Source organism: Salmo salar, chromosome 11 (genome assembly GCF_965601325.2).
Source record: "Salmo salar chromosome 11, fSalSal1, whole genome shotgun sequence".
Classification (NCBI taxonomy): Eukaryota; Metazoa; Chordata; class Actinopteri; order Salmoniformes; family Salmonidae; genus Salmo; species Salmo salar.
In genome coordinates, this window is record NC_138301.1 from 60,099,339 (window position 1) to 60,243,517 (window position 144,179).

Consider the following 144,179-nt stretch of genomic DNA (forward strand, 5'->3'; position numbering starts at 1 on the left):
TACCATCATAAGACTAGAACAGACTGGTACCATCACAAGGCTAGAACTGACTGCTACCATCACAAGACTATTATAGAAGACTAGAACAGACTGGTACCATCATAAGACTTGAACAGACTGGTACCATCATAAGACTATTATAGAAGACTATAACAGACTGATACCATCATAAGACTATTATAGAACACTAGAACAGACTGGTACCATCATAAGGCTAGAACAGACTGGTACCATCATAAGACTATTATAGAAGACTAGAACAGACTTGTACCATCATAAGACTATTATAGAAGACTAGAACAGACTAGTACCATCATAAGGCTGTTATAGAAGACTAGAACAGACTGGTACCACAATAAGACTAGAACAGACTGGTACCATCATAAGGCTATTATAGAAGACTAGAACAGACTGGTACCATCATAAGGCTTTTATAGAAGACTAGAACAGACTGGTACCATCATAAGGCAATTATAGAAGACTAGAACAGACTGGTACCATCATAAGGCTATTATTGAAGACTAGAACAGACTGGTACCATCATAAGGCTATTATAGAAGACTAGAACACACTGGTACCATCATAAGAATATTATAGAAGACTAGAACAGACTGGTACAAATCATCATACTGGTACCATCATAAGACTAGTACCATCATAAGACTAGAAGAGACTGGTACCATCATAAGGCTATTATAGAAGACTAGAACAGACTGGTACCCTCATAAGGCTACTATAGAAGACTAGAACAGACTGGTACCATCATAAGGCTACTATAGAAGACTAGAACAGACAGGTACCATCACAAGACTAGTAGAGACTGGTACCATCATAAGACTATTACCATCATAAGACTAGAACAGACTGGTACCATCACAAGACTAGTAGAGACTGGTACCATCATAAGACTATTACCATCATAAGACTAGAAGAGACTGGTACCATCATAAGACTAGAACAGACTGGTACCACCATAAGACTAGAACAGACTGGTACCATCATAAGGCTTATATAGAAGACTAGAACAGACTGGTACCATCATAAGGCTATTATAGAAGACTAGAACAGACTGGTACCATCATAAGAATATTATAGAAGACAAGAACAGACTGGTACCAATCATAAGACTAGAACAGACTGGTACCATCATAAGACTAGAACAGACTGGTACCATCATAAGGCTATTATAGAAGACTAGAACAGACTGGTACCCTCATAAGGCTACTATAGAAGACTAGAACAAACTGGTACAGTCATAAGGCTATTATAGAAGACTAGAACAGACTGGTACCATCATAAGACTAGAACAGACTGGTATCATCATAAGACAATTATAGAAGACTAGAACAGACTGGTACATCATCAAGCTATTATAGAAGACTAGAACAGGCTGGTACCATCAGAAGACTAGAACAGACTGGTACCATCATACGACTATTATAGAAGACTAGAACAGACTGGTACAATCATAAGACTATTATAGAAGACTAGAACAGACTTGTACCATCATAAGACTATTATAGAAGACTAGAACAGACTGGTACCATAATAAGACTATTATAGAAGACTAGAACAGACTGGTACCATCATAAGACTATTATAGAAGACTAGAACAGACTGGTACCATCATAAGGCTATTAAAGAAGACTAGAACAGACTGGTACCATCATAAGGCTATTATAGCAGACTAGAACAGACTGGTACCATCATAAGACTATTATAGAAGACTAGAACAGACTTGTACCATCATAAGGCTATTATAGAAGACTAGAACAGACTGGTACCATCATAAGGCTATTATAGAAGACTAGAACAGACTGGTACCACAATAAGACTAGAACAGACTGGTACCATCATAAGGCTATTATAGAAGACTAGAACAGACTGGTACCATCATAAGGCTATTATAGAAGACTAGAACAGACTGGTACCATCATAAGGCAATTATAGAAGACTAGAACAGACTGGTACCATCATAAGGCTATTATTGAAGACTAGAACAGACTGGTACCATCATAAGACTATTATAGAAGACTAGAACAGACTTGTACCATCATAAGGCTATTATAGAAGACTAGAACAGACTGGTACCATCATAAGGCTATTATAGAAGACTAGAACAGACTGGTACCACAATAAGACTAGAACAGACTGGTACCATCATAAGGCTATTATAGAAGACTAGAACAGACTGGTACCATCATAAGGCTATTATAGAAGACTAGAACAGACTGGTACCATCATAAGGCAATTATAGAAGACTAGAACAGACTGGTACCATCATAAGGCTATTATTGAAGACTAGAACAGACTGGTACCATCATAAGGCTACTATAGAAGACTAGAACAGACTGGTACCATCACAAGACTAGTAGAGACTGGTACCATCATAAGGCTATTATAGAAGACTAGAACAGACTGGTACCACCATAAGACTAGAACAGACTGGTACCATCATAAGGCTATTATAGAAGACTAGAACAGACTGGTACCATCATAAGGCTATTATAGAAGACTAGAACAGACTGGTACCATCATAAGAATATTATAGAAGACAAGAACAGACTGGTACCAATCATAAGACTAGAACAGACTGGTACCATCATAAGGCTATTATAGAAGACTAGAACAGACTGGTACCATCATAAGGCTATTATAGAAGACTAGAACAGACTGGTACCATCATAAGAATATTATAGAAGACAAGAACAGACTGGTACCAATCACAAGACTAGAACAGACTGGTACCATCATAAGGCTATTATAGAAGACTAGAACAGACTGGTACCCTCATAAGGCTACTATAGAAGACTAGAACAAACTGGTACAATCATAAGGCTATTATAGAAGACTAGAACAGACTGGTACCATCATAAGACTAGAACAGACTGGTATCATCATAAGACAATTATAGAAGACTAGAACAGACTGGTACATCATCAAGCTATTATAGAAGACTAGAACAGGCTGGTACCATCAGAAGACTAGAACAGACTGGTACCATCATACGACTATTATAGAAGACTAGAACAGACTGGTACCATCATAAGGCTAGAACAGAATGGTACCATCATAAGGCTTTTATAGAAGACTAGAACAGACTACTACCATCATAAGACTAGAACAGACTGGTACCATCATAAGACTAGAACAGACTGGTAACATCATAAGGCTATTATAGAAGACTAGAACAGACTGGTACCATGATAAGACTAGTATAGAAGACTAGAACAGACTGGTACCATCATAAGGCTATTATAGAAGACTAGAACAGACTGGTACCATCATAAGACTAGAACAGACTGGTATCATCATAAGACTACTATAGAAGACTATAATAGACTGGTACCATCATAAGGCTATTATAGAAGACTAGAACACACTGGTGGCATCATAAGACTAGTATAGAAGACTAGGAAAAAAGACTGGTACCATCATAAGGCTATTATAGCAGACTAGAACAGACTGGTACCATCATAAGACTATTATAGAAGACTAGAACAGACTGGTACATCATAAGAATATTATAGAAGACAAGAACAGACTGGTACCAATCATAAGACTAGAACAGACTGGTACCATCATAAGACTAGAACAGACTGGTACCATCATAAGGCTATTATAGAAGACTAGAACAGACTGGTACCCTCATAAGGCTACTATAGAAGACTAGAACAAACTGGTACAATCATAAGGCTATTATAGAAGACTAGAACAGACTGGTATCATCATAAGACAATTATAGAAGACTAGAACAGACTGGTACATCATCAAGCTATTATAGAAGACTAGAACAGGCTGGTACCATCAGAAGACTAGAACAGACTGGTACCATCATACGACTATTATAGAAGACTAGAACAGACTTGTACCATCATAAGACTATTATAGAAGACTAGAACAGACTGGTACCATCATAAGACTATTATAGAAGACTAGAACAGACTTGTACCATCATAAGACTATTATAGAAGACTAGAACAGACTGGTACCATAATAAGACTATTATAGAAGACTAGAACAGACTGGTACCATCATAAGACTATTATAGAAGACTAGAACAGACTGGTACCATCATAAGGCTATTAAAGAAGACTAGAACAGACTGGTACCATCATAAGGCTATTATAGCAGACTAGAACAGACTGGTACCATCATAAGACTATTATAGAAGACTAGAACAGACTTGTACCATCATAAGGCTATTATAGAAGACTAGAACAGACTGGTACCATCATAAGGCTATTATAGAAGACTAGAACAGACTGGTACCACAATAAGACTAGAACAGACTGGTACCATCATAAGGCTATTATAGAAGACTAGAACAGACTGGTACCATCATAAGGCTATTATAGAAGACTAGAACAGACTGGTACCATCATAAGGCAATTATAGAAGACTAGAACAGACTGGTACCATCATAAGGCTATTATTGAAGACTAGAACAGACTGGTACCATCATAAGACTATTATAGAAGACTAGAACAGACTTGTACCATCATAAGGCTATTATAGAAGACTAGAACAGACTGGTACCATCATAAGGCTATTATAGAAGACTAGAACAGACTGGTACCACAATAAGACTAGAACAGACTGGTACCATCATAAGGCTATTATAGAAGACTAGAACAGACTGGTACCATCATAAGGCTATTATAGAAGACTAGAACAGACTGGTACCATCATAAGGCAATTATAGAAGACTAGAACAGACTGGTACCATCATAAGGCTATTATTGAAGACTAGAACAGACTGGTACCATCATAAGGCTACTATAGAAGACTAGAACAGACTGGTACCATCACAAGACTAGAACAGACTGGTACCATCATACGACTATTATAGAAGACTAGAACAGACTGGTACCATCATAAGGCTAGAACAGAATGGTACCATCATAAGGCTTTTATAGAAGACTAGAACAGACTACTACCATCATAAGACTAGAACAGACTGGTACCATCATAAGACTAGAACAGACTGGTAACATCATAAGGCTATTATAGAAGACTAGAACAGACTGGTACCATGATAAGACTAGTATAGAAGACTAGAACAGACTGGTACCATCATAAGGCTATTATAGAAGACTAGAACAGACTGGTACCATCATAAGACTAGAACAGACTGGTATCATCATAAGACTACTATAGAAGACTATAATAGACTGGTACCATCATAAGGCTATTATAGAAGACTAGAACACACTGGTGGCATCATAAGACTAGTATAGAAGACTAGGAAAAAAGACTGGTACCATCATAAGGCTATTATAGCAGACTAGAACAGACTGGTACCATCATAAGACTATTATAGAAGACTAGAACAGACTGGTACATCATAAGAATATTATAGAAGACAAGAACAGACTGGTACCAATCATAAGACTAGAACAGACTGGTACCATCATAAGACTAGAACAGACTGGTACCATCATAAGGCTATTATAGAAGACTAGAACAGACTGGTACCCTCATAAGGCTACTATAGAAGATTAGAACAAACTGGTACAATCATAAGGCTATTATAGAAGACTAGAACAGACTGGTATCATCATAAGACAATTATAGAAGACTAGAACAGACTGGTACATCATCAAGCTATTATAGAAGACTAGAACAGGCTGGTACCATCAGAAGACTAGAACAGACTGGTACCATCATACGACTATTATAGAAGACTAGAACAGACTGGTACCATCATAAGACTATTATAGAAGACTAGAACAGACTTGTACCATCATAAGACTATTATAGAAGACTAGAACAGACTGGTACCATAATAAGACTATTATAGAAGACTAGAACAGACTGGTACCATCATAAGACTATTATAGAAGACTAGAACAGACTGGTACCATCATAAGGCTATTAAAGAAGACTAGAACAGACTGGTACCATCATAAGGCTATCATAGCAGACTAGAACAGACTGGTACCATCATAAGACTATTATAGAAGACTAGAACAGACTTGTACCATCATAAGGCTATTATAGAAGACTAGAACAGACTGGTACCATCATAAGGCTATTATAGAAGACTAGAACAGACTGGTACCACAATAAGACTAGAACAGACTGGTACCATCATAAGGCTATTATAGAAGACTAGAACAGACTGGTACCATCATAAGGCTATTATAGAAGACTAGAACAGACTGGTACCATCATAAGGCAATTATAGAAGACTAGAACAGACTGGTACCATCATAAGGCTATTATTGAAGACTAGAACAGACTGGTACCATCATAAGACTATTATAGAAGACTAGAACAGACTTGTACCATCATAAGGCTATTATAGAAGACTAGAACAGACTGGTACCATCATAAGGCTATTATAGAAGACTAGAACAGACTGGTACCACAATAAGACTAGAACAGACTGGTACCATCATAAGGCTATTATAGAAGACTAGAACAGACTGGTACCATCATAAGGCTATTATAGAAGACTAGAACAGACTGGTACCATCATAAGGCAATTATAGAAGACTAGAACAGACTGGTACCATCATAAGGCTATTATTGAAGACTAGAACAGACTGGTACCATCATAAGGCTACTATAGAAGACTAGAACAGACCGGTACCATCACAAGACTAGTAGAGACTGGTACCATCATAAGGCTATTATAGAAGACTAGAACAGTCTGGTACCATCATAAGACTATTATAGAAGACTTGAACAGACAAGTACCATCATAAGGCTAAAACAGACTGGTACCATCATAAGGCTATTATAGAAGACTAGAACAGACTGGTACCACCATAAGACTAGAACAGACTGGTACCATCATAAGGCTATTATAGAAGACTAGAACAGACTGGTACCATCATAAGGCTATTATAGAAGACTAGAACAGACTGGTACCATCATAAGAATATTATAGAAGACAAGAACAGACTGGTACCAATCATAAGACTAGAACAGACTGGTACCATCATAAGGCTATTATAGAAGACTAGAACAGACTGGTACCATCATAAGGCTATTATAGAAGACTAGAACAGACTGGTACCATCATAAGAATATTATAGAAGACAAGAACAGACTGGTACCAATCACAAGACTAGAACAGACTGGTACCATCATAAGGCTATTATAGAAGACTAGAACAGACTGGTACCCTCATAAGGCTACTATAGAAGACTAGAACAAACTGGTACAATCATAAGGCTATTATAGAAGACTAGAACAGACTGGTACCATCATAAGACTATTATAGAAGACTAGAACAGGCTGGTACATCATCAAGCTATTATAGAAGACTAGAACAGGCTGGTACCATCAGAAGACTAGAACAGACTGGTACCATCATACGACTATTATAGAAGACTAGAACAGACTGGTACCATCATAAGGCTAGAACAGAATGGTACCATCATAAGGCTTTTATAGAAGACTAGAACAGACTACTACCATCATAAGACTAGAACAGACTGGTACCATCATAAGACTAGAACAGACTGGTAACATCATAAGGCTATTATAGAAGACTAGAACAGACTGGTACCATGATAAGACTAGTATAGAAGACTAGAACAGACTGGTACCATCATAAGGCTATTATAGAAGACTAGAACAGACTGGTACCATCATAAGACTAGAACAGACTGGTATCATCATAAGACTATTATAGAAGACTATAATAGACTGGTACCATCATAAGGCTATTATAGAAGACTAGAACACACTGGTGGCATCATAAGACTAGTATAGAAGACTAGGAAAAAAGACTGGTACCATCATAAGGCTATTATAGCAGACTAGAACAGACTGGTACCATCATAAGACTATTATAGAAGACTAGAACAGACTGGTACATCATAAGAATATTATAGAAGACAAGAACAGACTGGTACCAATCATAAGACTAGAACAGACTGGTACCATCATAAGACTAGAACAGACTGGTACCATCATAAGGCTATTATAGAAGACTAGAACAGACTGGTACCCTCATAAGGCTACTATAGAAGACTAGAACAAACTGGTACAATCATAAGGCTATTATAGAAGACTAGAACAGACTGGTATCATCATAAGACAATTATAGAAGACTAGAACAGACTGGTACATCATCAAGCTATTATAGAAGACTAGAACAGGCTGTTACCATCAGAAGACTAGAACAGACTGGTACCATCATACGACTATTATAGAAGACTAGAACAGACTGGTACCATCATAAGACTATTATAGAAGACTAGAACAGACTTGTACCATCATAAGACTATTATAGAAGACTAGAACAGACTGGTACCATCATAAGGCTGTTATAGAAGACTAGAACAGACTGGTACCATAATAAGACTATTATAGAAGACTAGAACAGACTGGTACCATCATAAGACTATTATAGAAGACTAGAACAGACTGGTACCATCATAAGGCTATTAAAGAAGACTAGAACAGACTGGTACCATCATAAGGCTATTATAGCAGACTAGAACAGACTGGTACCATCATAAGACTATTATAGAAGACTAGAACAGACTTGTACCATCATAAGGCTATTATAGAAGACTAGAACAGACTGGTACCATCATAAGGCTATTATAGAAGACTAGAACAGACTGGTACCACAATAAGACTAGAACAGACTGGTACCATCATAAGGCTATTATAGAAGACTAGAACAGACTGGTACCATCATAAGGCTATTATAGAAGACTAGAACAGACTGGTACCATCATAAGGCAATTATAGAAGACTAGAACAGACTGGTACCATCATAAGGCTATTATTGAAGACTAGAACAGACTGGTACCATCATAAGGCTATTATAGAAGACTAGAACACACTGGTACCATCATAAGAATATTATAGAAGACTAGAACAGACTGGTACAAATCATCATACTGGTACCATCATAAGACTAGAAGAGACTGGTACCATCATAAGGCTATTATAGAAGACTAGAACAGACTGGTACCCTCATAAGGCTACTATAGAAGACTAGAACAGACTGGTACCATCATAAGGCTACTATAGAAGACTAGAACAGACTGGTACCATCACAAGACTAGTAGAGACTGGTACCATCATAAGGCTATTATAGAAGACTAGAACAGTCTGGTACCATCATAAGACTATTATAGAAGACTTGAACAGACAAGTACCATCATAAGGCTAAAACAGACTGGTAACATCATAAGGCTAGTATAGATGACTAGAACAGACTGGTACCATCATAAGGCTATTATAGAAGACTAGAACAGACTGGTACCACCATAAGACTAGAACAGACTGGTACCATCATAAGGCTATTATAGAAGACTAGAACAGACTGGTACCATCATAATGCTATTATAGAAGACTAGAACAGACTGGTACCATCATAAGAATATTATAGAAGACAAGAACAGACTGGTACCAATCATAAGACTAGAACAGACTGGTACCATCATAAGGCTATTATAGAAGACTAGAACAGACTGGTACCATCATAAGGCTATTATAGAAGACTAGAACAGACTGGTACCATCATAAGAATATTATAGAAGACAAGAACAGACTGGTACCAATCATAAGACTAGAACAGACTGGTACCATCATAAGACTAGAACAGACTGGTACCATCATAAGGCTATTATAGAAGACTAGAACAGACTGGTACCCTCATAAGGCTACTATAGAAGACTAGAACAAACTGGTACAATCATAAGGCTATTATAGAAGACTAGAACAGACTGGTACCATCATAAGACTAGAACAGACTGGTACCATCATAAGACAATTATAGAAGACTAGAACAGACTGGTACATCATCAAGCTATTATAGAAGACTAGAACAGGCTGGTACCATCAGAAGACTAGAACAGACTGGTACCATCATACGACTATTATAGAAGACTAGAACAGACTGGTACCATCATAAGGCTAGAACAGAATGGTACCATCATAAGGCTTTTATAGAAGACTAGAACAGACTACTACCATCATAAGACTAGAACAGACTGGTACCATCATAAGACTAGAACAGACTGGTAACATCATAAGGCTATTATAGAAGACTAGAACAGACTGGTACCATGATAAGACTAGTATAGAAGACTAGAACAGACTGGTACCATCATAAGGCTATTATAGAAGACTAGAACAGACTGGTACCATCATAAGACTAGAACAGACTCGTATCATCATAAGACTATTATAGAAGACTATAATAGACTGGTACCATCATAAGGCTATTATAGAAGACTAGAACAGACTGGTGGCATCATAAGACTAGTATAGAAGACTAGGAAAAAAGACTGGTACCATCATAAGGCTATTATAGCAGACTAGAACAGACTGGTACCATCATAAGACTATTATAGAAGACTAGAACAGACTGGTACATCATAAAGCTATTATAGAAGACTAGGACAGGCTGGTACCATCATAAGACTAGAACAGACTGGTACCATCATAAGACTATTATAGAAGACTAGAACAGACTGGTACCATCATAAGGCTAGAAAAGACTGGTACCATCATAAGGCTAGAACAGACTGGTCCAATCATAAGGCTATTATTGAAGACTAGAACAGACTGGTACCATCATAAGGCTATTATAGAAGACTAGAACAGACTGGTACCATCATAAGGCTAGAAAAGACTGGTACCATCATAAGGCTAGAACAGACTGGTCCCATCATAAGGCTATTATTGAAGACTAGAACAGACTGGTACCATCATAAGGCTATTATAGAAGACTAGAACAGACTGGTACCATCATAAGACTACAACAGACTGGTACCATTATAAGACTATTATATAGAAGACTAGAACAGACTGGTACCATCATAAGACTGGAACAGACTGTTACCATCATAAGGCTATTATAGAAGACGAGAACAGACTGGTACCATCATCAGGGTATTATAGAAGACTAGAACAGACTGGTACCATCATAAGACAACTATAGAAGACTAGAACAGACTGGTACCATCATAAGGCTATTATAGAAGACTAGAACAGACTGGTAACATCATAAGACTATTATAGAAGACTAGAACAGACTTGTACCATCATAAGGCTAGAACAAACTGGTACCATCATAAGGCTATTATAGAATACTAGAACAGACTGGTACCATCATAAGACTAGAAAATACTGGTACCATCATAAGACTATTATAGAAGACTAGAACAGACTGGTACCATCATAAAGCTATTATAGTGGACTAGAACAGACTGGTACCATCATAAGACTAGAACAGACTGGTATCATCATAAGACTATTATAGAAGACTAGAACAGACTGGTACATCATAAAGCTATTATAGAAGACTAGAACAGGCTGGTACCATCATAAGACTAGAACAGACTGGTACCATCATAAGACTATTATAGAAGACTAGAACAGACTGGTACCATCATAAGGCTAGAACAGACTGGTACCATCATAAGGCTTTTATAGAAGACTAGAACAGACTACTACCATCATAAGACTAGAACAGACTGGTACCATCATAAGACTATTATAGAAGACTAGAACAGACTGGTACCATCATCAGGCTAGAACAGACTGGTACCATCATAAGGCTTTTATAGAAGACTAGAACAGACTACTACCATCATAAGACTAGAACAGACTGGTACCATCATAAGACTAGAACAGACTGGTAGCATCATAAGACTATTATAGAAGACTAGAACAGACTGGTACCATCATAAGGCTATTATAGAAGACTAGAACAGACTGGTAACATCATAAGGTTATTAAAGAAGACTAGAACAGACTGCTACCATCAAAAGACTAGAGCAGACTGGTACCATCACAAGGATAGAACTGACTGCTACCATCATAAGACTATTATAGAAGACTAGAACAGACTGGTACCATCATAAGACTTGAACAGACTGGTACCATCATAAGACTATTATAGAAGACTAGAACAGACTTGTAACATCATAAGACTATTATAGAAGACTAGAACAGATTGGTACCATCATAAGGCTAGAACAGACTGGTACCATCATAAGACTATTATAGAAGACTAGAACAGACTTGTACCATCATAAGACTAGAATAGACTGGTACCATCATAAGACTATTATAGAAGACTAGAACAGACTGGTACCATCATAAGGCTGTTATAGAAGACTAGAACAGACTGGTACCATAATAAGACTATTATAGAAGACTAGAACAGACTGGTACAATCATAAGACTATTATAGAAGACTAGAACAGCCTGGTACCATCATAAGGCTATTAAAGAAGACTAGAACTGACTGGTTCCATCATAAGGCTATTATAGAAGACTAGAACAGACTGGTACCATCATAAGGCTATTATAGAAGACTAGAACAGACTGGTACCACCGTAAGACTAGAACAGACTGGTACCATCATAAGGCTATTATAGAAGACTAGAACAGACTGGTACCATCATAAGGCTATTATAGAAGACTAGAACAGACTGGTACCATCTTAAGGCTATTATAGAAGACTAGAACAGACAAGTACCATTATAAGGCTATTATAGAAGTCTAGAACAGACTGGTACCATCTTAAGGCTATTATAGAAGACTAGAACAGACTGGTACCACCGTAAGACTAGAACAGACTGGTACCATCATAAGGCTATTATAGAAGACTAGAACAGACTGGTAACATCATAATGCTAGTATAGATGACTAGAACAGACTGGTACCATCATAAGGCTATTATAGAAGACTAGAACAGACTGGTACCACCATAAGACTAGAACAGACTGGTACCATCATAAGGCTATTATAGAAGACTAGAAAAGACTGGTACCATCATAAGGCTATTATAGAAGACTAGAACAGACTGGTTCCATCATAAGACTAGAACAGACTGGTACCATCTTAAGACTATTATAGAAGACTAGAACAGACTGGTACCATCATAAGGCTAGAACAGACTGGTACCATCATAAGGCTTTTATAGAAGGCTAGAACAGACTACTACCATCATAAGACTAGAACAGACTGGTACCATCATAAGACTAGAACAGACTGGTATCATCATAAGACTATTATAGAAGACTAGAACAGACTGGTACATCATAAAGCTATTATAGAAGACTAGAACAGACTGGTACCATCATAAGACTAGAACAGACTGGTACCATCATACGACTATTATAGAAGACTAGAACAGACTGGTACCATCATAAGGCTAGAACAGACTGGTACCATCATAAGGCTTTTATAGAAGACTAGAACAGACTGGTACCATCATAAGGCTATTATAGAAGACGAGAACAGACTGGTACCATCATAAGACTAGTATAGAAGACTAGAAAAGACTGGTACCATCATAAGGCTATTATAGAAGACTAGAACAGACTACTACCATCATAAGACTAGAACAGACTGGTACCATCATAAGACTAGAACAGACTGGTAACATCATAAGGCTATTATAGAAGACTAGAACAGACTGGTACCATCATAAGGCTATTATAGAAGACGAGAACAGACTGGTACCATCATAAGACTAGTATAGAAGACTAGAAAAGACTGGTACCATCATAAGGCTATTATAGAAGACTAGAACAGACTGGTACCATCATAAGACTAGAAAATACTGGTACCATCATAAGGCTATTATAGAAGACGAGAACAGACTGGTACCATCATAAGACTAGTATAGAAGACTAGAAAAGACTGGTACCATCATAAGGCTATTATAGAAGACGAGAACAGACTGGTACCATCATAAGACTAGTATAGAAGACTAGAAAAGACTGGTACCATCATAAGGCTATTATAGCAGACTAGAACAGACTGGTACCATCATAAGACTAGAAAATACTGGTACCATCATAAGACTATTATAGAAGACTAGAACAGACTGGTACATCATAAAGCTATTATAGAAGACTAGAAAAGGCTGGTACCATCATAAGACTAGAACAGACTGGTACCATCATAAGACTATTATAGAAGACTAGAACAGACTACTACCATCATAAGACTAGAACAGACTGGTACCATCATAAGGCTAGAACAGACTGGTACCATCATAAGGCTTTTATAGAAGACTAGAACAGACTACTACCATCATAAGACTAGAACAGACTGGTACCATCATAAGACTAGAACAGACTGGTATCATCATAAGACTATTATAGAAGACTATAATAGACTGGTACCATCATAAGGCTATTATAGAAGACTAGAACAGACTGGTACCATCATAAGACTAGTATAGAAGACTAGAAAAGACTGGTACCATCATAAGGCTATTATAGCAGACTAGAACAGACTGGTACCATCATAAGTCTATTATAGAAGACTAGAACAGACTACTACCATCATAAGACTAGAACAGACTGGTACCATCATAAGGCTAGAACAGACTGGTACCATCATAAGGCTTTTATAGAAGACTAGAACAGACTACTACCATCATAAGACTAGAACAGACTGGTACCATCATAAGGCTAGAACAGACTGGTACCATCATAAGTCTATTATAGAAGACTAGAACAGACTGGTACCATCATAAGGCTATTATAGAAGACTAGAACAGACTGGTACTATCATAAGACTAGAACAGACTGGTACCATCATAAGGCTATTATAGAAGACTAGAACAGACTGGTACCATCATAAGGCTAGAAAAGACTGGTACCATCATAAGGCTAGAACAGACTGGTACCATCATAAGGCTATTATAGAAGACTAGAACAGACTGGTACCATCATAAGACTATTATAGAAGACTAGAACAGACTACTACCATCATAAGACTAGAACAGACTGGTACCATCATAAGGCTAGAACAGACTGGTACCATCATAAGGCTTTTATAGAAGACTAGAACAGACTACTACCATAATAAGACTAGAACAGACTGGTACCATCATAAGACTAGAACAGACTGGTATCATCATAAGACTATTATAGAAGACTATAATAGACTGGTACCATCATAAGGCTATTATAGAAGACTAGAACAGACTGGTACCATCATAAGACTAGTATAGAAGACTAGAAAAGACTGGTACCATCATAAGGCTATTATAGCAGACTAGAACAGACTGGTACCATCATAAGTCTATTATAGAAGACTAGAACAGACTACTACCATCATAAGACTAGAACAGACTGGTACCATCATAAGGCTAGAACAGACTGGTACCATCATAAGGCTTTTATAGAAGACTAGAACAGACTACTACCATCATAAGACTAGAACAGACTGTTACCATCATAAGGCTAGAACAGACTGGTACCATGATAAGTCTATTATAGAAGACTAGAACAGACTGGTACCATCATAAGGCTATTATAGAAGACTAGAACAGACTGGTACTATCATAAGACTAGAACAGACTGGTACCATCATAAGGCTATTATAGAAGACTAGAACAGACTGGTACCATCATAAGGCTAGAAAAGACTGATACCATCATAAGGCTAGAACAGACTGGTACCATCATAAGGCTATTATAGAAGACTAGAACAGACTGGTACCATCATAAGACTATTATAGAAGACTAGAACAGACTTGTACCATCATAAGGCTATTATAGAAGACTAGAACAGACTGGTACCATCATAAGGCTATTATAGAAGACTAGAACAGACTGGTACCACCATAAGACTAGAACAGACTGGTACCATCATAAAGCTATTATAGAAGACTAGAACAGACTGGTACCATCATAAGGCTATTATAGAAGACTAGAACAGACTGGTACCATCATAAGGCTATTATAGAAGACTAGAACAGACTGGTACCATCATAAGGCTATTATTGAAGACTAGAACAGACTGGTACCAATCATCAGACTGGTACCATCATAAGACTAGTACCATCATAAGACTAGAACAGACTGGTACCATCATAAGGCTATTATAGAAGACTAGAACAGACTGGTACCCTCATAAGGCTACTATAGAAGACTAGAACAGACTGGTTACCATCATAAGGCTACTATAGAAGACTAGAACAGACTGGTACCACCACAAGACTAGTAGAGACTGGTACCATCATAAGGCTATTATAGAAGACTAGAACAGACTGGTACCATCATAAGACTATTATAGAAGACTCGAACAGACAAGTACCATCATAAGGCTAAAACAGACTGGTAACATCATAAGGCTATTATAGAAGACTAGAACAGACTGGTACCACCATAAGACTAGAACAGACTGGTACCATCATAAGGCTATTATAGAAGACTAGAACAGACTGGTACCACCATAAGACTAGAACAGACTGGTACCATCATAAGGCTATTATAGAAGACTAGAACAGACTGGTACCATCATAAGGCTATTATAGAAGACTAGAACAGACTGGTACCACCATAAGACTAGAACAGACTGGTACCATCATAAGGCTATTATAGAAGACTAGAACAGACTGGTACCACCATAAGACTAGAACAGACTGGTACCATCATAAGGCTATTATAGAAGACTAGAACAGACTGGTACCATCATAAGGCTATTATAGAAGACTAGAACAGACTGGTACCCTCATAAGGCTACTATAGAAGACTAGAACAGACTGGTTACCATCATAAGGCTATTATAGAAGACTAGAACAGACTGGTACCATCATAAGACTAGAACAGACTGGTACCATCATAAGGCTAGAACAGACTGGTACCATCATAAGGCTTTTATAGAAGACTAGAACAGACTACTACCATCATAAGACTAGAACAGACTGGTACCATCATAAGGCTAGAACAGACTGGTACCATCATAAGTCTATTATAGAAGACTAGAACAGACTGGTACCATCATAAGGCTATTATAGAAGACTAGAACAGACTGGTACTATCATAAGACTAGAACAGACTGGTACCATCATAAGGCTATTATAGAAGACTAGAACAGACTGGTACCATCATAAGGCTAGAAAAGACTGGTACCATCATAAGGCTAGAACAGACTGGTACCATCATAAGGCTATTATAGAAGACTAGAACAGACTGGTACCATCATAAGACTATTATAGAAGACTAGAACAGACTACTACCATCATAAGACTAGAACAGACTGGTACCATCATAAGGCTAGAACAGACTGGTACCATCATAAGGCTTTTATAGAAGACTAGAACAGACTACTACCATCATAAGACTAGAACAGACTGGTACCATCATAAGACTAGAACAGACTGGTATCATCATAAGACTATTATAGAAGACTATAATAGACTGGTACCATCATAAGGCTATTATAGAAGACTAGAACAGACTGGTACCATCATAAGACTAGTATAGAAGACTAGAAAAGACTGGTACCATCATAAGGCTATTATAGCAGACTAGAACAGACTGGTACCATCATAAGTCTATTATAGAAGACTAGAACAGACTACTACCATCATAAGACTAGAACAGACTGGTACCATCATAAGGCTAGAACAGACTGGTACCATCATAAGGCTTTTATAGAAGACTAGAACAGACTACTACCATCATAAGACTAGAACAGACTGGTACCATCACAAGGCTAGAACAGACTGGTACCATGATAAGTCTATTATAGAAGACTAGAACAGACTGGTACCATCATAAGGCTATTATAGAAGACTAGAACAGACTGGTACTATCATAAGACTAGAACAGACTGGTACCATCATAAGGCTATTATAGAAGACTAGAACAGACTGGTACCATCATAAGGCTAGAAAAGACTGATACCATCATAAGGCTAGAACAGACTGGTACCATCATAAGGCTATTATAGAAGACTAGAACAGACTGGTACCATCATAAGACTATTATAGAAGACTAGAACAGACTTGTACCATCATAAGGCTATTATAGAAGACTAGAACAGACTGGTACCATCATAAGGCTTTTATAGAAGACTAGAACAGACTGGTACCACCATAAGACTAGAACAGACTGGTACCATCATAAAGCTATTATAGAAGACTAGAACAGACTGGTACCATCATAAGGCTATTATAGAAGACTAGAACAGACTGGTACCATCATAAGGCTATTATAGAAGACTAGAACAGACTGGTACCATCATAAGGCTATTATTGAAGACTAGAACAGACTGGTACCAATCATCAGACTGGTACCATCATAAGACTAGTACCATCATAAGACTAGAACAGACTGGTACCATCATAAGGCTATTATAGAAGACTAGAACAGACTGGTACCCTCATAAGGCTACTATAGAAGACTAGAACAGACTGGTTACCATCATAAGGCTACTATAGAAGACTAGAACAGACTGGTACCACCACAAGACTAGTAGAGACTGGTACCATCATAAGGCTATTATAGAAGACTAGAACAGACTGGTACCATCATAAGACTATTATAGAAGACTCGAACAGACAAGTACCATCATAAGGCTAAAACAGACTGGTAACATCATAATGCTAGTATAGATGACTAGAACAGACTGGTACCATCATAAGACTATTATAGAAGACTAGAACAAACTGGTACCATCATAAGGCTATTATAGAAGACTAGAACAAACTGGTACCATCATAAGGCTATTATAGAAGACTAGAACAGACTGGTACCAATCATAAGACTAGAACAGACTGGTACCATCATAAGACTAGAACAGACTGGTACCATCATAAGGCTATTACAGAAGACTAGAACAGACAGGTACCCTCATAAGGCTACTATAGAAGACTAGAACAAACTGGTACCATCATAAGGCTATTATAGAAGACTAGAACAGACTGGTACCATCATAAGACTATTATAGAAGACTAGAACAGACTGGTACCATCATAAGAATAGAACAGACTGGTACCATCATAAGGCTATTATAGAAGACTAGAACAGACTGGTACCATCATAAGACTAGAACAGACTGGTACCATCATAAGACTATTATAGAAGACTAGAACAGACTGGTACCATCATAAGGCTAGAACAGACTGGTACCATCATAAGGCTATTATAGAAGACTAGAACAGACTGGTACCATCATAAGAATAGAACAGACTGGTATCATCATAAGACTATTATAGAAGACTAGAACAGACTGGTACATCATAAAGCTATTATAGAAGACTAGAACAGACTGGTACCATCATACGACTATTATAGAAGACTAGAACAGACTGGTACCATCATAAGGCTAGAACAGACTGGTACCATCATAAGGCTTTTATAGAAGACTAGAACAGACTACTACCATCATAAGACTAGAACAGACTGGTACCATCATAAGACTAGAACAGACTGGTACCATCATAAGACTAGAACAGACTGGTAACATCATAAGGCTAGTATAGAAGACTAGAAAAGACTGGTACCATCATAAGGCTATTATAGCAGACTAGAACAGACTGGTACCATCATAAGACTAGAAAATACTGGTACCATCATAAGACTATTATAGAAGACTAGAACAGACTGGTACATCATAAAGCTATTATAGAAGACTAGAAAAGGCTGGTACCATCATAAGACTAGAACAGACTGGTTCCATCATAAGACTATTATAGAAGACTAGAACAGACTTCTACCATCATAAGACTAGAACAGACTGGTACCATCATAAGGCTAGAACAGACTGGTACCATCATAAGGCTTTAATAGAAGACTAGAACAGACTTCTACCATCATAAGACTAGAACAGACAGGTACCATCATAAGACTAGAACAGACTGGTACCATCATAAGACTAGAACAGACTGGTATCATCATAAGACTATTATAAAAGACTATAATAGACTGGTAACATCATAAGGCTATTATAGAAGACTAGATTAGACTGGTACCATCATAAGACTAGTATAGAAGACTAGAAAAGACTGGTACCATCATAAGACTATTATAGAAGACTAGAACAGACTACTACCATCATAAGACTAGAACAGACTGGTACCCTCATAAGGCTACTATAGAAGACTAGAACAAACTGGTACAATCATAAGGCTATTATAGAAGACTAGAACAGACTGGTACCATCATAAGAATAGAACAGACTGGTATCATCATAAGACTATTATAGAAGACTAGAACAGACTGGTACATCATAAAGCTATTATAGAAGACTAGAACAGACTGGTACCATCATAAGACTAGAACAGACTGGTACCATCATACGACTATTATAGAAGACTAGAACAGACTGGTACCATCATAAGGCTAGAACAGACTGGTACCATCATAAGGCTTTTATAGAAGACTAGAACAGACTACTACCATCATAAGACTAGAACAGACTGGTACCATCATAAGACTAGAACAGACTGGTAACATCATAAGGCTATTATAGAAGACTAGAACAGACTGGTACCATCATAAGGCTATTATAGAAGACGAGAACAGACTGGTACCATCATAAGACTAGTATAGAAGACTAGAAAAGACTGGTACCATCATAAGGCTATTATAGCAGACTAGAACAGACTGGTACCATCATAAGACTAGAAAATACTGGTACCATCATAAGACTATTATAGAAGACTAGAACAGACTGGTACATCATAAAGCTATTATAGAAGACTAGAAAAGGCTGGTACCATCATAAGACTAGAACAGACTGGTTCCATCATAAGACTATTATAGAAGACTAGAACAGATTCTACCATCATAAGACTAGAACAGACTGGTACCATCATAAGGCTAGAACAGACTGGTACCATCATAAGGCTTTAATAGAAGACTAGAACAGACTTCTACCATCATAAGACTAGAACAGACAGGTACCAATATAAGACTAGAACAGACTGGTACCATCATAAGACTAGAACAGACTGGTATCATCATAAGACTATTATAGAAGACTATAATAGACTGGTAACATCATAAGGCTATTATAGAAGACTAGATTAGACTGGTACCATCATAAGACTAGTATAGAAGACTAGAAAAGACTGGTACCATCATAAGACTATTATAGAAGACTAGAACAGACTACTACCATCATAAGACTAGAACAGACTGGTACCATCATAAGGCTAGAACAGACTGGTACCATCATAAGGCTTTTATAGAAGACTAGAACAGACTACTACCATCATAAGACTAGAACAGACTGGTACCATCATAAGGCTAGAACAGACTGGTACCATCATAAGTCTATTATAGAAGACTAGAACAGACTGGTCCCATCATAAGGCTATTATAGAAGACTAGAACAGACTGCTACTATCATAAGACTAGAACAGACTGGTACCATCATAAGGCTATTATAGAAGACTAGAACAGACTGGTACCATCATAAGGCTAGAAAAGACTGGTACCATCATAAGGCTAGAACAGACTGGTACCATCATAAGGCTATTATTGAAGACTAGAACAGACTGGTACCATCATAAGGCTATTATAGAAGACTAGAACAGACTGGTACCATCATAAGACTAGAACAGACTGGTACTGGTTTGGCCCTGTCCGGGGGTATCATCGGATGGGGCCACAGTGTCTTCTGATCCCTCCTGTCTCAGCCTCCAGTATTTATGCTGCAGTAGTTTATGTGTCGGGTGGCTAGGGTCAGTCTGTTACATCTGGAGTATTTCTCTTGTCTTATCCGGTGTCCTGTGTGTATTTAAATACGCTCTCTCTAATTCTCTCTTTCTCTCTTTCTGTCTTTCTCTCGGAGGACCTGAGCCCTAGGACCATGCCTCAGGACTACCTGGTATGATGACTCCTTGCTGTCCCCAGTCCACCTGGCCGTGCTGCTGCTCCAGTTTCAACTGTTCTGCCTGCGGCTATGGAACCCTGACCTGTTCACCGGACGTGCTTGTTGCACCCTCGACAACTACTATGATTATTATTATTTGACCATGCTGGTCATTTATGAACATTTTAACATTTTAACATTTTGACCATGTTCTGTTATAATATCCACCCTGCACAGCCAGAAGAGGACTGGCCACCCCTCATAGCCTGGTTCCTCTCTAGGTTTCTTCCTAGGTTTTTGCCCTTTCTAGGGAGTTTTTCCTAGGGAGTTTTTCCTAGCCACCGTGCTTCTTTCACATGCTTTGCTTGCTGTTTGGGGTTTTAGGCTGGGTTTCTGTACAGCACTTTGAGAATATCAGTTGATGTACGAAGGGCTATATAAAAATAAATTTGATTTGATTTGATGATTTGATTTGATACCATCATAAGACTATTATATAGAAGACTAGAACAGACTGGTACCATCATAAGACTAGAACAGACTGTTACCATCATAAGGCTATTATAGAAGACGAGAACAGACTGGTACCATCATAAGGGTATTATAGAAGACTAGAACAGACTGGTACCATCATAAGACAACTATAGAAGACTAGAACAGACTGGTACCATCATAAGGCTATTATAGAAGACTAGAACAGACTGGTACCATCATAAGACTATTATAGAACACTAGAACAGACTGGTACCATCACAAGGCTATTATAGAAGACTAGAACAGACTTGTACCATCATAAGGCTAGAACAAACTGGTACCATCATAAGGCTATTATAGAATACTAGAACAGACTGGTACCATCATAAGACTAGAAAATACTGGTACCATCATAAGACTATTATAGAAGACTAGAACAGACTGGTACCATCATAAAGCTATTATAGAAGACTAGAACAGGCTGGTACCATCATAAGACTAGAACAGACTGGTACCATCATAAGGCTATTATAGAAGACTAGAACAGACTGGTACCATCATAAGACTAGAACAGACTGGTATCATCATAAGACTATTATAGAAGACTAGAACAGACTGGTACATCATAAAGCTATTATAGAAGACTAGAACATGCTGGTACCTTCATAAGACTAGAACAGACTGGTACCATCATAAGACTATTATAGAAGACTAGAACAGACTGGTATATCATGAAGCTATTATAGAAGACTAGAACAGACTGGTACCATCATAAGGCTAGAACAGACTGGTACCATCATAAGGCTTTTATAGAAGACTAGAACAGACTACTACCATCATAAGACTAGAACAGACTGGTACCATCATAAGACTAGAACAGACTGGTACCATCATAAGGCTATTATAGAAGACTAGAACAGACTGGTACCATCATAAGGCTATTATAGAAGACTAGAACAGACTGGTACCATCATAAGGCAATTATTGAAGACTAGAACAGACAAGTACCATCATAAGGCTAAAACAGACTGGTACCATCATAAGGCTATTATAGAAGACTAGAACAGACTGGTACCACCATAAGACTAGAACAGACTGGTACCATCATAAGGCTATTATAGAAGACTAGAACAGACTGGTACCATCATAAGGCTATTATAGAAGACTAGAACAGACTGGTACCATCAAAAGACTAGAACAGACTGGTACCATCATAAGACTATTATAGAAGACTAGAACAGACTGCTACCATCAAAAGACTCGAACAGACTGGTACCATCAGAAGGCTAGAACTGACTGCTACCATCATAAGACTATTATAGAAGACTAGAACAGACTGGTACCATCATAAGACTTGAACAGACTGGTACCATCATAAGACTATTATAGAAGACTAGAACAGACTGGTACCATCATAAGACTATTATAGAAGACTAGAACAGACTGGTACCATCATAAGGCTAGAACATACTGGTACCATCATAAGACTATTATAGAAGACTAGAACAGACTGGTACCATCATAAGACTAGAATAGACTGGTACCATCATAAGACTATTATAGAAGACTAGAACAGACTGGTACCATCATAAGGCTGTTATAGAAGACTAGAACAGACTGGTACCATAATAAGACTATTATAGAAGACTAGAACAGACTGGTACAATCATAAGACTATTATAGAAGACTAGAACAGACTGGTACCATCATAAGGCTATTAAAGAAGACTAGAACAGACTGGTACCATCATAAGGCTATTATAGAAGACTAGAACAGACTGGTACCATCATAAGACTATTATAGAAGACGAGAACAGACTTGTACCATCATAAGGCTATTATAGAAGACTAGAACAGACAAGTACCATCATAAGGCTAAAACGGACTGGTAACATCATAATGCTAGTATTGATGAATAGAACAGACTGGTACCATCATAAGGCTATTATAGAAGACTAGAACAGACTGGTACCACCATAAGACTAGAACAGACTGGTACCATCATAAGGCTATTATAGAAGACTAGAACAGACTGGTACCATCATAAGGCTATTATAGAAGACTAGAACAGACTGGTACCATCATAAGACTAGAACAGACTGGTACCATCATAAGACTATTATAGAAGACTAGAACAGACTGGTACCATCATAAGGCTAGAACAGACTGGTACCATCATAAGGCTTTTATAGAAGACTAGAATAGACTACTACCATCATAAGACTATAACAGACTGGTACCATCATAAGACTAGAACAGACTGGTACCATCATAAGACTATTATAGAAGACTAGAACAGACTGGTACCATCATAAGGCTATTATAGAAGACTAGAACAGACTGGTAACATCATAAGGTTATTATAGAAGACTAGAACAGACTTCTACCATCAAAAGACTAGAACAGACTGGTACCATCACAAGGCTAGAACTGACTGCTACCATCATAAGACTATTATAGAAGACTAGAACAGACTGGTACCATCATAAGACTATTATAGAAGACTAGAACAGACTGGTACCATCATAAGACTATTATAGAAGACTAGAACAGACTGGTACCATCATAAGACTAGTATAGAAGACTTGAAAAGACTGGTACCATCATAAGGCTATTATAGCAGACTAGAACAGACTGGTACCATCATAAGACTAGAAAATACTGGTACCATCATAAGACTATTATAGAAGACTAGAACAGGCTGGTACCATCATAAGACTAGAACAGACTGGTACCATCATAAGACTATTATAGAAGACTAGAACAGACTACTACCATCATAAGACTAGAACAGACTGGTACCATCATAAGGCTAGAACAGACTGGTACCATCATAAGGCTTTTATAGAAGACTAGAACAGACTACTACCATCATAAGACTAGAACAGACTGGTACCATCATAAGGCTAGAACAGACTGGTACCATCATAAGTCTATTATAGAAGACTAGAACAGACTGGTACCATCATAAGGCTATTATAGAAGACTAGAACAGACTGCTACTATCATAAGACTAGAACAGACTGGTACCATCATAAGGCTATTATAGAAGACTAGAACAGACTGGTACCATCATAAGGCTAGAAAAGACTGGTACCATCATAAGGCTAGAACAGACTGGTACCATCATAAGGCTATTATTGAAGACTAGAACAGACTGGTACCATCATAAGGCTATTATAGAAGACTAGAACAGACTGGTACCATCATAAGACTAGAACAGACTGGTACTGGTTTGGCCCTGTCCGGGGGTATCATCGGATGGGGCCACAGTGTCTTCTGATCCCTCCTGTCTCAGCCTCCAGTATTTATGCTGCAGTAGTTTATGTGTCGGGGGGCTAGGGTCAGTCTGTTACATCTGGAGTATTTCTCTTGTCTTATCCGGTGTCCTGTGTGTATTTAAATACGCTCTCTCTAATTCTCTCTTTCTCTCTTTCTGTCTTTCTCTCGGAGGACCTGAGCCCTAGGACCATGCCTCAGGACTACCTGGTATGATGACTCCTTGCTGTCCCCAGTCCACCTGGCCGTGCTGCTGCTCCAGTTTCAACTGTTCTGCCTGCGGCTATGGAACCCTGACCTGTTCACCGGACGTGCTTGTTGCACCCTCGACAACTACTATGATTATTATTATTTGACCATGCTGGTCATTTATGAACATTTTAACATTTTAACATTTTGACCATGTTCTGTTATAATATCCACCCTGCACAGCCAGAAGAGGACTGGCCACCCCTCATAGCCTGGTTCCTCTCTAGGTTTCTTCCTAGGTTTTTGGCCTTTCTAGGGAGTTTTTCCTAGGGAGTTTTTCCTAGCCACCGTGCTTCTTTCACATGCTTTGCTTGCTGTTTGGGGTTTTAGGCTGGGTTTCTGTACAGCACTTTGAGAATATCAGTTGATGTACGAAGGGCTATATAAAAATAAATTTGATTTGATTTGATGATTTGATTTGATACCATCATAAGACTATTATATAGAAGACTAGAACAGACTGGTACCATCATAAGACTAGAACAGACTGTTACCATCATAAGGCTATTATAGAAGACGAGAACAGACTGGTACCATCATAAGGGTATTATAGAAGACTAGAACAGACTGGTACCATCATAAGACAACTATAGAAGACTAGAACAGACTGGTACCATCATAAGGCTATTATAGAAGACTAGAACAGACTGGTACCATCATAAGACTATTATAGAACACTAGAACAGACTGGTACCATCACAAGGCTATTATAGAAGACTAGAACAGACTTGTACCATCATAAGGCTAGAACAAACTGGTACCATCATAAGGCTATTATAGAATACTAGAACAGACTGGTACCATCATAAGACTAGAAAATACTGGTACCATCATAAGACTATTATAGAAGACTAGAACAGACTGGTACCATCATAAAGCTATTATAGAAGACTAGAACAGGCTGGTACCATCATAAGACTAGAACAGACTGGTACCATCATAAGGCTATTATAGAAGACTAGAACAGACTGGTACCATCATAAGGCTATTATAGAAGACTAGAACAGACTGGTACCATCATAAGGCTATTATAGAAGACTAGAACAGACTGGTACCATCATAAGGCTATTATTGAAGACTAGAACAGACAAGTACCATCATAAGGCTAAAACAGACTGGTAACATCATAAGGCTATTATAGAAGACTAGAACAGACTGGTACCATCATAAGGCTATTATAGAAGACTAGAACAGACTGGTACCACCATAAGACTAGAACAGACTGGTACCATCATAAGGCTATTATAGAAGACTAGAACAGACTGGTACCATCATAAAGCTATTATAGAAGACTAGAACAGACTGGTACCATCATAAGGCTAGAACAGACTGGTACCATCATAAGACTAGAATAGACTGGTACCATCATAAGACTATTATAGAAGACTAGAACAGACTGGTACCATCATAAGGCTATTATAGAAGACTAGAACAGACTGGTACCATCATAAGACTAGAACAGACTGGTATCATCATAAGACTATTATAGAAGACTAGAACAGACTACTACCATCATAAGACTAGAACAGACTGGTACCATCATAAGACTAGAACAGACTTGTACCATCATAAGACTAGAATAGACTGGTACCATCATAAGACTATTATAGAAGACTAGAACAGACTGGTACCATCATAAGGCTGTTATAGAAGACTAGAACAGACTGGTACCATAATAAGACTATTATAGAAGACTAGAACAGACTGGTACAATCATAAGACTATTATAGAAGACTAGAACAGACTGGTACCATCATAAGGCTATTAAAGAAGACTAGAACAGACTGGTACCATCATAAGGCTATTATAGAAGACTAGAACAGACTGGTACCATCATAAGACTATTATAGAAGACGAGAACAGACTTGTACCATCATAAGGCTATTATAGAAGACTAGAACAGACAAGTACCATCATAAGGCTAAAACGGACTGGTAACATCATAATGCTAGTATTGATGAATAGAACAGACTGGTACCATCATAAGGCTATTATAGAAGACTAGAACAGACTGGTACCACCATAAGACTAGAACAGACTGGTACCATCATAAGGCTATTATAGAAGACTAGAACAGACTGGTACCATCATAAGGCTATTATAGAAGACTAGAACAGACTGGTACCATCATAAGACTAGAACAGACTGGTACCATCATAAGACTATTATAGAAGACTAGAACAGACTGGTACCATCATAAGGCTAGAACAGACTGGTACCATCATAAGGCTTTTATAGAAGACTAGAATAGACTACTACCATCATAAGACTATAACAGACTGGTACCATCATAAGACTAGAACAGACTGGTACCATCATAAGACTATTATAGAAGACTAGAACAGACTGGTACCATCATAAGGCTATTATAGAAGACTAGAACAGACTGGTAACATCATAAGGTTATTATAGAAGACTAGAACAGACTGCTACCATCAAAAGACTAGAACAGACTGGTACCATCACAAGGCTAGAACTGACTGCTACCATCATAAGACTATTATAGAAGACTAGAACAGACTGGTACCATCATAAGACTATTATAGAAGACTAGAACAGACTGGTACCATCATAAGACTATTATAGAAGACTAGAACAGACTGGTACCATCATAAGACTAGTATAGAAGACTTGAAAAGACTGGTACCATCATAAGGCTATTATAGCAGACTAGAACAGACTGGTACCATCATAAGACTAGAAAATACTGGTACCATCATAAGACTATTATAGAAGACTAGAACAGGCTGGTACCATCATAAGACTAGAACAGACTGGTACCATCATAAGACTATTATAGAAGACTAGAACAGACTACTACCATCATAAGACTAGAACAGACTGGTACCATCATAAGGCTAGAACAGACTGGTACCATCATAAGGCTTTTATAGAAGACTAGAACAGACTACTACCATCATAAGACTAGAACAGACTGGTACCATCATAAGGCTAGAACAGACTGGTACCATCATAAGTCTATTATAGAAGACTAGAACAGACTGGTACCATCATAAGGCTATTATAGAAGACTAGAACAGACTGGTACCATCATAAGGCTATTATAGAAGACTAGAACAGACTGGTACCATCATAAGGCTAGAAAAGACTGGTACCATCATAAGGCTAGAACAGACTGGTACCATCATAAGGCTATTATTGAAGACTAGAACAGACTGGTACCATCATAAGGCTATTATAGAAGACTAGAACAGACTGGTACCATCATAAGACTAGAACAGACTGGTACTGGTTTGGCCCTGTCCGGGGGTATCATCGGATGGGGCCACAGTGTCTTCTGATCCCTCCTGTCTCAGCCTCCAGTATTTATGCTGCAGTAGTTTATGTGTCGGGGGGCTAGGGTCAGTCTGTTACATCTGGAGTATTTCTCTTGTCTTATCCGGTGTCCTGTGTGTATTTAAATACGCTCTCTCTAATTCTCTCTTTCTCTCATTCTGTCTTTCTCTCGGAGGACCTGAGCCCTAGGACCATGCCTCAGGACTACCTGGTATGATGACTCCTTGCTGTCCCCAGTCCACCTGGCCGTGCTGCTGCTCCAGTTTCAACTGTTCTGCCTGCGGCTATGGAACCCTGACCTGTTCACCGGACGTGCTTGTTGCACCCTCGACAACTACTATGATTATTATTATTTGACCATGCTGGTCATTTATGAACATTTTAACATTTTAACATTTTGACCATGTTCTGTTATAATATCCACCCTGCACAGCCAGAAGAGGACTGGCCACCCCTCATAGCCTGGTTCCTCTCTAGGTTTCTTCCTAGGTTTTTGGCCTTTCTAGGGAGTTTTTCCTAGGGAGTTTTTCCTAGCCACCGTGCTTCTTTCACATGCTTTGCTTGCTGTTTGGGGTTTTAGGCTGGGTTTCTGTACAGCACTTTGAGAATATCAGTTGATGTACGAAGGGCTATATAAAAATAAATTTGATTTGATTTGATGATTTGATTTGATACCATCATAAGACTATTATATAGAAGACTAGAACAGACTGGTACCATCATAAGACTAGAACAGACTGTTACCATCATAAGGCTATTATAGAAGACGAGAACAGACTGGTACCATCATAAGGGTATTATAGAAGACTAGAACAGACTGGTACCATCATAAGACAACTATAGAAGACTAGAACAGACTGGTACCATCATAAGGCTATTATAGAAGACTAGAACAGACTGGTACCATCATAAGACTATTATAGAACACTAGAACAGACTGGTACCATCACAAGGCTATTATAGAAGACTAGAACAGACTTGTACCATCATAAGGCTAGAACAAACTGGTACCATCATAAGGCTATTATAGAATACTAGAACAGACTGGTACCATCATAAGACTAGAAAATACTGGTACCATCATAAGACTATTATAGAAGACTAGAACAGACTGGTACCATCATAAGGCTATTATAGAAGACTAGAACAGACTGGTACCATCATAAGGCTATTATAGAAGACTAGAACAGACTGGTACCATCATAAGGCTATTATAGAAGACTAGAACAGACTGGTACCATCATAAGGCTATTATTGAAGACTAGAACAGACAAGTACCATCATAAGGCTAAAACAGACTGGTAACATCATAAGGCTATTATAGAAGACTAGAACAGACTGGTACCATCATAAGGCTATTATAGAAGACTAGAACAGACTGGTACCACCATAAGACTAGAACAGACTGGTACCATCATAAGGCTATTATAGAAGACTAGAACAGACTGGTACCATCATAAGGCTATTATAGAAGACTAGAACAGACTGGTACCATCAAAAGACTAGAACAGACTGGTACCATCATAAGACTATTATAGAAGACTAGAACAGACTGCTACCATCAAAAGACTCGAACAGACTGGTACCATCAGAAGGCTAGAACTGACTGCTACCATCATAAGACTATTATAGAAGACTAGAACAGACTGGTACCATCATAAGACTTGAACAGACTGGTACCATCATAAGACTATTATAGAAGACTAGAACAGACTGGTACCATCATAAGACTATTATAGAAGACTAGAACAGACTGGTACCATCATAAGGCTAGAACAGACTGGTACCATCATAAGACTATTATAGAAGACTAGAACAGACTGGTACCATCATAAGACTAGAATAGACTGGTACCATCATAAGACTATTATAGAAGACTAGAACAGACTGGTACCATCATAAGGCTGTTATAGAAGACTAGAACAGACTGGTACCATAATAAGACTATTATAGAAGACTAGAACAGACTGGTACAATCATAAGAATATTATAGAAGACTAGAACAGACTGGTACCATCATAAGGCTATTAAAGAAGACTAGAACAGACTGGTACCATCATAAGGCTATTATAGAAGACTAGAACAGACTGGTACCATCATAAGACTATTATAGAAGACGAGAACAGACTTGTACCATCATAAGGCTATTATAGAAGACTAGAACAGACAAGTACCATCATAAGGCTAAAACGGACTGGTAACATCATAATGCTAGTATTGATGAATAGAACAGACTGGTACCATCATAAGGCTATTATAGAAGACTAGAACAGACTGGTACCACCATAAGACTAGAACAGACTGGTACCATCATAAGGCTATTATAGAAGACTATAACAGACTGGTACCATCATAAGGCTATTATAGAAGACTAGAACAGACTGGTACCATCATAAGACTAGAACAGACTGGTACCATCATAAGACTATTATAGAAGACTAGAACAGACTGGTACCATCATAAGGCTAGAACAGACTGGTACCATCATAAGGCTTTTATAGAAGACTAGAATAGACTACTACCATCATAAGACTATAACAGACTGGTACCATCGTAAGACTAGAACAGACTGGTACCATCATAAGACTATTATAGAAGACTAGAACAGACTGGTACCATCATAAGGCTATTATAGAAGACTAGAACAGACTGGTAACATCATAAGGTTATTATAGAAGACTAGAACAGACTGCTACCATCAAAAGACTAGAACAGACTGGTACCATCACAAGGCTAGAACTGACTGCTACCATCATAAGACTATTATAGAAGACTAGAACAGACTGGTACCATCATAAGACTATTATAGAAGACTAGAACAGACTGGTACCATCATAAGACTATTATAGAAGACTAGAACAGACTGGTACCATCATAAGACTAGTATAGAAGACTTGAAAAGACTGGTACCATCATAAGGCTATTATAGCAGACTAGAACAGACTGGTACCATCATAAGACTAGAAAATACTGGTACCATCATAAGACTATTATAGAAGACTAGAACAGGCTGGTACCATCATAAGACTAGAACAGACTGGTACCATCATAAGACTATTATAGAAGACTAGAACAGACTACTACCATCATAAGACTAGAACAGACTGGTACCATCATAAGGCTAGAACAGACTGGTACCATCATAAGGCTTTTATAGAAGACTAGAACAGACTACTACCATCATAAGACTAGAACAGACTGGTACCATCATAAGGCTAGAACAGACTGGTACCATCATAAGTCTATTATAGAAGACTAGAACAGACTGGTACCATCATAAGGCTATTATAGAAGACTAGAACAGACTGGTACTATCATAAGACTAGAACAGACTGGTACCATCATAAGGCTATTATAGAAGACTAGAACAGACTGGTACCATCATAAGGCTAGAAAAGACTGGTACCATCATAAGGCTAGAACAGACTGGTACCATCATAAGGCTTTTATAGAAGACTAGAACAGACTACTACCATCATAAGACTAGAACAGACTGGTACCATCATAAGGCTAGAACAGACTGGTACCATCATAAGTCTATTATAGAAGACTAGAACAGACTGGTACCATCATAAGGCTATTATAGAAGACTAGAACAGACTGCTACTATCATAAGACTAGAACAGACTGGTACCATCATAAGGCTATTATAGAAGACTAGAACAGACTGGTACCATCATAAGGCTAGAAAAGACTGGTACCATCATAAGGCTAGAACAGACTGGTACCATCATAAGGCTATTATTGAAGACTAGAACAGACTGGTACCATCATAAGGCTATTATAGAAGACTAGAACAGACTGGTACCATCATAAGACTAGAACAGACTGGTACTGGTTTGGCCCTGTCCGGGGGTATCATCGGATGGGGCCACAGTGTCTTCTGATCCCTCCTGTCTCAGCCTCCAGTATTTATGCTGCAGTAGTTTATGTGTCGGGGGGCTAGGGTCAGTCTGTTACATCTGGAGTATTTCTCTTGTCTTATCCGGTGTCCTGTGTGTATTTAAATACGCTCTCTCTAATTCTCTCTTTCTCTCTTTCTGTCTTTCTCTCGGAGGACCTGAGCCCTAGGACCATGCCTCAGGACTACCTGGTATGATGACTCCTTGCTGTCCCCAGTCCACCTGGCCGTGCTGCTGCTCCAGTTTCAACTGTTCTGCCTGCGGCTATGGAACCCTGACCTGTTCACCGGACGTGCTTGTTGCACCCTCGACAACTACTATGATTATTATTATTTGACCATGCTGGTCATTTATGAACATTTTAACATTTTAACATTTTGACCATGTTCTGTTATAATATCCACCCTGCACAGCCAGAAGAGGACTGGCCACCCCTCATAGCCTGGTTCCTCTCTAGGTTTCTTCCTAGGTTTTTGGCCTTTCTAGGGAGTTTTTCCTAGGGAGTTTTTCCTAGCCACCGTGCTTCTTTCACATGCTTTGCTTGCTGTTTGGGGTTTTAGGCTGGGTTTCTGTACAGCACTTTGAGAATATCAGTTGATGTACGAAGGGCTATATAAAAATAAATTTGATTTGATTTGATGATTTGATTTGATACCATCATAAGACTATTATATAGAAGACTAGAACAGACTGGTACCATCATAAGACTAGAACAGACTGTTACCATCATAAGGCTATTATAGAAGACGAGAACAGACTGGTACCATCATAAGGGTATTATAGAAGACTAGAACAGACTGGTACCATCATAAGACAACTATAGAAGACTAGAACAGACTGGTACCATCATAAGGCTATTATAGAAGACTAGAACAGACTGGTACCATCATAAGACTATTATAGAACACTAGAACAGACTGGTACCATCACAAGGCTATTATAGAAGACTAGAACAGACTTGTACCATCATAAGGCTAGAACAAACTGGTACCATCATAAGGCTATTATAGAATACTAGAACAGACTGGTACCATCATAAGACTAGAAAATACTGGTACCATCATAAGACTATTATAGAAGACTAGAACAGACTGGTACCATCATAAGGCTATTATAGAAGACTAGAACAGACTGGTACCATCATAAGGCTATTATAGAAGACTAGAACAGACTGGTACCATCATAAGGCTATTATAGAAGACTAGAACAGACTGGTACCATCATAAGGCTATTATTGAAGACTAGAACAGACAAGTACCATCATAAGGCTAAAACAGACTGGTAACATCATAAGGCTATTATAGAAGACTAGAACAGACTGGTACCATCATAAGGCTATTATAGAAGACTAGAACAGACTGGTACCACCATAAGACTAGAACAGACTGGTACCATCATAAGGCTATTATAGAAGACTAGAACAGACTGGTACCATCATAAGGCTATTATAGAAGACTAGAACAGACTGGTACCATCAAAAGACTAGAACAGACTGGTACCATCATAAGACTATTATAGAAGACTAGAACAGACTGCTACCATCAAAAGACTCGAACAGACTGGTACCATCAGAAGGCTAGAACTGACTGCTACCATCATAAGACTATTATAGAAGACTAGAACAGACTGGTACCATCATAAGACTTGAACAGACTGGTACCATCATAAGACTATTATAGAAGACTAGAACAGACTGGTACCATCATAAGACTATTATAGAAGACTAGAACAGACTGGTACCATCATAAGGCTAGAACAGACTGGTACCATCATAAGACTATTATAGAAGACTAGAACAGACTGGTACCATCATAAGACTAGAATAGACTGGTACCATCATAAGACTATTATAGAAGACTAGAACAGACTGGTACCATCATAAGGCTGTTATAGAAGACTAGAACAGACTGGTACCATAATAAGACTATTATAGAAGACTAGAACAGACTGGTACAATCATAAGAATATTATAGAAGACTAGAACAGACTGGTACCATCATAAGGCTATTAAAGAAGACTAGAACAGACTGGTACCATCATAAGGCTATTATAGAAGACTAGAACAGACTGGTACCATCATAAGACTATTATAGAAGACGAGAACAGACTTGTACCATCATAAGGCTATTATAGAAGACTAGAACAGACAAGTACCATCATAAGGCTAAAACGGACTGGTAACATCATAATGCTAGTATTGATGAATAGAACAGACTGGTACCATCATAAGGCTATTATAGAAGACTAGAACAGACTGGTACCACCATAAGACTAGAACAGACTGGTACCATCATAAGGCTATTATAGAAGACTATAACAGACTGGTACCATCATAAGGCTATTATAGAAGACTAGAACAGACTGGTACCATCATAAGACTAGAACAGACTGGTACCATCATAAGACTATTATAGAAGACTAGAACAGACTGGTACCATCATAAGGCTAGAACAGACTGGTACCATCATAAGGCTTTTATAGAAGACTAGAATAGACTACTACCATCATAAGACTATAACAGACTGGTACCATCGTAAGACTAGAACAGACTGGTACCATCATAAGACTATTATAGAAGACTAGAACAGACTGGTACCATCATAAGGCTATTATAGAAGACTAGAACAGACTGGTAACATCATAAGGTTATTATAGAAGACTAGAACAGACTGCTACCATCAAAAGACTAGAACAGACTGGTACCATCACAAGGCTAGAACTGACTGCTACCATCATAAGACTATTATAGAAGACTAGAACAGACTGGTACCATCATAAGACTATTATAGAAGACTAGAACAGACTGGTACCATCATAAGACTATTATAGAAGACTAGAACAGACTGGTACCATCATAAGACTAGTATAGAAGACTTGAAAAGACTGGTACCATCATAAGGCTATTATAGCAGACTAGAACAGACTGGTACCATCATAAGACTAGAAAATACTGGTACCATCATAAGACTATTATAGAAGACTAGAACAGGCTGGTACCATCATAAGACTAGAACAGACTGGTACCATCATAAGACTATTATAGAAGACTAGAACAGACTACTACCATCATAAGACTAGAACAGACTGGTACCATCATAAGGCTAGAACAGACTGGTACCATCATAAGGCTTTTATAGAAGACTAGAACAGACTACTACCATCATAAGACTAGAACAGACTGGTACCATCATAAGGCTAGAACAGACTGGTACCATCATAAGTCTATTATAGAAGACTAGAACAGACTGGTACCATCATAAGGCTATTATAGAAGACTAGAACAGACTGCTACTATCATAAGACTAGAACAGACTGGTACCATCATAAGGCTATTATAGAAGACTAGAACAGACTGGTACCATCATAAGGCTAGAAAAGACTGGTACCATCATAAGGCTAGAACAGACTGGTACCATCATAAGGCTATTATTGAAGACTAGAACAGACTGGTACCATCATAAGGCTATTATAGAAGACTAGAACAGACTGGTACCATCATAAGACTAGAACAGACTGGTACTGGTTTGGCCCTGTCCGGGGGTATCATCGGATGGGGCCACAGTGTCTTCTGATCCCTCCTGTCTCAGCCTCCAGTATTTATGCTGCAGTAGTTTATGTGTCAGGGGCTAGGGTCAGTCTGTTACATCTGGAGTATTTCTCTTGTCTTATCCGGTGTCCTGTGTGTATTTAAATATGCTCTCTCTAATTCTCTCTTTCTCTCTTTCTGTCTTTCTCTCGGAGGACCTGAGCCCTAGGACCATGCCTCAGGACTACCTGGTATGATGACTCCTTGCTGTCCCCAGTCCACCTGGCCGTGCTGCTGCTCCAGTTTCAACTGTTCTGCCTGCGGCTATGGAACCCTGACCTGTTCACCGGACGTGCTTGTTGCACCCTCGACAACTACTATGATTATTATTATTTGACCATGCTGGTCATTTATGAACATTTTAACATTTTAACATTTTGACCATGTTCTGTTATAATATCCACCCTGCACAGCCAGAAGAGGACTGGCCACCCCTCATAGCCTGGTTCCTCTCTAGGTTTCTTCCTAGGTTTTTGGCCTTTCTAGGGAGTTTTTCCTAGGGAGTTTTTCCTAGCCACCGTGCTTCTTTCACATGCTTTGCTTGCTGTTTGGGGTTTTAGGCTGGGTTTCTGTACAGCACTTTGAGAATATCAGTTGATGTACGAAGGGCTATATAAAAATAAATTTGATTTGATTTGATGATTTGATTTGATAGCATCATAAGACTATTATATAGAAGACTAGAACAGACTGGTACCATCATAAGACGAGAACAGACTGGTACCATCATAAGGGTATTATAGAAGACTAGAACAGACTGGTACCATCATAAGACAACTATAGAAGACTAGAACAGACTGGTACCATCATAAGGCTATTATAGAAGACTAGAACAGACTGGTACCATCATAAGACTATTATAGAACACTAGAACAGACTGGTACCATCACAAGGCTATTATAGAAGACTAGAACAGACTTGTACCATCATAAGGCTAGAACAAACTGGTACCATCATAAGGCTATTATAGAATACTAGAACAGACTGGTACCATCATAAGACTAGAAAATACTGGTACCATCATAAGACTATTATAGAAGACTAGAACAGACTGGTACCATCATAAAGCTATTATAGAAGACTAGAACAGGCTGGTACCATCATAAGACTAGAACAGACTGGTACCATCATAAGGCTATTATAGAAGACTAGAACAGACTGGTACCATCATAAGACTAGAACAGACTGGTATCATCATAAGACTATTATAGAAGACTAGAACAGACTGGTACATCCTAAAGCTATTATAGAAGACTAGAACATGCTGGTACCATCATAAGACTAGAAAAGACTGGTACCATCATAAGACTATTATAGAAGACTAGAACAGACTGGTACATCATAAAGCTATTATAGAAGACTAGAACAGACTGGTACCATCATAAGGCTAGAACAGACTGGTACCATCATAAGACTAGAATAGACTGGTACCATCATAAGACTATTATAGAAGACTAGAACAGACTGGTACCATCATAAGGCTATTATAGAAGACTAGAACAGACTGGTACCATCATAAGACTAGAACAGACTGGTATCATCATAAGACTATTATAGAAGACTAGAACAGACTACTACCATCATAAGACTAGAACAGACTGGTACCATCATAAGACTAGAACAGACTTGTACCATCATAAGACTAGAATAGACTGGTACCATCATAAGACTATTATAGAAGACTAGAACAGACTGGTACCATCATAAGGCTGTTATAGAAGACTAGAACAGACTGGTACCATAATAAGACTATTATAGAAGACTAGAACAGACTGGTACAATCATAAGACTATTATAGAAGACTAGAACAGACTGGTACCATCATAAGGCTATTAAAGAAGACTAGAACAGACTGGTACCATCATAAGGCTATTATAGAAGACTAGAACAGACTGGTACCATCATAAGACTATTATAGAAGACGAGAACAGACTTGTACCATCATAAGGCTATTATAGAAGACTAGAACAGACAAGTACCATCATAAGGCTAAAACGGACTGGTAACATCATAATGCTAGTATTGATGAATAGAACAGACTGGTACCATCATAAGGCTATTATAGAAGACTAGAACAGACTGGTACCACCATAAGACTAGAACAGACTGGTACCATCATAAGGCTATTATAGAAGACTAGAACAGACTGGTACCATCATAAGGCTATTATAGAAGACTAGAACAGACTGGTACCATCATAAGACTAGAACAGACTGGTACCATCATAAGACTATTATAGAAGACTAGAACAGACTGGTACCATCATAAGGCTAGAACAGACTGGTACCATCATAAGGCTTTTATAGAAGACTAGAATAGACTACTACCATCATAAGACTATAACAGACTGGTACCATCATAAGACTAGAACAGACTGGTACCATCATAAGACTATTATAGAAGACTAGAACAGACTGGTACCATCATAAGGCTATTATAGAAGACTAGAACAGACTGGTAACATCATAAGGTTATTATAGAAGACTAGAACAGACTGCTACCATCAAAAGACTAGAACAGACTGGTACCATCACAAGGCTAGAACTGACTGCTACCATCATAAGACTATTATAGAAGACTAGAACAGACTGGTACCATCATAAGACTATTATAGAAGACTAGAACAGACTGGTACCATCATAAGACTATTATAGAAGACTAGAACAGACTGGTACCATCATAAGACTAGTATAGAAGACTTGAAAAGACTGGTACCATCATAAGGCTATTATAGCAGACTAGAACAGACTGGTACCATCATAAGACTAGAAAATACTGGTACCATCATAAGACTATTATAGAAGACTAGAACAGGCTGGTACCATCATAAGACTAGAACATACTGGTACCATCATAAGACTATTATAGAAGACTAGAACAGACTACTACCATCATAAGACTAGAACAGACTGGTACCATCATAAGGCTAGAACAGACTGGTACCATCATAAGGCTTTTATAGAAGACTAGAACAGACTACTACCATCATAAGACTAGAACAGACTGGTACCATCATAAGGCTAGAACAGACTGGTACCATCATAAGTCTATTATAGAAGACTAGAACAGACTGGTACCATCATAAGGCTATTATAGAAGACTAGAACAGACTGGTACTATCATAAGACTAGAACAGACTGGTACCATCATAAGGCTATTATAGAAGACTAGAACAGACTGGTACCATCATAAGGCTAGAAAAGACTGGTACCATCATAAGGCTAGAACAGACTGGTACCATCATAAGGCTATTATTGAAGACTAGAACAGACTGGTACCATCATAAGGCTATTATAGAAGACTAGAACAGACTGGTACCATCATAAGACTAGAACAGACTGGTACTGGTTTGGCCCTGTCCGGGGGTATCATCGGATGGGGCCACAGTGTCTTCTGATCCCTCCTGTCTCAGCCTCCAGTATTTATGCTGCAGTAGTTTATGTGTCGGGGGGCTAGGGTCAGTCTGTTACATCTGGAGTATTTCTCTTGTCTTATCCGGTGTCCTGTGTGTATTTAAATATGCTCTCTCTAATTCTCTCTTTCTCTCTTTCTGTCTTTCTCTCGGAGGACCTGAGCCCTAGGACCATGCCTCAGGACTACCTGGTATGATGACTTCTTGCTGTCCCCAGTCCACCTGGCCGTGCTGCTGCTCCAGTTTCAACTGTTCTGCCTGCGGCTATGGAACCCTGACCTGTTCACCGGACATGCTTGTTGCACCCTCGACAACTACTATGATTATTATTATTTGACCATGCTGGTCATTTATGAACATTTTAACATTTTAACATTTTGACCATGTTCTGTTATAATATCCACCCTGCACAGCCAGAAGAGGACTGGCCACCCCTCATGGCCTGGTTCCTCTCTAGGTTTCTTCCTAGGTTTTTGGCCTTTCTAGGGAGTTTTTCCTAGCCACCGTGCTTCTTTCACATGCTTTGCTTGCTGTTTGGGGTTTTAGGCTGGGTTTCTGTACAGCACTTTGAGAATATCAGTTGATGTACGAAGGGCTATATAAAAATAAATTTGATTTGATTTGATGATTTGATTTGATACCATCATAAGACTATTATATAGAAGACTAGAACAGACTGGTACCATCATAAGACGAGAACAGACTGGTACCATCATAAGGGTATTATAGAAGACTAGAACAGACTGGTACCATCATAAGACAACTATAGAAGACTAGAACAGACTGGTACCATCATAAGGCTATTATAGAAGACTAGAACAGACTGGTACCATCATAAGACTATTATAGAACACTAGAACAGACTGGTACCATCACAAGGCTATTATAGAAGACTAGAACAGACTTGTACCATCATAAGGCTAGAACAAACTGGTACCATCATAAGGCTATTATAGAATACTAGAACAGACTGGTACCATCATAAGACTAGAAAATACTGGTACCATCATAAGACTATTATAGAAGACTAGAACAGACTGGTACCATCATAAAGCTATTATAGAAGACTAGAACAGGCTGGTACCATCATAAGACTAGAACAGACTGGTACCATCATAAGGCTATTATAGAAGACTAGAACAGACTGGTACCATCATAAGACTAGAACAGACTGGTATCATCATAAGACTATTATAGAAGACTAGAACAGACTGGTACATCCTAAAGCTATTATAGAAGACTAGAACATGCTGGTACCATCATAAGACTAGAAAAGACTGGTACCATCATAAGACTATTATAGAAGACTAGAACAGACTGGTACATCATAAAGCTATTATAGAAGACTAGAACAGACTGGTACCATCATAAGGCTAGAGCAGACTGGTACCATCATAAGACTAGAACAGACTGGTACCATCATAAGGCTATTATAGAAGACTAGAACAGACTGGTACCATCATAAGGCTATTATAGAAGACTAGAACAGACTGGTACCATCATAAGGCTATTATAGAAGACTAGAACAGACTGGTATCATAAGGCTATTATAGAAGACTAGAACAGACTGGTACCATCATAAGGCTATTATAGAAGACTAGAACAGACTGGTACCATCATAAGGCTATTATAGAAGACTAGAACAGACAAGTACCATCATAAGGCTAAAACAGACTGGTAACATCATAATGCTAGTATAGATGAATAGAACAGACTGGTACCATTATAAGGCTATTATAGAAGACTAGAACAGACTGGTACCAACATAAGACTAGAACAGACTGGTACCATCATGAGGCTATTATAGAAGACTAGAACAGACTGGTACCATCATAAGGCTATTATAGAAGACTAGAACAGACTGGTACCATCATAAGACTAGAACAGACTGGTACCATCATAAGACTATTATAGAAGACTAGAACAGACTGCTACCATCAAAAGACTCGAACAGACTGGTACCATCACAAGGCTAGAACTGACTGCTACCATCATAAGACTATTATAGAAGACTAGAACAGACTGGTACCATCATAAGACTTGAACAGACTGGTACCATCATAAGACTATTATAGAAGACTAGAACAGACTGGTACCATCATAAGACTATTATAGAAGACTAGAACAGACTGGTACCATCATAAGGCTAGAACAGACTGGTACCATCATAAGACTATTATAGAAGACTAGAACAGACTTGTACCATCATAAGACTAGAATAGACTGGTACCATCATAAGACTATTATAGAAGACTAGAACAGACTGGTACCATCATAAGGCTGTTATAGAAGACTAGAACAGACTGGTACCATAATAAGACTATTATAGAAGACTAGAACAGACTGGTACAATCATAAGACTATTATAGAAGACTAGAAGAGACTGGTACCATCATAAGGCTGTTATAGAAGACTAGAACAGACTGGTACCATAATAAGACTATTATAGAAGACTAGAACAGACTGGTACAATCATAAGACTATTATAGAAGACTAGAACAGACTGGTACCATCATAAGGCTATTATAGAAGACTAGAACAGACTGGTACCATCATAAGACTATTATAGAAGACGAGAACAGACTTGTACCATCATAAGGCTATTATAGAAGACTAGAACAGACTGGTACCATCATACGGCTATTATAGAAGACTAGAACAGACTGGTACCACCATAAGACTAGAACAGACTGGTACCATCATAAGGCTATTATAGAAGACTAGAACAGACTGGTACCATCATAAGGCTATTATAGAACTCTAGAACAGACTGGTACCATCATAAGGCTATTATAGAAGACTAGAACAGACTGGTACCATCATAAGGCTATTATTGAAGACTAGAACAGACAAGTACCATCATAAGGCTAAAACAGACTGGTACCATCACAAGGCTATTATAGAAGACTAGAACAGACTGGTACCACCATAAGACTAGAACAGACTGGTACCATCATAAGGCTATTATAGAAGACTAGAACAGACTGGTACCATCATAAGGCTATTATAGAAGACTAGAACAGACTGGTACCATCATAAGACTAGAACAGACTGGTACCATCATAAGACTATTATAGAAGACTAGAACAGACTGGTACCATCATAAGGCTAGAACAGACTGGTACCATCATAAGGCTTTTATAGAAGACTAGAATAGACTACTACCATCATAAGACTATAACAGACTGGTACCATCATAAGACTAGAACAGACTGGTACCATCATAAGACTATTATAGAAGACTAGAACAGACTGGTACCATCATAAGGCTATTATAGAAGACTAGAACAGACTGGTAACATCATAAGGTTATTATAGAAGACTAGAACAGACTGCTACCATCAAAAGACTAGAACAGACTGGTACCATCACAAGGCTAGAACTGACTGCTACCATCATAAGACTATTATAGAAGACTAGAACAGACTGGTACCATCATAAGACTTGAACAGACTGGTACCATCATAAGACTATTATAGAAGACTAGAACAGACTGGTACCATCATAAGACTATTATAGAAGACTAGAAAAGACTGGTACCATCATAAGGCTAGAACAGACTGGTACCATCATAAGACTATTATAGAAGACTAGAACAGACTTGTACCATCATAAGACTAGAATAGACTGGTACCATCATAAGACTATTATAGAAGACTAGAACAGACTGGTACCATCATAAGGCTGTTATAGAAGACTAGAACAGACTGGTACCATAATAAGACTATTATAGAAGACTAGAACAGACTGGTACAATCATAAGACTATTATAGAAGACTAGAACAGACTTGTACCATCACAAGGCTATTATAGAAGACTAGAACAGACTGGTACCATCATAAGGCTATTATAGAAGACTAGAACAGACTGGTACCACCATAAGACTAGAACAGACTGGTACCATCATAAGGCTATTATAGAATACTAGAACAGACTGGTACCATCATAAGGCTATTATAGAAGACTAGAACAGACTGGTACCATCATAAGGCTATTATATAAGACTAGAACAGACTGGTACCATCATAAGGCTATTATTGAAGACTAGAACAGACTGGTACCATCATAAGGCTATTATAGAAGACTAGAACAGACTGGTACCATCATAAGAATATTATAGAAGACTAGAACAGACTGGTACCAATCATCAGACTGGTACCATCATAAGACTAGTACCATCATAAGACTAGAACAGACTGGTACCATCATAAGGCTATTATAGAAGACTAGAACAGACTGGTACCCTCATAAGGCTACTATAGAAGACTAGAACAGACTGGTTAACATCATAAGGCTACTATAGAAGACTAGAACAGACTGGTACCATCATAAGACTAGAAAATACTGGTACCATCATAAGACTATTATAGAAGACTAGAACAGACTGGTACCATCATAAAGCTATTATAGAAGATTAGAACAGGCTGGTACCATCATAAGACTAGAACAGACTGGTACCATCATAAGGCTATTATAGAAGACTAGAACAGACTGGTACCATCATAAGACTAGAACAGACTGGTATCATCATAAGACTATTATAGAAGACTAGAACAGACTGGTACATCATAAAGCTATTATAGAAGACTAGAACATGCTGGTACCATCATAAGACGAGAACAGACTGGTACCATCATAAGACTATTATAGAAGACTAGAACAGACTGGTACATCATAAAGCTATTATAGAAGACTAGAACAGACTGGTACCATCATAAGGCTAGAACAGACTGGTACCATCATAAGGCTTTTATAGAAGACTAGAACAGACTACTACCATCATAAGACTAGAACAGACTGGTACCATCATAAGACTAGAACAGACTGGTACCATCATAAGGCTATTATAGAAGACTAGAACAGACTGGTACCATCATAAGGCTATTATAGAAGACTAGAACAGACTGGTACCATCATAAGGCTATTATAGAAGACTAGAACAGACTGGTACCATCATAAGGCTATTATAGAAGACTAGAACAGACTGGTACCATCATAAGGCTATTATTGAAGACTAGAACAGACAAGTACCATCATAAGACTAGAACAGACTGGTACCATCATAAGGCTATTATAGAAGACTAGAACAGACTGGTACCATCATAAGGCTATTATAGAAGACTAGAACAGACTGGTACCATCATAAGACTAGAACAGACTGGTACCATCATAAGACTATTATAGAAGACTAGAACAGACTGCTACCATCAAAAGACTAGAACAGACTGGTACCATCATAAGGCTGTTATAGAAGACTAGAACAGACTGGTACAATAATAAGACTATTATAGAAGACTAGAACAGACTGGTACAATCATAAGACTATTATAGAAGACTAGAACAGACTGGTACCATCATAAGGCTATTAAAGAAGACTAGAACAGACTGGTACCATCATAAGGCTATTATAGAAGACTAGAACAGACTGGTACCATCATAAGACTAGAACAGACTGTTACCATCATAAGGCTATTATAGAAGACGAGAACAGACTGGTACCATCATAAGGGTATTATAGAAGACTAGAACAGACTGGTACCATCATAAGACAACTATAGAAGACTAGAACAGACTGGTACCATCATAAGGCTATTATAGAAGACTAGAACAGACTGGTACCATCATAAGACTAGAACAGACTGTTACCATCATAAGGCTATTATAGAAGACGAGAACAGACTGGTACCATCATAAGGGTATTATAGAAGACTAGAACAGACTGGTACCATCATAAGACAACTATAGAAGACTAGAACAGACTGGTACCATCATAAGGCTATTATAGAAGACTAGAACAGACTGGTACCATCATAAGACTATTATAGAACACTAGAACAGACTGGTACCATCACAAGGCTATTATAGAAGACTAGAACAGACTTGTACCATCATAAGGCTAGAACAAACTGGTACCATCATAAGGCTATTATAGAATACTAGAACAGACTGGTACCATCATAAGACTAGAAAATACTGGTACCATCATAAGACTATTATAGAAGACTAGAACAGACTGGTACCATCATAAAGCTATTATAGAAGACTAGAACAGGCTGGTACCATCATAAGACTAGAACAGACTGGTACCATCATAAGGCTATTATAGAAGACTAGAACAGACTGGTACCATCATAAGACTAGAACAGACTGGTATCATCATAAGACTATTATAGAAGACTAGAACAGACTGGTACATCATAAAGCTATTATAGAAGACTAGAACATGCTGGTACCATCATAAGACTAGAACAGACTGGTACCATCATAAGACTAATATAGAAGACTAGAACAGACTGGTATATCATAAAGCTATTATAGAAGACTAGAACAGACTGGTACCATCATAAGGCTAGAACAGACTGGTACCATCATAAGGCTTTTATAGAAGACTAGAACAGACTACTACCATCATAAGACTAGAACAGACTGGTACCATCATAAGACTAGAACAGACTGGTACCATCATAAGGCTATTATAGAAGACTAGAACAGACTGGTACCATCATAAGGCTATTATAGAAGACTAGAACAGACTGGTACCATCATAAGGCTATTATAGAAGACTAGAACAGACTGGTACCATCATAAGGCTATTATAGAAGACTAGAACAGACTGGTACCATCATAAGGCTATTATTGAAGACTAGAACAGACAAGTACCATCATAAGGCTAAAACAGACTGGTAACATCATAATGCTAGTATAGATGAATAGAACAGACTGGTACCATCATAAGGCTATTATAGAAGACTAGAACAGACTGGTACCACCATAAGACTAGAACAGACTGGTACCATCATAAGGCTATTATAGAAGACTAGAACAGACTGGTACCATCATAAGGCTATTATAGAAGACTAGAACAGACTGGTACCATCATAAGACTAGAACAGACTGGTACCATCATAAGACTATTATAGAAGACTAGAACAGACTGCTACCATCAAAAGACTCGAACAGACTGGTACCATCAGAAGGCTAGAACTGACTGCTACCATCATAAGACTATTATAGAAGACTAGAACAGACTGGTACCATCATAAGACTTGAACAGACTGGTACCATCATAAGACTATTATAGAAGACTAGAACAGACTGGTACCATCATAAGACTATTATAGAAGACTAGAACAGACTGGTACCATCATAAGGCTAGAACAGACTGGTACCATCATAAGACTATTATAGAAGACTAGAACAGACTTGTACCATCATAAGACTAGAATAGACTGGTACCATCATAAGACTATTATAGAAGACTAGAACAGACTGGTACCATCATAAGGGTATTATAGAAGACTAGAACAGACTGGTACCATCATAAGACAACTATAGAAGACTAGAACAGACTGGTACCATCATAAGGCTATTATAGAAGACTAGAACAGACTGGTACCATCATAAGACTATTATAGAACACTAGAACAGACTGGTACCATCACAAGGCTATTATAGAAGACTAGAACAGACTTGTACCATCATAAGGCTAGAACAAACTGGTACCATCATAAGGCTATTATAGAATACTAGAACAGACTGGTACCATCATAAGACTAGAAAATACTGGTACCATCATAAGACTATTATAGAAGACTAGAACAGACTGGTACCATCATAAAGCTATTATAGAAGACTAGAACAGGCTGGTACCATCATAAGACTAGAACAGACTGGTACCATCATAAGGCTATTATAGAAGACTAGAACAGACTGGTACCATCATAAGACTAGAACAGACTGGTATCATCATAAGACTATTATAGAAGACTAGAACAGACTGGTACATCATAAAGCTATTATAGAAGACTAGAACATGCTGGTACCATCATAAGACTAGAACAGACTGGTACCATCATAAGACTAATATAGAAGACTAGAACAGACTGGTATATCATAAAGCTATTATAGAAGACTAGAACAGACTGGTACCATCATAAGGCTAGAACAGACTGGTACCATCATAAGGCTTTTATAGAAGACTAGAACAGACTACTACCATCATAAGACTAGAACAGACTGGTACCATCATAAGACTAGAACAGACTGGTACCATCATAAGGCTATTATAGAAGACTAGAACAGACTGGTACCATCATAAGGCTATTATAGAAGACTAGAACAGACTGGTACCATCATAAGGCTATTATAGAAGACTAGAACAGACTGGTACCATCATAAGGCTATTATAGAAGACTAGAACAGACTGGTACCATCATAAGGCTATTATTGAAGACTAGAACAGACAAGTACCATCATAAGGCTAAAACAGACTGGTAACATCATAATGCTAGTATAGATGAATAGAACAGACTGGTACCATCATAAGGCTATTATAGAAGACTAGAACAGACTGGTACCACCATAAGACTAGAACAGACTGGTACCATCATAAGGCTATTATAGAAGACTAGAACAGACTGGTACCATCATAAGACTAGAACAGACTGGTACCATCATAAGACTATTATAGAAGACTAGAACAGACTGCTACCATCAAAAGACTCGAACAGACTGGTACCATCAGAAGGCTAGAACTGACTGCTACCATCATAAGACTATTATAGAAGACTAGAACAGACTGGTACCATCATAAGACTTGAACAGACTGGTACCATCATAAGACTATTATAGAAGACTAGAACAGACTGGTACCATCATAAGACTATTATAGAAGACTAGAACAGACTGGTACCATCATAAGGCTAGAACAGACTGGTACCATCATAAGACTATTATAGAAGACTAGAACAGACTTGTACCATCATAAGACTAGAATAGACTGGTACCATCATAAGACTATTATAGAAGACTAGAACAGACTGGTACCATCATAAGGCTGTTATAGAAGACTAGAACAGACTGGTACCATAATAAGACTATTATAGAAGACTAGAACAGACTGGTACAATCATAAGACTATTATAGAAGACTAGAACAGACTGGTACCATCATAAGGCTATTAAAGAAGACTAGAACAGACTGGTACCATCATAAGGCTATTATAGAAGACTAGAACAGACTGGTACCATCATAAGACTATTATAGAAGACGAGAACAGACTTGTACCATCATAAGGCTATTATAGAAGACTAGAACAGACAAGTACCATCATAAGGCTAAAATGGACTGGTAACATCATAATGCTAGTATTGATGAATAGAACAGACTGGTACCATCATAAGGCTATTATAGAAGACTAGAACAGACTGGTACCACCATAAGACTAGAACAGACTGGTACCATCATAAGGCTATTATAGAAGACTAGAACAGACTGGTACCATCATAAGGCTATTATAGAAGACTAGAACAGACTGGTACCATCATAAGACTAGAACAGACTGGTACCATCATAAGGCTAGAACAGACTGGTACCATCATAAGGCTTTTATAGAAGACTAGAATAGACTACTACCATCATAAGACTATAACAGACTGGTACCATCATAAGACTAGAACAGACTGGTACCATCATAAGACTATTATAGAAAACTAGAACAGACTGGTACCATCATAAGGCTATTATAGAAGACTAGAACAGACTGGTAACATCATAAGGTTATTATAGAAGACTAGAACAGACTGCTACCATCAAAAGACTAGAACAGACTGGTACCATCACAAGGCTAGAACTGACTGCTACCATCATAAGACTATTATAGAAGACTAGAACAGACTGGTACCATCATAAGACTTGAACAGACTGGTACCATCATAAGACTATTATAGAAGACTAGAACAGACTGGTACCATCATAAGACTATTATAGAAGACTAGAACAGACTGGTACCATCATAAGACTAGTATAGAAGACTTGAAAAGACTGGTACCATCATAAGGCTATTATAGCAGACTAGAACAGACTGGTACCATCATAAGACTAGAAAATACTGGTACCATCATAAGACTATTATAGAAGACTAGGACAGACTGGTACATCATAAAGCTATTATAGAAGACTAGAACAGGCTGGCACCATCATAAGACTAGAACAGACTGGTACCATCATAAGACTATTATAGAAGACTAGAACAGACTACTACCATCATAAGACTAGAACAGACTGGTACCATCATAAGGCTAGAACAGACTGGTACCATCATAATGCTTTTATAGAAGACTAGAACAGACTACTACCATCATAAGACTAGAACAGACTGGTACCATCATAAGGCTAGAACAGACTGGTACCATCATAAGTCTATTATAGAAGTCTAGAACAGACTGGTACCATCATAAGGCTATTATAGAAGACTAGAACAGACTGGTACTATCATAAGACTAGAACAGACTGGTACCATCATAAGGCTATTATAGAAGACTAGAACAGACTGGTACCATCATAAGGCTAGAAAAGACTGGTACCATCATAAGGCTAGAACAGACTGGTACCATCATAAGGCTATTATTGAAGACTAGAACAGACTGGTACCATCATAAGGCTATTATAGAAGACTAGAACAGACTGGTACCATCATAAGACTAGAACAGACTGGTACTGGTTTGGCCCTGTCCGGGGGTATCATCGGATGGGGCCACAGTGTCTTCTGATCCCTCCTGTCTCAGCCTCCAGTATTTATGCTGCAGTAGTTTATGTGTCGGGGGGCTAGGGTCAGTCTGTTACATCTGGAGTATTTCTCTTGTCTTATCCGGTGTCCTGTGTGTATTTAAATATGCTCTCTCTAATTCTCTCTTTCTCTCTTTCTGTCTTTCTCTCGGAGGACCTGAGCCCTAGGACCATGCCTCAGGACTACCTGGTATGATGACTCCTTGCTGTCCCCAGTCCACCTGGCCGTGCTGCTGCTCCAGTTTCAACTGTTCTGCCTGCGGCTATGGAACCCTGACCTGTTCACCGGACGTGCTTGTTGCACCCTCGACAACTACTATGATTATTATTATTTGACCATGCTGGTCATTTATGAACATTTTAACATTTTAACATTTTGACCATGTTCTGTTATAATATCCACCCTGCACAGCCAGAAGAGGACTGGCCACCCCTCATAGCCTGGTTCCTCTCTAGGTTTCTTCCTAGGTTTTTGGCCTTTCTAGGGAGTTTTTCCTAGGGAGTTTTTCCTAGCCACCGTGCTTCTTTCACATGCTTTGCTTGCTGTTTGGGGTTTTAGGCTGGGTTTCTGTACAGCACTTTGAGAATATCAGTTGATGTACGAAGGGCTATATAAAAATAAATTTGATTTGATTTGATGATTTGATTTGATACCATCATAAGACTATTATATAGAAGACTAGAACAGACTGGTACCATCATAAGACGAGAACAGACTGGTACCATCATAAGGGTATTATAGAAGACTAGAACAGACTGGTACCATCATAAGACAACTATAGAAGACTAGAACAGACTGGTACCATCATAAGGCTATTATAGAAGACTAGAACAGACTGGTACCATCATAAGACTATTATAGAACACTAGAACAGACTGGTACCATCACAAGGCTATTATAGAAGACTAGAACAGACTTGTACCATCATAAGGCTAGAACAAACTGGTACCATCATAAGGCTATTATAGAATACTAGAACAGACTGGTACCATCATAAGACTAGAAAATACTGGTACCATCATAAGACTATTATAGAAGACTAGAACAGACTGGTACCATCATAAAGCTATTATAGAAGACTAGAACAGGCTGGTACCATCATAAGACTAGAACAGACTGGTACCATCATAAGGCTATTATAGAATACTAGAACAGACTGGTACCATCATAAGACTAGAAAATACTGGTACCATCATAAGACTATTATAGAAGACTAGAACAGACTGGTACCATCATAAAGCTATTATAGAAGACTAGAACAGACTGGTACCATCATAAGACTAGAACAGACTGGTACCATCATAAGGCTATTATAGAAGACTAGAACAGACTGGTACCATCATAAGACTAGAACAGACTGGTATCATCATAAGACTATTATAGAAGACTAGAACAGACTGGTACATCATAAAGCTATTATAGAAGACTAGAACATGCTGGTACCATCATAAGACTAGAACAGACTGGTACCATCATAAGACTATTATAGAAGACTAGAACAGACTGGTATATCATATAGCTATTATAGAAGACTAGAACAGACTGGTACCATCATAAGGCTAGAACAGACTGGTACCATCATAAGGCTTTTATAGAAGACTAGAACAGACTACTACCATCATAAGACTAGAACAGACTGGTACCATCATAAGACTAGAACAGACTGGTACCATCATAAGGCTATTATAGAAGACTAGAACAGACTGGTACCATCATAAGGCTATTATAGAAGACTAGAACAGACTGGTACCATCATAAGGCTATTATAGAAGACTAGAACAGACTGGTACCATCATAAGGCTATTATAGAAGACTAGAACAGACTGGTACCATCATAAGGCTATTATTGAAGACTAGAACAGACAAGTACCATCATAAGGCTAAAACAGACTGGTAACATCATAATGCTAGTATAGATGAATAGAACAGACTGGTACCATCATAAGGCTATTATAGAAGACTAGAACAGACTGGTACCACCATAAGACTAGAACAGACTGGTACCATCATAAGGCTATTATAGAAGACTAGAACAGACTGGTACCATCATAAGGCTATTATAGAAGACTAGAACAGACTGGTACCATCATAAGACTAGAACAGACTGGTACCATCATAAGACTATTATAGAAGACTAGAACAGACTGCTACCATCAAAAGACTCGAACAGACTGGTACCATCAGAAGGCTAGAACTGACTGCTACCATCATAAGACTATTATAGAAGACTAGAACAGACTGGTACCATCATAAGACTTGAACAGACTGGTACCATCATAAGACTATTATAGAAGACTAGAACAGACTGGTACCATCATAAGACTATTATAGAAGACTAGAACAGACTGCTACCATCAAAAGACTCGAACAGACTGGTACCATCAGAAGGCTAGAACTGACTGCTACCATCATAAGACTATTATAGAAGACTAGAACAGACTGGTACCATCATAAGACTTGAACAGACTGGTACCATCATAAGACTATTATAGAAGACTAGAACAGACTGGTACCATCATAAAACTATTATAGAAGACTAGAACAGACTGGTACCATCATAAGGCTAGAACAGACTGGTACCATCATAAGACTATTATAGAAGACTAGAACAGACTTGTACCATCATAAGACTAGAATAGACTGGTACCATCATAAGACTATTATAGAAGACTAGAACAGACTGGTACCATCATAAGGCTGTTATAGAAGACTAGAACAGACTGGTACCATAATAAGACTATTATAGAAGACTAGAACAGACTGGTACAATCATAAGACTATTATAGAAGACTAGAACAGACTGGTACCATCATAAGGCTATTAAAGAAGACTAGAACAGACTGGTACCATCATAAGGCTATTATAGAAGACTAGAACAGACTGGTACCATCATAAGACTATTATAGAAGACGAGAACAGACTTGTACCATCATAAGGCTATTATAGAAGACTAGAACAGACAAGTACCATCATAAGGCTAAAATGGACTGGTAACATCATAATGCTAGTATTGATGAATAGAACAGACTGGTACCATCATAAGGCTATTATAGAAGACTAGAACAGACTGGTACCACCATAAGACTAGAACAGACTGGTACCATCATAAGGCTATTATAGAAGACTAGAACAGACTGGTACCATCATAAGGCTATTATAGAAGACTAGAACAGACTGGTACCATCATAAGACTAGAACAGACTGGTACCATCATAAGGCTAGAACAGACTGGTACCATCATAAGGCTTTTATAGAAGACTAGAATAGACTACTACCATCATAAGACTATAACAGACTGGTACCATCATAAGACTAGAACAGACTGGTACCATCATAAGACTATTATAGAAGACTAGAACAGACTGGTACCATCATAAGGCTATTATAGAAGACTAGAACAGACTGGTAACATCATAAGGTTATTATAGAAGACTAGAACAGACTGCTACCATCAAAAGACTAGAACAGACTGGTACCATCACAAGGCTAGAACTGACTGCTACCATCATAAGACTATTATAGAAGACTAGAACAGACTGGTACCATCATAAGACTTGAACAGACTGGTACCATCATAAGACTATTATAGAAGACTAGAACAGACTGGTACCATCATAAGACTATTATAGAAGACTAGAACAGACTGGTACCATCATAAGACTAGTATAGAAGACTTGAAAAGACTGGTACCATCATAAGGCTATTATAGCAGACTAGAACAGACTGGTACCATCATAAGACTAGAAAATACTGGTACCATCATAAGACTATTATAGAAGACTAGGACAGACTGGTACATCATAAAGCTATTATAGAAGACTAGAACAGGCTGGCACCATCATAAGACTAGAACAGACTGGTACCATCATAAGACTATTATAGAAGACTAGAACAGACTACTACCATCATAAGACTAGAACAGACTGGTACCATCATAAGGCTAGAACAGACTGGTACCATCATAAGGCTTTTATAGAAGACTAGAACAGACTACTACCATCATAAGACTAGAACAGACTGGTACCATCATAAGGCTAGAACAGACTGGTACCATCATAAGTCTATTATAGAAGTCTAGAACAGACTGGTACCATCATAAGGCTATTATAGAAGACTAGAACAGACTGGTACTATCATAAGACTAGAACAGACTGGTACCATCATAAGGCTATTATAGAAGACTAGAACAGACTGGTACCATCATAAGGCTAGAAAAGACTGGTACCATCATAAGGCTAGAACAGACTGGTACCATCATAAGGCTATTATTGAAGACTAGAACAGACTGGTACCATCATAAGGCTATTATAGAAGACTAGAACAGACTGGTACCATCATAAGACTAGAACAGACTGGTACTGGTTTGGCCCTGTCCGGGGGTATCATCGGATGGGGCCACAGTGTCTTCTGATCCCTCCTGTCTCAGCCTCCAGTATTTATGCTGCAGTAGTTTATGTGTCGGGGGGCTAGGGTCAGTCTGTTACATCTGGAGTATTTCTCTTGTCTTATCCGGTGTCCTGTGTGTATTTAAATATGCTCTCTCTAATTCTCTCTTTCTCTCTTTCTGTCTTTCTCTCGGAGGACCTGAGCCCTAGGACCATGCCTCAGGACTACCTGGTATGATGACTCCTTGCTGTCCCCAGTCCACCTGGCCGTGCTGCTGCTCCAGTTTCAACTGTTCTGCCTGCGGCTATGGAACCCTGACCTGTTCACCGGACGTGCTTGTTGCACCCTCGACAACTACTATGATTATTATTATTTGACCATGCTGGTCATTTATGAACATTTTAACATTTTAACATTTTGACCATGTTCTGTTATAATATCCACCCTGCACAGCCAGAAGAGGACTGGCCACCCCTCATAGCCTGGTTCCTCTCTAGGTTTCTTCCTAGGTTTTTGGCCTTTCTAGGGAGTTTTTCCAAGGGAGTTTTTCCTAGCCACCGTGCTTCTTTCACATGCTTTGCTTGCTGTTTGGGGTTTTAGGCTGGGTTTCTGTACAGCACTTTGAGAATATCAGTTGATGTACGAAGGGCTATATAAAAATAAATTTGATTTGATTTGATGATTTGATTTGATACCATCATAAGACTATTATATAGAAGACTAGAACAGACTGGTACCATCATAAGACGAGAACAGACTGGTACCATCATAAGGGTATTATAGAAGACTAGAACAGACTGGTACCATCATAAGACAACTATAGAAGACTAGAACAGACTGGTACCATCATAAGGCTATTATAGAAGACTAGAACAGACTGGTACCATCATAAGACTATTATAGAACACTAGAACAGACTGGTACCATCACAAGGCTATTATAGAAGACTAGAACAGACTTGTACCATCATAAGGCTAGAACAAACTGGTACCATCATAAGGCTATTATAGAATACTAGAACAGACTGGTACCATCATAAGACTAGAAAATACTGGTACCATCATAAGACTATTATAGAAGACTAGAACAGACTGGTACCATCATAAAGCTATTATAGAAGACTAGAACAGGCTGGTACCATCATAAGACTAGAACAGACTGGTACCATCATAAGGCTATTATAGAATACTAGAACAGACTGGTACCATCATAAGACTAGAAAATACTGGTACCATCATAAGACTATTATAGAAGACTAGAACAGACTGGTACCATCATAAAGCTATTATAGAAGACTAGAACAGACTGGTACCATCATAAGACTAGAACAGACTGGTACCATCATAAGGCTATTATAGAAGACTAGAACAGACTGGTACCATCATAAGACTAGAACAGACTGGTATCATCATAAGACTATTATAGAAGACTAGAACAGACTGGTACATCATAAAGCTATTATAGAAGACTAGAACATGCTGGTACCATCATAAGACTAGAACAGACTGGTACCATCATAAGACTATTATAGAAGACTAGAACAGACTGGTATATCATATAGCTATTATAGAAGACTAGAACAGACTGGTACCATCATAAGGCTACAACAGACTGGTACCATCATAAGGCTTTTATAGAAGACTAGAACAGACTACTACCATCATAAGACTAGAACAGACTGGTACCATCATAAGACTAGAACAGACTGGTACCATCATAAGGCTATTATAGAAGACTAGAACAGACTGGTACCATCATAAGGCTATTATAGAAGACTAGAACAGACTGGTACCATCATAAGGCTATTATAGAAGACTAGAACAGACTGGTACCATCATAAGGCTATTATAGAAGACTAGAACAGACTGGTACCATCATAAGGCTATTATTGAAGACTAGAACAGACAAGTACCATCATAAGGCTAAAACAGACTGGTAACATCATAATGCTAGTATAGATGAATAGAACAGACTGGTACCATCATAAGGCTATTATAGAAGACTAGAACAGACTGGTACCACCATAAGACTAGAACAGACTGGTACCATCATAAGGCTATTATAGAAGACTAGAACAGACTGGTACCATCATAAGGCTATTATAGAAGACTAGAACAGACTGGTACCATCATAAGACTAGAACAGACTGGTACCATCATAAGACTATTATAGAAGACTAGAACAGACTGCTACCATCAAAAGACTCGAACAGACTGGTACCATCAGAAGGCTAGAACTGACTGCTACCATCATAAGACTATTATAGAAGACTAGAACAGACTGGTACCATCATAAGACTTGAACAGACTGGTACCATCATAAGACTATTATAGAAGACTAGAACAGACTGGTACCATCATAAGACTATTATAGAAGACTAGAACAGACTGGTACCATCATAAGGCTAGAACAGACTGGTAGCATCATAAGACTATTATAGAAGACTAGAACAGACTTGTACCATCATAAGACTAGAATAGACTGGTACCATCATAAGACTATTATAGAAGACTAGAACAGACTGGTACCATCATAAGGCTGTTATAGAAGACTAGAACAGACTGGTACCATAATAAGACTATTATAGAAGACTAGAACAGACTGGTACAATCATAAGACTATTATAGAAGACTAGAACAGACTGGTACCATCATAAGGCTATTAAAGAAGACTAGAACAGACTGGTACCATCATAAGGCTATTATAGAAGACTAGAACAGACTGGTACCATCATAAGGCTATTATAGAAGACTAGAACAGACTGGTACCATCATAAGGCTATTAAAGAAGACTAGAACAGACTGGTACCATCATAAGGCTATTATAGAAGACTAGAACAGACTGGTACCATCATAAGACTATTATAGAAGACGAGAACAGACTTGTACCATCATAAGGCTATTATAGAAGACTAGAACAGACAAGTACCATCATAAGGCTAAAATGGACTGGTAACATCATAATGCTAGTATTGATGAATAGAACAGACTGGTACCATCATAAGGCTATTATAGAAGACTAGAACAGACTGGTACCATCATAAGGCTATTATAGAAGACTAGAACAGACTGGTACCATCATAAGGCTATTAAAGAAGACTAGAACAGACTGGTACCATCATAAGGCTATTATAGAAGACTAGAACAGACTGGTACCATCATAAGACTATTATAGAAGACGAGAACAGACTTGTACCATCATAAGGCTATTATAGAAGACTAGAACAGACAAGTACCATCATAAGGCTAAAATGGACTGGTAACATCATAATGCTAGTATTGATGAATAGAACAGACTGGTACCATCATAAGGCTATTATAGAAGACTAGAACAGACTGGTACCATCATAAGGCTATTATAGAAGACTAGAACAGACTGGTACCATCATAAGACTAGAACAGACTGGTACCATCATAAGACTATTATAGAAGACTAGAACAGACTGGTACCATCATAAGGCTATTATAGAAGACTAGAACAGACTGGTAACATCATAAGGTTATTATAGAAGACTAGAACAGACTGCTACCATCAAAAGACTAGAACAGACTGGTACCATCACAAGGCTAGAACTGACTGCTACCATCATAAGACTATTATAGAAGACTAGAACAGACTGGTACCATCATAAGACTTGAACAGACTGGTACCATCATAAGACTATTATAGAAGACTAGAACAGACTGGTACCATCATAAGACTATTATAGAAGACTAGAACAGACTGGTACCATCATAAGACTAGTATAGAAGACTTGAAAAGACTGGTACCATCATAAGGCTATTATAGCAGACTAGAACAGACTGGTACCATCATAAGACTAGAAAATACTGTTACCATCATAAGACTATTATAGAAGACTAGGACAGACTGGTACATCATAAAGCTATTATAGAAGACTAGAACAGGCTGGTACCATCATAAGACTAGAACAGACTGGTACCATCATAAGACTATTATAGAAGACTAGAACAGACTACTACCATCATAAGACTATTATAGAAGACTAGAACAGACTGGTACCATCATAAGGCTAGAACAGACTGGTACCATCATAAGGCTTTTATAGAAGACTAGAACAGACTACTACCATCATAAGACTAGAACAGACTGGTACCATCATAAGGCTAGAACAGACTGGTACCATCATAAGTCTATTATAGAAGACTAGAACAGACTGGTACCATCATAAGGCTATTATAGAAGACTAGAACAGACTGGTACCATCATAAGACTAGAACAGACTGGTACTGGTTTGGCCCTGTCCGGGGGTATCATCGGACGGGGCCACAGTGTCTTCTGATCCCTCCTGTCTCAGCCTCCAGTATTTATGCTGCAGTAGTTTATGTGTCGGGGGGCTAGGGTCAGTCTGTTACATCTGGAGTATTTCTCTTGTCTTATCCGGTGTCCTGTGTGTATTTAAATATGCTCTCTCTAATTCTCTCTTTCTCTCTTTCTGTCTTTCTCTCGGAGGACCTGAGCCCTAGGACCATGCCTCAGGACTACCTGGTATGATGACTCCTTGCTGTCCCCAGTCCACCTGGCCGTGCTGCTGCTCCAGTTTCAACTGTTCTGCCTGCGGCTATGGAACCCTGACCTGTTCACCGGACGTGCTTGTTGCACCCTCGACAACTACTATGATTATTATTATTTGACCATGCTGGTCATTTATGAACATTTTAACATTTTAACATTTTGACCATGTTCTGTTATAATATCCACCCTGCACAGCCAGAAGAGGACTGGCCACCCCTCATAGCCTGGTTCCTCTCTAGGTTTCTTCCTAGGTTTTTGGCCTTTCTAGGGAGTTTTTCCTAGCCACCGTGCTTCTTTCACATGCTTTGCTTGCTGTTTGGGGTTTTAGGCTGGGTTTCTGTACAGCACTTTGAGAATATCAGTTGATGTACGAAGGGCTATATAAAAATAAATTTGATTTGATTTGATGATTTGATTTGATACCATCATAAGACTATTATATAGAAGACTAGAACAGACTGGTACCATCATAAGACGAGAACAGACTGGTACCATCATAAGGGTATTATAGAAGACTAGAACAGACTGGTACCATCATAAGACAACTATAGAAGACTAGAACAGGCTGGTACCATCATAAGGCTATTATAGAAGACTAGAACAGACTGGTACCATCATAAGACTATTATAGAACACTAGAACAGACTGGTACCATCACAAGGCTATTATAGAAGACTAGAACAGACTTGTACCATCATAAGACTATTATAGAAGACTAGGACAGACTGGTACATCATAAAGCTATTATAGAAGACTAGAACAGACTGGTACCATCATAAGGCTAGAACAAACTGGTACCATCATAAGGCTATTATAGAATACTAGAACAGACTGGTACCATCATAAGACTAGAAAATACTGGTACCATCATAAGACTATTATAGAAGACTAGAACAGACTGGTACCATCATAAAGCTATTATAGAAGACTAGAACAGGCTGGTACCATCATAAGACTAGAACAGACTGGTACCATCATAAGGCTATTATAGAAGACTAGAACAGACTGGTACCATCATAAGACTAGAACAGACTGGTATCATCATAAGACTATTATAGAAGACTAGAACAGACTGGTACATCCTAAAGCTATTATAGAAGACTAGAACATGCTGGTACCATCATAAGACTAGAAAAGACTGGTACCATCATAAGACTATTATAGAAGACTAGAACAGACTGGTACATCATAAAGCTATTATAGAAGACTAGAACAGACTGGTACCATCATAAGGCTAGAACAGACTGGTACCATCATAAGGCTTTTATAGAAGACTAGAACAGACTACTACCATCATAAGACTAGAACAGACTGGTACCATCATAAGACTAGAACAGACTGGTACCATCATAAGGCTATTATAGAAGACTAGAACAGACTGGTACCATCATAAGGCTATTATAGAAGACTAGAACAGACTGGTACCATCATAAGGCTATTATAGAAGACTAGAACAGACTGGTATCATAAGGCTATTATAGAAGACTAGAACAGACTGGTACCATCATAAGGCTATTATTGAAGACTAGAACAGACAAGTACCATCATAAGGCTAAAACAGACTGGTAACATCATAATGCTAGTATAGATGAATAGAACAGACTGGTACCATTATAAGGCTATTATAGAAGACTAGAACAGACTGGTACCATCATAAGACTTGAACAGACTGGTACCATCATAAGACTATTATAGAAGACTAGAACAGACTGGTACCATCATAAGACTATTATAGAAGACTAGAACAGACTGGTACCATCATAAGGCTAGAACAGACTGGTACCATCATAAGACTATTATAGAAGACTAGAACAGACTTGTACCATCATAAGACTAGAATAGACTGGTACCATCATAAGACTATTATAGAAGACTAGAACAGACTGGTACCATCATAAGGCTGTTATAGAAGACTAGAACAGACTGGTACCATAATGAGACTATTATAGAAGACTAGAACAGACTGGTACAATCATAAGACTATTATAGAAGACTAGAACAGACTGGTACTATCATAGGGCTATTAAAGAAGACTAGAACAGACTGGTACCATCATAAGGCTATTATAGAAGACTAGAACAGACTGGTACCATCATAAGACTATTATAGAAGACGAGATCAGACTTGTACCATCATAAGGCTATTATAGAAGACTAGAACAGACTGGTACCATCATACGGCTATTATAGAAGACTAGAACAGACTGGTACCACCATAAGACTAGAACAGACTGGTACCATCATAAGGCTATTATAGAAGACTAGAACAGACTGGTACCATCATAAGGCTATTATAGAACTCTAGAACAGACTGGTACCATCATAAGGCTATTATAGAAGACTAGAACAGACTGGTACCATCATAAGGCTATTATTGAAGACTAGAACAGACAAGTACCATCATAAGGCTAAAACAGACTGGTAACATCATAATGCTAGTATTGATGAATAGAACAGACTGGTACCATCATAAGGCTATTATAGAAGACTAAAACAGACTGGTACCACCATAAGACTAGAACAGACTGGTACCATCATAAGGCTATTATAGAAGACTAGAACAGACTGGTACCATCATAAGACTAGAACAGACTGGTACCATCATAAGACTATTATAGAAGACTAGAACAGACTTGTACCATCATAAGACTAGAATAGACTGGTACCATCATAAGACTATTATAGAAGACTAGAACAGACTGGTACCATCATAAGGCTGTTATAGAAGACTAGAACAGACTGGTACCATAATAAGACTATTATAGAAGACTAGAACAGACTGGTACAATCATAAGACTATTATAGAAGACTAGAACAGACTGGTACTATCATAGGGCTATTAAAGAAGACTAGAACAGACTGGTACCATCATAAGGCTATTATAGAAGACTAGAACAGACTGGTACCATCATAAGACTATTATAGAAGACGAGATCAGACTTGTACCATCATAAGGCTATTATAGAAGACTAGAACAGACTGGTACCATCATACGGCTATTATAGAAGACTAGAACAGACTGGTACCACCATAAGACTAGAACAGACTGGTACCATCATAAGGCTATTATAGAAGACTAGAACAGACTGGTACCATCATAAGGCTATTATAGAACTCTAGAACAGACTGGTACCATCATAAGGCTATTATAGAAGACTAGAACAGACTGGTACCATCATAAGGCTATTATTGAAGACTAGAACAGACAAGTACCATCATAAGGCTAAAACAGACTGGTAACATCATAATGCTAGTATTGATGAATTGAACAGACTGGTACCATCATAAGGCTATTATAGAAGACTAAAACAGACTGGTACCACCATAAGACTAGAACAGACTGGTACCATCATAAGGCTATTATAGAAGACTAGAACATACTGGTACCATCATAAGACTAGAACAGACTGGTACCATCATAAGACTATTATAGAAGACTAGAACAGACTGGTACCATCATAAGGCTATTATAGAAGACTAGAACAGACTGGTAACATCATAAGGTTATTATAGAAGACTAGAACAGACTGCTACCATCAAAAGACTAGAACAGACTGGTAGCATCACAAGGCTAGAACTGACTGCTACCATCATAAGACTATTATAGAAGACTAGAACAGACTGGTACCATCATAAGACTTGAACAGACTGGTACCATCATAAGACTATTATAGAAGACTAGAACAGACTGGTACCATCATAAGACTATTATAGAAGACTAGAAAAGACTGGTACCATCATAAGGCTAGAACAGACTGGTACCATCATAAGACTATTATAGAAGACTAGAACAGACTTGTACCATCATAAGACTAGAATAGACTGGTACCATCATAAGACTATTATAGAAGACTAGAACAGACTGGTACCATCATAAGGCTGTTATAGAAGACTAGAACAGACTGGTACCATAATAAGACTATTATAGAAGACTAGAACAGACTGGTACAATCATAAGACTATTATAGAAGACTAGAACAGACTTGTACCATCACAAGGCTATTATAGAAGACTAGAACAGACTGGTACCATCATAAGGCTATTATAGAAGACTAGAACAGACTGGTACCACCATAAGACTAGAACAGACTGGTACCATCATAAGGCTATTATAGAAGACTAGAACAGACTGGTACCATCATAAGGCTATTATAGAAGACTAGAACAGACTGGTACCATCATAAGGCTATTATATAAGACTAGAACAGACTGGTACCATCATAAGGCTATTATTGAAGACTAGAACTGACTGGTACCATCATAAGGCTATTATAGAAGACTAGAACAGACTGGTACCATCATAAGAATATTATAGAAGACTAGAACAGACTGGTACCAATCATCAGACTGGTACCATCAGAAGACTAGTACCATCATAAGACTAGAACAGACTGGTACCATCATAAGGCTATTATAGAAGACTAGAACAGACTGGTACCCTCATAAGGCTACTATAGAAGACTAGAACAGACTGGTTAACATCATAAGGCTACTATAGAAGACTAGAACAGACTGGTACCATCATAAGACTAGAACAGACTGGTACCATCATAAGGCTATTATAGAAGACTAGAACAGACTGGTACCATCATAAGACTAGAACAGACTTGTATCATCATAAGACTATTATAGAAGACTAGAACAGACTGGTACATCATAAAGCTATTATAGAAGACTAGAACATGCTGGTACCATCATAAGACTAGAACAGACTGGTACCATCATAAGACTATTATAGAAGACTAGAACAGACTGGTACATCATAAAGCTATTATAGAAGACTAGAACAGACTGGTACCATCATAAGGCTTTTATAGAAGACTAGAACAGACTACCACCATCATAAGACTAGAACAGACTGGTACCATCATAAGACTAGAACAGACTGGTACCATCATAAGGCTATTATAGAAGACTAGAACAGACTGGTACCATCATAAGGCTATTATAGAAGACTAGAACAGACTGGTACCATCATAAGGCTATTATAGAAGACTAGAACAGACTGGTACCATCATAAGGCTATTATAGAAGACTAGAACAGACTGGTACCATCATAAGGCTATTATTGAAGACTAGAACAGACAAGTACCATCATAAGACTAAAACAGACTGGTAACATCATAATACTAGTATAGATGAATAGAACAGACTGGTACCATTATAAGGCTATTATAGAAGACTAGAACAGACTGGTACCACCATAAGACTAGAACAGACTGGTACCATCATAAGGCTATTATAGAAGACTAGAACAGACTGGTACCATCATAAGGCTATTATAGAAGACTAGAAAAGACTGGTACCATCATAAGGCTATTATAGAAGACTAGAACAGACTGGTACCATCATAAGGCTATTATTGAAGACTAGAACAGACAAGTACCATCATAAGACTAAAACAGACTGGTAACATCATAATACTAGTATAGATGAATAGAACAGACTGGTACCATTATAAGGCTATTATAGAAGACTAGAACAGACTGGTACCACCATAAGACTAGAACAGACTGGTACCATCATAAGGCTATTATAGAAGACTAGAACAGACTGGTACCATCATAAGGCTATTATAGAAGACTAGAACAGACTGGTACCATCATAAGACTAGAACAGACTGGTACCATCATAAGACTATTATAGAAGACTAGAACAGACTGCTACCATCAAAAGACTCGAACAGACTGGTACCATCACAAGGCTAGTACTGACTGCTACCATCATAAGACTATTATAGAAGACTAGAACAGACTGGTACCATCATAAGACTTGAACAGACTGGTACCATCATAAGACTATTATAGAAGACTAGAACAGACTGGTACCATCATAAGACTATTATAGAAGACTAGAACAGACTGGTACCATCATAAGGCTAGAACAGACTGGTACCATCATAAGACTATTATAGAAGACTAGAACAGACTTGTACCATCATAAGACTAGAATAGACTGGTACCATCATAAGACTATTATAGAAGATTAGTATAGACTGGTACCATCATAAGGCTGTTATAGAAGACTAGAACAGACTGGTACAATAATAAGACTATTATAGAAGACTAGAACAGACTGGTACAATCATAAGACTATTATAGAAGACTAGAACAGACTGGTACCATCATAAGGCTATTATAGAAGACTAGAACAGACTGGTACCATCATAAGACTAGAACAGACTGGTACCATCATGAGGCTATTATAGAAGACTAGAACAGACTGGTACCATCATAAGGCTATTATAGAAGACTAGAACAGACTGGTACCATCATAAGACTAGAACAGACTGGTACCATCATAAGACTATTATAGAAGACTAGAACAGACTGGTACCATCATAAGACTTGAACAGACTGGTACCATCATAAGACTATTATAGAAGACTAGAACAGACTGGTACCATCATAAGACTATTATAGAAGACTAGAACAGACTGGTACCATCATAAGGCTAGAACAGACTGGTACCATCATAAGACTATTATAGAAGACTAGAACAGACTTGTACCATCATAAGACTAGAATAGACTGGTACCATCATAAGACTATTATAGAAGACTAGAACAGACTGGTACCATCATAAGGCTGTTATAGAAGACTAGAACAGACTGGTACCATAATAAGACTATTATAGAAGACTAGAACAGACTGGTACAATCATAAGACTATTATAGAAGACTAGAACAGACTGGTACCATCATAAGGCTATTAAAGAAGACTAGAACAGACTGGTACCATCATAAGGCTATTATAGAAGACTAGAACAGACTGGTACCACCATAAGACTAGAACAGACTGGTACCATCATAAGGCTATTATAGAAGACTAGAACAGACTTGTACGATCATAAGGCTATTATAGAACTCTAGAACAGACTGGTACCATCATAAGGCTATTATAGAAGACTAGAACAGACTGGTACCATCATAAGGCTATTATTGAAGACTAGAACAGACAAGTACCATCATAAGGCTAAAACAGACTGGTAACATCATAATGCTAGTATTGATGAATAGAACAGACTGGTACCATCATAAGGCTATTATAGAAGACTAGAACAGACTGGTACCACCATAAGACTAGAACAGACTGGTACCATCATAAGGCTATTATAGAAGACTAGAACAGACTGGTACCATCATAAGGCTATTATAGAAGACTAGAACAGACTGGTACCATCATAAGACTAGAACAGACTGGTACCATCATAAGGCTATTATAGAAGACTAGAACAGACTGGTACCATCATAAGACTAGAACAGACTGGTATCATCATAAGACTATTATAGAAGACTAGAACAGACTGGTACATCATAAAGCTATTATAGAAGACTAGAACATGCTGGTACCATCATAAGACTAGAACAGACTGGTACCATCATAAGACTATTATAGAAGACTAGAACTGACTGGTACATCATAAAGCTATTATAGAAGACTAGAACAGACTGGTACCATCATAAGGCTAGAACAGACTGGTACCATCATAAGGCTTTTATAGAAGACTAGAACAGACTACTACCATCATAAGACTAGAACAGACTGGTACCATCATAAGACTAGAACAGACTGGTACCATCATAAGGCTATTATAGAAGACTAGAACAGACTGGTACCATCATAAGGCTATTATAGAAGACTAGAACAGACTGGTACCATCATAAGGCTATTATAGAAGACTAGAACAGACTGGTACCATCATAAGGCTATTATAGAAGACTAGAACAGACTGGTACCATCATAAGGCTATTATAGAAGACTAGAACAGACTGGTACCATCATAAGACTAGAACAGACTGGTACCATCATAAGACTATTATAGAAGACTAGAACAGACTGCTACCATCAAAAGACTCGAACAGACTGGTACCATCACAAGGCTAGTACTGACTGCTACCATCATAAGACTATTATAGAAGACTAGAACAGACTGGTACCATCATAAGACTTGAACAGACTGGTACCATCATAAGACTATTATAGAAGACTAGAACAGACTGGTACCATCATAAGACTAGAACAGACTGGTACCATCATAAGACTATTATAGAAGACTAGAACAGACTGGTTCCATCATAAGGCTATTATTGAAGACTAGAACAGACAAGTACCATCATAAGGCTAAAACAGACTGGTAACATCATAATGCTAGTATTGATGAATAGAACAGACTGGTACCATCATAAGGCTATTATAGAAGACTAGAACAGACTGGTACCACCATAAGACTAGAACAGACTGGTACCATCATAAGGCTATTATAGAAGACTAGAACAGACTGGTACCATCATAAGGCTATTATAGAAGACTAGAACAGACTGGTACCATCATAAGACTAGAACAGACTGGTACCATCATAAGGCTATTATAGAAGACTAGAACAGACTGGTACCATCATAAGACTAGAACAGACTGGTATCATCATAAGACTATTATAGAAGACTAGAACAGACTGGTACATCATAAAGCTATTATAGAAGACTAGAACATGCTGGTACCATCATAAGACTAGAACAGACTGGTACCATCATAAGACTATTATAGAAGACTAGAACTGACTGGTACATCATAAAGCTATTATAGAAGACTAGAACAGACTGGTACCATCATAAGGCTAGAACAGACTGGTACCATCATAAGGCTTTTATAGAAGACTAGAACAGACTACTACCATCATAAGACTAGAACAGACTGGTACCATCATAAGACTAGAACAGACTGGTACCATCATAAGGCTATTATAGAAGACTAGAACAGACTGGTACCATCATAAGGCTATTATAGAAGACTAGAACAGACTGGTACCATCATAAGGCTATTATAGAAGACGAGAACAGACTGGTACCATCATAAGGCTATTATAGAAGACTAGAACAGACTGGTACCATCATAAGGCTATTATTGAAGACTAGAACAGACAAGTACCATCATAAGACTAAAACAGACTGGTAACATCATAATGCTAGTATAGATGAATAGAACAGACTGGTACCATTATAAGGCTATTATAGAAGACTAGAACAGACTGGTACCACCATAAGACTAGAACAGACTGGTACCATCATAAGGCTATTATAGAAGACTAGAACAGACTGGTACCATCATAAGGCTATTATAGAAGACTAGAACAGACTGGTACCATCATAAGACTAGAACAGACTGGTACCATCATAAGACTATTATAGAAGACTAGAACAGACTGCTACCATCAAAAGACTCGAACAGACTGGTACCATCACAAGGCTAGTACTGACTGCTACCATCATAAGACTATTATAGAAGACTAGAACAGACTGGTACCATCATAAGACTTGAACAGACTGGTACCATCATAAGACTATTATAGAAGACTAGAACAGACTGGTACCATCATAAGACTATTATAGAAGACTAGAACAGACTGGTACCATCATAAGGCTAGAACAGACTGGTACCATCATAAGACTATTATAGAAGACTAGAACAGACTGGTACAACCATAAGGCTGTTATAGAAGACTAGAACAGACTGGTACAATAATAAGACTATTATAGAAGACTAGAACAGACTGGTACAATCATAAGACTATTATAGAAGACTAGAACAGACTGGTACCATCATAAGGCTATTAAAGAAGACTAGAACAGACTGGTACCATCATAAGGCTATTATAGAAGACTAGAACAGACTGGTACCATCATAAGACTAGAACAGACTGGTACCATCATGAGGCTATTATAGAAGACTAGAACAGACTGGTACCATCATAAGGCTATTATAGAAGACTAGAACAGACAGGTACCATCATAAGACTAGAACAGACTGGTACCATCATAAGACTATTATAGAAGACTAGAACAGACTGGTACCATCATAAGACTTGAACAGACTGGTACCATCATAAGACTATTATAGAAGACTAGAACAGACTGGTACAATCATAAGACTATTATAGAAGACTAGAACAGACTGGTACCATCATAAGGCTAGAACAGACTGGTACCATCATAAGACTATTATAGAAGACTAAAACAGACTTGTACCATCATAAGACTAGAATAGACTGGTACCATCATAAGACTATTATAGAAGACTAGAACAGACTGGTACCATCATAAGGCTGTTATAGAAGACTAGAACAGACTGGTACCATAATAAGACTATTATAGAAGACTAGAACAGACTGGTACAATCATAAGACTATTATAGAAGACTAGAACAGACTGGTACCATCATAAGGCTATTAAAGAAGACTAGAACGGACTGGTACCATCATAAGGCTATTATAGAAGACTAGAACAGACTGGTACCATCATAAGACTATTATAGAAGACGAGAACAGACTTGTACCATCATAAGGCTATTATAGAAGACTAGAACAGACTGGTACCATCATACGGCTATTATAGAAGACTAGAACAGACTGGTACCACCATAAGACTAGAACAGACTGGTACCATCATAAGGCTATTATAGAAGACTAGAACAGACTGGTACCATCATAAGGCTATTATAGAACTCTAGAACAGACTGGTACCATCATAAGGCTATTATAGAAGACTAGAACAGACTGGTACCATCATAAGGCTATTATTGAAGACTAGAACAGACAAGTACCATCATAAGGCTAAAACAGACTGGTAACATCATAATGCTAGTATTGATGAATAGAACAGACTGGTACCATCATAAGGCTATTATAGAAGACTAGAACAGACTGGTACCACCATAAGACTAGAACAGACTGGTACCATCATACAGCTATTATAGAAGACTAGAACAGACTGGTACCATCATAAGGCTATTATAGAAGACTAGAACAGACTGGTACCATCATAAGACTAGAACAGACTGGTACCATCATAAGACTATTATAGAAGACTAGAACAGACTGGTACCATCATAAGGCTAGAACATTATGGTACCATCATAAGGCTTTTATAGAAGACTAGAATAGACTACTACCATCATAAGACTATAACAGACTGGTACCATCATAAGACTAGAACAGACTGGTACCATCATAAGACTATTATAGAAGACTAGAACAGACTGGTACCATCATAAGGCTATTATAGAAGACTAGAACAGACTGGTAACATCATAAGATTATTATAGAAGACTAGAACAGACTGCTACCATCAAAAGACTAGAACAGACTGGTACCATCACAAGGCTAGAACTGACTGCTACCATCATAAGACTATTATAGAAGACTAGAACAGACTGGTACCATCATAAGACTTGAACAGACTGGTACCATCATAAGACTATTATAGAAGACTAGAACAGACTGGTACCATCATAAGACTATTATAGAAGACTAGAAAAGACTGGTACCATCATAAGGCTAGAACAGACTGGTACCATCATAAGACTATTATAGAAGACTAGAACAGACTTGTACCATCATAAGACTAGAATAGACTGGTACCATCATAAGACTATTATAGAAGACTAGAACAGACTGGTACCATCATAAGGCTGTTATAGAAGACTAGAACAGACTGGTACCATAATAAGACTATTATAGAAGACTAGAACAGACTGGTACAATCATAAGACTATTATAGAAGACTAGAACAGACTTGTACCATCACAAGGCTATTATAGAAGACTAGAACAGACTGGTACCATCATAAGGCTATTATAGAAGACTAGAACAGACTGGTACCACCATAAGACTAGAACAGACTGGTACCATCATAAGGCTATTATAGAAGACTAGAACAGACTGGTACCATCATAAGGCTATTATAGAAGACTAGAACAGACTGGTACCATCATAAGGCTATTATATAAGACTAGAACAGACTGGTACCATCATAAGGCTATTATTGAAGACTAGAACAGACTGGTACCATCATAAGGCTATTATAGAAGACTAGAACAGACTGGTACCATCATAAGAATATTATAGAAGACTAGAACAGACTGGTACCATCATAAGGCTATTATAGAAGACTAGAACAGACTGGTACCACCATAAGACTAGAACAGACTGGTACCATCATAAGGCTATTATAGAAGACTAGAACAGACTGGTACCATCATAAGGCTATTATAGAAGACTAGAACAGACTGGTACCATCATAAGGCTATTATATAAGACTAGAACAGACTGGTACCATCATAAGGCTATTATAGAAGACTAGAACAGACTGGTACCATCATAAGAATATTATAGAAGACTAGAACAGACTGGTACCATCATAAGACTAGTACCATCATAAGACTAGAACAGACTGGTACCATCATAAGGCTATTATAGAAGACTAGAACAGACTGGTACCCTCATAAGGCTACTATAGCAGACTAGAACAGACTGGTTACCATCATAAGGCTACTATAGAAGACTAGAACAGACAGGTACCATCACAAGACTAGTAGAGACTGGTACCATCATAAGGCTATTATAGAAGACTAGAACAGACTGGTACCATCATAAGAATATTATAGAAGACTCGAACAGACAAGTACCATCATAAGGCTAAAACAGACTGGTAACATCATAATGCTAGTATAGATGACTAGAACAGACTGGTACCATCATAAGGCTATTATAGAAGACTAGAACAGACTGGTACCACCATAAGACTAGAACAGACTGGTACCATCATAAGGCTATTATAGAAGACTAGAACAGACTGGTACCATCATAAGAATATTATAGAAGACAAGAACAGACTGGTACCAATCATAAGACTAGAACAGACTGGTACCACCATAAGACTAGAACAGACTGGTACCATCATAAGACTAGAACAGACTGGTACCATCATAAGGCTATTACAGAAGACTAGAACAGACTGGTACCCTCATAAGGCTACTATAGACGACTAGAACAAACTGGTACAATCATAAGGCTATTATAGAAGACTAGAAAAGACTGGTACCATCATAAGACTAGAAAAGACTGGTATCATCATAAGACTATTATAGAAGACTAGAACAGGCTGGTACCATCATAAGACTAGAACAGACTGGTACCATCATACGACTATTATAGAAGACTAGAACAGACTACTACCATCATAAGACTAGAACAGACTGGTACCATCATAAGACTGGAACAGACTGGTAACATCATAAGGCTATTATAGAAGACTAGAACAGACTGGTACCATCATAAGGCTGTTATAGAAGACTAGAACAGACTGGTACCATAATAAGACTATTATAGAAGACTAGAACAGACTGGTACAATCATAAGACTATTATAGAAGACTAGAACAGACTGGTACCATCATAAGGCTATTAAAGAAGACTAGAACGGACTGGTACCATCATAAGGCTATTATAGAAGACTAGAACAGACTGGTACCATCATAAGACTATTATAGAAGACGAGAACAGACTTGTACCATCATAAGGCTATTATAGAAGACTAGAACAGACTGGTACCATCATACGGCTATTATAGAAGACTAGAACAGACTGGTACCACCATAAGACTAGAACAGACTGGTACCATCATAAGGCTATTATAGAAGACTAGAACAGACTGGTACCATCATAAGGCTATTATAGAACTCTAGAACAGACTGGTACCATCATAAGGCTATTATAGAAGACTAGAACAGACTGGTACCATCATAAGGCTATTATTGAAGACTAGAACAGACAAGTACCATCATAAGGCTAAAACAGACTGGAAACATCATAATGCTAGTATTGATGAATAGAACAGACTGGTACCATCATAAGGCTATTATAGAAGACTAGAACAGACTGGTACCACCATAAGACTAGAACAGACTGGTACCATCATACGGCTATTATAGAAGACTAGAACAGACTGGTACCATCATAAGGCTATTATAGAAGACTAGAACAGACTGGTACCATCATAAGACTAGAACAGACTGGTACCATCATAAGACTATTATAGAAGACTAGAACAGACTGGTACCATCATAAGGCTAGAACATTATGGTACCATCATAAGGCTTTTATAGAAGACTAGAATAGACTACTACCATCATAAGACTATAACAGACTGGTACCATCATAAGACTAGAACAGACTGGTACCATCATAAGACTATTATAGAAGACTAGAACAGACTGGTACCATCATAAGGCTATTATAGAAGACTAGAACAGACTGGTAACATCATAAGATTATTATAGAAGACTAGAACAGACTGCTACCATCAAAAGACTAGAACAGACTGGTACCATCACAAGGCTAGAACTGACTGCTACCATCATAAGACTATTATAGAAGACTAGAACAGACTGGTACCATCATAAGACTTGAACAGACTGGTACCATCATAAGACTATTATAGAAGACTAGAACAGACTGGTACCATCATAAGACTATTATAGAAGACTAGAAAAGACTGGTACCATCATAAGGCTAGAACAGACTGGTACCATCATAAGACTATTATAGAAGACTAGAACAGACTTGTACCATCATAAGACTAGAATAGACTGGTACCATCATAAGACTATTATAGAAGACTAGAACAGACTGGTACCATCATAAGGCTGTTATAGAAGACTAGAACAGACTGGTACCATAATAAGACTATTATAGAAGACTAGAACAGACTGGTACAATCATAAGACTATTATAGAAGACTAGAACAGACTTGTACCATCACAAGGCTATTATAGAAGACTAGAACAGACTGGTACCATCATAAGGCTATTATAGAAGACTAGAACAGACTGGTACCACCATAAGACTAGAACAGACTGGTACCATCATAAGGCTATTATAGAAGACTAGAACAGACTGGTACCATCATAAGGCTATTATAGAAGACTAGAACAGACTGGTACCATCATAAGGCTATTATATAAGACTAGAACAGACTGGTACCATCATAAGGCTATTATTGAAGACTAGAACAGACTGGTACCATCATAAGGCTATTATAGAAGACTAGAACAGACTGGTACCATCATAAGAATATTATAGAAGACTAGAACAGACTGGTACCATCATAAGGCTATTATAGAAGACTAGAACAGACTGGTACCACCATAAGACTAGAACAGACTGGTACCATCATAAGGCTATTATAGAAGACTAGAACAGACTGGTACCATCATAAGGCTATTATAGAAGACTAGAACAGACTGGTACCATCATAAGGCTATTATATAAGACTAGAACAGACTGGTACCATCATAAGGCTATTATAGAAGACTAGAACAGACTGGTACCATCATAAGAATATTATAGAAGACTAGAACAGACTGGTACCATCATAAGACTAGTACCATCATAAGACTAGAACAGACTGGTACCATCATAAGGCTATTATAGAAGACTAGAACAGACTGGTACCCTCATAAGGCTACTATAGCAGACTAGAACAGACTGGTTACCATCATAAGGCTACTATAGAAGACTAGAACAGACAGGTACCATCACAAGACTAGTAGAGACTGGTACCATCATAAGGCTATTATAGAAGACTAGAACAGACTGGTACCATCATAAGAATATTATAGAAGACTCGAACAGACAAGTACCATCATAAGGCTAAAACAGACTGGTAACATCATAATGCTAGTATAGATGACTAGAACAGACTGGTACCATCATAAGGCTATTATAGAAGACTAGAACAGACTGGTACCACCATAAGACTAGAACAGACTGGTACCATCATAAGGCTATTATAGAAGACTAGAACAGACTGGTACCATCATAAGAATATTATAGAAGACAAGAACAGACTGGTACCAATCATAAGACTAGAACAGACTGGTACCACCATAAGACTAGAACAGACTGGTACCATCATAAGACTAGAACAGACTGGTACCATCATAAGGCTATTACAGAAGACTAGAACAGACTGGTACCCTCATAAGGCTACTATAGACGACTAGAACAGACTGGTACCATCATACGACTATTATAGAAGACTAGAACAGACTACTACCATCATAAGACTAGAACAGACTGGTACCATCATAAGACTGGAACAGACTGGTAACATCATAAGGCTATTATAGAAGACTAGAACAGACTGGTACCATCATAAGGCTATTATAGAAGACTAGAACAGACTGGTACCATCATAAGACTAGTATAGAAGACTAGAAAAGACTGGTACTATCATAAGGCTATTATAGCAGACTAGAACAGACTGGTACCATCATAAGACTAGAAAATACTGGTACCATCATAAGACTATTATAGAAGACTAGAACAGACTGGTACATCATAAAGCTATTATAGAAGACTAGAAAAGGCTGGTACCATCATAAGACTAGAACAGACTGGTACCATCATAAGACTATTATAGAAGACTAGAACAGACTACTACCATCATAAGACTAGAACAGACTGGTACCATCATAAGGCTAGAACAGACTGGTACCATCATAAGACTAGAACAGACTGGTACCATCATAAGGCTAGAACAGACTGGTACCATCAAAAGTCTATTATAGAAGACTAGAACAGACTGGTACCATCATAAGGCTATTATAGAAGACTAGAACAGACTGGTACTATCATAAGGCTATTATAGCAGACTAGAACAGACTGGTACCATCATAAGACTAGAACAGACTGGTACCATCATAAGACTATTATATAGAAGACTAGAACAGACTGGTACCATCATAAGACCAGAACAGACTGGTACCATCATAAGGGTATTATAGAAGACTAGAACAGACTGGTACCATCATAAGACAACTATAGAAGACTAGAACAGACTGGTACCATCATAAGGCTATTATAGAAGACTAGAACAGACTGGTACCATCATAAGACTATTATAGAACACTAGAACAGACTGGTACCATCATAAGGCTATTATAGAATACTAGAACAGACTGGTACCATCATAAGACTAGAAAATACTGGTACCATCATAAGACTATTATAGAAGACTAGACCAGACTGGTACCATCATAAAGCTATTATAGAAGACTAGACCAGACTGGTACCATCATAAGACTATTATAGAAGACTAGAACAGACTGGTACCATCATAAGACCAGAACAGACTGGTACCATCATAAGACTATTATAGAAGACTAGAACAGACTGGAACCATCATAAGGCTAGAACAGACTGGTAACATCATAATGCTAGTATATACGACTAGAACAGACTGGTACCATCATAAGGCTATTATAGAAGACTAGAACAGACTGGTACCATCATAAGACTATTATAGAAGACTAGAACAGACTGGTACCACCATAAGACTAGAACAGACTGGTACCATCATAAGGCTATTATAGAAGACTAGAACAGACTGGTACCATCATAAGAATATTATAGAAGACAAGAACAGACTGGTACCAATCATAAGACTAGAACAGACTGGTACCATCATAAGACTAGAACAGACTGGTATCATCATAAGACTATTATAGAAGACTAGAACAGGCTGGTACCATCATAAGACTAGAACAGACTGGTACCATCATACGACTATTATAGAAGACTAGAACAGACTGGTACCATCATAAGGCTAGAACAGACTGGTACCATCATAAGGCTTTTATAGAAGACTAGAACAGACTACTACCATCATAAGACTAGAACAGACTGGTACCATCATAAGACTGGAACAGACTGGTAACATCATAAGGCTATTATAGAAGACTAGAACAGACTGGTACCATCATAAGGCTATTATAGAAGACTAGAACAGACTGGTAACATCATAATTCTATTATAGCAGACTAGAACAGACTGGTACCATCATAAGACTAGAACAGACTGGTACCATCATAAGACTATTATATAGAAGACTAGAACAGACTGGTACCATCATAAGACTAGAACAGACTGTTACCATCATAAGGCTATTATAGAAGACGAGAACAGACTGGTACCATCATAAGGGTATTATAGAAGACTAGAACAGACTGGTACCATCATAAGGCTATTATAGAAGACTAGAACATACTGGTACCATCATAAGACTATTATAGAACACTAGAACAGACTGGTACCATCATAAGGCTATTATAGAAGACTAGAACAGACTTGTACCATCATAAGACTAGAACAGACTGGTACCATCATAAGGCTATTACAGAAGACTAGAACAGACTGGTACATCATAAGACTATTATAGAAGACTAGAACAGGCTGGTACCATCATAAGGCTATTATAGAATACTAGAACAGACTGGTACCATCATAAGACTAGAAAATACTGGTACCATCATAAGACTATTATAGAAGACTAGAACAGACTGGTACCATCATAAAGCTATTATAGAAGACTAGAACAGGCTGGTACCATCATAAGACTAGAACAGACTGGTACCATCATAAGGCTATTACAGAAGACTAGAACAGACTGGTACATCATAAGACTATTATAGAAGACTAGAACAGGCTGGTACCATCATAAGGCTATTATAGAAGACTAGAACATACTGGTACCATCATAAGACTATTATAGAAGACTAGAACAGACTGGTACCATCATAAGGCTATTATAGAAGACTAGAACATACTGGTACCATCATAAGACTATTATAGAACACTAGAACAGACTGGTACCATCATAAGGCTATTATAGAAGACTAGAACAGACTTGTACCATCATAAGACTAGAACAGACTGGTACCATCATAAGGCTATTACAGAAGACTAGAACAGACTGGTACATCATAAGACTATTATAGAAGACTAGAACAGGCTGGTACCATCATAAGGCTATTATAGAATACTAGAACAGACTGGTACCATCATAAGACTAGAAAATACTGGTACCATCATAAGACTATTATAGAAGACTAGAACAGACTGGTACCATCATAAAGCTATTATAGAAGACTAGAACAGGCTGGTACCATCATAAGACCAGAACAGACTGGTACCATCATAAGACTATTATAGAAGACTAGAACAGACTGGTACCATCACAAGACTAGTAGAGACTGGTACCATCATAAGGCTATTATAGAAGACTAGAACAGACTGGTACCATCATAAGACTATTATAGAAGACTCGAACAGACAAGTACCATCATAAGACTAGTATAGATGACTAGAACAGACTGGTACCATCATAAGGCTATTATAGAAGACTAGAACAGACTGGTACCATCATAAGAATATTATAGAAGACAAGAACAGACTGGTACCAATCATAAGACTAGAACAGACTGGTACCATCATAAGACTAGAACAGACTGGTACCATCATAAGACTAGAACAGACTGGTACCATCATAAGACTATTATATAGAAGACTAGAACAGACTGGTACCATCATAAGACTAGAACAGACTGTTACCATCATAAGGCTATTATAGAAGACGAGAACAGACTGGTACCATCATAAGGGTATTATAGAAGACTAGAACAGACTGGTACCATCATAAGGCTATTATAGAAGACTAGAGCAGACTGGTACCATCATAAGACAACTATAGAAGACTAGAACAGACTGGTACATTCATAAGGCTATTATAGAAGACTAGAACAGACTGGTACCATCATAAGACTATTATAGAACACTAGAACAGACTGGTACCATCATAAGGCTATTATAGAAGACTAGAACAGACTTGTACCATCATAAGGCTAGAACAAACTGGTACCATCATAAGGCTATTATAGAATACTAGAACAGACTGGTACCATCATAAGACTATTATAGAAGACTAGAACAGACTGGTACCATCATAAGGCTAGAACAGACTGGTACCATCATAAGGCTTTTATAGAAGACTAGAACAGACTGGTACCATCATAAGAATATTATAGAAGACAAGAACAGACTGGTACCAATCATAAGACTAGAACAGACTGGTACCACCATAAGACTAGAACAGACTGGTACCATCATAAGACTAGAACAGACTGGTACCATCATAAGGCTATTACAGAAGACTAGAACAGACTGGTACCCTCATAAGGCTACTATAGACGACTAGAACAAACTGGTACAATCATAAGGCTATTATAGAAGACTAGAAAAGACTGGTACCATCATAAGACTAGAAAAGACTGGTATCATCATAAGACTATTATAAAAGACTAGAACAGGCTGGTACCATCATAAGACTAGAACAGACTGGTACCATCATAAGACTAGAAAAGACTGGTATCATCATAAGACTATTATAGAAGACTAGAACAGACTACTACCATCATAAGACTAGAACAGACTGGTACCATCATAAGACTGGAACAGACTGGTAACATCATAAGGCTATTATAGAAGACTAGAACAGACTGGTACCATCATAAGGCTATTATAGAAGACTAGAACAGACTGGTACCATCATAAGACTAGTATAGAAGACTAGAAAAGACTGGTACTATCATAAGGCTATTATAGCAGACTAGAACAGACTGGTACCATCATAAGACTAGAAAATACTGGTACCATCATAAGACTATTATAGAAGACTAGAACAGACTGGTACATCATAAAGCTATTATAGAAGACTAGAACAGGCTGGCACCATCATAAGACTAGAACAGACTGGTACCATCATAAGACTATTATAGAAGACTAGAACAGACTACTACCATCATAAGACTAGAACAGACTGGTACCATCATAAGGCTAGAACAGACTGGTACCATCATAAGACTAGAACAGACTGGTACCATCATAAGGCTAGAACAGACTGGTACCATCAAAAGTCTATTATAGAAGACTAGAACAGACTGGTACCATCATAAGGCTATTATAGAAGACTAGAACAGACTGGTACTATCATAAGGCTATTATAGCAGACTAGAACAGACTGGTACCATCATAAGACTAGAACAGACTGGTACCATCATAAGACTATTATATAGAAGACTAGAACAGACTGGTACCATCATAAGACCAGAACAGACTGGTACCATCATAAGGGTATTATAGAAGACTAGAACAGACTGGTACCATCATAAGACAACTATAGAAGACTAGAACAGACTGGTACCATCATAAGGCTATTATAGAAGACTAGAACAGACTGGTACCATCATAAGACTATTATAGAACACTAGAACAGACTGGTACCATCATAAGGCTATTATAGAATACTAGAACAGACTGGTACCATCATAAGACTAGAAAATACTGGTACCATCATAAGACTATTATAGAAGACTAGACCAGACTGGTACCATCATAAAGCTATTATAGAAGACTAGAACAGACTGGTACCATCATAAGACCAGAACAGACTGATACCATCATAAGACTATTATAGAAGACTAGAACAGACTGGAACCATCATAAGGCTAGAACAGACTGGTAACATCATAATGCTAGTATATACGACTAGAACAGACTGGTACCATCATAAGGCTATTATAGAAGACTAGAACAGACTGGTACCATCATAAGACTATTATAGAAGACTAGAACAGACTGGTACCACCATAAGACTAGAACAGACTGGTACCATCATAAGGCTATTATAGAAGACTAGAACAGACTGGTACCATCATAAGAATATTATAGAAGACAAGAACAGACTGGTACCAATCATAAGACTAGAACAGACTGGTACCATCATAAGACTAGAACAGACTGGTATCATCATAAGACTATTATAGAAGACTAGAACAGGCTGGTACCATCATAAGACTAGAACAGACTGGTACCATCATACGACTATTATAGAAGACTAGAACAGACTGGTACCATCATAAGGCTAGAACAGACTGGTACCATCATAAGGCTTTTATAGAAGACTAGAACAGACTACTACCATCATAAGACTAGAACAGACTGGTACCATCATAAGACTGGAACAGACTGGTAACATCATAAGGCTATTATAGAAGACTAGAACAGACTGGTACCATCATAAGGCTATTATAGAAGACTAGAACAGACTGGTAACATCATAATTCTATTATAGCAGACTAGAACAGACTGGTACCATCATAAGACTAGAACAGACTGGTACCATCATAAGACTATTATATAGAAGACTAGAACAGACTGGTACCATCATAAGACTAGAACAGACTGTTACCATCATAAGGCTATTATAGAAGACGAGAACAGACTGGTACCATCATAAGGGTATTATAGAAGACTAGAACAGACTGGTACCATCATAAGGCTATTATAGAAGACTAGAACATACTGGTACCATCATAAGACTATTATAGAACACTAGAACAGACTGGTACCATCATAAGGCTATTATAGAAGACTAGAACAGACTTGTACCATCATAAGGCTAGAACAAACTGGTACCATCATAAGGCTATTATAGAATACTAGAACAGACTGGTACCATCATAAGACTAGAAAATACTGGTACCATCATAAGACTATTATAGAAGACTAGAACAGACTGGTACCATCATAAAGCTATTATAGAAGACTAGAACAGGCTGGTACCATCATAAGACTAGAACAGACTGGTACCATCATAAGGCTATTACAGAAGACTAGAACAGACTGGTACATCATAAGACTATTATAGAAGACTAGAACAGGCTGGTACCATCATAAGACCAGAACAGACTGGTACCATCATAAGACTATTATAGAAGACTAGAACAGACTGGTACCATCACAAGACTAGTAGAGACTGGTACCATCATAAGGCTATTATAGAAGACTAGAACAGACTGGTACCATCATAAGACTATTATAGAAGACTCGAACAGACAAGTACCATCATAAGACTAGTATAGATGACTAGAACAGACTGGTACCATCATAAGGCTATTATAGAAGACTAGAACAGACTGGTACCATCATAAGAATATTATAGAAGACAAGAACAGACTGGTACCAATCATAAGACTAGAACAGACTGGTACCATCATAAGACTAGAACAGACTGGTACCATCATAAGACTAGAACAGACTGGTACCATCATAAGACTATTATATAGAAGACTAGAACAGACTGGTACCATCATAAGACTAGAACAGACTGTTACCATCATAAGGCTATTATAGAAGACGAGAACAGACTGGTACCATCATAAGGGTATTATAGAAGACTAGAACAGACTGGTACCATCATAAGGCTATTATAGAAGACTAGAGCAGACTGGTACCATCATAAGACAACTATAGAAGACTAGAACAGACTGGTACATTCATAAGGCTATTATAGAAGACTAGAACAGACTGGTACCATCATAAGACTATTATAGAACACTAGAAAAGACTGGTACCATCATAAGGCTATTATAGAAGACTAGAACAGACTTGTACCATCATAAGGCTAGAACAAACTGGTACCATCATAAGGCTATTATAGAAGACTAGAACAGGCTGGTACCATCATAAGACCAGAACAGACTGGTACCATCATAAGACTATTATAGAAGACTAGAACAGACTGGTACCATCATAAGGCTAGAACAGACTGGTACCATCATAAGGCTTTTATAGAAGACTAGAACAGACTGGTACCCTCATAAGGCTACTATAGAAGACTAGAACAGACTGGTTACCATCATAAGGCTACTATAGAAGACTAGAACAGACTGGTACCATCACAAGACTAGTAGAGACTGGTACCATCATAAGGCTATTATAGAAGACTAGAACAGACTGGTACCACCATAAGACTAGAACAGACTGGTACCATCATAAGGCTATTATAGAAGACTAGAACAGACTGGTACCATCATAAGGCTATTATAGAAGACTAGAACAGACTGGTACCATCATAAGAATATTATAGAAGACAAGAACAGACTGGTACCAATCATAAGACTAGAACAGACTGGTACCATCATAAGACTAGAACAGACTGGTACCATCATAAGACTAGAACAGACTGGTACCATCATAAGGCTATTATAGAAGACTAGAAAAGACTGGTACCATCATAAGACTAGAACAGACTGGTACCATCATAAGGCTATTATAGAAGACTAGAACAGGCTGGTACATCATAAGGCTAGAACAGACTGGTACCATCATAAGGCTTTTATAGAAGACTAGAACAGACTACTACCATCATAAGACTAGAACAGATTGGTACCATCATAAGACTAGAACAGACTGGTAACATCATAAGGCTATTATAGAAGACTAGAACAGACTGGTACCATCATAAGGCTATTATAGAAGACTAGAACAGACTGGTACCATCATAAGACTAGAACAGACTGGTATCATCATAAGACTAGAACAGACTGGTACCATCATAAGGCTATTATAGAAGACTAGAACAGACTGGTACCATCATAAGGCTAGAACAGACTGGTACCATCATAAGGCTTTTATAGAAGACTAGAACAGACTGGTACCCTCATAAGGCTACTATAGAAGACTAGAACAGACTGGTTACCATCATAAGGCTACTATAGAAGACTAGAACAGACTGGTACCATCACAAGACTAGTAGAGACTGGTACCATCATAAGGCTATTATAGATGACTAGAACAGACTGGTACCATCATAAGGCTATTATAGAAGACTAGAACAGACTGGTACCACCATAAGACTAGAACAGACTGGTACCATCATAAGGCTATTATAGAAGACTAGAACAGACTGGTACCATCATAAGGCTATTATAGAAGACTAGAACAGACTGGTACCATCATAAGAATATTATAGAAGACAAGAACAGACTGGTACCAATCATAAGACTAGAACAGACTGGTACCATCATAAGACTAGAACAGACTGGTACCATCATAAGACTAGAACAGACTGGTACCATCATAAGGCTATTATAGAAGACTAGAAAAGACTGGTATCATCATAAGACTAGAACAGACTGGTAACATCATAAGGCTATTGTAGAAGACTAGAACAGACTGGTACCATCATAAGGCTATTATAGAAGACTAGAACAGACTGGTACCATCATAAGACTAGAACAGACTGGTATCATCATAAGACTATTATAGAAGACTAGAACAGGCTGGTACCATAATAAGACTATTATAGAAGACTAGAACAGACTGGTACCATCATACGACTATTATAGAAGACTAGAACAGACTGGTACCATCATAAGGCTATTATAGAAGACTAGAACAGACTGGTACCATCATAAGACTAGTATAGAAGACTAGAAAAGACTGGTACCATAATAAGGCTATTATAGCAGACTAGAACAGACTGGTACCATCATAAGACTAGAAAATACTGGTACCATCATAAGACTATTATAGAAGACTAGAACAGACTGGTACATCATAAAGCTATTATAGAAGACTAGAAAAGGCTGGTACCATCATAAGACTAGAACAGACTGGTACCATCATAAGACTAGTATAGAAGACTAGAAAAGACTGGTACCATAATAAGGCTATTATAGCAGACTAGAACAGACTGGTACCATCATAAGACTAGAAAATACTGGTACCATCATAAGACTATTATAGAAGACTAGAACAGACTGGTACATCATAAAGCTATTATAGAAGACTAGAACAAACTGGTACCATCATAAGACTATTATAGAAGACTAGAACAAACTGGTACCATCATAAGGCTAGAACAGACTGGTACCATCATAAGGCTTTTATAGAAGACTAGAACAGACTACTACCATCATAAGACTAGAACAGACTGGTACCATCATAAGGCTAGAACAGACTGGTACCATCATAAGTCTATTATAGAAGACTAGAACAGACTGGTACCATCATAAGGCTATTATAGAAGACTAGAACTGACTGGTACTATCATAAGACTAGAACAGACTGGTACCATCATAAGGCTATTATAGCAGACTAGAACAGACTGGTACCATCATAAGACTAGAACAGACTGGTACCATCATACGGCTATTATAGAAGACGAGAACAGACTGGTACCATCATAAGGGTATTATAGAAGACTAGAACAGACTGGTACCATCATAAGACAACTATAGAAGACTAGAACAGACTGGTACCATCATAAGGCTATTATAGAAGACTAGAACAGACTGGTACCATCACAAGACTAGTAGAGACTGGTACCATCATAAGGCTATTATAGAAGACTAGAACAGACTGGTACCATCATAAGACTATTATAGAAGACTCGAACAGACAAGTACCATCATAAGGCTAAAACAGACTGGTAACATCATAATGCTATTATAGAAGACTAGAACAGACTGGTACCACCATAAGACTAGAACAGACTGGTACCATCATAAGGCTATTATAGAAGACTAGAACAGACTGGTAACATCATAAGGCTATTATAGAAGACTAGAACAGACTGGTACCATCATAAGAATATTATAGAAGACAAGAACAGACTGGTACCAATCATAAGACTAGAACAGACTGGTACCATCATAAGAATATTATAGAAGACAAGAACAGACTGGTACCATCATAAGACTTGAACAGACTGGTACCATCATAAGACTAGAACAGACTGGTATCATCATAAGACTATTATAGAAGACTAGAAAAGACTGGTACCATCATAAGACTAGAACAGACTGGTATCATCATAAGACTTTTATAGAAGACTAGAACAGGCTGGTACCATCATAAGACTAGAACAGACTGGTACCATCATACGACTATTATAGAAGACTAGAACAGACTGGTACCATCATAAGGCTAGAACAGACTGGTACCATCATAAGGCTTTTATAGAAGACTATAACAGACTACTACCATCATAAGACTAGAACAGATTGGTACCATCATAAGACTAGAACAGACTGGTAACATCATAAGGCTATTATAGAAGACTAGAACAGACTGGTACCATCATAAGGCTATTATAGAAGACTAGAACAGACTGGTACCATCATAAGACTAGAACAGACTGGTATCATCATAAGACTATTATAGAAGACTAGAACAGGCTGGTACCATCATAAGACTAGAACAGACTGGTACCATCATAAGACAACTATAGAAGACTAGAACAGACTGGTACCATCATAAGGCTATTATAGAAGACTAGAACAGACTGGTATCATCATAAGACTATTATAGAAGACTAGAACAGACTGGTAACATCATAAGGCTATTATAGAAGACTAGAACAGACTGGTATCATCATAAGACTATTATAGAAGACTAGAACAGACTGGTAACATCATAAGGCTATTATAGAAGACTAGAACAGACTGGTACCATCATAAGACAACTATAGAAGACTAGAACAGACTGGTACCATCATAAGGCTATTATAGAAGACTAGAACAGACTGGTATCATCATAAGGCTATTATAGAAGACTAGAACAGACTGGTACCATCATAAGACTATTATAGAAGACTAGAACAGACTGGTACCATCATACGACTATTATAGAAGACTAGAACAGGCTGGTACCATCATAAGACTAGAACAGACTGGTACCATCATAAGGCTAGAACAGACTGGTACCATCATAAGGCTTTTATAGAAGACTAGAACAGACTACTACCATCATAAGACTAGAACAGATTGGTACCATCATAAGACTAGAACAGACTGGTAACATCATAAGGCTATTATAGAAGACTAGAACAGACTGGTACCATCATAAGGCTATTATAGAAGACTAGAACAGACTGGTACCATCATAAGACTAGTATAGAAGACTAGAAAAGACTGGTACCATAATAAGGCTATTATAGCAGACTAGAGCAGACTGGTACCATCAAAAGACTAGAAAATACTGGTACCATCATAAGACTATTATAGAAGACTAGAACAGACTGGTACCATCATAAGACTAGAACAGACTGGTACCATCATAAGACTATTATAGAAGACTAGAACAGACTACTACCATCATAAGACTAGAACAGACTGGTACCATCATAAGGCTAGAACAGACTGGTACCATCATAAGGCTTTTATAGAAGACTAGAACAGACTACTACCATCATAAGACTAGAACAGACTGGTACCATCATAAGGCTAGAACAGACTGGTACCATCATAAGTCTATTATAGAAGACTAGAACAGACTGGTACCATCATAAGGCTATTATAGAAGACTAGAACTGACTGGTACTATCATAAGACTAGAACAGACTGGTACCATCATAAGGCTATTATAGCAGACTAGAACAGACTGGTACCATCATAAGACTAGAACAGACTGGTACCATCATAAGACTATTATATAGAAGACTAGAACAGACTCGTACCATCATAAGACTAGAACAGACTGTTACCATCATACGGCTATTATAGAAGACGAGAACAGACTGGTACCATCATAAGGGTATTATAGAAGACTAGAACAGACTGGTACCATCATAAGACAACTATAGAAGACTAGAACAAACTGGAACCATCATAAGGCTATTACAGAAGACTAGAACAGACTGGTACATCATAAGACTATTATAGAAGACTAGAACAGGCTGGTAGCATCATAAGACCAGAACAGACTGGTACCATCATAAGACTATTATAGAAGACTAGAACAGACTGGTACCATCACAAGACTAGTAGAGACTGGTACCATCATAAGGCTATTATAGAAGACTAGAACAGACTGGTACCATCATAAGACTATTATAGAAGACTCGAACAGACAAGTACCATCATAAGGCTAAAACAGACTGGTAACATCATAATGCTAGTATAGATGACTAGAACAGACTGGTACCATCATAAGGCTATTATAGAAGACTAGAACAGACTGGTACCATCATAAGAATATTATAGAAGACAAGAACAGACTGGTACCAATCATAAGACTAGAACAGACTGGTACCATCATAAGACTAGAACAGACTGGTACCATCATAAGACTAGAACAGACTGGTACCATCATAAGACTATTATATAGAAGACTAGAACAGACTGGTACCATCATAAGACTAGAACAGACTGTTACCATCATAAGGCTATTATAGAAGACTAGAACAGACTGGTACCATCAAAAGGCTATTATAGAAGACTAGAGCAGACTGGTACCATCATAAGACAACTATAGAAGACTAGAACAGACTGGTACATTCATAAGGCTATTATAGAAGACTAGAACAGACTGGTACCATCATAAGACTATTATAGAACACTAGAACAGACTGGTACCATCATAAGGCTATTATAGAAGACTAGAACAGACTTGTACCATCATAAGGCTAGAACAAACTGGTACCATCATAAGGCTATTATAGAATACTAGAACAGACTGGTACCATCATAAGACTAGGAAATACTGGTACCATCATAAGACTATTATAGAAGACTAGAACAGACTGATACCATCATAAAGCTATTATAGAAGACTAGAACAGGCTGGTACCATCATAAGACCAGAACAGACTGGTACCATCATAAGACTATTATAGAAGACTAGAACAGACTGGTACCATCATAAGGCTAGAACAGACTGGTACCATCATAAGGCTATTATAGAAGACTAGAACAGACTGGTACCATCATAAGAATATTATAGAAGACAAGAACAGACTGGTACCAATCATAAGACTAGAACAGACTGGTACCATCATAAGACTAGAACAGACTGGTACCATCATAAGACTAGAACAGACTGGTACCATCATAAGGCTATTATAGAAGACTAGAAAAGACTGGTACCATCATAAGACTAGAACAGACTGGTACCATCATAAGGCTATTATAGAAGACTAGAACAGGCTGGTACATCATAAGGCTAGAACAGACTGGTACCATCATAAGGCTTTTATAGAAGACTAGAACAGACTACTACCATCATAAGACTAGAACAGATTGGTACCATCATAAGGCTATTATAGAAGACTAGAACAGACTGGTACCATCATAAGGCTATTATAGAAGACTAGAACAGACTGGTACCATCATAAGGCTATTATAGAAGACTAGAACAGACTGGTACCATCATAAGACTAGAACAGACTGGTACCATCATAAGGCTATTATAGAAGACTAGAACAGACTGGTACCATCATAAGGCTAGAACAGACTGGTACCATCATAAGGCTTTTATAGAAGACTAGAACAGACTGGTACCCTCATAAGGCTACTATAGAAGACTAGAACAGACTGGTTACCATCATAAGGCTACTATAGAAGACTAGAACAGACTGGTACCATCACAAGACTAGTAGAGACTGGTACCATCATAAGGCTATTATAGAAGACTAGAACAGACTGGTACCATCATAAGACTATTATAGAAGACTCGAACAGACAAGTACCATCATAAGGCTAAAACAGACTGGTAACATCATAATGCTAGTATTGATGACTAGAACAGACTGGTACCATCATAAGGCTATTATAGAAGACTAGAACAGACTGGTACCACCATAAGACTAGAACAGACTGGTACCATCATAAGGCTATTATAGAAGACTAGAACAGACTGGTACCATCATAAGGCTATTATAGAAGACTAGAACAGACTGGTACCATCATAAGAATATTATAGAAGACAAGAACAGACTGGTACCAATCATAAGACTAGAACAGACTGGTACCATCATAAGACTAGAACAGACTGGTACCATCATAAGACTAGAACAGACTGGTACCATCATAAGGCTATTATAGAAGACTAGAAAAGACTGGTATCATCATAAGACTAGAACAGACTGGTAACATCATAAGGCTATTGTAGAAGACTAGAACAGACTGGTACCATCATAAGGCTATTATAGAAGACTAGAACAGACTGGTACCATCATAAGACTAGAACAGACTGGTATCATCATAAGACTATTATAGAAGACTAGAACAGGCTGGTACCATCATAAGACTAGAACAGACTGGTACCATCATACGACTATTATAGAAGACTAGAACAGACTGGTACCATCATAAGGCTATTATAGAAGACTAGAACAGACTGGTACCATCATAAGACTAGTATAGAAGACTAGAAAAGACTGGTACCATAATAAGGCTATTATAGCAGACTAGAACAGACTGGTACCATCATAAGACTAGAAAATACTGGTACCATCATAAGACTATTATAGAAGACTAGAACAGACTGGTACATCATAAAGCTATTATAGAAGACTAGAAAAGGCTGGTACCATCATAAGACTAGAACAGACTGGTACCATCATAAGACTAGTATAGAAGACTAGAAAAGACTGGTACCATAATAAGGCTATTATAGCAGACTAGAACAGACTGGTACCATCATAAGACTAGAAAATACTGGTACCATCATAAGACTATTATAGAAGACTAGAACAGACTGGTACATCATAAAGCTATTATAGAAGACTAGAAAAGGCTGGTACCATCATATGACTAGAACAGACTGGTACCATCATAAGACTATTATAGAAGACTAGAACAAACTGGTACCATCATAAGGCTAGAACAGACTGGTACCATCATAAGGCTTTTATAGAAGACTAGAACAGACTACTACCATCATAAGACTAGAACAGACTGGTACCATCATAAGGCTAGAACAGACTGGTACCATCATAAGTCTATTATAGAAGACTAGAACAGACTGGTACCATCATAAGGCTATTATAGAAGACTAGAACTGACTGGTACTATCATAAGACTAGAACAGACTGGTACCATCATAAGGCTATTATAGAAGACTAGAACAGACTGGTACCATCATAAGACTAGAACAGACTGGTACCATCATACGGCTATTATAGAAGACGAGAACAGACTGGTACCATCATAAGGGTATTATAGAAGACTAGAACAGACTGGTACCATCATAAGACAACTATAGAAGACTAGAACAGACTGGTACCATCATAAGGCTATTATAGAAGACTAGAACAGACTGGTACCATCACAAGACTAGTAGAGACTGGTACCATCATAAGGCTATTATAGAAGACTAGAACAGACTGGTACCATCATAAGACTATTATAGAAGACTCGAACAGACAAGTACCATCATAAGGCAAAAACAGACTGGTAACATCATAATGCTAGTATAGATGACTAGAACAGACTGGTACCATCATAAGGCTATTATAGAAGACTAGAACAGACTGGTACCACCATAAGACTAGAACAGACTGGTACCATCATAAGGCTATTATAGAAGACTAGAACAGACTGGTAACATCATAAGGCTATTATAGAAGACTAGAACAGACTGGTACCATCATAAGAATATTATAGAAGACAAGAACAGACTGGTACCAATCATAAGACTAGAACAGACTGGTACCATCATAAGACTTGAACAGACTGGTACCATCATAAGACTAGAACAGACTGGTACCATCATAAGACTATTATAGAAGACTAGAAAAGACTGGTACCATCATAAGACTAGAACAGACTGGTATCATCATAAGACTATTATAGAAGACTAGAACAGGCTGGTACCATCATAAGACTAGAACAGACTGGTACCATCATACGACTATTATAGAAGACTAGAACAGACTGGTACCATCATAAGGCTAGAACAGACTGGTACCATCATAAGGCTTTTATAGAAGACTATAACAGACTACTACCATCATAAGACTAGAACAGATTGGTACCATCATAAGACTAGAACAGACTGGTAACATCATAAGGCTATTATAGAAGACTAGAACAGACTGGTACCATCATAAGGCTATTATAGAAGACTAGAACAGACTGGTACCATCATAAGACTAGAACAGACTGGTATCATCATAAGACTATTATAGAAGACTAGAACAGGCTGGTACCATCATAAGACTAGAACAGACTGGTACCATCATACGACTATTATAGAAGACTAGAACAGACTGGTACCATCATAAGGCTAGAACAGACTGGTACCATCATAAGGCTTTTATAGAAGACTGGAACAGACTACTACCATCATAAGACTAGAACAGATTGGTACCATCATAAGACTAGAACAGACTGGTAAAATCATAAGGCTATTATAGAAGACTAGAACAGACTGGTACCATCATAAGGCTATTATAGAAGACTAGAACAGACTGGTACCATCATAAGACTAGTATAGAAGACTAGAAAAGACTGGTACCATAATAAGGCTATTATAGCAGACTAGAGCAGACTGGTACCATCAAAAGACTAGAAAATACTGGTACCATCATAAGACTATTATAGAAGACTAGAACAGACTGGTACATCATAAAGCTATTATAGAAGACTAGAAAAGGCTGGTACCATCATAAGACTAGAACAGACTGGTACCATCATAAGACTATTATAGAAGACTAGAACAGACTACTACCATCATAAGACTAGAACAGACTGGTACCATCATAAGGCTAGAACAGACTGGTACCATCATAAGGCTTTTATAGAAGACTAGAACAGACTACTACCATCATAAGACTAGAACAGACTGGTACCATCATAAGGCTAGAACAGACTGTTACCATCATAAGTCTATTATAGAAGACTAGAACAGACTGGTACCATCATAAGGCTATTATAGAAGACTAGAACTGACTGGTACTATCATAAGACTAGAACAGACTGGTACCATCATAAGGCTATTATAGCAGACTAGAACAGACTGGTACCATCATAAGACTAGAACAGACTGGTACCATCATAAGACTATTATATAGAAGACTAGAACAGACTCGTACCATCATAAGACTAGAACAGACTGTTACCATCATACGGCTATTATAGAAGACGAGAACAGACTGGTACCATCATAAGGGTATTATAGAAGACTAGAACAGACTGGTACCATCATAAGACAACTATAGAAGACTAGAACAAACTGGAACCATCATAAGGCTATTATAGAATACTAGAACAGACTGGTACCATCATAAGACTAGAAAATACTGGTACCATCATAAGACTATTATAGAAGACTAGAACAGACTGGTACCATCATAAGGCTATTATAGAAGACTAGAACAGACTGGTACCATCATAAGGCTATTATAGAAGACTAGAACAGACTGGTACCATCATAAGGCTATTATTGAAGACTAGAACAGACAAGTACCATCATAAGGCTAAAACAGACTGGTACCATCATAAGGCTATTATAGAAGACTAGAACAGACTGGTACCATCATAAGGCTATTATAGAAGACTAGAACAGACTGGTACCATCATAAGGCTAGAACAGACTGGTACCATCATAAGGCTTTTATAGAAGACTAGAATAGACTACTACCATCATAAGACTATAACAGACTGGTACCATCATAAGACTAGAACAGACAGGTACCATCATAAGACTATTATAGAAGACTAGAACAGACTGGTACCATCATAAGGCTATTATAGCAGACTAGAACAGACTGGTACCATCATAAGACTATTATAGAAGACTAGAAAAGACTGGTACCATCATAAGGCTATTATAGCAGACTAGAACAGACTGGTACCATCATAAGACTAGAAAATACTGGTACCATCATAAGACTATTATAGAAGACTAGAACAGACTCGTACCATCATAAGACTAGAACAGACTGTTACCATCATACGGCTATTATAGAAGACGAGAACAGACTGGTACCATCATAAGGGTATTATAGAAGACTAGAACAGACTGGTACCATCATAAGACAACTATAGAAGACTAGAACAGACTGGTACCATCATAAGGCTATTATAGAAGACTAGAACAGACTGGTAACATCATAAGGTTATTATAGAAGACTAGAACAGACTGCTACCATCAAAAGACTAGAACAGACTGGTACCATCACAAGGCTAGAACTGACTGCTACCATCATAAGACTATTATAGAAGACTAGAACAGACTGGTACCACCATAAGACTAGAACAGACTGGTACCATCATAAGGCTATTATAGAAGACTAGAACAGACTGGTACCATCATAAGGCTATTATAGAAGACTAGAACATACTGGTACCATCATAAGACTAGAACAGACTGGTACCATCATAAGAATATTATAGAAGACTCGAACAGACAAGTACCATCATAAGGCTAAAACAGACTGGTAACATCATAATGCTAGTATTGATGAATAGAACAGACTGGTACCATAATAAGGCTATTATAGAAGACTAGAACAGACTGGTACCACCATAAGACTAGAACAGACTGGTACCATCATAAGGCTATTATAGAAGACTAGAACAGACTGGTACCATCATAAGGCTATTATAGAAGACTAGAACAGACTGGTACCATCATAAGACTAGAACAGACTGGTACCATCATAAGACTATTATAGAAGACTAGAACAGACTGGTACCATCATAAGGCTAGAACAGACTGGTACCATCATAAGGCTATTATAGAAGACTAGAACAGACTGGTACCATCATAAGACTAGAACAGACTGGTACCATCATAAGACTATTATAGAAGACTAGAACAGACTGGTACCATCATAAGACTAGAACAGACTGGTACCATCATAAGACTATTATAGAAGACTAGAACAGACTGGTACCATCATAAGACTAGAACAGACTGGTACCATCATAAGACTAGAACAGACTGGTACCATCATAAGACTATTATAGAAGACTAGAACAGACTGGTACCATCATAAGACTAGAACAGTCTGGTACCATCATAAGACTATTATAGAAGACTAGAACAGACTGGTACCATCATAAGACTAGAACAGACTGGTACCATCATAAGACTATTATAGAAGACTAGAACAGACTGGTACCATCATAAGGCTATTATAGAAGACTAGAACAGACTGGTAACATCATAAGGTTATTATAGAAGACTAGAACAGACTGCTACCATCAAAAGACTAGAACAGACTGGTACCATCACAAGGCTAGAACTGACTGCTACCATCATAAGACTATTATAGAAGACTAGAACAGACTGGTACCATCATAAGACTTGAACAGACTGGTACCATCATAAGACTATTATAGAAGACTAGAACAGACTGGTACCATCATAAGACTATTATAGAAGACTAGAACAGACTCGTACCATCATAAGGCTATTATAGAAGACTAGAACAGACAAGTACCATCATAAGGCTAGAACAGACTGGTACCATCATAAGACTATTATAGAAGACTAGAACAGACTGTTACCATCATAAGGCTGTTATAGAAGACTAGAACAGACTGGTACCATAATAAGAATATTATAGAAGACTAGAACAGACTGGTACAATCATAAGACTATTATAGAAGACTAGAACAGACTGGTACCACCATAAGACTAGAACAGACTGGTACCATCATAAGGCTATTATAGAAGACTAGAACAGACTGGTACCATCATAAGGCTATTATAGAAGACTAGAACAGACTGGTACCATCATAAGGCTATTATATAAGACTAGAACAGACTGGTACCATCATAAGGCTATTATTGAAGACTAGAACAGACTGGTACCATCATAAGGCTATTATTGAAGACTAGAACAGACTGGTACCATCATAAGGCTATTATAGAAGACTAGAACAGACTGGTACCCTCGTAAGGCTACTATAGAAGACTAAAACAGACTGGTTACTCTCATAAGGCTACTATAGAAGACTAGAAAAGGCTGGTACCATCATAAGACTAGAACAGACTGGTACCATCATAAGACTATTATAGAAGACTAGAACAGACTACTACCATCATAAGACTAGAACAGACTGGTACCATCATAAGGCTTTTATAGAAGACTAGAACAGACTACTACCATCATAAGACTAGAACAGACTGGTACCATCATAAGGCTAGAACAGACTGGTACCATCATAAGGCTTTTATAGAAGACTAGAACAGACTACTACCATCATAAGACTAGAACAGACTGGTACCATCATAAGGCTAGAACAGACTGGTACCATCATAAGTCTATTATAGAAGACTAGAACAGACTGGTACCATCATAAGGCTATTATAGAAGACTAGAACAGACTGGTACTATCATAAGACTAGAACAGACTGGTACCATCATAAGGCTATTATAGCAGACTAGAACAGACTGGTACCATCATAAGACTAGAACAGACTGGTACCATCATAAGACTATTATATAGAAGACTAGAACAGACTGGTACCATCAAAAGACTAGAACAGACTGTTACCATCATAAGGCTATTATAGAAGACGAGAACAGACTGGTACCATCATAAGGGTATTATAGAAGACTAGAACAGACTGGTACCATCATAAGACAACTATAGAAGACTAGAACAGACTGGTACCATCATAAGGCTATTATAGAAGACTAGAACAGACTGGTACCATCATAAGACTATTATAGAACACTAGAACAGACTGGTACCATCATAAGGCTATTATAGAAGACTAGAACAGACTTGTACCATCATAAGGCTAGAACAAACTGGTACCATCATAAGGCTATTATAGAATACTAGAACAGACTGGTACCATCATAAGACTAGAAAATACTGGTACCATCATAAGACTATTATAGAAGACTAGAACAGACTGGTACCATCATAAAGCTATTATAGAAGACTAGAACAGGCTGGTACCATCATAAGACTAGAACAGACTGGTACCATCATAAGGCTATTATAGAAGACTAGAACAGACTGGTACCATCATAAGGCTATTACAGAAGACTAGAACAGACTGGTACTATCATAAGACTAGAACAGACTGGTACCATCATAAGGCTATTATAGCAGACTAGAACAGACTGGTACCATCATAAGACTAGAACAGACTGGTACCATCATAAGACTATTATATAGAAGACTAGAACAGACTGGTACCATCATAAGACTAGAACAGACTGTTACCATCATAAGGCTATTATAGAAGACGAGAACAGACTGGTACCATCATAAGGGTATTATAGAAGACTAGAACAGACTGGTACCATCATAAGACAACTATAGAAGACTAGAACAGACTGGTAGCATCATAAGGCTATTATAGAAGACTAGAACAGACTGGTACCATCATAAGACTATTATAGAACACTAGAACAGACTGGTACCATCATAAGGCTATTATAGAAGACTAGAACAGACTTGTACCATCATAAGGCTAGAACAAACTGGTACCATCATAAGGCTATTATAGAATACTAGAACAGACTGGTACCATCATAAGACTAGAAAATACTGGTACCATCATAAGACTATTATAGAAGACTAGAACAGACTGGTACCATCATAAAGCTATTATAGAAGACTAGAACAGGCTGGTACCATCATAAGACTAGAACAGACTGGTACCATCATAAGGCTATTATAGAAGACTAGAACAGACTGCTACCATCATAAGACTAGAACAGACAGGAATCATCATAAGACTATTATAGAAGACTAGAACAGACTGGTACCATCATAAGGCTACTATAGAAGACTAGAACAGACTGGTACCATCACAAGACTAGTAGAGACTGGTACCATCATAAGGCTATTATAGAAGACTAGAACAGACTGGTACCATCATAAGACTATTATAGAAGACTCGAACAGACAAGTACCATCATAAGGCTAAAACAGACTGGTAACATCATAATGCTAGTATATACGACTAGAACAGACTGGTACCATCATAAGGCTATTATAGAAGACTAGAACAGACTGGTACCATCATAAGGCTATTATAGAAGACTAGAACAGACTGGTACCATCATAAGAATATTATAGAAGACAAGAACAGACTGGTACCAATCATAAGACTAGAACAGACTGGTACCATCATAAGACTAGAACAGACTGGTACCATCATAAGACTAGAACAGACTCGTACCATCATAAGACTATTATATAGAAGACTAGAACAGACTGTTACCATCATAAGGCTATTATAGAAGACGAGAACAGACTGGTACCATCATAAGGGTATTATAGAAGACTAGAACAGACTGGTACCATCATAAGACAACTATAGAAGACTAGAACAGACTGGTACCATCATAAGGCTATTATAGAAGACTAGAACAGACTGGTACCATCATAAGGCTACTATAGACGACTAGAACAAACTGGTACAAATATAAGGCTATTATAGAAGACTAGAAAAGACTGGTACCATCATAAGACTAGAACAGACTGGTATCATCATAAGACTATTATAGAAGACTAGAACAGGCTGGTACCATCATAAGACTAGAACAGACTGGTACCATCATACGACTATTATAGAAGACTAGAACAGACTACTACCATCATAAGACTAGAACAGACTGGTACCATCATAAGACTAGAACAGACTGGTAACATCATAAGGCTATTATAGAAGACTAGAACAGACTGGTACCATCATAAGGCTATTATAGAAGACTAGAACAGACTGGTACCATCATAAGACTAGTATAGAAGACTAGAAAAGACTGGTACCATCATAAGGCTATTATAGCAGACTAGAACAGACTGGTACCATCATAAGACTAGAAAATACTGGTACCATCATAAGACTATTATAGAAGACTAGAACAGACTGGTACATCATAAAGCTATTATAGAAGACTAGAAAAGGCTGGTACCATCATAAGACTAGAACAGACTGGTACCATCATAAGACTATTATAGAAGACTAGAACAGACTACTACCATCATAAGACTAGAACAGACTGGTACCATCATAAGGCTAGAACAGACTGGTACCATCATAAGGCTTTTATAGAAGACTAGAACAGACTACTACCATCATAAGACTAGAACAGACTCGTACCATCATAAGGCTAGAACAGACTGGTACCATCATAAGTCTATTATAGAAGACTAGAACAGACTGGTACCATCATAAGGCTATTATAGAAGACTAGAACAGACTGGTACTATCATAAGACTAGAACAGACTGGTACCATCATAAGGCTATTATAGCAGACTAGAACAGACTGGTACCATCATAAGACTAGAACAGACTGGTACCATCATAAGACTATTATATAGAAGACTAGAACAGACTGGTACCATCATAAGACTAGAACAGACTGTTACCATCATAAGGGTATTATAGAAGACTAGAACAGACTGGTACCATCATAAGACAACTATAGAAGACTAGAACAGACTGGTACCATCATAAGGCTATTATAGAAGACTAGAACAGACTGGTACCATCATAAGACTATTATAGAACACTAGAACAGACTGGTACCATCATAAGGCTAGAACAAACTGGTACCATCATAAGGCTATTATAGAATACTAGAACAGACTGGTACCATCATAAGACTAGAAAATACTGGTACCATCATAAGACTATTATAGAAGACTAGAACAGACTGGTACCATCATAAAGCTATTATAGAAGACTAGAACAGGCTGGTACCATCATAAGACTAGAACAGACTGGTACCATCATAAGGCTATTATAGAAGACTAGAACAGACTGCTACCATCATAAGACTAGAACAGACAGGAATCATCATAAGACTATTATAGAAGACTAGAACAGACTGGTACCATCATAAGGCTACTATAGAAGACTAGAACAGACTGGTACCATCACAAGACTAGTAGAGACTGGTACCATCATAAGGCTATTATAGAAGACTAGAACAGACTGGTACCATCATAAGACTATTATAGAAGACTCGAACAGACAAGTACCATCATAAGGCTAAAACAGACTGGTAACATCATAATGCTAGTATATACGACTAGAACAGACTGGTACCATCATAAGGCTATTATAGAAGACTAGAACAGACTGGTACCATCATAAGGCTATTATAGAAGACTAGAACAGACTGGTACCATCATAAGAATATTATAGAAGACAAGAACAGACTGGTACCAATCATAAGACTAGAACAGACTGGTACCATCATAAGACTAGAACAGACTGGTACCATCATAAGACTAGAACAGACTCGTACCATCATAAGACTATTATATAGAAGACTAGAACAGACTGTTACCATCATAAGGCTATTATAGAAGACGAGAACAGACTGGTACCATCATAAGGGTATTATAGAAGACTAGAACAGACTGGTACCATCATAAGACAACTATAGAAGACTAGAACAGACTGGTACCATCATAAGGCTATTATAGAAGACTAGAACAGACTGGTACCATCATAAGGCTACTATAGACGACTAGAACAAACTGGTACAAATATAAGGCTATTATAGAAGACTAGAAAAGACTGGTACCATCATAAGACTAGAACAGACTGGTATCATCATAAGACTATTATAGAAGACTAGAACAGGCTGGTACCATCATAAGACTAGAACAGACTGGTACCATCATACGACTATTATAGAAGACTAGAACAGACTACTACCATCATAAGACTAGAACAGACTGGTACCATCATAAGACTAGAACAGACTGGTAACATCATAAGGCTATTATAGAAGACTAGAACAGACTGGTACCATCATAAGGCTATTATAGAAGACTAGAACAGACTGGTACCATCATAAGACTAGTATAGAAGACTAGAAAAGACTGGTACCATCATAAGGCTATTATAGCAGACTAGAACAGACTGGTACCATCATAAGACTAGAAAATACTGGTACCATCATAAGACTATTATAGAAGACTAGAACAGACTGGTACATCATAAAGCTATTATAGAAGACTAGAAAAGGCTGGTACCATCATAAGACTAGAACAGACTGGTACCATCATAAGACTATTATAGAAGACTAGAACAGACTACTACCATCATAAGACTAGAACAGACTGGTACCATCATAAGGCTAGAACAGACTGGTACCATCATAAGGCTTTTATAGAAGACTAGAACAGACTACTACCATCATAAGACTAGAACAGACTCGTACCATCATAAGGCTAGAACAGACTGGTACCATCATAAGTCTATTATAGAAGACTAGAACAGACTGGTACCATCATAAGGCTATTATAGAAGACTAGAACAGACTGGTACTATCATAAGACTAGAACAGACTGGTACCATCATAAGGCTATTATAGCAGACTAGAACAGACTGGTACCATCATAAGACTAGAACAGACTGGTACCATCATAAGACTATTATATAGAAGACTAGAACAGACTGGTACCATCATAAGACTAGAACAGACTGTTACCATCATAAGGGTATTATAGAAGACTAGAACAGACTGGTACCATCATAAGACAACTATAGAAGACTAGAACAGACTGGTACCATCATAAGGCTATTATAGAAGACTAGAACAGACTGGTACCATCATAAGACTATTATAGAACACTAGAACAGACTGGTACCATCATAAGGCTATTATAGAAGACTAGAACAGACTGGTACCATCATAAGACAACTATAGAAGACTAGAACAGACTGGTACCATCATAAGGCTATTATAGAAGACTAGAACAGACTGGTACCATCATAAGACTATTATAGAACACTAGAACAGACTGGTACCATCATAAGGCTATTATAGAAGACTAGAACAGACTTGTACCATCATAAGGCTAGAACAAACTGGTACCATCATAAGGCTATTATAGAAGACTAGAACAGACTGGTACCATCATAAGGCTAGAACAGACTGGTACCATCATAAGACTAGAAAATACTGGTACCATCGTAAGACTATTATAGAAGACTAGAACAGACTGGTACCATCATAAAGCTATTATAGAAGACTAGAACAGGCTGGTACCATCATAAGACTAGAACAGACTGGTACCATCATAAGGCTATTATAGAAGACTAGAACAGACTGGTACCATCATAAGACTAGAACAGACTGGTACCATCATAAGGCTATTATAGAAGACTAGAACAGACTGGTACCATCATAAGACTAGAACAGACTGGTACCATCATAAGGCTACTATAGAAGACTAGAACAGACTGGTACCATCACAAGACTAGTAGAGACTGGTTACCATCATAAGGCTATTATAGAAGACTAGAACAGACTGGTACCATCATAAGACTAAAACAGACTGGTAACATCATAATGCTAGTATAGATGACTAGAACAGACTGGTACCATCATAAGGCTATTATAGAAGACTAGAACAGACTGGTACCACCATAAGACTAGAACAGACTGGTACCATCATAAGGCTATTATAGAAGACTAGAACGGACTGGTACCATCATAAGAATATTATAGAAGACAAGAACAGACTGGTACCAATCATAAGACTAGAACAGACTGGTACCATCATAAGACTAGAACAGACTGGTACCCTCATAAGACTAGAACAGACTGGTACCATCATAAGACTAGAACAGACTGGTACCATCATAAGACTAGAACAGACTGGTACCACCATAAGACTAGAACAGACTGGTACCATCATAAGGCTATTATAGAAGACTAGAACAGACTGGTACCATCATAAGGCTATTATAGAAGACTAGAACGGACTGGTACCATCATAAGAATATTATAGAAGACTAGAACAGACTCGTACCATCATAAGACTAGAACAGACTGTTACCATCATAAGGGTATTATAGAAGACTAGAACAGACTTGTACCAACATAAGACTAGAACAGACTGGTACCCTCATAAGACTAGAACAGACTGGTACCATCATAAGACTAGAACAGACTGGTACCATCATAAGACTAGAACAGACTGGTACCACCATAAGACTAGAACAGACTGGTACCATCATAAGGCTATTATAGAAGACTAGAACAGACTGGTACCATCATAAGGCTATTATAGAAGACTAGAACGGACTGGTACCATCATAAGAATATTATAGAAGACTAGAACAGACTCGTACCATCATAAGACTAGAACAGACTGGTACCATCATAAGGCTATTATAGAAGACTAGAACGGACTGGTACCATCATAAGAATATTATAGAAGACTAGAACAGACTCGTACCATCATAAGACTAGAACAGACTGTTACCATCATAAGGGTATTATAGAAGACTAGAACAGACTGGTACCATCATAAGGCTATTATAGAAGACTAGAACAGACTGGTACCATCATAAGGCTATTATAGAAGACTAGAACAGACTTGTACCAACATAAGGCTAGAACAAACTGGTACCATCATAAGACTAGAAAATACTGGTACCATCATAAGACTAGAAAATACTGGTACCATCATAAGACTATTATAGAAGACTAGAACAGACTGGTACCATCATAAAGCTATTATAGAAGACTAGAACAGGCTGGTACCATCATAAGACTAGAACAGACTGGTACCATCATAAGGCTATTATAGAAGACTAGAACAGACTGGTACCATCATAAGACTAGAACAGAAGGGAATCATCATAAGACTATTACAGAAGACTAGAACAGACTGGTACATCATAAAGCTATTATAGAAGACTAGAACATGCTGGTACCATCATAAGACCAGAACAGACTGGTACCATCATAAGACTGTTATAGAAGACTAGAACAGACTGGTACCATCATAAGGCTAGAAGAGACTGGTACCATCATAAGGCTTTTATAGAAGACTAGAACAGACTGGTACCCTCATAAGGCTACTATAGAAGACTAGAACAGACTGGTTACCATCATAAGGCTACTATAGAAGACTAGAACAGACTGGTACCATCACAAGACTAGTAGAGACTGGTACCATCAAAAGGCTATTATAGAAGACTAGAACAGACTGGTACCATCATAAGACTAATATAGAAGACTCGAACAGACAAGTACCATCATAAGGCTAAAACAGACTGGTAACATCATAAGGCTATTATAGAAGACTAGAACAGACTGGTACCACCATAAGACTAGAACAGACTGGTACCATCATAAGGCTATTATAGAAGACTAGAACAGACTGGTACCATCATAAGGCTATTATAGAAGACTAGAACAGACTGGTACCATCATAAGGCTATTATAGAAGACTAGAACAGACTGGTAACATCATAATGCTAGTATAGAAGACTAGAACAGACTGGTACCATCATAAGGCTATTATAGAAGACTAGAACAGACTGGTACCATCATAAGAATATTATAGAAGACAAGAACAGACTGGTACCACCATAAGACTAGAACAGACTGGTACCATCATAAGGCTATTATAGAAGACTAGAACAGACTGGTACCATCATAAGGCTATTATAGAAGACTAGAACAGACTGGTACCATCATAAGAATATTATAGAAGACAAGAACACACTGGTACCAATCATAAGACTAGAACAGACTGGTACCATCATAAGACTAGAACAGACTGGTACCATCATAAGACTAGAACAGACTGGTACAATCATAAGGCTATTATAGAAGACTAGAAAAGACTGGTACCATCATAAGGCTACTATAGACGACTAGAACAAACTGGTACAATCATAAGGCTATTATAGAAGACTAGAAAAGACTGGTACCATCATAAGACTAGAACAGACTGGTATCATCATAAGACTATTATAGAAGACTAGAACAGGCTTGTACAATCATAAGACTAGAACAGACTGGTAACATCATAAGGCTATTATAGAAGACTAGAACAGACTGGTACCATCATAAGACTAGAAAATACTGGTACCATCATAAGACTATTATAGAAGACTAGAACAGACTGGTACCATCATAAGACTATTATAGAAGACTCAAACAGACTGGTACTATCATAAGTCTATTATAGAAGACTACAACAGACTGGTACCATCATAAGACTAGAATAGACTGGTACCATCATAAGGCTATTATAGAAGACTAGAACAGACTGGTACCATCATAAGACTATTATAGAACACTAGAACAGACTGGTACCATCATAAGACTATTATAGAAGACTCAAACAGACTGGTACTATCATAAGTCTATTATAGAAGACTACAACAGACTGGTACCATCATAAGACTAGAATAGACTGGTACCATCATAAGACAACTATAGAAGACTAGAACAGACTGGTACCATCATAAGACTATTATAGAACACTAGAACAGACTGGTACCATCATAAGGCTATTATAGAAGACTAGAACAGACTTGTACCAACATAATGCTAGAACAAACTGGTACCATCATAAGGCTATTATAGAATACTAGAACAGACTGGTACCATCATAAGACTAGAAAATACTGGTACCATCATAAGACTATTATAGAAGACTAGAACAGACTGGTACCATCATAAAGCTATTATAGAAGACTAGAACAGGCTGGTACCATCATAAGACTAGAACAGACTGGTACCATCATAAGGCTGTTATAGAAGACTAGAACAGACTGGTACCATCATAAGGCTATTATAGAAGACTAGAACAGACTGGTACCATCATAAGACTAGAACAGACTGGTACCATCATAAGGCTGTTATAGAAGACTAGAACAGACTGGTACCATCATAAGGCTGTTATAGAAGACTAGAACAGACTGGTACCCTCATAAGGCTACTATAGAAGACTAGAACAGACTGGTTACCATCATAAGGCTACTATAGAAGACTAGAGCAGACTGGTACCATCACAAGACTAGTAGAGACTGGTACCATCATAAGGCTATTATAGAAGACTCGAACAGACAAGTACCATCATAAGACTAGAACAGACTGGTACCACCATAAGACTAGAACAGACTGGTACCATCATAAGGCTATTATAGAAGACTAGAACAGACTGGTACCATCATAAGACTAGAACAGACTGGTACCATCATAAGGCTATTATAGAAGACTAGAACAGACTGGTACCATCATAAGAATATTATAGAAGACTCGAACAGACAAGTACCATCATAAGGCTAAAACAGACTGGTAACATCATAATGCTAGTATAGATGACTAGAACAGACTGGTACCATCATAAGGCTATTATAGAAGACTAGAACAGACTGGTACCACCATAAGACTAGAACAGACTGGTACCATCATAAGGCTATTATAGAAGACTAGAAAAGACTGGTACCATCATAAGACTAGAACAGACTGGTACCATCATAAGGCTATTATAGAAGACTAGAACAGACTGGTACCATCATAAGAATATTATAGAAGACAAGAACAGACTGGTACCAATCATAAGACTAGAACAGACTGGTACCATCATAAGACTAGAACAGACTGGTACCATCATAAGACTAGAACAGACTGGTACAATCATAAGGCTATTACAGAAGACTAGAACAGACTGGTACCCTCATAAGGCTACTATAGACGACTAGAACAAACTGGTACCATCATAAGGCTATTATAGAAGACTAGAACAGACTGGTATCATCATAAGACTATTATAGAAGACTAGAACAGACTGGTACCATCATAAGACTAGAACAGACTGGTACCATCATACGACTATTATAGAAGACTAGAACAGACTACTACCATCATAAGACTAGAACAGACTGGTACCATCATAAGACTATTATAGAAGACTAGAACAGACTGGTACCATCATAAGACTAGAACAGACTGGTAACATCATAAGGCTATTATAGAAGACTAGAACAGACTGGTACCATCATAAGGCTAGTATAGAAGACTAGAAAAGAATGGTACCATCATAAGGCTATTATAGCAGACTAGAACAGACTGGTACCATCATAAGACTAGAACAGACTGGTACCATCATAAGGCTATTATAGAAGACTAGAACAGACTGGTACCATCATAAGACTAGAACAGACTGGTACATCATAAAGCTATTATAGAAGACTAGAACAGGCTGGTACCATCATAAGACCAGAACAGACTGGTACCATCATAAGACTGTTATAGAAGACTAGAACATACTGGTACCATCATAAGGCTTTTATAGAAGACTAGAACAGACTGGTACCCTCATAAGGCTACTATAGAAGACTAGAACAGACTGGTTACCATCATAAGGCTACTATAGAAGACTAGAACAGACTGGTACCATCACAAGACTAGTAGAGACTGGTACCATCATAAGGCTATTATAGAAGACTAGAACAGACTGGTACCATCATAAGACTAGAACAGACTGGTACCATCATAAGGCTATTATAGAAGACTAGAACAGACTGGTACCACCATAAGACTAGAACAGACTGGTACCATCATAAGGCTATTATAGAAGACTAGAACAGACTGGTACCATCATAAGGCTAAAAAAGACTGGTAACATCATAATGCTAGTATGGATGACTAGAACAGACTGGTACCATCATAAGGCTATTATAGAAGACTCGAACAGACAAGTACCATCATAAGGCTAAAACAGACTGGTAACATCATAATGCTAGTATAGATGACTAGAACAGACTGGTACCATCATAAGGCTATTATAGAAGACTAGAACAGACTGGTACCACCATAAGACTAGAACAGACTGGTACCATCATAAGGCTATTATAGAAGACTAGAACAGACTGGTACCATCATAAAGCTATTATAGAAGACTAGAACAGACTGGTACCATCATAAGAATATTATAGAAGACAAGAACAGACTGGTACCAATCATAAGACTAGAACAGACTGGTACCATCATAAGACTAGAACAGACTGGTACCATCATAAGACTAGAACAGACTGGTACAATCATAAGGCTATTACAGAAGACTAGAACAGACTGGTACCCTCATAAGGCTACTATAGACGACTAGAACAAACTGGTACAATCATAAGGCTATTATAGAAGACTAGAAAAGACTGGTACCATCATAAGACTAGAACAGACTGGTATCATCATAAGACTATTATAGAAGACTAGAACAGGCTGGTACCATCATAAGACTAGAACAGACTGGTACCATCATACGACTATTATAGAAGACTAGAACAGACTGGTACCATCATAAGACTAGAACAGACTGGTAACATCATAAGGCTATTATAGAAGACTAGAACAGACTGGTACCATCATAAGACTAGTATAGAAGACTAGAAAAGACTGGTACCATCATAAGACTTGAACAGACTGGTACCATCATAAGACTATTATAGAAGACTAGAACAGACTATTACCATCATAAGACTAGAACAGACTGGTACCATCATAAGGCTAGAACAGACTGGTACCATCATAAGACTAGAAAATACTGGTACCATCATAAGACAATTATAGAAGACTAGAAAAGGCTGGTACCATCATAAGACTAGAACAGACTGGTATCATCATAAGGCTTTTATAGAAGACTAGAACAGACTACTACCATCATAAGACTAGAACAGACTGGTACCATCATAAGTCTATTATAGAAGACTAGAACAGACTGGTACCATCATAAGGCTATTATAGAAGACTAGAACAGACTGGTACTATCATAAGTCTATTATAGAAGACTACAACAGACTGGTACCATCATAAGACTAGAATAGACTGGTACCATCATAAGGCTATTATAGCAGACTAGAACAGACTGGTACCATCATAAGACAACTATAGAAGACTAGAACAGACTGGTACCATCATAAGACTATTATAGAACACTAGAACAGACTGGTACCATCATAAGGCTATTATAGAAGACTAGAACAGACTTGTACCAACATAATGCTAGAACAAACTGGTACCATCATAAGGCTATTATAGAAGACAAGAACAGACTGGTACCAATCATAAGACTAGAACAGACTGGTACCATCATAAGACTAGAACAGACTGGTACAATCATAAGGCTATTACAGAAGACTAGAACAGACTGGTACCAATCATAAGACTAGAACAGACTGGTACCATCATAAGACTAGAACAGACTGGTACCATCATAAGACTAGAACAGACTGGTACAATCATAAGGCTATTACAGAAGACTAGAACAGACTGGTACCCTCATAAGGCTACTATAGACGACTAGAACAAACTGGTACCATCATAAGGCTATTATAGAAGACTAGAACAGACTGGTATCATCATAAGACTAGAAAATACTGGTACCATCATAAGACTATTATAGAAGACTAGAACAGACTGGTACCATCATAAGACTAGAACAGACAGGAATCATCATAAGACTATTACAGAAGACTAGAACAGACTGGTACATCATAAGACCAGAACAGACTGGTACCATCATAAGACTAGAACAGACTGGTACCATCATAAGGCTTTTATAGAAGACTAGAACAGACTGGTACCCTCATAAGGCTACTATAGAAGACTAGAACAGACTGGTTACCATCATAAGGCTACTATAGAAGACTAGAGCAGACTGGTACCATCACAAGACTAGTAGAGACTGGTACCATCATAAGGCTATTATAGAAGACTAGAACAGACTGGTACCATCATAAGACTATTATAGAAGACTCGAACAGACAAGTACCATCATAAGGCTAAAACAGACTGGTAACATCATAATGCTAGTATAGATGACTAGAACAGACTGGTACCATCATAAGGCTATTATAGAAGACTAGAACAGAATGGTACCACCATAAGACTAGAACAGACTGGTACCATCATAAGGCTATTATAGAAGACTAGAACAGACTGGTACCATCATAAGGCTATTATAGAAGACTAGAACAGACTGGTACCATCATAAGAATATTATAGAAGACAAGAACAGACTGGTACCAATCATAAGACTAGAACAGACTGGTACCATCATAAGACTAGAACAGACTGGTACAATCATAAGGCTATTACAGAAGACTAGAACAGACTGGTACCAATCATAAGACTAGAACAGACTGGTACCATCATAAGACTAGAACAGACTGGTACCATCATAAGACTAGAACAGACTGGTACAATCATAAGGCTATTACAGAAGACTAGAACAGACTGGTACCCTCATAAGGCTACTATAGACGACTAGAACAAACTGGTACCATCATAAGGCTATTATAGAAGACTAGAACAGACTGGAATCATCATAAGACTATTATAGAAGACTAGAACAGGCTGGTACCATCATAAGACTAGAACAGACTGGTACCATCATACGACTATTATAGAAGACAAGAACAGACTGGTACCAATCATAAGACTTGAACAGACTGGTACCATCATAAGACTAGAACAGACTGGTACCATCATAAGACTAGAACAGACTGGTACAATCATAAGGCTATTACAGAAGACTAGAACAGACTGGTACCCTCATAAGGCTACTATAGACGACTAGAACAAACTGGTACCATCATAAGGCTATTATAGAAGACTAGAACAGGCTGGTACCATCATAAGACTAGAACAGACTGGTACCATCATACGACTATTATAGAAGACTAGAACAGACTGGTACCATCATAAGACTAGAACAGACTGGTAACATCATAAGGCTATTATAGAAGACTAGAACAGACTGGTACCATCATAAGGCTAGTATAGAAGACTAGAAAAGACTGGTACCATCATAAGGCTATTATAGCAGACTAGAACAGACTGGTACCATCATAAGACTAGAAAATACTGGTACCATCATAAGACTATTATAGAAGACTAGAACAGACTACTACCATCATAAGACTAGAACAGGCTGGTACCATCATAAGACTAGAACAGACTGGTACCATCATAAGGCTATTATAGAAGACTAGAACAGACTGGTACCATCATAAGACTAGAACAGACTGGTACCCTCATAAGGCTACTATAGAAGACTAGAACAGACTGGTTACCATCATAAGGCTACTATAGAAGACTAGAACAGACTGGTACCATCACAAGACTAGTAGAGACTGGTACCATCATAAGGCTATTATAGAAGACTAGAACAGACTGGTACCATCATAAGACTATTATAGAAGACTCGAACAGACAAGTACCATCATAAGGCTATTATAGAAGACTAGAACAGACTGGTACCATCATAAGGCTATTATAGAAGACTAGAACAGACTGGTACCATCATAAGGCTAAAACAGACTGGTAACATCATAATGCTAGTATAGATGACTAGAACAGACTGGTACCATCATAAGGCTATTATAGAAGACTCGAACAGACAAGTACCATCATAAGGCTAAAACAGACTGGTAACATCATAATGCTAGTATAGATGACTAGAACAGACTGGTACCATCATAAGGCTATTATAGAAGACTCGAACAGACAAGTACCATCATAAGGCTAGAACAGACTGGTACCATCATAAGGCTATTATAGAAGACTAGAACAGACTGGTACCACCATAAGACTAGAACAGACTGGTACCATCATAAGGCTATTATAGAAGACTAGAACAGACTGGTACCATCATAAGGCTATTATAGAAGACTAGAACAGACTGGTACCATCATAAGAATATTATAGAAGACAAGAACAGACTGGTACCAATCATAAGACTAGAACAGACTGGTACCATCATAAGACTAGAACAGACTGGTACCATCATAAGACTAGAACAGACTGGTACAATCATAAGGCTATTACAGAAGACTAGAACAGACTGGTACCCTCATAATGCTACTATAGACGACTAGAACAAACTGGTACAATCATAAGGCTATTATAGAAGACTAGAAAAGACTGGTACCATCATAAGACTAGAACAGACTGGTATCATCATAAGACTATTATAGAAGACTAGAACAGGCTGGTACCATCATAAGACTAGAACAGACTGGTACCATCATACGACTATTATAGAAGACTAGAACAGACTACTACCATCATAAGACTAGAACAGACTGGTAACATCATAAGGCTATTATAGAAGACTAGAACAGACTGGTACCATCATAAGACTATTATAGAAGACTAGAAAAGACTGGTACCATCATAAGGCTATTATAGCAGACTAGAACAGACTGGTACCATCATAAGACTAGAACAGACTGGTACCATCATAAGACTATTATAGAAGACTAGAACAGACTATTACCATCATAAGACTAGAACAGACTGGTACCATCATAAGGCTAGAACAGACTGGTACCATCATAAGGCTTTTATAGTAGACTAGAACAGACTACTACCATCATAAGACTAGAACAGACTGGTACCATCATAAGGCTAGAACAGACTGGTACCATCATAAGTCTATTATAGAAGACTAGAACAGACTGGTACCATCATAAGGCTATTATAGAAGACTAGAACAGACTGGTACTATCATAAGTCTATTATAGAAGACTACAACAGACTGGTACCATCATAAGACTAGAATAGACTGGTACCATCATAAGGCTATTATAGCAGACTAGAACAGACTGGTACCATCATAAGACAACTATAGAAGACTAGAACAGACTGGTACCATCATAAGACTATTATAGAACACTAGAACAGACTGGTACCATCATAAGGCTATTATAGAAGACTAGAACAGACTTGTACCAACATAATGCTAGAACAAACTGGTACCATCATAAGGCTATTATAGAAGACAAGAACAGACTGGTACCAATCATAAGACTAGAACAGACTGGTACCATCATAAGACTAGAACAGACTGGTACAATCATAAGGCTATTACAGAAGACTAGAACAGACTGGTACCAATCATAAGACTAGAACAGACTGGTACCATCATAAGACTAGAACAGACTGGTACCATCATAAGACTAGAACAGACTGGTACAATCATAAGGCTATTACAGAAGACTAGAACAGACTGGTACCCTCATAAGGCTACTATAGACGACTAGAACAAACTGGTACCATCATAAGGCTATTATAGAAGACTAGAACAGACTGGTATCATCATAAGACTAGAAAATACTGGTACCATCATAAGACTATTATAGAAGACTAGAACAGACTGGTACCATCATAAGACTAGAACAGACAGGAATCATCATAAGACTATTACAGAAGACTAGAACAGACTGGTACATCATAAGACCAGAACAGACTGGTACCATCATAAGGCTAGAACAGACTGGTACCATCATAAGGCTTTTATAGAAGACTAGAACAGACTGGTACCCTCATAAGGCTACTATAGAAGACTAGAACAGACTGGTTACCATCATAAGGCTACTATAGAAGACTAGAGCAGACTGGTACCATCATAAGACTAGTATAGAAGACTAGAACAGACTGGTACCATCATAAGACTATTATAGAAGACTCGAACAGACAAGTACCATCATAAGGCTAAAACAGACTGGTAACATCATAATGCTAGTATAGATGACTAGAACAGACTGGTACCATCATAAGGCTATTATAGAAGACTAGAACAGACTGGTACCACCATAAGACTAGAACAGACTGGTACCATCATAAGGCTATTATAGAAGACTAGAACAGACTGGTACCATCATAAGGCTATTATAGAAGACTAGAACAGACTGGTACCATCATAAGAATATTATAGAAGACAAGAACAGACTGGTACCAATCATAAGACTAGAACAGACTGGTACCATCATAAGACTAGAACAGACTGGTACAATCATAAGGCTATTACAGAAGACTAGAACAGACTGGTACCAATCATAAGACTAGAACAGACTGGTACCATCATAAGACTAGAACAGACTGGTACCATCATAAGACTAGAACAGACTGGTACAATCATAAGGCTATTACAGAAGACTAGAACAGACTGGTACCCTCATAAGGCTACTATAGACGACTAGAACAAACTGGTACCATCATAAGGCTATTATAGAAGACTAGAACAGACTGGTATCATCATAAGACTATTATAGAAGACTAGAACAGGCTGGTACCATCATAAGACTAGAACAGACTGGTACCATCATACGACTATTATAGAAGACAAGAACAGACTGGTACCAATCATAAGACTTGAACAGACTGGTACCATCATAAGACTAGAACAGACTGGTACCATCATAAGACTAGAACAGACTGGTACAATCATAAGGCTATTACAGAAGACTAGAACAGACTGGTACCCTCATAAGGCTACTATAGACGACTAGAACAAACTGGTACCATCATAAGGCTATTATAGAAGACTAGAACAGACTGGTATCATCATAAGACTATTATAGAAGACTAGAACAGGCTGGTACCATCATAAGACTAGAACAGACTGGTACCATCATACGACTATTATAGAAGACTAGAACAGACTGGTACCATCATAAGACTAGAACAGACTGGTAACATCATAAGGCTATTATAGAAGACTAGAACAGACTGGTACCATCATAAGGCTAGTATAGAAGACTAGAAAAGACTGGTACCATCATAAGGCTATTATAGCAGACTAGAACAGACTGGTACCATCATAAGACTAGAAAATACTGGTACCATCATAAGACTATTATAGAAGACTAGAACAGACTACTACCATCATAAGACTAGAACAGGCTGGTACCATCATAAGACTAGAACAGACTGGTACCATCATAAGGCTATTATAGAAGACTAGAACAGACTGGTACCATCATAAGACTAGAACAGACAGGAATCATCATAAGACTATTATAGAAGACTAGAACAGGCTGGTACCATCATAAGACCAGAACAGACTGGTACCATCATAAGACTGTTATAGAAGACTAGAACAGACTGGTACCATCATAAGGCTTTTATAGAAGACTAGAACAGACTGGTACCCTCATAAGGCTACTATAGAAGACTAGAACAGACTGGTTACCATCATAAGGCTACTATAGAAGACTAGAACAGACTGGTACCATCACAAGACTAGTAGAGACTGGTACCATCATAAGGCTATTATAGAAGACTAGAACAGACTGGTACCATCATAAGACTATTATAGAAGACTCGAACAGACAAGTACCATCATAAGGCTAAAACAGACTGGTAACATCATAATGCTAGTATAGATGACTAGAACAGACTGGTACCATCATAAGGCTATTATAGAAGACTAGAACAGACTGGTACCATCATAAGGCTATTATAGAAGACTAGAACAGACTGGTACCATCATAAGGCTAAAACAGACTGGTAACATCATAAGGCTATTATAGAAGACTAGAACAGACTGGTACCACCATAAGACTAGAACAGACTGGTACCATCATAAGGCTATTATAGAAGACTAGAACAGACTGGTACCATCATAAGGCTATTATAGAAGACTAGAACAGACTGGTACCATCATAAGAATATTATAGAAGACAAGAACAGACTGGTACCAATCATAAGACTAGAACAGACTGGTACCATCATAAGACTAGAACAGACTGGTACCATCATAAGACTAGAACAGACTGGTACAATCATAAGGCTATTACAGAAGACTAGAACAGACTGGTACCCTCATAAGGCTACTATAGACGACTAGAACAAACTGGTACAATCATAAGGCTATTATAGAAGACTAGAAAAGACTGGTACCATCATAAGACTATTATAGAAGACTAGAACAGACTACTACCATCATAAGACTAGAACAGACTGGTAACATCATAAGGCTATTATAGAAGACTAGAACAGACTGGTACCATCATAAGACTATTATAGAAGACTAGAAAAGACTGGTACCATCATAAGGCTATTATAGCAGACTAGAACAGACTGGTACCATCATAAGACTAGAACAGACTGGTACCATCATAAGACTATTATAGAAGACTAGAACAGACTATTACCATCATAAGACTAGAACAGACTGGTACCATCATAAGGCTAGAACAGACTGGTACCATCATAAGGCTTTTATAGTAGACTAGAACAGACTACTACCATCATAAGACTAGAACAGACTGGTACCATCATAAGGCTAGAACAGACTGGTACCATCATAAGTCTATTATAGAAGACTAGAACAGACTGGTACCATCATAAGGCTATTATAGAAGACTAGAACAGACTGGTACTATCATAAGTCTATTATAGAAGACTACAACAGACTGGTACCATCATAAGACTAGAATAGACTGGTACCATCATAAGGCTATTATAGCAGACTAGAACAGACTGGTACCATCATAAGACAACTATAGAAGACTAGAACAGACTGGTACCATCATAAGGCTATTATAGAAGACTAGAACAGACTGGTACCATCATAAGACTATTATAGAACACTAGAACAGACTGGTACCATCATAAGGCTATTATAGAAGACTAGAACAGACTTGTACCAACATGAGGCTAGAACAAACTGGTACCATCATAAGGCTATTATAGAATACTAGAACAGACTGGTACCATCATAAGACTAGAAAATACTGGTACCATCATAAGACTATTATAGAAGACTAGAACAGACTGGTACCATCATAAAGCTATTATAGAAGACTAGAACAGGCTGGTACCATCATAAGACCAGAACAGACTGGTACCATCATAAGACTGTTATAGAAGACTAGAACAGACTGGTACCATCATAAGGCTAGAACAGACTGGTACCATCATAAGACTATTATAGAAGACTAGAACAGACTGGTACCATCATAATGCTTTTATAGAAGACTAGAACAGACTGGTTACCATCATAAGGCTACTATAGAAGACTAGAGCAGACTGGTACCATCACAAGACTAGTAGAGACTGGTACCATCATAAGGCTATTATAGAAGACTAGAACAGACTGGTACCATCATAAGACTATTATAGAAGACTCGAACAGACAAGTACCATCATAAGGCTAAAACAGACTGGTTACCATCATAAGGCTACTATAGAAGACTAGAGCAGACTGGTACCATCACAAGACTAGTAGAGACTGGTACCATCATAAGGCTATTATAGAAGACTAGAACAGACTGGTACCATCATAAGACTATTATAGAAGACTCGAACAGACAAGTACCATCATAAGGCTAGAACAGACTGGTACCATCATAAGACAACTATAGAAGACTAGAACAGACTGGTACCATCATAAGGCTATTATAGAAGACTAGAACAGACTGGTACCATCATAAGACTATTATAGAACACTAGAACAGACTGGTACCATCATAAGGCTATTATAGAAGACTAGAACAGACTTGTACCAACATGAGGCTAGAACAAACTGGTACCATCATAAGGCTATTATAGAATACTAGAACAGACTGGTACCATCATAAGACTAGAAAATACTGGTACCATCATAAGACTATTATAGAAGACTAGAACAGACTGGTACCATCATAAAGCTATTATAGAAGACTAGAACAGGCTGGTACCATCATAAGACCAGAACAGACTGGTACCATCATAAGAATGTTATAGAAGACTAGAACAGACTGGTACCATCATAAGGCTAGAACAGACTGGTACCATCATAAGGCTATTATAGAAGACTAGAACAGACTGGTACCATCATAAGGCTAGTATAGAAGACTAGAAAAGACTGGTACCATCATAAGGCTATTATAGCAGACTAGAACAGACTGGTACCATCATAAGACTAGAAAATACTGGTACCATCATAAGACTATTATAGAAGACTAGAACAGACTACTACCATCATAAGACTAGAACAGGCTGGTACCATCATAAGACTAGAACAGACTGGTACCATCATAAGACTATTATAGAAGACTAGAACAGACTGGTACCATCATAAGACTAGAACAGACTGTTACCATCATAAGGCTATTATAGAAGACTAGAACAGACTGGTACCATCATAAGACTAGAACAGACAGGAATCATCATAAGACTATTATAGAAGACTAGAACAGACTGGTACCATCATAAGACTAGAACAGACTGGTACCATCATACGACTATTATAGAAGACTAGAACAGACTACTACCATCATAAGACTAGAACAGACTGGTAACATCATAAGGCTATTATAGAAGACTAGAACAGACTGGTACCATCATAAGACTATTATAGAAGACTAGAAAAGACTGGTACCATCATAAGGCTATTATAGCAGACTAGAACAGACTGGTACCATCATAAGACTAGAACAGACTGGTACCATCATAAGACTATTATAGAAGACTAGAACAGACTATTACCATCATAAGACTAGAACAGACTGGTACCATCATAAGGCTAGAACAGACTGGTACCATCATAAGGCTTTTATAGTAGACTAGAACAGACTACTACCATCATAAGACTAGAACAGACTGGTACCATCATAAGGCTAGAACAGACTGGTACCATCATAAGTCTATTATAGAAGACTAGAACAGACTGGTACCATCATAAGGCTATTATAGAAGACTAGAACAGACTGGTACTATCATAAGTCTATTATAGAAGACTACAACAGACTGGTACCATCATAAGACTAGAATAGACTGGTACCATCATAAGGCTATTATAGCAGACTAGAACAGACTGGTACCATCATAAGACAACTATAGAAGACTAGAACAGACTGGTACCATCATAAGGCTATTATAGAAGACTAGAACAGACTGGTACCATCATAAGACTATTATAGAACACTAGAACAGACTGGTACCATCATAAGGCTATTATAGAAGACTAGAACAGACTTGTACCAACATGAGGCTAGAACAAACTGGTACCATCATAAGGCTATTATAGAATACTAGAACAGACTGGTACCATCATAAGACTAGAAAATACTGGTACCATCATAAGACTATTATAGAAGACTAGAACAGACTGGTACCATCATAAAGCTATTATAGAAGACTAGAACAGGCTGGTACCATCATAAGACCAGAACAGACTGGTACCATCATAAGACTGTTATAGAAGACTAGAACAGACTGGTACCATCATAAGGCTAGAACAGACTGGTACCATCATAATGCTTTTATAGAAGACTAGAACAGACTGGTTACCATCATAAGGCTACTATAGAAGACTAGAGCAGACTGGTACCATCACAAGACTAGTAGAGACTGGTACCATCATAAGGCTATTATAGAAGACTAGAACAGACTGGTACCATCATAAGACTATTATAGAAGACTCGAACAGACAAGTACCATCATAAGGCTAAAACAGACTGGTTACCATCATAAGGCTACTATAGAAGACTAGAGCAGACTGGTACCATCACAAGACTAGTAGAGACTGGTACCATCATAAGGCTATTATAGAAGACTAGAACAGACTGGTACCATCATAAGACTATTATAGAAGACTCGAACAGACAAGTACCATCATAAGGCTAGAACAGACTGGTACCATCATAAGACAACTATAGAAGACTAGAACAGACTGGTACCATCATAAGGCTATTATAGAAGACTAGAACAGACTGGTACCATCATAAGACTATTATAGAACACTAGAACAAACTGGTACCATCATAAGGCTATTATAGAATACTAGAACAGACTGGTACCATCATAAGACTAGAAAATACTGGTACCATCATAAGACTATTATAGAAGACTAGAACAGACTGGTACCATCATAAAGCTATTATAGAAGACTAGAACAGGCTGGTACCATCATAAGACCAGAACAGACTGGTACCATCATAAGACTGTTATAGAAGACTAGAACAGACTGGTACCATCATAAGGCTAGAACAGACTGGTACCATCATAAGGCTATTATAGAAGACTAGAACAGACTGGTACCATCATAAGGCTATTATAGAAGACTAGAACAGACTGGTACCACCATAAGACTAGAACAGACTGGTACCATCATAAGGCTATTATAGAAGACTAGAACAGACTGGTACCATCATAAGGCTATTATAGAAGACTAGAACAGACTGGTACAATCATAAGGCTATTACAGAAGACTAGAACAGACTGGTACCCTCATAAGGCTATTATAGAAGACTAGAACAGGCTGGTACCATCATAAGACTAGAACAGACTGGTACCATCATACGACTATTATAGAAGACTAGAACAGACTACTACCATCATAAGACTAGAACAGACTGGTACCATCATAAGACTAGAACAGACTGGTAACATCATAAGGCTATTATAGAAGACTAGAACAGACTGGTACCATCATAAGACTAGTATAGAAGACTAGAAAAGACTGGTACCATCATAAGGCTATTATAGCAGACTAGAACAGACTGGTACCATCATAAGACTAGAAAATACTGGTACCATCATAAGACTATTATAGAAGACTAGAACAGACTACTACCATCATAAGACTAGAACAGACTGGTACCATCATAAGGCTAGAACAGACTGGTACCATCATAAGGCTTTTATAGAAGACTAGAACAGACTACTACCATCATAAGGCTACTATAGAAGACTAGAACAGACTACTACCATCATACGACTAGAACAGACTGGTACCATCATAAGGCTAGAACAGACTGGTACCATCATAAGAACATTATAGAAGACTAGAACAGACTGGTACCATCATAAGGCTATTATAGAAGACTAGAACAGACTGGTACTATCATAAGTCTATTATAGAAGACTACAACAGACTGGTACCATCATAAGACTAGAACAGACTGGTACCATCATAAAGCTATTATAGAAGACTAGAAATGGCTGGTACCATCATAAGACTAGAACAGACTGGTACCATCATAAGACTATTATAGAAGACTAGAACAGACTACTACCATCATAAGACTAGAACAGACTGGTACCATCATAAGGCTAGAACAGACTGGTACCATCATAAGGCTTTTATAGAAGACTAGAACAGACTACTACCATCATAAGACTAGAACAGACTGGTACCATCATAAGTATATTATAGAAGACTAGAACAGACTGGTACCATCATAAGGCTATTATAGAAGACTAGAACAAACTGGTACTATCATAAGACTAGAACAGACTGGTACCATCATAAGGCTATTATAGCAGTCTAGAACAGACTGGTACCATCATAAGACTAGAACAGACTGGTACCATCATAAGACTATTATATAGAAGACTAGAACAGACTGGTACCATCATAAGACTAGAACAGACTGTTACCATCATAATGCTATTATAGAAGACGAGAACAGACTGGTACCATCATAAGGGTATTATAGAAGACTAGAACAGACTGGTACCAATCATAAGACTATTATAGAAGACTAGAACAGACTGGTACCATCATAAGACTATTATAGAACACTAGAACAGACTGGTACCATCATAAGGCTATTATAGAAGACTAGAACAGACTGGTACCATCATAAGACTATTATAGAACACTAGAACAGACTGGTACCATCATAAGGCTATTATAGAAGACTAGAACAGACTTGTACCATCATAAGGCTAGAACAAACTGGTACCATCATAAGGCTATTATAGAATACTAGAACAGACTGGTACCATCATAAGACTAGAAAATACTGGTACCATCATAAGACTATTATAGAAGACTAGAACAGACTGGTACCATCATAAGACTAGAAAATACTGGTACCTTCATAAGACTATTATAGAAGACTAGAACAGACTGGTACCCTCATAAGGCTACTATAAAAGACTAGAACAGACTGGTTACCATCATAAGGCTAGAACAGACTGGTACCATCGCAAGACTAGTAGAGACTGGTACCATCATAAGGCTATTATAGAAGACTAGAACAGACTGGTACCATCATAAGACTATTATAGAAGACTAGAACAGACTGGTACCATCATAAGGCTATTATAGAAGACTAGAACAGACTGGTACCATCATAAGAATATTATAGAAGACTAGAACAGACTGGTACCATCATAAGAATATTATAGAAGACAAGAACAGACTGGTACCAATCATAAGACTAGAACAGACTGGTACCATCATAAGACTAGAACACACTGGTACCATCATAAGACTAGAACAGACTGGTACCATCATAAGGCTATTATAGAAGACTAGAACAGACTGGTACCATCATAAGAATATTATAGAAGACAAGAACAGACTGGTACCAATCATAAGACTAGAACAGACTGGTACCATCATAAGACTAGAACAGACTGGTACCATCATAAGACTAGAACAGACTGGTACCATCATACGACTAGAACAGACTGGTACCATCATACGACTATTATAGAAGACTAGAACAGGCTGGTACCATCATAAGACTAGAACAGACTGGTACCATCATACGACTATTATAGAAGACTAGAACAGACTGGTACCATCATAAGGCTAGAACAGACTGGTACCATCATAAGGCTTTTATAGAAGACTAGAACAGACTGGTACCATCATAAGACTAGAACAGACTGGTACCATCATAAGACTAGTATAGAAGACTAGAAAAGACTGGTACCATCATAAGGCTATTATAGCAGACTAGAACAGACTGGTACATCATAAAGCTATTATAGAAGACTAGAAAAGGCTGGTACCATCATAAGACTAGAACAGACTGGTACCATCATAAGACTATTATAGAAGACTAGAACAGACTACTACCATCATAAGACTAGAACAGACTGGTACCATCATAAGGCTTTTATAGAAGACTAGAACAGACTACTACCATCATAAGACTAGAACAGACTGGTACCATCATAAGTCTATTATAGAAGACTAGAACAGACTGGTACCATCATAAGGCTATTATAGAAGACTAGAACTGACTGGTACTATCATAAGACTAGAACAGACTGGTACCATCATAAGGCTATTATAGCAGACTAGAACAGACTGGTACCATCATAAGACTAGAACACACTGGTACCATCATAAGACTAGAACAGACTGGTACCATCATAAGGCTATTATAGAAGACTAGAACAGACTGGTACCATCATAAGAATATTATAGAAGACAAGAACAGACTGGTACCAATCATAAGACTAGAACAGACTGGTACCATCATAAGACTAGAACAGACTGGTACCATCATAAGACTAGAACAGACTGGTACCATCATACGACTAGAACAGACTGGTACCATCATACGACTATTATAGAAGACTAGAACAGGCTGGTACCATCATAAGACTAGAACAGACTGGTACCATCATACGACTATTATAGAAGACTAGAACAGACTGGTACCATCATAAGGCTAGAACAGACTGGTACCATCATAAGGCTTTTATAGAAGACTAGAACAGACTGGTACCATCATAAGACTAGAACAGACTGGTACCATCATGAGACTAGTATAGAAGACTAGAACAGACTGGTACATCATAAAGCTATTATAGAAGACTAGAAAAGGCTGGTACCATCATAAGACTAGAACAGACTGGTACCATCATAAGACTATTATAGAAGACTAGAACAGACTACTACCATCATAAGACTAGAACAGACTGGTACCATCATAAGGCTAGAACAGACTGGTACCATCATAAGTCTATTATAGAAGACTAGAACAGACTGGTACCATCATAAGGCTATTATAGAAGACTAGAACTGACTGGTACTATCATAAGACTAGAACAGACTGGTACCATCATAAGGCTATTATAGCAGACTAGAACAGACTGGTACCATCATAAGACTAGAACAGACTGGTACCATCATAAGACTATTATATAGAAGACTAGAACAGACTGGTACCATCATAAGAGTAGAACAGACTGTTACCATCATACGGCTATTATAGAAGACGAGAACAGACTGGTACCATCATAAGGGTATTATAGAAGACTAGAACAGACTGGTACCATCATAAGACAACTATAGAAGACTAGAACAGACTGGTACCATCATAAGGCTATTATAGAAGACTAGAACAGACTGGTACCATCATAAGAATATTATAGAAGACAAGAACAGACTGGTACCAATCATAAGACTAGAACAGACTGGTACCATCATAAGACTAGAACAGACTGGTACCATCATAAGACTAGAACAGACTGGTACCATCATAAGGCTATTATAGAAGACTAGAACAGACTGGTACCACCATAAGACTAGAACAGACTGGTACCATCATAAGGCTATTATAGAAGACTAGAACAGACTGGTACCATCATAAGGCTATTATAGAAGACTAGAACAGACTGGTACCATCATAAGAATATTATAGAAGACAAAAACAGACTGGTACCAATCATAAGACTAGAACAGACTGGTACCATCATAAGACTAGAACAGACTGGTACCATCATAAGACTAGAACAGACTGGTACCATCATAAGGCTATTATAGAAGACTAGAACAGACTTGTACCATCATAAGGCTAGAACAAACTGGTACCATCATAAGGCTAGAAAATACTGGTACCATCATAAGACTATTATAGAAGACTAGAACAGACTGGTACCATCATAAAGCTATTATAGAAGACTAGAACAGGCTGGTACCATCATAAGACTAGAACAGACTGGTACCATCATAAGGCTATTATAGAAGACTAGAACAGACTGGTACCATCATAAGACTAGAACAGACAGGAATCATCATAAGACTATTACAGAAGACTAGAACAGACTGGTACCATCATAAAGCTATTATAGAAGACTAGAACAGACTGGTACCATCATAAGACTAGAACAGACTGGTACCATCATAAGACTATTATAGAAGACTAGAACAGACTGGTACTATCATAAGACTAGAACAGACTGGTACCATCATAAGGCTACTATAGAAGACTAGAACAGACTGGTTACCATCATAAGGCTACTATAGAAGACTAGAACAGACTGGTACCATCACAAGACTAGTAGAGTCTGGTACCATCATAAGGCTATTATAGAAGACTAGAACAGACTGGTACCATCATAAGACTATTATAGAAGACTAGAACAGACTGGTACCATCATAAGGCTAAAACAGACTGGTAACATCATAATGCTAGTATAGATGACTAGAACAGACTGGTACCATCATAAGGCTATTATAGAAGACTAGAACAGACTGGTACCACCATAAGACTAGAACAGACTGGTACCATCATAAGGCTATTATAGAAGACTAGAACAGACTGGTACCATCATAAGGCTATTATAGAAGACTAGAACAGACTGGTACCATCATAAGAATATTATAGAAGACAAGAACAGACTGGTACCAATCATAAGACTAGAACAGACTGGTACCATCATAAGACTAGAAAATAATGGTACCATCATAAGACTATTATAGAAGACTAGAACAGACTGGTACCATCATAAAGCTATTATAGAAGACTAGAACAGGCTGGTACCATCATAAGACTAGAACAGACTGGTACCATCATAAGGCTATTATAGAAGACTAGAACAGGCTGGTACCATCATAAGACCAGAACAGACTGGTACCATCATAAGACTATTATAGAAGACTAGAACAGACTGGTACCATCATAAGGCTAGAACAGACTGGTACCATCATAAGGCTTTTATAGAAGACTAGAACAGACTGGTACCATCATAAGACTATTATAGAAGACTAGAACAGACTGGCACCATCATAAGAATATTATAGAAGACAAGAACAGACTGGTACCAATCATAAGACTAGAACAGACTGGTACCATCATAAGACTAGAACAGACTGGTACCATCATAAGACTAGAACAGACTGGTACCATCATAAGACTAGAACAGACTGGTACCATCATAAGGCTATTATAGAAGACTAGAACAGACTGGTACCATCATAAGGCTATTATAGAAGACGAGAACAGACTGGTACCATCATAAGGCTATTATAGAAGACTAGAACAGACTGGTACCATCATAAGAATATTATAGAAGACAAGAACAGACTGGTACCAATCATAAGACTAGAACAGACTGGTACCATCATAAGACTAGAACAGACTGGTACCATCATAAGACTAGAACAGACTGGTACCATCATAAGACTAGAACAGACTGGTACCATCATAAGGCTATTATAGAAGACTAGAACAGACTGGTACCATCATAAGGCTATTATAGAAGACTAGAACAGACTGGTACCATCATAAGAATATTATAGAAGACTAGAACAGACTGGTACCAATCATAAGACTAGAACAGACTGGTACCATCATAAGACTAGAACAGACTGGTACCATCATAAGACTAGAACAGACTGGTACCATCATAAGACTATTATATAGAAGACTAGAACAGACAGGTACCATCATAAGACTAGAACAGACTGTTACCATCATAAGGCTATTATAGAAGACGAGAACAGACTGGTACCATCATCAGGGTATTATAGAAGACTAGAACAGACTGGTACCATCATAAGACAACTATAGAAGACTAGAACAGACTGGTACCATCATAAGGCTATTATAGAAGACTAGAACAGACTGGTACCATCATAAGGCTATTATAGAAGACTAGAACAGACTGGTACCATCATAAGGCTATTATAGAAGACTAGAACAGACTTGTACCATCATAAGGCTAGAACAAACTGGTACCATCATAAGGCTATTATAGAATACTAGAACAGACTGGTACCATCATAAGACTAGAAAATACTGGTACCATCATAAGACTATTATAGAAGACTAGAACAGACTGGTACCATCATAAAGCTATTATAGAAGACTAGAACAGGCTGGTACCATCATAAGACTAGAACAGACTGGTACCATCATAAGGCTATTATAGAAGACTAGAACAGACTGGTACCATCATAAGGCTTTTATAGAAGACTAGAACAGACTGGTACCCTCATAAGGCTACTATAGAAGACTAGAACAGACTGGTACCATCACAAGACTAGTAGAGTCTGGTACCATCATAAGGCTATTATAGAAGACTAGAACAGACTGGTACCATCATAAGACTATTATAGAAGACTCGAACAGACAAGTACCATCATAAGGCTAAAACAGACTGGTAACATCATAATGCTAGTATAGATGACTAGAACAGACTGGTACCATCATAAGGCTATTATAGAAGACTAGAACAGACTGGTACCACCATAAGACTAGAACAGACTGGTACCATCATAAGGCTATTATAGAAGACTAGAACAGACTTGTACCATCATAAGGCTATTATAGAAGACTAGAACAGACTGGTACCATCATAAGAATATTATAGAAGACAAGAACAGACTGGTACCAATCATAAGACTAGAAGAGACTGGTACCATCATAAGACTAGAAAATACTGGTACCATCATAAGACTATTATAGAAGACTAGAACAGACTGGTACCATCATAAAGCTATTATAGAAGACTAGAACAGGCTGGTACCATCATAAGACTACAACAGACTGGTACCATCATAAGACTAGAACAGACTGGTACCATCATAAGACTATTATAGAAGACTAGAACAGGCTGGTACCATCATAAGACCAGAACAGACTGGTACCATCATAAGACTATTATAGAAGACTAGAACAGACTGGTACCATCATAAGGCTAGAACAGACTGGTACCATCATAAGGCTTTTATAGAAGACTAGAACAGACTGGTACCATCATAAGACTATTATAGAAGACTAGAACAGACTGGCACCATCATAAGAATATTATAGAAGACAAGAACAGACTGGTACCAATCATAAGACTAGAACAGACTGGTACCATCATAAGACTAGAACAGACTGGTACCATCATAAGACTAGAACAGACTGGTACCATCATAAGGCTATTATAGAAGACTAGAACAGGCTGGTAGTACCATAAGACTAGAACAGACTGGTACCATCATAAGGCTATTATAGAAGACTAGAACAGACTGGTACCATCATAAGGCTATTATAGAAGACTAGAACAGACTGGTACCATCATAAGAATATTATAGAAGACAAGAACAGACTGGTACCAATCATAAGACTAGAACAGACTGGTACCATCATAAGACTAGAACAGACTGGTACCATCATAAGACTAGAACAGACTGGTACCATCATAAGACTATTATATAGAAGACTACAACAGACTGGTACCATCATAAGACTAGAACAGACTGTTACCATCATAAGGCTATTATAGAAGACGAGAACAGACTGGTACCATCATAAGGGTATTATAGAAGACTAGAACAGACTGGTACCATCATAAGACAACTATAGAAGACTAGAAAGGACTGGTACCATCATAAAGCTATTATAGAAGACTAGAACAGACTGGTACCATCATAAGACTATTATAGAACACTAGAACAGACTGGTACCATCATAAGGCTATTATAGAATACTAGAACAGACTGGTACCATCATAAGACTAGAAAATACTGGTACCATCATAAGACTATTATAGAAGACTAGAACAGACTGGTACCATCATAAAGCTATTATAGAAGACTAGAACAGGCTGGTACCATCATAAGACTAGAACAGACTGGTACCATCATAAGGCTATTATAGAAGACTAGAACAGACTGGTACATCATAAAGCTATTATAGAAGACTAGAACAGGCTGGTACCATCATAAGACCAGAACAGACTGGTACCATCATAAGACTATTATAGAAGACTAGAACAGACTGGTACCATCATAAGGCTAGAACAGACTGGTACCATCATAAGGCTTTTATAGAAGACTAGAACAGACTGGTACCCTCATAAGGCTACTATAGAAGACTAGAACAGACTGGTACCCTCATAAGGCTACTATAGAAGACTAGAACAGACTGGTACCATCACAAGACTAGTAGAGTCTGGTACCATCATAAGGCTATTATAGAAGACTAGAACAGACTGGTACCATCATAAGACTATTATAGAAGACTAGAAAAGACTGGTACCATCATAAGGCTAAAACAGACTGGTAACATCATAATGCTAGTATAGATGAATAGAACAGACTGGTACCATCATAAGGCTATTATAGAAGACTAGAACAGACTGGTACCATCATAAGGCTATTATAGAAGACTAGAAAAGACTGGTACCATCATAAGAATATTATAGAAGACAAGAACAGACTGGTACCAATCATAAGACTAGAACAGACTGGTACCATCATAAGACTAGAAAATACTGGTACCATCATAAGACTATTATAGAAGACTAGAACAGACTGGTACCATCATAAAGCTATTATAGAAGACTAGAACAGGCTGGTACCATCATAAGACTAGAACAGACTGGTACCATCATAAGACTAGAACAGACAGGAATCATCATAAGACTATTACAGAAGACTAGAACAGACTGGTACATCATAAAGCTATTATAGAAGACTAGAACAGGCTGGTACCATCATAAGACCAGAACAGACTGGTACCATCATAAGACTATTATAGAAGACTAGAACAGACTGGTACCATCATAAGGCTAGAACAGACTGGTACCATCATAAGGCTTTTATAGAAGACTAGAACAGACTGGTACCCTCATAAGGCTACTATAGAAGACTAGAACACACTGGTTACCATCATAAGGCTACTATAGAAGACTAGAACAGACTGGTACCATCACAAGACTAGTAGAGTCTGGTACCATCATAAGGCTATTATAGAAGACTAGAACAGACTTTTACCATCATAAGACTATTATAGAAGACTAGAACAGACTGGTACCATCATAAGACTAGAACAGACTGGTACCATCATAAGGCTTTTATAGAAGACTAGAACAGACTACTACCATCATAAGACTAGAACAGACTGGTACCATCATAAGACTAGAACAGACTGGTAACATCATAAGGCTATTATAGAAGACTAGAACAGACTGGTGCCATCATAAGGCTATTATAGAAGTCTAGAACAGACTGGTACCATCATAAGACTAGTATAGAAGACTAGAAAAGACTGGTACCATCATAAGGCTATTATAGCAGACTAGAACAGACTGGTACCATCATAAGACTAGAAAATACTGGTACCATCAAAAGACTATTATAGAAGACTAGAACAGACTGGTACCATCATAAGGCTATTATAGAAGACTAGAACAGACTTGTACCATCATAAGGCTAGAACAAACTGGAACCATCATAAGGCTATTATAGAATACTAGAACAGACTGGTACCATCATAAGACTAGAAAATACTGGTACCATCATAAGACTATTATAGAAGACTAGAACAGACTGGTACCATCAAAAAGCTATTATAGAAGACTAGAAAAGGCTGGTACCATCATAAGACTAGAACAGACTGGTACCATCATAAGACTATTATAGAAGACTAGAACAGACTACTACCATCATAAGACCAGAACAGACTGGTACCATCATAAGTCTATTATAGAAGACTAGAACAGACTGGTACCATCATAAGTCTATTATAGAAGACTAGAACAGACTGGTACCATCATAAGGCTATTATAGAAGACTAGAACTGACTGGTACTATCATAAGACTAGAACAGACTGGTACCATCATAAGGCTATTATAGCAGACTAGAACAGACTGGTACCATCATAAGACTATTATATAGAAGACTAGAACAGACTGTTACCATCATAAGACTAGAACAGACTGTTACCATCATATGGCTATTATAGAAGACGAGAACAGACTGGTACCATCATAAGGGTATTATAGAAGACTAGAACAGACTGGTACCATCATAAGACAACTATAGAAGACTAGAACAGACTGGTACCATCATAAGGCTATTATAGAAGACTAGAACAGACTGGTACCATCATAAGACTATTATAGAAGACTAGAACAGACTGGTACCATCATAAGGCTATTATAGAAGACTAGAACAGACTGGTACCATCATAAGGCTATTATAGAAGACTAGAACAGACTGGTACCATCATAAGGCTATTATAGAAGACTAGAACAGACTGGTACCATCATAAGAATATTATAGAAGACTAGAACAGACTGGTACCAATCATAAGACTAGAACAGACTGGTACCATCATAAGACTAGAACAGACTGGTACCATCATAAGACTAGAACAGACTGGTACCATCATAAGACTATTATAGAAGACGAGAACAGACTGGTACCATCATAAGACTAGAACAGACTGTTACCATCATAAGGCTATTATAGAAGACGAGAACAGACTGGTACCATCATAAGGCTACTATAGAAAACTAGAACAGACTGGTACCCTCATAAGGCTACTATAGAAGACTAGAACAGACTGGTACCATCACAAGACTAGTAGAGTCTGGTACCATCATAAGGCTATTATAGAAGACTAGAACAGACTGGTACCATCATAAGACTATTATAGAAGACTAGAAAAGACTGGTAGCATCATAAGGCTATTATAGAAGACTAGAACAGACTGGTACCATCATAAGGCTAAAACAGACTGGTAACATCATAAGACTATTATAGATGACTAGAACAGACTGGTACCATCATAAGGCTATTATAGAAGACTAGAACAGACTGGTACCATCATAAGACTATTATAGAAGACTAGAACAGACTGGTACCATCATAAGACTATTATAGATGACTAGAACAGACTGGTACCATCATAAGGCTATTATAGAAGACTAGAACAGACTGGTACCATCATAAGACTATTATAGATGACTAGAACAGACTGGTACCATCATAAGGCTATTATAGAAGACTAGAACAGACTGGTACCATCATAAGGCTATTATAGAAGACTAGAAAAGACTGGTACCATCATAAGAATATTATAGAAGACAAGAACAGACTGGTACCAATCATAAGACTAGAACAGACTGGTACCATCATAAGACTAGAAAATACTGGTACCATCATAAGACTATTATAGAAGACTAGAACAGACTGGTACCATCATAAAGCTATTATAGAAGACTAGAACAGGCTGGTACCATCATAAGACTAGAACAGACTGGTACCATCATAAGGCTATTATAGAAGACTAGAACAGACTGGTACCATCATAAGACTAGAACAGACAGGAATCATCATAAGACTATTACAGAAGACTAGAACAGACTGGTACATCATAAAGATATTATAGAAGACTAGAACAGGCTGGTACCATCATAAGACCAGAACAGACTGGTACCATCATAAGACTATTATAGAAGACTAGAACAGACTGGTACCATCATAAGGCTAGAACAGACTGGTACCATCATAAGGCTTTTATAGAAGACTAGAACAGACTGGTACCCTCATAAGGCTACTATAGAAGACTAGAACACACTGGTTACCATCATAAGGCTACTATAGAAGACTAGAACAAACTGGTACCATCACAAGACTAGTAGAGTCTGGTACCATCATAAGGCTATTATAGAAGACTAGAACAGACTTTTACCATCATAAGACTATTATAGAAGACTAGAACAGACTGGTACCATCATAAGGCTATTATAGAAGACTAGAACAGACTGGTACCATCATAAGAATATTATAGAAGACAAGAACAGACTGGTACCAATCATAAGACTAGAACAGACTGGTACCACCATAAGACTATTATAGAAGACTAGAACAGGCTGGTACCATCATAAGACTAGAACAGACTGGTACCATCATAAGACTATTATAGAAGACAAGAACAGACTGGTACCATCATAAGACTAGAACAGACTGGTACCATCATAAGACTAGAACAGACTGGTACCATCATAAGGCTTTTATAGAAGACTAGAACAGACTACTACCATCATAAGACTAGAACAGACTGGTACCATCATAAGACTAGAACAGACTGGTAACATCATAAGGCTATTATAGAAGACTAGAACAGACTGGTGCCATCATAAGGCTATTATAGAAGACTAGAACAGACTGGTACCATCATAAGACTAGTATAGAAGACTAGAAAAGACTGGTACCATCATAAGACTAGAACAGACTGGTACCATCATAAGACTATTATAGAAGACAAGAACAGACTGGTACCATCATAAGACTAGAACAGACTGGTACCATCATAAGACTAGAACAGACTGGTGCCATCATAAGGCTATTATAGCAGACTAGAACAGACTGGTACCATCATAAGACTAGAAAATACTGGTACCATCAAAAGACTATTATAGAAGACTAGAACAGACTGGTACCATCATAAGGCTATTATAGAAGACTAGAACAGACTGGTACCATCATAAGGCTAGAACAAACTGGAACCATCATAAGGCTATTATAGAATACTAGAACAGACTGGTACCATCATAAGACTAGAAAATACTGGTACCATCATAAGACTATTATAGAAGACTAGAACAGACTGGTACCATCAAAAAGCTATTATAGAAGACTAGAAAAGGCTGGTACCATCATAAGACTAGAACAGACTGGTACCATCATAAGACTATTATAGAAGACTAGAACAGACTACTACCATCATAAGACCAGAACAGACTGGTACCATCATAAGTCTATTATAGAAGACTAGAACAGACTGGTACCATCATAAGTCTATTATAGAAGACTAGAACAGACTGGTACCATCATAAGGCTATTATAGAAGACTAGAACTGACTGGTACTATCATAAGACTAGAACAGACTGGTACCATCATAAGGCTATTATAGCAGACTAGAACAGACTGGTACCATCATAAGACTAGAACAGACTGGTACCATCATAAGACTATTATATAGAAGACTAGAACAGACTGTTACCATCATAAGACTAGAACAGACTGTTACCATCATATGGCTATTATAGAAAACTAGAACAGACTGGTACCATCATAAGACAACTATAGAAGACTAGAACAGACTGGTACCATCATAAGGCTATTATAGAAGACTAGAACAGACTGGTACCATCATAAGACTATTATAGAAGACTAGAACAGACTGGTACCATCATAAGGCTATTATAGAAGACTAGAACAGACTGGTACCATCATAAGGCTATTATAGAAGACTAGAACAGACTGGTACCATCATAAGAATATTATAGAAGACTAGAACAGACTGGTACCAATCATAAGACTAGAACAGACTGGTACCATCATAAGACTAGAACAGACTGGTACCATCATAAGACTAGAACAGACTGGTAACATCATAAGGCTATTATAGAAGACTAGAACAGACTGGTGCCATCATAAGGCTATTATAGAAGACTAGAACAGACTGGTACCATCATAAGACTAGTATAGAAGACTAGAAAAGACTGGTACCATCATAAGACTAGAACAGACTGGTACCATCATAAGACTATTATAGAAGACAAGAACAGACTGGTACCATCATAAGACTAGAACAGACTGGTACCATCATAAGACTAGAACAGACTGGTGCCATCATAAGGCTATTATAGCAGACTAGAACAGACTGGTACCATCATAAGACTAGAAAATACTGGTACCATCAAAAGACTATTATAGAAGACTAGAACAGACTGGTACCATCATAAGGCTATTATAGAAGACTAGAACAGACTGGTACCATCATAAGGCTAGAACAAACTGGAACCATCATAAGGCTATTATAGAATACTAGAACAGACTGGTACCATCATAAGACTAGAAAATACTGGTACCATCATAAGACTATTATAGAAGACTAGAACAGACTGGTACCATCAAAAAGCTATTATAGAAGACTAGAAAAGGCTGGTACCATCATAAGACTAGAACAGACTGGTACCATCATAAGACTATTATAGAAGACTAGAACAGACTACTACCATCATAAGACCAGAACAGACTGGTACCATCATAAGTCTATTATAGAAGACTAGAACAGACTGGTACCATCATAAGTCTATTATAGAAGACTAGAACAGACTGGTACCATCATAAGGCTATTATAGAAGACTAGAACTGACTGGTACTATCATAAGACTAGAACAGACTGGTACCATCATAAGGCTATTATAGCAGACTAGAACAGACTGGTACCATCATAAGACTAGAACAGACTGGTACCATCATAAGACTATTATATAGAAGACTAGAACAGACTGTTACCATCATAAGACTAGAACAGACTGTTACCATCATATGGCTATTATAGAAAACTAGAACAGACTGGTACCATCATAAGACAACTATAGAAGACTAGAACAGACTGGTACCATCATAAGGCTATTATAGAAGACTAGAACAGACTGGTACCATCATAAGACTATTATAGAAGACTAGAACAGACTGGTACCATCATAAGGCTATTATAGAAGACTAGAACAGACTGGTACCATCATAAGGCTATTATAGAAGACTAGAACAGACTGGTACCATCATAAGAATATTATAGAAGACTAGAACAGACTGGTACCAATCATAAGACTAGAACAGACTGGTACCATCATAAGACTAGAACAGACTGGTACCATCATAAGACTAGAACAGACTGGTACCATCATAAGACTATTATAGAAGACGAGAACAGACTGGTACCATCATAAGACTAGAACAGACTGTTACCATCATAAGGCTATTATAGAAGACGAGAACAGACTGGTACCATCATAAGACTATTATAGAAGACTAGAACAGACTGGTACCATCATAAGGGTATTATAGAAGACTAGAACAGATTGGTACCATCATAAGACAACTATAGAAGACTAGAACAGACTGGTACCAACATAAGACTAGAACAGACTGGTACCATCATAAGGCTATTATAGAAGACTAGAACAGACTGGTACCATCATAAGGCTATTATAGAAGACTAGAACAGACTGGTACCATCATAAGGCTATTATAGAAGACTAGAACAGACTTGTACCATCATAAGGCTAGAACAAACTGGTACCATCATAAGGCTATTATAGAATACTAGAACAGACTGGTACCATCATAAGACTAGAAAATACTGGTACCATCATAAGACTATTATAGAAGACTAGAACAGACTGGTACCATCATAAAGCTATTATAGAAGACTAGAACAGGCTGGTACCATCATAAGACTAGAACAGACTGGTACCATCATAAGGCTATTATAGAAGACTAGAACAGACTGGTACCATCATAAGGCTTTTATATAAGACTAGAACAGACTGGTACCCTCATAAGGCTACTATAGAAGACTAGAACAGACTGGTTACCATCATAAGGCTACTATAGAAGACTAGAACAGACTGGTACCATCACAAGACTAGTAGAGTCTGGTACCATCATAAGGCTATTATAGAAGACTAGAACAGACTGGTACCATCATAACGCTAGAACAGACTGGTACCATCATAAGGCTTTTATAGAAGACTAGAACAGACTGGTACCATCATAAGACTATTATAGAAGACTAGAACAGACTGGCACCATCATAAGAATATTATAGAAGACAAGAACAGACTGGTACCAATCATAAGACTAGAACAGACTGGTACCATCATAAGACTAGAACAGACTGGTACCATCATAAGACTAGAACAGACTGGTACCATCATAAGACTAGAACAGACTGGTACCATCATAAGACTATTATATAGAAGACTACAACAGACTGGTACCATCATAAGACTAGAACAGACTGTTACCATCATAAGGCTATTATAGAAGACGAGAACAGACTGGTACCATCATAAGGGTATTATAGAAGACTAGAACAGACTGGTACCATCATAAGACAACTATAGAAGACTAGAAAGGACTGGTACCATCATAAAGCTATTATAGAAGACTAGAACAGACTGGTACCATCATAAGACTATTATAGAACACTAGAACAGACTGGTACCATCATAAGGCTATTATAGAATACTAGAACAGACTGGTACCATCATAAGACTAGAAAATACTGGTACCATCATAAGACTATTATAGAAGACTAGAACAGACTGGTACCATCATAAAGCTATTATAGAAGACTAGAACAGGCTGGTACCATCATAAGACTAGAACAGACTGGTACCATCATAAGGCTATTATAGAAGACTAGAACAGACTGGTACATCATAAAGCTATTATAGAAGACTAGAACAGGCTGGTACCATCATAAGACCAGAACAGACTGGTACCATCATAAGACTATTATAGAAGACTAGAACAGACTGGTACCATCATAAGGCTAGAACAGACTGGTACCATCATAAGGCTTTTATAGAAGACTAGAACAGACTGGTACCCTCATAAGGCTACTATAGAAGACTAGAACAGACTGGTTACCATCATAAGGCTACTATAGAAGACTAGAACAGACTGGTACCATCACAAGACTAGTAGAGTCTGGTACCATCATAAGGCTATTATAGAAGACTAGAACAGACTGGTACCATCATAAGACTATTATAGAAGACTAGAAAAGACTGGTACCATCATAAGGCTAAAACAGACTGGTAACATCATAATGCTAGTATAGATGACTAGAACAGACTGGTACCATCATAAGGCTATTATAGAAGACTAGAACAGACTGGTACCATCATAAGGCTATTATAGAAGACTAGAAAAGACTGGTACCATCATAAGAATATTATAGAAGACAAGAACAGACTGGTACCAATCATAGGACTAGAACAGACTGGTACCATCATAAGACTAGAAAATACTGGTACCATCATAAGACTATTATAGAAGACTAGAACAGACTGGTACCATCATAAAGCTATTATAGAAGACTAGAACAGGCTGGTACCATCATAAGACTAGAACAGACTGGTACCATCATAAGGCTATTATAGAAGACTAGAACAGACTGGTAGCATCATAAGACTAGAACAGACAGGAATCATCATAAGACTATTACAGAAGACTAGAACAGACTGGTACATCATAAAGCTATTATAGAAGACTAGAACAGACTGGTACCATCATAAGGCTAGAACAGACTGGTACCATCATAAGGCTTTTATAGAAGACTAGAACATACTGGTACCATCATAAGGCTACTATAGAAGACTAGAACACACTGGTTACCATCATAAGGCTACTATAGAAGACTAGAACAGACTGGTACCATCACAAGACTAGTAGAGTCTGGTACCATCATAAGGCTATTATAGAAGACTAGAACAGACTTTTACCATCATAAGACTATTATAGAAGACTAGAACAGACTGGTACCATCATAAGGCTATTATAGAAGACTAGAACAGACTGGTACCATCATAAGAATATTATAGAAGACAAGAACAGACTGGTACCAATCATAAGACTAGAACAGACTGGTACCACCATAAGACTATTATAGAAGACTAGAACAGGCTGGTACCATCATAAGACTAGAACAGACTGGTACCATCATAAGACTATTATAGAAGACAAGAACAGACTGGTACCATCATAAGACTAGAACAGACTGGTACCATCATAAGACTAGAACAGACTGGTACCATCATAAGGCTTTTATAGAAGACTAGAACAGACTACTACCATCATAAGACTAGAACAGACTGGTACCATCATAAGACTAGAACAGACTGGTAACATCATAAGGCTATTATAGAAGACTAGAACAGACTGGTGCCATCATAAGGCTATTATAGAAGACTAGAACAGACTGGTACCATCATAAGACTAGTATAGAAGACTAGAAAAGACTGGTACCATCATAAGGCTATTATAGCAGACTAGAACAGACTGGTACCATCATAAGACTAGAAAATACTGGTACCATCATAAGACTATTATAGAAGACTAGAACAGACTGGTACCATCATAAGGCTATTATAGAAGACTAGAACAGACTTGTACCATCATAAGGCTAGAACAAACTGGAACCATCATAAGGCTATTATAGAATACTAGAACAGACTGGTACCATCATAAGACTAGAAAATACTGGTACCATCATAAGACTATTATAGAAGACTAGAACAGACTGCTACCATCAAAAAGCTATTATAGAAGACTAGAAAAGGCTGGTACCATCATAAGACTAGAACAGACTGGTACCATCATAAGACTATTATAGAAGACTAGAACAGACTGGTACCATCATAAGTCTATTATAGAAGACTAGAACAGACTGGTACCATCATAAGTCTATTATAGAAGACTAGAACAGACTGGTACCATCATAAGGCTATTATAGAAGACTAGAACTGACTGGTACTATCATAAGACTAGAACAGACTGGTACCATCATAAGGCTATTATAGCAGACTAGAACAGACTGGTACCATCATAAGACTATTATATAGAAGACTAGAACAGACTGTTACCATCATAAGACTAGAACAGACTGTTACCATCATATGGCTATTATAGAAGACGAGAACAGACTGGTACCATCATAAGGGTATTATAGAAGACTAGAACAGACTGGTACCATCATAAGACAACTATAGAAGACTAGAACAGACTGGTACCATGATAAGGCTATTATAGAAGACTAGAACAGACTGGTACCATCATAAGACTATTATAGAAGACTAGAACAGACTGGTACCATCATAAGGCTATTATAGAAGACTAGAACAGACTTGTACCATCATAAGGCTAGAAAATACTGGTACCATCATAAGACTATTATAGAAGACTAGAACAGACTGGTACCATCATAAAGCTATTATAGAAGACTAGAACAGGCTGGTACCATCATAAGACTAGAACAGACTGGTACCATCATAAGACTATTATAGAAGACTAGAACAGACTGGTACATCATAAAGCTATTATAGTAGACTAGAACAGGCTGGTACCATCATAAGACCAGAACAGACTGGTACCATCATAAGACTATTATAGAAGACTAGAACAGACTGGTACCATCATAAGGCTAGAACAGACTGGTACCATCATAAGGCTTTTATAGAAGACTAGAACAGACTACTACCATCATAAGACTAGAACAGACTGGTAACATCATAAGGCTATTATAGAAGACTAGAACAGACTGGTACCATCATAAGACTAGAACAGACTGGTATCATCATAAGACTATTATAGAAGACTATAATAGACTGGTACCATCATAAGGCTAGTATAGCAGACTAGAACAGACTGGTACCATCATAAGACTATTATAGAAGACTAGAACAGACTACTACCATCATAAGACTAGAACAGACTGGTACCATCATAAGGCTAGAAAAGACTGGTACCATCATAAGGCTATTATAGAAGACTAGAACAGACTGGAACATCATAAAGCTATTATAGAAGACTAGAACAGGCTGGTACCATCATAAGACTATTATAGAAGACTAGAACAGACTGGTACCATCATAAGTCTATTATAGAAGACTAGAACAGACTGGTACCATCATAAGTCTATTATAGAAGACTAGAACAGACTGGAACATCATAAAGCTATTATAGAAGACTAGAACAGACTGGTACCATCATAAGACTTCTCACTCTGCCCCTACTCGGATGGTATTGCGCCGTGCCAACCTTCGCTCTCTCTCTCCCGCTACTCTCTCCTCTTCCATCCTATCATCTCTTCCCTCTGCTCAAACCTTCTCCAACCTATCTCCTGATTCTGCCTCCTCAACCCTCCTCTCCTCCCTTTCTGCATCCTTTGATTTTCTCTGTCCCCTATCCTCCAGGCCGGCTCGGTCCTCCCCTCCTGCTCCGTGGCTCGACGACTCACTACGAGCTCACAGAACAAGGCTCCGGGCAGCCGAGCGGAAATGGAGGAAAACTCGCCTCCCTGCGGACCTGGCATCCTTTCACTCACTCCTCTCTACATTCTCCTCTTCTGTCTCTGCTGCTAAAGCCACTTTCTACCACTCTAAATTCCAAGCATCTGCCTCTAACCCTAGGAAGCTCTTTGCTACCTTCTCCTCCCTCCTGAATCCTCCTCCCCCTCCCCCCCCCTCCTCCCTCTCTGCGGATGACTTCGTCAACCATTTTGAAAAGAAGGTTGACGATATCCGATCCTCGTTTGCTAAGTCAAACGACACCGCTGGTCCTGCTCACACTGCCCTACCCTGTGCTTTGACCTCTTTCTCCCCTCTCTCTCCAGATGAAATCTCGCGTCTTGTGACGGCCGGCCGCCCAACAACCTGCCCACTTGACCCTATCCCCTCCTCTCTTCTCCAGACCATTTCCGGAGACCTTCTCCCCTTCCTCACCTCGCTCATCAACTCATCCTTGACCGCTGGCTACGTCCCTTCCGTCTTCAAGAGAGCGAGAGTTGCACCCCTTCTGAAAAAACCTACACTCGATCCCTCCGATGTCAACAACTACAGACCAGTATCCCTTCTTTCTTTTCTCTCCAAAACTCTTGAACGTGCCGTCCTTGGCCAGCTCTCCTGCTATCTCTCTCAGAATGACCTTCTTGATCCTAATCAGTCAGGTTTCAAGACTGGGCATTCAACTGAGACTGCTCTTCTCTGTGTCACGGAGGCTCTCCGCACTGCTAAAGCTAACTCTCTCTCCTCTGCTCTCATCCTTCTAGACCTATCTGCTGCCTTTGATACTGTGAACCATCAGATCCTCCTCTCCACCCTCTCCGAGTTGGGCATCTCCGGCGCGGCCCACGCTTGGATTGCATCCTACCTGACAGGTCGCTCCTACCAGGTGGCGTGGCGAGAATCTGTCTCCGCACCATGCGCTCTCACCACTGGTGTCCCCCAGGGCTCTGTTCTAGGCCCTCTCCTATTCTCGCTATACACCAAGTCACTTGGCTCTGTCATATCCTCACATGGTCTCTCCTATCATTGCTATGCAGACGACACACAATTAATCTTCTCCTTTCCCCCTTCTGATAACCAGGCGGCGAATCGCATCTCTGCATGTCTGTCAGACATATCAGTGTGGATGACGGATCACCAGCTCAAGCTGAACCTCGGCAAGACGGAGCTGCTTTTCCTCCCGGGGAAGGACTGCCCCTTCCATGATCTCGCCATCACGGTTGACAACTCCCTTGTGTCCTCCTCCCAGAGTGCTAAGAACCTTGGCGTGATCCTGGACAACACCCTGTCGTTCTCCACTAACATCAAGGCGGTGACCCGATCCTGTAGGTTCATGCTCTACAACATTTGCAGAGTACGACCCTGCCTCACACAGGAAGCGGCGCAGGTCCTAATCCAGGCACTTGTCATCTCCCGTCTGGATTACTGCAACTCGCTGTTGGCTGGGCTCCCTGCCTGTGCCATTAAACCCCTACAACTCATCCAGAACGCCGCAGCCCGTCTGGTGTTCAACCTTCCCAAGTTCTCTCACGTCACCCCGCTCCTCCGCTCTCTCCACTGGCTTCCAGTTGAAGCTCGCATCCGCTACAAGACCATGGTGATTGCCTACGGAGCTGTGAAGGGAACGGCACCTCCATACCTTCAGGCTCTGATCAGGCCCTACACCCAAACAAGGGCACTGCGTTCATCCACCACTGGCCTGCTGGCCCCCCTACCTCTGAGGAAGCACAGTTCCCGCTCAGCCCAGTCAAAACTGTTCGCTGCTCTGGCACCCCAATGGTGGAACAAGCTCCCTCACGACGCCAGGACAGCGGAGTCAATCACCACCTTCCGGAGACACCTGAAACCCCACCTCTTTAAGGAATACCTAGGATAGGATAAAGTAATCCTTCTACCCCCCCCCCCCCCCCCTTAAAAGATTTAGATGCACTATTGTAAAGTGGTTGTTCCACTGGATATCATAAGGTGAATGCACCATTTTGTAAGTCGCTCTGGATAAGAGCGTCTGCTAAATGACTTAAATGTAAATGTAAATAAGACTAGAACAGACTGCTACCATCATAAGACTATTATAGAAGACTAGAACAGACTGGTACATCATAAGGCTAGAACAGACTGGTACCATCATAAGGCTTTTATAGAAGACTACAACAGACTACTACCATCATAAGACTAGAACAGACTGGTACCATCATAAGGCTAGAACAGACTGGTACCATCATAAGGCTATTATTGAAGACTATAACAGACTGGTACCATCATAAGGCTATTATAGAAGACTAAAACAGACTGGTACCATCATAAGACTAGAACAGACCGGTACCATCTTAAGACTATTATATAGAGGACTAGAACAGACTGGTACCATCATAAGACTAGAACAGACTGTTACCATCATAAGGCTATTATAGAAGACGAGAACAGACTGGTGCCATCATAAGGCTATTATAGAAGACTAGAACAGACTGGTACCATCATAATAAGGGTATTATAGAAGACTAGAACAGACTGGTACCATCATAAGACAACTATAGAAGACTAGAACAGACTGGTACCATCATAAGACTATTATAGAAGACTAGAACAGACTTGTACCATCATAAGGCTAGAACAAACTGGTACCATCATAAGGCTATTATAGAATACTAGAACAGACTGGTACCATCATAAGGCTATTATAGAAGACTAGAACAGACTGGTACCATCATAAGACTAGAACAGACTGGTATCATCATAAGACTATTATAGAAGACTATAATAGACTGGTACCATCATAAGGCTAGTATAGCAGACTAGAACAGACTGGTACCATCATAAGACTATTATAGAAGACTAGAACAGACTACTACCATCATAAGACTAGAACAAACTGGTACCATCATAAGGCTAGAAAAGACTGGTACCATCATAAGGCTATTATAGAAGACTAGAACAGACTGGAACATCATAAAGCTATTATAGAAGACTAGAACAGGCTGGTACCATCATAAGACTAGAACAGACTGCTACCATCATAAGACTATTATAGAAGACTAGAACAGACTGGTACATCATAAGGCTAGAACAGACTGGTACCATCATAAGGCTTTTATAGAAGACTACAACAGACTACTACCATCATAAGACTAGAACAGACTGGTACCATCATAAGGCTAGAACAGACTGGTACCATCATAAGGCTATTATTGAAGACTATAACAGACTGGTACCATCATAAGGCTATTATAGAAGACTAAAACAGACTGGTACCATCATAAGACTATTATATAGAAGACTAGAACAGACTGGTACCATCATAAGACTAGAACAGACTGTTACCATCATAAGGCTATTATAGAAGACGAGAACAGACTGGTGCCATCATAAGGCTATTATAGAAGACTAGAACAGACTGGTACCATCATAATAAGGGTATTATAGAAGACTAGAACAGACTGGTACCATCATAAGACAACTATAGAAGACTAGAACAGTCTGGTACCATCATAAGGCTATTATAGAAGACTAGAACAGACTGGTACCATCATAAGACTATTATAGAAGACTAGAACAGACTTGTACCATCATAAGGCTAGAACAAACTGGTACCATCATAAGGCTATTATAGAATACTAGAACAGACTGGTACCATCATAAGACTAGAAAATACTGGTACCATCATAAGACTATTATAGAAGACTAGAACAGACTGGTACCATCATAAAGCTATTATAGAAGACTAGAACAGGCTGCTACCATCATAAGACTAGAACAGACTGGTACCATCATAAGGCTATTATAGAAGACTAGAACAGACTGCTACCATCATAAGAATAGAACAGACAGGAATCATCATAAGACTATTACAGAAGACTAGAACAGACTGGTACATCATAAAGCTATTATAGAAGACTAGAACAGACTGGTACCATCATAAGGCTAGAACAGACTGGTACATCATAAAGCTATTATAGAAGACTAGAACAGGCTGGTACCATCATAAGACTAGAACAGACTGGTACCATCATAAGACTATTATAGAAGACTAGAACAGACTGGTACCATCATAAGGCTAGAACAGACTGGTACCATCATAAGGCTTTTATAGAAGACTAGAACAGACTACTACCATCATAAGACTAGAACAGACTGGTACCATCATAAGGCTAGAACAGACTTGTACCATCATAAGACTATTATAGAAGACTAGAACAGACTGGTACCATCATAAGACTAGAACAGACTGGTACCATCATAAGACTATTATAGAAGACTAGAACAGACTGGTACCGTCATAAGGCTATTATAGAAGACTAGAACAGACTGGTACCATCATAAGACTAGAACAGACTGGTACCATCATAAGACTAGAACAGACTGGTACCATCATAAGACTATTATAGAAGACTAGAACAGACTGGTACCGTCATAAGGCTATTATAGAAGACTAGAACAGACTGGTACCGTCATAAGGCTATTATAGAAGACTAGAACAGACTGCTACCATCATAAGACTAGAACAGACTGGTACCATCACAAGGCTAGAACTGACTGCTACCATCATAAGACTATTAT